The following is a 107,093-nucleotide window of genomic DNA, read 5'->3' on the forward strand; positions in this document are numbered from 1 at the left end:
CATGTGCCCTGAATGGGTTGACCTGCGACCTCCTGGTTCATGGGTTAATGCTCAACCACTGAGCCACACCAGCTGGGCTTATATTAAATTCTTCCTGTTCAAATCACCAGTCTCCGAAAGGCTGTCAGTTTGACTCCTATCTCCTGATAGTCAAGAAAAATCAAAATAATTTTAACCCCGGGGCTATTCATGCAGGTCCCCATTTTTTAATGTTCCATTTTCTCCTAGGCTCTCTCTACACCCCATCATTTCTGATTGGTCATTTGGATCTTATTCTCAATCCATCTGCCACTCAAATTAATCAGGAAATAGTATCTCCTAACAAATTCAAGGATTGCACTGTTTAAAGAACAGCTCCTTCCAGGCTGTGTAGCATTCCATTGCTTGGATATACCATCATTTGTTTATCCATTCTTCTTTTCTTTCTATAGTTTATTGATTTATAGAGGGAAGGAAAGAAGAGGGAGAAAGAGAAACATCAGTGTGAGAGTGTAACATCACTCAGTTGCCTCCTGCATGCCCCCTACTCAGGGATCATGCCTGATACCCGGGCATGTGCCCTGACCAGGAATCAAACCGCAGCCTTTCAATGCACAGGATGATGCCCAACCAACTGAGCCACACTGGTCAGGGCTATCCATTCTTCTTTTGATGGACACTTGGGATATTTCCAGTTTAGGGACAGTATGAATAAAAAGCATTCTTTTCGGGGGGGGGGGGGGGTGTGTGGATGGACATTTGCTTAAATTTCCCTAGGGTGTATATCTAGGAGTAGAATTTCTGGGTCATAGGATAGGTGTACATTTAGCTTGATAACCGGGTAAACAGTTTCCAAAACCAGTCATCTCCATTGACATTCCACCAGCAACGCATGAATGTGAGATGGAGATCTTTCATCACTTCTCTTACTTCCCTAGCACAAATCTAATTTAGCGATTTTAAAGTACTGACTTTTAAATCGACTCAGGAGTGACAAAATCTGAAATGAAATCGCCTACCTGGAAATTCTCCTGAAAGGCCCGAGGTGAGTCCCTCGAGATCTGCAGCAGCATCTGACAGGCTCGATTGGGTTTTCCAGGGCAGCAAAACACTTGTCAACCTCGGCACAGCTTTCAAGTGGATCGAGCCACAAAGGATCAATTTCTCTTTTTTTTTTTCTCTCTCTCTCTGCCTGAAACTCAAAACTCACAGTGATGGGAAGGCGGGTTAGAAATGTGAAACGGTGTGAAGTTCATTCATCACAAGCATTTATCACACATTGTGTGCCTAGCACCTTGCTGGACACAATGGTGAAAGGAAAGATGTGGAAGATTCCGTTCTTACTCTCGAGTGTCTCATAACCGAGTTGATAAGACACAAAATGGAAACTCTTCCGCTGCCCACCACGTAAAGGCTGCTGCTGTTCTGGATTCTGCCCTTTGCCCTTTTGTGCTCTATTCCACATGCTTTTCCTGGGTCATCTCATCTGAGCCCATGATTCCAACTACCCACCACCCTCCCTCCACAATCACTACGCCTGGACTGAGCTCACGCCCAGGCTCCAGACCTATGTTTTCCAACTACTTCCTCAGCGCTTCCCTAATGCTCACAACTTACATGTAACGCACCAGTACATTTTGTTAACTTTGCCCTTATAATATAGCCGGAATCATACTATTTTTCACCACCTCCTCCCCTATTACTGTTGTCCACGCCACTGTCATCTCTGGTCTGCATTACGATAGCAGCGCTACTGTAATAATGTAAGGCTATCTTATTGCGATGGCCTGCTCTTTATCCCTTCCCTTCCTTTTGGTAATAGAAACTTGAGTTACATTTTTAAAAATATATTTGTATTGATTTCAAAGAGGAAGGGAGAGAGAGAAACATCAATGATGAGAGAGAATCATCGATCAGCTGCTTCTTGCACGCCCGTTCCCCCACCCCACCCCTCCACCCCCGCCAAACCAGGGATTGAGCCTGCAACCCGGGCATGTGCCCTGACTGGGAATTGAACCATGACCTCCTGGTCCATGGATTGATACTCAACCACTGAGCCACACCGGCTGGGCCGAAACTTGAATTGCTTTTGATGAATGTAACCGTCAGGGTTCCAGCAGAAGGTTAATTTGAGGGGAGATTGGTAAAGGTTACTTACAAATGTGTGGGCGAGGTTGAGGGAAACAAGAAGTAATGATGGTATGATATCCTGAGCTTCCAACAGAGAAGAGCCATTACCACCTCTAGGCCAAGAGAAGGGAGACTCTATCGGAACGAGGAGTGAGACCTATATGAAAAGAATCACGTGACAGAGGCCTCAGTAGATGTACGTAGCTTACCTGCAGTGACCTAGAAGGGAAGAGGCCTATGAAATACTACCCTACTCCATCCTCCTCCAACCCTCTGATCTCCTCCCAATATCTTCCACTGGATAAATTTGACTGTAAGCCAGAGGCACCCATTAAAGCCAGCCATGCGGATCGGCTTCCTGAGGCACAAATCAGAAAAGAAAATGGCAGAAGGTAGATCTGAGGGGAAGAAAATACCTCGCACAGGAAGCTACTTCTCCCCAGTGCTCAGTCCATGAGATTAAGAGCTGCTGATCTCAGCCCCAGAGCTAAGTACATGAGCCAGGCCTGAGTTGTGAGAATATTCCACATCCCTTCTCAAGAGAGTGGTTTAGTGATGTAAAGCAACCAAGTTAGACCAACAAGAAGTAGTCCTGCGACTTGTGTTGACTGCATGGAGGAGAAGTTCTTTCTGCTGGTAAGGATGTGATTGGAAGTTGTAAGCCGCTATTCTGCCAACTCATTGGGAAAGGCAGCTTGAGAATGAAAAGTCTACAAGAAGAAAACAGTTGGGAAGTGGAGAACAAAGACTACATCCTGATGTCACAGTTTAAGCACCTGGATCCAGCCATGCCTGAAGTCCATGACTTTTCTGTTATATGAGTCAATGAATCCCATCATTGCTTAACCCAGTTTGAGTGGTATATCGCATGCAAAAATAAATAAATAAATAAATAAAACAAAAAAACATGAACAATATTTAATACCAAAGAACAACACAAAGGTTTACTTGTATGTCCAAATAAGCTGTTATTTCTATGGAATGCCTTTTCCATATACTCCACCTAGAAAACTCCTACTCAAATAGCCTCTTTTTTGGTTGGTTGGTTGGTTTTTTATTAATCCTCACCCGAGGATATTTTTCCATTGCTTTTTTTTTCCCCCCCTTAGGGAGAGTGGAAGAGAGAGGGAAAGACAGAGACAGAGAAACATTGATGTGATAGAAACACATTGATTGGTTGCCTCCTTCCGACCAGAGCCCAGGCTGGCAACCGAGGTATATGCCCTTGACCGGAATTGAACCCGGGACCCTTCAGTCTGCAGGCCGATGCTTTATCCACGAGCCAAATCAGGTAGGGCCTTCCCTTAATTTTCTAGGTAGAACCGCTCACTTCTTCCTCTGCTTTGTTAGCACTTTACAAATGCCTTTGTGAGTGCATGTATACAATTGTTTTGCAAGTATCTATTTATTTACCTGTCTCGCCTAGCTGTGAGCCCCTGAAGGGGTAGGTTTGTGTGGCTTCACAGTTGGAAGCACAGGGCCTAACCCCTCAGGGAAGCTCTGAGTTAAGGCTAAACCAGTCTTTATATTGTGGGATTTCTCAGAGCCATTTCTGTTCATGTGCATTATGGATCCTCAGTCAGGGATACAGAATGCTGCAGTTTCCAAACTCATTTGACCGAAAAACTCAGTTTTCGCCAAAGTTGCTGTGTTAGAGGCATTTAGAGAAGAAAAATTACTGCGGTTCTTAGGGTGACCTTAACGAAAGAATTGACTTTCAATAAATATCTGTTAAGTAAATGAAAGAGAAGAACTTGGTTAGGTCAAGGTGGGGAACAGCAGAAACAACAGAAAGAATGAGCGGGGGGTGGGGGGGGTCTTGGGGGGCAATCCTTAGACATAAGTCTCTGATGGTACAGGATCATGACCCAGGCTCTGTGTGCCTGACAACACTGCCTCCCTGATTTTGACCTTCACTTTGACTCTGAGGGGGTTATTGGGGGGTGGGGGGGCAGTGATCAGGCTGATTTCCCTCCAACTGCACATCCTTAAGACAAATTCCTATCCTGTTCTGTGCCTCTCTGTTTCCCTCTCTGTGGACTAAGGGAAGAGACACAGACTCTCTCCCAAACTTGGTCCAGATGTCTCATAAAACAAACACACACAAACCCAGCTGGTGTGGCTCAGTGGTTGAGCCTCGACCTATGAAACAGGACGTCATGGTTCAGAGCACATGCCTGGGTTGCAGGCTCGATTGGAGGGGTGGGGAGGGGGGGAGCGTGCAGGAGGCAGCCAATCCATGATTCTCTCTTATCATTGATGTTTCTATCACTCTCCCTCTCCCTCCCTCTCTGAAATCAATAAAAATATATTAAAAAATAAGATAATCATAATGATATCTATCAAAGGAAGCCGCAGTCCTATCACTGTAACTTTGGACAACTCATTGAACAGCTAAGGCCCTTGCTCTACTAGTATTTGTAAAATAAGTGTAATTATGCTCCACTGTCTCCCAGGGCTTCTGAGAGAATCCAGCAAGACTCTGCACGGAAAGTGTGTTTGTAAAGAAGGAAAGAAACGACCTAAAAATCTAAGCATTATGAATATTGTGCATAGGGTGCAGAGGGGAGCGGTGGAGGGGCAGGAGGGGGCGGCAGTGCCCCGCGTGGCTAAGCGCCGCGGATGAGCAGCTGCACACCCAAGTGCTGCCTGTCGCCCAGCTGCCTCCCAGCAGCCCCTCGCGGGCCAGGACGCACAGGGGAGCCCTCGCACCTATAAAATGAGGATAACGGACAGTTCGCTGCTTTCCGGGAGGTCAAACGAGGCCGGGCTCGCAGAGCAGGCGGCGCACCGTGCGTAGTAACGGGCCCTCCTAATCGCTCCCGATATTCCCACTGTTCTCGGGACCGACATGGGGCTAAGCGGGCGGAGGAGACCGGCCACTTCTGGCCGCGGTGCGCGGTCGCTCAGGGTCCCGGGTCCTGGGTCCCTCGCGCCCCCGCCCCAGCATGACCGCCGGAACACCCATGAGCGCCCGCAACCAGAAAACCAGCGGCGCCGGCCCAGTGCGCGCGCGCCCCGCCCCCGCCCAGCCCCACGGCCGCGCGCCAGGGCGGGGCCGCTTCCTGCCGGCGGCCGGGCCCCGCGCACCCTCGGGCCGCCGACCTCGGGCGCCTGCGCCGGGCGGCTCCGCCGGGAGGGGGGCGGGCACGCGGGGCGGGGCGGGGCGGGAGCGCGCGGGGCTGGGCGCGCGCGACGCCGGCAGCTCGGCTGGGCCTTCGCGACGCTGGTTCCCCGGCGAGGCGGTCTCTCCGGCCGGCGACGAGGGTGTGGCGGTGAGGCTGCCCGCCCCGACTCTGCGTCGGCCACCGCCCGGCACGTCTCCCCGGGTCGGACCGGCTCCTCCCGGCGTCCCGGCTCCCACGCAGCCCCGCCCGGCCTCCGCGGCTGCAGCCGAGCTGCCCAGGGCGCAGGTGAGTCCCCTTCGCCGGGTGTGGCGGGCCCGGACCTCTCCGACAGGTGTTCAGCCGGCGCCGGGCCGGGTGTTGAGCACGGGGTGCGCAAAGTTACACCAAAACAACAACAGAAACGGTGAAAGAGAACAACTGGTGCGCAGCTGCCCGGGAGGGGTGGGCACTCTGGGGCCCCCGACCCTGGCGATCCCCGGGCGCCCTGGCCTCCGGGGCCAGCCCCTCCCGTGCCCGGCGTCTCCCCTGGCAGCTCCGGGGTGGCGTCCAAGAAAATGGCCCTCCCCTCCCCGCCGGCAGCGCTCTCAGACGACGGCTGGACTTCTGAAAAGCTGACAGGCCCAACCTGCTGCTGGAGGCAGGGAAGGTGCTGTCGGTGAAAGCGAGGGGCCAGCCGCTGGAGCCCCCCGTTTCCCTCTCGCTCCGCCTCCCCCGCGATGCATTACTTTTTCACTAACTTCTTGCAACTTGTCTGCTTCCATCTGCTGCCCAGACCGATGGAGCAGCGGTGCTGTTTTCAGGTTGCTTCCTTCGGGCTTCCGTGGGATTAGGAGTCTGTGTACGGGAGCTGTTGAGATCCTTGTTTCAGATCCAGGCTGGGATGAAGGTGATGTTTTTCAGTGTGGTACTCAAAGCCCAAACTATTCGCGCCCTCTTACGGAAAAATCACCTGGGCACACTACGTCTATCCTAACTTTTCCCAGAAATCTGCATTGGGTAAGAGAAGCAACGGACATATTTGTAGCTGTGATTACACGTGATTTTTAATGATATCATTTTAAGGTTATTTCATTAGCTCTGGTTCTGTGTATTAAATTATAAAGACACAAACAGTATTTATTGAGACTGAGGATGAACATGTTTGTGCATCATGCAGATCTGTCCTTTTTGGTGGGGATTTTATCATGGTGTTCTAGAAGTGCACTTGGGGTGCAGGAAGACAATGAAAGGCCTGAAAACGAATAGCCCCCGCCCTCCCCCGCCCCGCCCCCTCCCCCCCCCCCCCCCCGCTTTTTTTAGCCATGCCATCAGTCTTACATTTTACTGGGTTGGCAAACCTTTTCTGTCTTAGCTTGGGGAGAGCTGTCAATGCTTTTAGTGAAAACAAGAATTTTCCTACTATCTTCTTCTGGTCTATCATAATAAAAGGTAATATGCTAATTAGACCGGACGTCTTCCAGACTCCATTCCGGACAGGAAGCCAGGGCGGGAGGGAAGCCCTGACTGAAGTAGTTCAAGTGTTCACTTAGTTGAGAAGCATATTCTTTTCAAAAGGAAATTTGCTGCTCGCTTCGGCAGCACATGTACTAAAATTGGAACCCTACAGAGAAGGTTAGCATGGCTCCCGTGCAAGGATGACACGCAAATTTGTGAAGCGTTCCACATTTTTTAAAAAAAAGGAAATGTGTTTTTTTTAATCCTGGAGGAGGAGGAATTTATCTTTTCTGGTCAGAACTTAAAATGCAAAGCCAAATCCATGTGCTTGACATTTTGCCTTGATGGATTGCTTTTGTCACAAGGCTTGTAGCAGAGCAGATGGTCATGCTACTTGGAGTTTTCCACTCATTTGATGTTTCCATGAAGAAACAATTTGCCGGAAGCCAGCCTCAGCTACAGTTGCTAAACTTTGCTTGCAGAAGCTGGAGGGTATTGGGGCAGCCCTTTCGGTTGAACCGGTCAGTAGTCTCCTGGGTTAGTAAACTGAGGGACAGCTTAGTCTTGTCATAGTTGATGTTGAGTCAGAGTTAGCAACAACTCTGGTAATAACAGCATGGAAACAGTATCCTTTTGTAATTTTTTTCTTTGCCTTAATAAACCCAAGATACTTTTTACTTAACCAGCTGAGTTACCTTATAAAATGGGTTTTTTTTCCATGTGTGCTAGGATTGTCAGGTCTATTGGCTGACTTTGATCATATCTCTTTCTATTAAAATCTAACAGCCCGGCCAGGGTGGCTCATTGTTTGAGCATTGACCCATGAACCAGGAGGTTGCTGTTTGATTCATGGTCAGACACATGCCCAGATTACAGACTCAATCCCCAGAAAGGGAATTTATAATGTCAAAAATTATGAAATGGTTAACTTAAGCTATAGCTAAAAAAAATCTCGTGACTTGCCTTTAGCAAGGGAACCATCGTCTGAATGGTAATGTCTCTAATACTGTATGTAATGAATTCCAACATAAAATTTTGTGAGGCCTTTTTGAGCCCGTTCTCTGATTTTAAATCTTTAAATGTTTTCCCACTGGAGCCATATTACTACTGCCAGTGGTTGATCCAGAACTGGTTTTATGAATAGGTCTGTGCTTGAACAGTTTTCTTAAAATGATACAAAGTGTTAGTTTTACTTTTGTAGGCATTTTGTTGCTTGGAATTAGATCATTTGGGTATGTATTTTTCTCATTTTATTCTTTTAATATCAAGTACACCTGTGGTTCTGCTAGCATCTGAGTCCTTTCCGCCCAACAATGCATTGGCATAGATTGTGCCTATATAAAAATCATTATTTAGCATTAACTATATGCAAAGCATTATTCTGAGCACGTAGCATATATTCTTTCATTTAATTCTTTTAATATCCAAGGACTGTTATTATTCCCACTAGAGGCCCAGTGCATGAAATTCATGCACCAGTAGGGTCCCTAGTGGCTGCCAGCTGCCGGCCGGCTACTCCCTCCCTTCCCCCAGCTGGCCCCGCCCCTTGGTCAAACTCCTGGACGAACTTCTGGTCGAGGGGACAATTTATGTACTATGCTTTTATTAGGACTAGAGGTCCGGTGCACGAAATTTGTGCACAGAGGGGAGGGGGTCCCTCAGCCCAGCCTGCACCTTCTCCAATCTGGGATCGCTCTCACAATCCGGGACTGCTGGCTCCTAACCGCTTGCCTGCCTGCCTGCCTGATTGACGCCTACTGTTCCCCTGCCGGCCCAATCGCCCCCAAACTGCCCTCCCCTGCCGGCCCGATCGCCCCTACAGCCCTCCCTTGCCGGCTCAATTGCCCCCAACTGCCCTCCCCTGCCAGTCCAATCGCCCCCAACTGCCCTCCCCTGCCAGCCTGATAGCCCCCTACGGCCCCCCCCTGCTGGCCTGGTCGCCCCTAACTGCCCTCCCCTGCTGGCCTGGTCTTGCCCCCAACTACCCTCCCCTACAGGCCTGATCTCGCCCCCACTTGCCTTCCCTTACATGCCTGGTCTTGCCCCCAACTGCCCTCCCCTGCCAGCCTGATGGCCCCCTACTGTCCCCCCCTGCAGGCCTGGTTGCCCCCAGCTGCCTTCCCCTGCTGGCCTGATCTCATCCCCAACTGCCCTCCCCTTCAGGCCCGGTTGCTCCCTGCCCTCCCCTGCTGGCCATCTTGTGGCGATGTGGGGGTGGCCGTCTTGTGACGACATTGTGCGACGCCACCTAGGCTTTTATTATATAGGGTAGGGTTTTATAGTTGAGGAAACCAAAAGGGAAGCAAAGCAAACAGGGGAGCCAGAGTTTAAATCTAGAAAAGTCTGATTATGGAGCCTGACACTGGTCTGATGGGAAAGACTTAAAGACTGTTCAAACTTGTTTACAGTTACTGTAGTAGTTCATCAATCCATCCTTTTAAACTGTATCAAATATGCAGTAATGTGTAAGTGAAGAAAATATAACAAGACTATAAAGATTATTGAACTGTCTTGGAACAAAAGGCAAATCATTTAACAATCTTAAAAAAGTTGAAGAGAAAATAGCTATAAAGGACATTGGGATAACAGAAAATTTGAATATAGACTCTGATTTAGATAATAGTATTTTTATCAATGTTAAATTTCCTGCTTTTGTTCATTGTAGTGTGGGATAAGTTAGAAAATGGTATTCTTACACACTGAAGTATGTAATTGGGGAATTAAGGGGGCACACATCTTACTCTCAGTGATTCAGGGGGGAAGTATATATATAAAAATAGAGAGAGACTGATTTTTAAAATAGGCAAAAATGTAAGTAATGGTAACTCTGGGTAAAGAGTATACAGGAATTCCTTGTACTATTCTTTTTAAAAAATATATTTTTATTGATTTCAGAGAGGAAGGGAGCGAGAGATAGAAACATTAATGATGAGAGAGAATCACTGATCGGTTGCCTGTTGCATGCCCCACACTGGGGATCGAGCCTGCAACCTGGGCCTGTGCCCTTGACAGGAATCAAACCCGGGACCCTTCAGTCTGCAGGCTGACACTCTATCCACTGAGCCAAACCTGCTAGGGCCCTTGTACTATTCTTAAAACTTTTCTGTTTGAAATTATAGTCCCTCCAAAAAAGTTACCCAATAACACAGGTAGAAAACAGGAAATGAAGGTGTAACATTCTAAGAATTTCTTTTTTCTAATCAGGTGAAGCATTGTTTCCTGTGCTCTGATTTTTTTTTTTAAGGGGTTAGAGGAAAGACTGAAACAAACAAAAAAATCTTATCAGAAATAATTTGACTTTCTCAGATTTCAAAATCTAGCCATTCAGAGCTCCCCGACTCAACAAACCTCCAACAAAAATGGGCACAGTATTTTCCTCACCTCTTTGTAATAGGTTGGAGGTAGCGGGAGATTCAAAACACGAGGGCCTCGAAGAACTAAGATACAAAGGCGGTCCACCTTCAGTGACACTGAAAGTTGAGTTGGGTTGGTGTATCATCTCCCTGCCTAAACACCTTCAATGGCATGCTGATAGTGACTGGATCTCACCTCAAAACTCTCTGGTCTTGTTTTCACGGTTCCTGGCTCCTACCTACCTTCCTAACTTGGTCTCATGGCGTCCCCACCAAGCAGGTACACTCTGGCCACACCAGATTACTTGATGTCTGCGCACACTGACCTTTGTCCCGCTTCCTTTGCCCTTGAACAGCTTTGCTTGGAAGGCACTCCTGTTCTTTTCCTGCTGAAATTCTGTTCATCCTTTCAGTCTCACCATAACCTCCTGGGAGTCCGTCTCTGATCTCACGCAGAATTATGTTTTCCTTTGTCTGTGCTGCTCTATCCGTGGTGTAAACACAGTGCTCTCTGCTTTCATCCAGCAATCCTTATTCAGCGTCTACTGTAAGCTGGAAGCTGTGCCAGGGACTGGGGACTCAAAGGCAGTCATGGTCTGGTAGCTAGGGGTGAGTTGTAAGCAAAGAGTCATAAGGTAAGTACATAACAGAAAAATAAACAAAGTGCTATGAGAGCTAGGGACTCCACCGACAACGTCGTCTTGAAGAAAAGATTAGTGACAACCACAACTAGATACCCTTTCCCCTCATCAGGTTCCTTTCCAGATTGGAGATTTCTAGCACAGTAATCCAATTAAATGAATACCTGTAAAGCAATTGTAGTACCTGTAGGCCACCCAAGTAGAATTACTCAATAGAAAGCTAAAAATAGAAGCCTCTAGAGCTCAGGGGAGGGAGGGTGAGTCTGGATGTGTAAATCACACAGCGCGGTGTGTACATATATCTCTCTTCTCTGCGTCCAGCGCGGCTAGAGTGGGTCCGGGTGCCTTCCCAGGCGCTCTACAGCCGTGTGCTTAGGCAGGAAGACCACCAGGGGCAGATCACCGTCTCAGGGGGTCGTGTGCTCTTTCCAAACTCCCCATCCCCTTCATGGCCCAAGATTCGGCCCTTGCTTCCCCTCAACTTTGGTGACATCCGTCCTGGCTTAAGCATCGTTGTCCGAAAGGAGAGACAGTATTGATACACACTGTGTGTGCACACAGGAGGCAAGAAACAGTAAAGTTGAGAAGCTCTGATGGTGAAATGGTTAAGTGCTTGGGTATGGCTCAGACAACACAGGCAGAGGAAGACGAGGAAGAGGATGGGGAGGAAACCTCAGAGAGACAAGTTGTAAAGGGTGAGTGGAGAAAGAGGAGCCAGTGATAAAGGCAGCGGGGAGGAAGGAGAGGCAGCAAGGGCGGGGACCCGAGGGCAGGGGCACAGGTGGTTTCGGGGTACCTGGGGGGGTGGCAGGGCCTCGTGCGGCAGAAGTGGGCTGGGGCCTGAAGTTAGGTTCCAACTCTTAGGAAACCATTGCTGTCCATGGTGGGGGCGGTGTCAGCCAAAAGGTAGTGACACAAATCCAGCCACCCTGAATTCAGGAGGGACTGGGGTTGAGGACGTGAGCACAGCAAAGACGTGACTGTTTCCAGGAAGTTGGTAGGAAATCGGAAGGACAGACTGAGAGAGGTAGACTGACGGACGGGAAGGCCCACTCTGAAAGGGTTTACTTTACTGCAGGTTGGGTGGGGACGGGAGTCTTGAACAGGTGTACTTGCCAAGGAAAAGGGACCGATGGAGAAGGAGAAATAAAGTATAGGAACCAGCTGAAGGAGCACGGGCCTTCAGGATGGTCCGTGTTGTTGAGAAGACATTCCTGCTCTGCGGGACCCCTTGAGGAGAGGAACCAGGTCTGATGTGCCTGCTGTCCCTAGGAATCCCTGCACACAGTAGGCATTCAGAAAATGTTTCTTCAAGGGAGTAAAGATTTTACCTTTAAAAATTACTCTTTCCTGATTGATGTAGTAGAATAACAACAACAAGACCACTGTTTTTATCCTATAATTAACAGCCTGTAGTGTGCTCTACGTATAAGCCATATGTTTGCGGCCTTATGTTCTTTGAAATAAGAAGGACAATAAATTGAGTATTATTGAGGTAGTAGTAATCATGATCCCTTAACTTTTCTGTCTTTGTTACTAATGTTGTGTCCCCCACCCCATAACCAAGAAACAGAATTTCCGGAGGATGAGGCCCAGAAATCAGGATTTTAAAAAGATTCCCAGGTGATTCTAAATGTGCAGCCAAGGTTGAGAACCACTGTGTTACGGTGAAGGCACTCTGCTGGGTGCGTGTGGGGTGCAGTTCATTGGAAGAGACGGACATGCACATGAACAGGACAGGCTCTCTCCCACTGTTTAGCAGAGGGACTCGGTCAGCTCCATGCTTTGGGATTAAAATTCTTGATTTTGTAAATGTTCAGAAGAAGGACATTGTTTTGATTGTTGTCTATGACAGATGTCACCTACTGTAAATATTTCTACTATTAACAAGGACTGACTTTGTATAGAGCTCTCAGTTCTGTAACTTAATTCTTTGAGAGTATATCCAGAAAGAACAAATCGGTTAACAGAAGTAACATCAGCTCCTCGCTGACCACATTTCAGGCTGCAGATGGTGAGTGAATCAGTGTGGGTTTCATTCTGCTGTGCAGTTTCCATGTTGTAGACCTAAAACCCACAACAAATATGTGAAGGCAGTTCTGGTTCACATTTTCCTTCCCGCGGCTTGTACACTAGCATACATATTGATGGTATCTCATTTTCTGTTATCTTTTTCCCCTCGATTTCACTAGAAAACTTTTTGCTGTTTTTTGGGGGTTTTTTTGGTATTGTATCATTGCCAGTGAACTATATTACACAAAATATGCTAAGCAAATCAAATTAATGTATATAGAATTCATTTGTGAAGACTAATGAGCTGATTTAGATGCTGACTTATCTTTGGTGAATAAAATTGTTTCCCTTGATGAATTGCTGTCTTGAGAATTGATTGGAACATTGTTTGCTCAAAATCTTAACCTCTGTTTGTTTTCTTTCTTTGACAGTAGATGCCTGGTAGACATCTTAGAACTTTAAAAACAGAGAAGACCTGCTTTTAGGGGAAAATGCTGAGGGACACTATGAAATCTTGGAATGATAGCCAGTCCGGTCTCTGTACCAGTGACCAAGAAGAGGAAGAAGACATGGTTTTTGGTGAAAATGAAGATGACTTGGAAGAGATGATGGATTTAAGTGATCTGCCCACCTCTCTTTTTGCCTGCAGTGTCCATGAAGCAGTGTTTGAGGTGCAAGAGCAGAAGGTAGGCACACGTCCTGCCTTTCCCTGCATTGGTAGTGTGTTAACTGTATGTGGACTGGGGGGAACAGAGCAGATGGCTGCCATTTGCAGAGTCTGTTACTGGTCCATGACAAGTACGGAAAAGATGCATCAACCTTTACACATTTGCTGCAGCATTTTTATAGTGTTTTTTTTCTTTTCATTTTATTTATAGTAATCTTATAAGTGTCAGTCTGCAATAGAGAGGACATATTTCCTTCCCCACAAATATTTTGGGAACCATTGGTTTATAGTGAATCAGGTTTTATTAAGTGCATTTATTTATTCATTCACCCACTTTTGGAGCCTGTAGTTAAGAAAAAGCTACTGATTTTTAGTGTGGCTTCCTATTAATTGGGAATAAATTCACAAAAGTTCTTTTCTGGGGCTAATTAAATAATTAGGGCTATGTGTGATTTCATTGTGATACAATCTATATATATAAAAGCCTAAGTGACCGTTATGACCGAATGGCCGGAACAACCAGTTGCTATGACATGCACTGACCACCAGGGGGCAGACTCTCAATGCAGGAGCTGCCCCTGGTGGTCAGTGTGCTCCTGCAGCCAACCTCCCCTCGCCGGCCAACCTCCCACAGTCCCTCCCCCCAGGCGGCAGGCCCCAGTCACCTGATTGGGGCCGGGCCGGGGAATCAGGCGGTGGGGCTGGTGGCCAACCTCCCCCTGGCCGGCAGGCCCCAGTGACGGTGTGGCGGCAAGAGAAGGGGGAGGCGGGGAACCGCGTGGTGGTGAGGCACCAAAAGCGGTGTCGGTGTCCGGCGTCGATTCCTTCCACGCCCAGCCCAACGACTGTAGCCTCCTCTCCGGACCCTGCCAGGGCCTTCAGGTCCCAATTGACCTGGCCCCAGTCAGCCCTGACCGCTGACCAGGCCTAGGGACCCCACCTGTGCATGAATTTCGTGCACCAGGCCTCTAGTTGTTAATATTTCTTGTTTTACTTTCTACAGTTTGACTTGGGCAAAATGGTTATTTTTTAAAGGTTGCTTTCCTTTAGTTCATTTATTACTTACCTGGAAAGAGAGAGGTTTTGTGTGTTTATTTTTCTGTCATGACCTCACAAAAGCCTATATAGGTCTTAGTCCTGCCGAAGTAAAATATTTCTCCCATTGCTACAAATTTGGCATGTTTTGAGACTTTCTCTCACAGTGCTATCAGCAGACCTCTCAGTTTGTGTCTGTGACTCAAAGTATTTTCCTCCCAGTGACTTCCCTGGAGCAGAACTCCATATAGTTTGACTCAGTGCGTACTTGAGTGCCTCCGCTGTGTAAAGCACCGTGCCAGTCGCTTCAGGGCACAGACCAGGAACTGAAACCGCTTCTGCCTGAGACAGTTGACAGTCCTCAGTGGAGAGAAGTCGTTTGATGTACGATGGAATACCAGTGCCTTTAGAGAAAGTACATTGGTGAGAGGATGACAACCAGTTGGCATAAAAGTTCTTATGGGGAGATGACGTTGGGGTAGAGCTGAGAGTCGGCTAGGAAGTTAGTGAGGAAGGGAAGGGGACTTCTGACCAGAGGGAAGAAATGAACGAAAGAGCTGATTCGTGAAGAGTGTGGACCAACCACTCCAGCGAGCAGTAAGCAGCTCTGTGGGGCTAGTGCATAGGTGAGAAGTAGCCAAAGGCAAGAGAAGTCTGGCCGGGGCCCTGGCTGGGTAGCTCAGTCGGTCAGAGCATTGTCCTGATACGCCCAGGTTGCAGGCTCGATCCCTGTCCAGGGCACATACAGGAATCAACGAATGAATGCATAAATAAGGGAACAACAAATCAACTTTTCTCTCTCTAAAATTAATAAACAAAAATTTTTAAAAAGAAAATTTATTTATTTATTTTAAATATATATTTTATTGATTTTGGAGAGGAAGAGAGAAGGGAGAGAGGTAGAAACATCAGTGATGAGAGAGAATCATTGATCGGCTACATCCTGCACACCCCATATTGGGGATCGAGCCCTATATGCCTTGATGGGGAAGCCATCCATGACTTCCTGGTTCATAGGTCGACACTCAACCACTGAGCCACACTGGCCAGGTGAGAATTTATTTTCTTTAAAAAAAGAGAAATCGGGCAGGAAAGTGAGTGTGGGGCATCCTGCAAAGCTCAGGAGCTGGCCCTTCTGGGGTAAATAACCTGAGCAACAGAGTGATGATCAGAATGACACGTTAGCAAGATCACCTGACAGCACGTGAGGCCGAGTGGAGGAAGGAGAGCCTGCAGCAGGGAGCCAGTTAGGAGAGAGGATGCCGGGGCAGCAAACTGCCTGGAGATGCTGCAGACCCAAAAGTGGAACAAGGGAGTGGGAATACAGCCGCCAATTTTTTATCTTTTGGGTTTGTTTTCATTTACAAATGCTGTTTTCTTTCCCATATTCAGTCATAATATAGAAATTTTGAAATAATCCAATCCTAATTTTCTCATACTTCCTACGAACTCTAAATTTTCATATAATTACATTAACCTTGTTTATTTGTTGTGAGAAGCACATATGCTACTAATTTATCTAAAAATGATATTCATCTGGAGCACTTTAGATTTTGCTACTTGGGCAGTTTTGAATTTGGGGTCAAATAAACTCTTTTGTAAATATATATATATATATATATTCATAAGAATTCATTCCAGAAACTTTACTATATTATCGGTTCCAACTTTTCTTTTTTAACTGTAGCCTAGAAAATTTTTTAACTTGCCAAAGCAGTGAATTCTTATTGATTTTTCATTAAAAAAAACAAAAAAAAAAACTATACAGGGGTGGGCAAAAATAGGTTTACAATTGTAATACAAATAAATAATACAATAATAATAACACAAGAATAAACTCTTGGGTTTTTTTGTACTCAAAACTATAAACCCATCTTTCCTTTCCCTGTATCTAACCTATTGGAAATCATATCAGCAGAAATTCTAGTAGCAGTTCAGTGGATTTCAAGTAATATACACTTCTTAGTCATAGTAAATCCTATATAGTAAAAGCCTAATATGCTAAGTTCTGGTCATCCGGTCAGCCGTTCAACCAGTCAAAGTGTAATATGCTAATGATATGCTAAGGCCACTCAGTCGCTCGCTATGATGTGCACTGACCTTCAGGGGGCAGACAGTCAACCACCGACCAGTCGCTATGACATGCATTGACCACCAGGGGGCATACGCTCTGACCAGTAGGTTAGCTTGCTCCTGGGGTCTGGCCCATCCGGACTGAGTGAGATGGGCCAGACCCTGAAGCCCTTCCATGGTCCCTCCCTGGCTGGCCAACCTCCCGTGTCCCTCCCTGGCCCCAATCTTGCACCAGTGGGGTCCCTCGGCCCGGCCTGCACCCTCTTGCAATCTGGGACCCCTTGGGGGATGTTGGAGAGCCGGTTTCAGCCCGACGGCAGAACAACCTGTGTCTATGATGCACACTGACCAACAGGGGACAGACGCTCAATGCAGGAGCTGCCCCCTGGTGGTCAGTGCACTCCCACGGGGAGCGCCGCTCAGCCAGAAGCCGGGCTCACAACTGGCAAGCGCAGCAGCGGTGGTTGGAGCCTCTGCTGCCTCTGCGGCAGCACTAAGGATGTCCAAGTGCTGGCTTAGGCCCACTCCCCAGTGAGTGGATCTAAGCCGGCAGTCGGACATCCCCCAAGGGCTTCTGGACTGTGAGAGGGTGCAGGCTGGGCTGAGGGACCCCCCCACCCCCCGTCCCGAGTGCACAAATTTCATGCACCGGGCCTCTGGTTTTATATTAAAGCCTTAATAGTTATACACTGGAAACTGTAAAATATAAAATGTTTATATAATAAAATTATGTGAATCATCAATGGATAAGAAATGTGAAGAGAATCAAATGTTTTCTTTACCTTTTTCTTCTCATGATCAGTGTCTTATTCTGCTGTAATTTTTCTAGAATAACCCATTTATGCAGGTCATCCACATACGTGCAAAGAACAAAGCAAAACAAAAACCATTTCTGGGGAATTATAGGCAGGATCATCGTGATTGCAATTAAATGCTTTATTTTCAAAAGAATCTTAGGTTGTTTTTATTTCTGACTTAAAGAGCTTTTATCTTTATAATTTTGTAATTGTTGGAATGAGCTTTTAACCTCTTCTGAATAGTAGCCCAAGTAACAGGTACCATTTGAATGTACAGGAGACTCTTCATTTTAGATTGCTAGACCTTGGCTCTACATTTTCATTAATGTTTCTTGAAAATAGTGTGTGTGAGGTGGGGAAGGAAAAGTAAAGAATATAATAAACTGAGGAAGAGCCGTATCTCTTCATTTGTTTTTCTGCACCAGCATGGGTGTTAGTTTTCATGCATTTGCTCAGCTAAGCAGTAGCGCCATCGGGAGGGCTGCAGGTTTAGTCCCTAATTTTTCTGTAACAGATTGGGATTTTCCCCAATATGATTTTTTATTTACTTGCTCGTTTTTAACCCTAGCTTTTCCTTCCTTAAAATAAGAAAAAAATAAGCAGGCTTCTGATTTGAACATGAGAGGTTTTTAAAATACAGCAAAGAGGCCTGGCCAGGTAGCTCAGCTGGTTAGAGCATGGTCCTGATACACCAAGGTTGCAAGTTTGATCCCTGGTCAGGGCACATACAAGAATCAACCAATGAATACATAAGTAAGTGTAACAACAGATCCATGTCTCTTTCTCTCTTTCACACCTTCCCTCTCTCTCAAATCAATAAATAAATTTTAAAAATACAACTTAGGTTTTTATAACGTAAGAACTAGGACTGTTTCCTCTCTTTAAGGTCTGTGTGTCTGAGGGGACTCAGTAAATGTTAATGCAAAGCAATGTTGGTGATGGGGACTAACTTTATTAAAAAATGCGTATGGCTTTTGGATTATAGTCCCTTCACAAAGTACTGCCCTAAAATGTCTCTACTGATCTGCTCACCATAGGACGTTTGATCTGAGTTTTCTTTTTTTCTAATTTTAAGGTTCTGTTTAATAATAAACAACATATAAAGTTACAAGACAGATCAGACTGAAAAAAATATTTTCAAACATAGAAATTATTATGGATTAGTATACATGATATATATGCATATGTATGTGTGATATATATGTACATCTATCATATATATTATATAGTAGAGGCCCGGTGCACGACATTCATGCACTGGGGGAGGAGGGGTCCATCAGCCTGGCCTGCACCCTCTTGCAGTCCGGGACCCCTCAGGGGTCCTTAGCGCTGCCACTGCGCTCGCCAGCCATGAGCCTGGCTTCTGACTGGGTGGTACTCTGGCTATGGGAGCTCACTGACCACCAGGGGGCAGCTCCTGCATTGAGCATTTGCCCCTGGTGGTCAGTGCATGTCATAGCAACCGGTCATTCCACCGTTCGGTCGATTTGCATATTAGCCTTTTATTATATAGGATATGTATCTCCTATAACTCACTTTATTTTTATTTTATTTTTTAATATTTCAAGAAAGACTATCTTAAATATAATAATGTTACATGCAGTACACCTTAATATCTCAAGAAAACCAACTTTAAATAATGTTACATGCAATAAACATTAGTATTTCAAGAAAAAAAGGATTTTAAGTATAATAATACTAGAGGCCCGATGCACAAAATTTGTGCAAGAGTAGGCCTTTGCAGCCCTGGCGGCTGCCTCAGCCCTCGCAGCCACACCATCGTCCAGACGGTCGTTCTGCTGCTCAGCCGTTTAGTCGATTTGCATATTACGCTTTTATTAGTGTAGATTACTAAAACTGCACTTACATAGTATGATATTACAAAAGTTGTAGGAAATATTAAAAATCTGCAAATAACAGGATTACTTCTATTATATTCTAAAATATTTTTTTCCTCTGGCTATATTTCGGAGTTGTTTTCTAATGATGATGGTTGGGGTATATGAAAACGTCTCTACTTGCTCTCTTGGTCCTGCTTTTGGATCAGTGCCACTTAGCATCTAATGCAGTTCTCAGTACTAGGCAACATCTATTAAATGTTTATTGAATGAATGGATTCAATAAGATGGTCGTTGAGGATTAGTGCTGTGATGAAGAAACAGAATTATCAGCTGAGTGAGGTTAGGTAATGCATCAGAGATTTCATCTGAAATTATGAGCTCAGATACACTGGCCCAAATTCTTTTGTGGTCTGTATACTTATATGTACAATATAAATCTTTCTATCAAGCATTTGGTTCTTCACCCTCCATTTAAAGAAGACTGTTATTTAAGAAAAGTAAATGGTCTTTGGAAGTTAACTGAATACACTGATTCTCTGGTTTTTAGACTAAATCAATTGCGTGTTTTCTGACACAACCTTCAATCCAGAAGAAGTAAGTCCTTCTTTGAGAAAGTAATTTGTTTTAAATTTGGGAATTGAAAAAGGGATTTAGAGGAAGAATGTTTCTGTTTAGTGAACTGTATTTTTAATAGTGCCTTGAATGTAATAAGATTTCAGTAAATACTTGTTTAATTGAATTTGTAGTGCTATTCTGGCTATAAATAAATGGAAAACCATACTATGTCCATGAGCTGGAAGATTTAATATTGTTCAGATGTCACTACCACCAAAAGCAATCTACAAATTCAATGCAATTCTTATCAAAATCCCAATGACATTTCTTGCAGAAATAGAATAACTCATTCTAAAATTCATATGGAATCTCAAGAGACCCCCAACTAGGCAAAACAATCTTGAAAAAGAACAAAGTTGGAGGACTCACACGTCCCGATTTCAAAATGTAGTGCAAGCCCTAACTGGTTTGGCTCAGTGGATGGAGCGTCAGCCTGCGACTCAAGGGTCCGTCCCGGGTTCGATTCTGGTCAAGGGCATGTACCTTGGTTGCGGGCACATCCCCAGTGGGGAGTGTGCAGGAGGCAGCTAATTGATATTTCTCTCTCATCAATGTTTCTAACTATCCCTCTCCCTTCCTTTCTGTAAAAAATCAATAAAATATATTTTTTAAAAAAAACTTAGTGCAAAGCTACAGAGGTCAAAACAGTATGGTACTTATATGTCAATTATATCTTAATAAAAATAAAAAATAAACCTGTGAGGTACTGGCGTTAAGATAGACATATTGCCCTGGCCTGCATGGCTCAGTGGTTAGAGCATTGGCCTGCCCACCAGAGAGTTTTGGGTTAGATTCTGGTCAAGGGCACGTACCTGGGTTGCAGGTTCAATCCCTGGCCCTGGTCAGGATGCATGTAGGAGGCAACCAATCATATCGATGTTTCTCTCTCTCTCCCCCACACCCCTTTTTCCCTCTGAAAATCAATGGGAAAAATATTCTCAGATGAGGATTAAAAAAAAAAAAAGATAAATTGACCAATGGAATAGAATAGAATAGAGTCCCAATAAATGAACCCTTGCCTATATTGTCAAATGATTTTTAATGATGTTGCCAAGACCATTCAATAGGAAAAAAGCAATCTTTTCAACAAGTGGTGCTGGGAAAACTAGATATTTACATGCAAAAGAATAAAGTTGGACCCTTACCTTGTACTATATACAAAAATTAATTCAAAATGGATCAAAGACCTAAATGTAAGAGGTGAAATTCTTAGAAGAAGCACAGGGGAAGAGCTCTTTGACATTGAATTTGGCATAATTTCTTGGATATGACACCAAAAGCTCGGGCAACAATAGAAAAAGTAAATAGGACTTCATCACAATAAAACATGTGTGCATCATCATCCGTAATACTTTCAACAATAAAGATACATTTTTAAAAAATGTGTGCATCACACCTTGCTGGTGTGGCTCCGTGGTTGAATGTCAACCTATGAACCAAGAGGTCGCTGGTTTGATTCCCAGTCAGGGCACGTGCCCAGGTTTCGGGCTCAGTCCCCACTGGGGTGCATATAGGAATCAGCTGATTGATGACGTTTCTCTCTAATCAATGTTTCTATCTCTCTATCCCTCTCCCTCTCTAAAAATATAAAAATAAAAATGTGTGCATCAAAGGTCACTATTAAGTGAAAAGGCAACCTACAAAATGAGAGAAAACATTTTCAAATCATATAGTCTGATAAGGGATTAATATCCAGAGTATATGAAAGAGCTCCTAAAACTCAACAACAAAAACCAACCCAACTGAATAATGGGCAAAGGACTTAAATAGACATTTCTCCAAAGAAAATACATAAATCACCAATAAGTACATGAAAATATGTTCAACATCACTAATAATTAGGGAAATACAAATCAGAATCACAATGAGATAACCACCTCACACCCATTAGGATGGCTATTATAAGAAATTATAAAGACAGAAAAGTGTTGGCAAGGATGTGGAGAAATTGGAACCCTTATGCGCTGCTGGTGGGGATGCAGAGTGGTGCAGCTGCTGTGGAAAAGCATGGCGGTTTCTTAAAAAATGTAAGCATCACCCAGGCTGGTTGGCTCAGTCGGTTAAGCATCGTCCTGTGCTCCAAAAGGTTGCTGGTTCAATTCCCAGTCAGGGCACATACCCAGGTTGGGGCCCTGGCCAGGTTGAGTACAAGAGGCAACCGATCAATGATTCTCTCATTGATGTTTCTCTCTCTCTCTCTCTCTTTCTCTCCCTTCCTCTCTCCCCCTCCCCTAAAATCAATAAAAACATGTTTAAAATATTTTTTAAACAGAATTTAAGCATAGAACTACCATATGATCTAGCATGTGGACACCCTCCTCACCCCGCCTGTGCTCCAGCACCCCATGCCCGATGACCCCGTCCTTACCCCACATGGACTGCTCCGGGCACTGCAGCTCTCCACTTCCCATCCGCATGGACACACTTCCCTTAGCCTCACCTAAAGGCTTGTGGACTGAATGCTCAGGAAGAGGACATATGCCTTATTCTTCTTAAAAGAACAAGTAGTACATTTAGCCCTAACCAGTTTGGCTCAGTGGATAGAGTGTCATCCCGTGAACTGAAGAGTCCCAGGTCCAATTCCGTTCATGGGCACATACCTCAGTGGCAAGCTCAATCCAGGCCCTGGTCAGGGCGCATGCGGGAGACAACCAATCGATGTGTCTCTCTTACATCACTGTTTCTCTGTCACCCCCTTCCTTCCACTCTCTCTAAAAGTCAATGGAAAAATACACTCGGGTGAGGGTTAACCAAAAACATAAAATAAAAGCACACAAGCATTCTTTAAAAATAATAATAAGAAAAAGCTAAAGGAGTTCATCACCACCAAACCAGCATTATATGAAATGCTGAAAGGTATTCTTTAAGAAGAGGAAGAAGAAAAAGGAACTCTTACCATTTGCCACAGCATGGATGGAACTGGAGAGCGGATAAATACCACAGGATCTCACTCATTTGTGGAATATAATGAACAACATAAGCTGATGAACAAGGACTGATCCAGAGACGGAGAGGCATTGATTGGACTGTCGGGACTTGGAGGGAAGGTAGGGGAGGGTGGGGGTAAGGGGGAAAGATCAACCAAAGGACTTATATGCAAGCATATAGGCCTAATCAATGGACATGGACAACGGGGGGGTGAGGGCATGAGCGGGGGGGGGGGGGGTAGAGGGTAACGTGGGGACAAGGACACATATGTAATATCTTAATCAATAAAAAATACATTAAAAAATAATAATAATAATAATAATACATTTAAGTTCCCAGGGTTGTTTCTGGCATTTTCTCAAATCTACATGTCTTTGGAAAGGTGGGTCCCTAACTTGAAAAATCACCTTCATCCGCTAATGTTCATGAAGGAAACACCACTAAGAAGAAGACAAACTTCTACCCTGGAATGCATCGCACAATCAGCATTTGTTTCTCAGCACCTGGGATAGTGCCGGACCTGCATGAATAAGTGAATGGATGAACAGTGAGAAAGAATCCAAGACAGATCTGCATGGAGACCAAAGAAATGGAATCTTCAGATTACTGCCAATCACTAAGCACATGGGCAAGACCAAGAAGCAAACACGTTTTGATCTTTGTGCATAACTGACCTCAGTGGAGAATTCCGTCTTGCTGCTCCACATTTTCCTGTGTGCTTTAATTAAAAACTTCCGATCAGCCATTTCCATTTGCTTTCGGTGGCTTATCATTCTCCTTTGCCAGCTTGGCACCATGAATACAGGAAGAGCAAAGCATTTTCAATGCCCTCATCAAACAGTTGATTTTATTTTTTAAAATATATTTTCAGAGAAGAAGAGAGAGAAATATCAACAATGAGAGAGTCATTGATTGGCTGCCTCCTGCACACCCCACACGGGATCGAGCCCACAACCTGGGCATGTGCCCTGACTGGGAACCAAACCATGACCTCCTGGTTCATAGGTTAACGCTCAACCAGCAAACAGTTGATTTTAATAAATAGCAAACAAGCCCTGGCCGGTGTGGCTCGGTTGAGTGTTGTCCCATGCACCAAAAGGTCACTGTTTCGATTCCCGGTCAGGGTACATGCCCAGGTTTCGAATTTGACCCCCAGTTGGGGTGCATATGAGAGGCAACCAATTGATGTTTCTCACATCATTGTTCCTCTCCCTCTCCCTCTCTAAGATCAATTTAAAAATTAAAAAATAATAATACTAAATAGCTAACAAAACAAAAAAGCAAAATTAATAAGTTTAAAAGCCACTGAAGTGAACACTATATTCTTTCAATGTGTAGAATTTGAATATAACTACTACCAAAAAAATCCCTACTATCTTCTCCCTCAATTCAAGTCCCAAGTTCATAGCAGAGTGTCAACAATGTCATAACAGAGGAGCTTTCAAGGGCCAGGGTTCATAGATCAAGTTCTGAAGAGTCCTGGGAAGATAGACCCTGATCTCATTAATCAGAGGTGCACAGTATCACCCACTGAGTGCGAGTCTCCTGGGAGGGCACGTCTCCCACCCAACTGCTCCAGCAGTGGGATGCCTCTGTTGGCAGCCCCCATAGTACCTGCTGTCTAGTTCATGTGGTGTCATCGCTGTGCATTCACCTCCTGCCAGGGGAGTCCACACCATGCAGAAGAGCGCCTATTTTTGTTACCACAAATAGCAAGTGGGCTATTGTAGCAGCTCTACCCTGTATCTGTTCATAATAGTATTCGTGCTCCCAACTTACTGTTCTAAGAGCTTTAAGTATTCACTCTTTCTGTCCTCAACAGTAACCCAATGAACTGGGTGCTTTTATTACCCGCATCAGCAGGTAAAGAAACTGTAGGTACAGCTTGCCCAAGGTCACACAGCTGTATAATAGAGCCAGGAGTCAGCCTCAGACAGCCTAGCTCCAGAGTTCTGTGACTTGAGAAGATGCGTGCCTGGTAGAAGCCGTAAGACCTTCCTGAAGTTACCTGTCCAGGTTGTGGTTTGCTCCTGAGGTCTTTCCTTTGTGGTTTCAGAACGAGGACGTGAACATTCTGTTACTGGATGCAGGAAGGAGTCTTTTGTCCATGCTCATAGCCGAAGAGCAGAGAGCTTCCTGTTCTCAAGGATGAGCAGTGTCCTCCACATCCTCTCTCAGGTGTGGAGGAGGGTTTAGTTCAGTGATGGCGAACCTATGACACGCGTGTCAGAGGCAACACGCGAATTCATTTTTTTGGTTGATTTTTCTTTGTTAAATGGCATTTAAATATATAAAATAAATATCAAAAATATAAGTCTTTGTGTTACTATGGTTGCAAATATCAAAAAATTTCTATATGTGACACAGCACCAGAGTTGTTAGGGTTTTTCAAAATGCTGACACGCCGAGCTCAAAAGGTTCGCCATCACTGGTTTAGTATGTTCATCAGTGTGCGTGCTGTGTCCCCAGCGTCACAGAAAAGACTACCACATTGGCCACATTGTCTGGGCCAGTGGAGCATCTACAGGCTGGCACGCACCATCCTGAGGCTGGACGTGAAGTTCAAGATCAGGGAAGAGGGACTCCTAATCTTTCCTACTCATGGACAAGGAGAACAAGAAGGAGAAAGTGAAGGTTCAGGTAGTCATCCTGGAGAGTGGGCTCACAGACCGCTGGGCAGCCGGCATGGATAGATGGTACTGACTTGGACAACGGAAATCTGAGTGCTGGGAACTGAAACTCTTTCCTTTTCCTGTGCGTGGTTTTCAGAGGAAGAACCCACATGTGTGTTTTTTCTCATCTTAGATCAAAACTGCATGTTTGAGCCCTAGCCAGTTTGGTTCAGTGGATAGTGTCGGTCTGTGGACTCGAGAGCCCCAAGTTCAATTCCGGTCAAGGTTGCAGGCTCAATCCCCAGTAGGGTGGGTGCAGGAGGCAGCCAATCAATGATTCTTTCTCATCATTGATGTTTCTGTCTCTCTCTCCCAGTGTTTGAAATCAATTAAAAAATATATATTTTTTTAAACCTGTATGTTTTGAGTCCAAGTGCCTGGATGAGTTTGCAAGCCTGTTTGGTGAGCCATCTTGAGTCTGGATGAGGTAATTTTGCCCACCTGTAACCTGACTGCCTCTTCGAGATGCCCACCAACCAGCTCAGCGAGGGGGCACCTTCCCAGGAGGCAGAATGCTCTTGTTTGCTCTCTCCCCTGTTCTATTTCATCCGCACTTTCCTCCAGGGGCTTTGTCATCTGTCTTCTCTGCTCTTTTCAGTAAACAACCAAAAACACCTTTAAGCTAAAGTTGGGAGAGCCTTGCTTCTGGTGGGGGACGGTCTAGATCTGGCCTCTCATTCGTCCTCACAGCTGTGGTTTGAAGATTGTGCTCTCCCAGGGATGCCCCAGAATACCAACTGACAGGTGCTCTTGCTGACCCGTGGGCTGCAGGTGGCCTGCAGGGCTTGAGGATCATTGATTGAGTGCCGTTCCTTTGTATCTGAGAGAGGGAGGGAGGGCGGGAGACAGACGGGCGCTGTAGGGACTCCCCTGGTAGACACCCCGTCTGCTGCCCACGCAGCTTAGCCATTAATGTAATTGGGTGGTAGCTGCGGTTGCAGGGCGCATTCCCCTCCTTAAGTGGCAGGCTGGGCTGTTGAGGTGTTTTGAGGCCAGCAGTTGGCCCCAAACTGCTCGAAAATGACTTCTGCATTGTGCACACATCTGCCATGCAAGCAGTCATAGGAGAAAAGGGAGACATTTTTATAACCGGAATTATTGCTAGCAATTGTTATCCTATAGCAGCTACTACTAGCAGTGTGTTTGTCCTAACTGAAGATGGAAAATAGCTGATCGAAGCCACCTTCCCATGCTCCAGCCGGATCCGTGGTTGCCACACGTGGGGCTCTGGCCTCCACCGGCTGCACAGCAGTGCTGAGGCCCAGGTGCTCCCTCTGTCTTTGCAGCCTGTGTGGCCACCTCACCCCATACCTTCTCTTGTTTTCCCTTAACTTTTTAAAAAAATAATTTGGCAAAACTCACAATAAAATGCATGCATCTTAAGTACGCACTTTGGTGCATTTTGACAGTATCTGCTCCTGTAACCAAACTCCAGTGAGGAATATCTTCATCCCCACGCTCATACCAGTCTCTGGTTCGTTCCCACCAACAATGATTTATCATTGGTTTGACCACCTGCTTGTAGATGGTATAGGGAATATTTCAGGTCGGGGGGCTGGGGGGATGATAGTCCTTAAAGAATTTATGTTCCAATAAGGCAGAGTATCTATCTGTATTTATAAAAGGCTAAGTGGCCGACCGTCTGTCTGACCAACCGGCCAGTACATATGACGCGCACTAGCAATCTAAAAATAACCGTTGACTCGCGCATGCGATACATATAAAGCTCTCACTGGCGCCAATCACACGCATTGTTTCGATCTGTCATTGTCGATCATGAATTTTGTTGTTTTTGTTGACATTCTGAAGCTGAAAGAAGCCGGAGTTGTCGACAGAACGTAACTGCTATGCGATTGGCCATAGTACAAATGAGTTCAAAGCACTGTAGTGTTTGGGGATGTTTCAGACAGTTGTCTCTTAAAACAAATATGAGATCAGAGGATTCTGCTTGTAGCGAATGGTTAGTAAAACTTGGAGATGGCAAACTTGATAGCAGTTTTCACTCAGGAATGAATATTGTTGAAATCCCCCATGAGGTGATTTGTAACGGAGCTATTACGGAAGCTATCTTTGGATATAGTATATCTATAGATAACGTTAAAAATATGTCTAAACGTGATTCTTTGTTCAAAAAATAAGCACGTTCATAAATGAAGAAATTTTGGATATACTTGGTGGAGATTTTCACACTTATTTGAGTGATGATTCCATCAATTCAACAGATGATGCCAAAAAGAAACATTTTCCCATCGAATTTCTTAACAGTATTACTCCTTCGGGAATGCCATGTCATAAATTAAAATTGAAAGTAGGTGCAATCATCATGCTACTGAGAAATCTTAATAGTAAATGGGGTCTTTGTAAGGGTACTAGATTTATTATCAAAAGTTTGCGACCTAACATAATCAAAGCTGAAGTATTAACAGGATCTGCGGAAGGAGAGGTTGTTCTGATTCCAAGAATTAATTTGTCCCCGTCTGACACTGGCCTCCCATTTAAATTAATTCGAAGACAGTTTCCCATGATGCCAGCATTTGCAATGACTATTAATAAATCACAAGGACAAACTCTAGACAGAGTAGGAAGAGTCCTACCTGAACCCATTTTTGGACATGGTCAGTTATATGTTGCTTTCTCTCGAGTTCGAAGAGCGTGTGACGTTCAAGTTGTAATTTCTTCATCACAAGGGAAATTAGTCAAGCACTCTGAAAGTGTTTTTACTCTTAATGTGGTATACAGGGAGATATTAGAATAAGTTTAATCAATTTATCAGTCATTGTTTTTATCAATGTTTTTATATCATGTTTTTGTTTTTATATCGTTGTTATATCATATCTTTGTTGTTGTTATATCTTGTTATTTATTTATTTATCAATTTATATATTATTTTCATATACATTTTACTAATTTTCTTTCATCTCTGACACTTCTATTATGGAGAAAGGGTGAATAGTGATATTAAAATATTTCTTCTAAGTAATTTCCTTTCATTGTGCACAAATCCATGCACCAGGCCACTAGTATATTTATAAACATGGTAACCATTAAAACAGAAAAAAATCAATATTGAATAGGCAGTATTTTATTTTTTTAATTTTAACTCATTTTTTTAATTTTTATTTTTTTATTTATTTTTTAAATTTTATTTTATTGTTTAAAGTATTACAAATAGTAGTACATATGTCTTCTTTTCATTTTTATGCTTCCTTATGGTGTTGAAGGCAATATAAATGGCCTATAGGCCAAAGGTTATAGGAGGATTTAAAATGTGTGTGTCTTCTGCTCCCCTCTAGCATGTCTAGGCTTAGTTCTGGAACTTGTGCTCAGATGATCAGAGTCACGTTTTGTGACCAGGCCTGGAAGCATGTACTTTTTTCTGACCGGGAAGTCTGTCCTTTTGGCTGTTTAGTCAGCAGTGATCCTAGGAGGTCCCCAGGCAGAAGCGGAGACTGCCTCTGGCACCGAGGGGCCTGCAGCCTCCGGTGCTGGAGAGACGGAATTCCTCTCAGGTCCACAGAAAGACAGAGGGTGTGAAAACCTCTCGCCTGAAGGTGCCAGAGGTCATTCCCTGCTGCATGGCTCCTTCTCCACAATGAAATTGTGCCTCTTAACGTGCAGGAGTCGGTGGGGGCCCCAGGCTTTGTTAGTCCAAGGCAAAAAGTACAGCAAATTGTTTTCATAATTTGTTCCTCAGTGGCGTTATTAAACCTCTCCTCTGCTTCGAGGTGGGGAACAGAGAGTAGTTCCAGAAAGGTCCCTTAGCTGCCATCCTCGTCCTTTACTCCTTGTATCCGACCTTCCCGTAAGCCCTTTTCCACCCTTCTCCTTCCGTGAGTTTAATAAGCCTCTTGCCCAGCTACGGGTGCTCTTCTTCAACCCCCAAGAAAGTGGTGGGTTACATGTTGTCACATATTTTAGGTGCAGGTTATCTGTAGTCATTTTTACTGCTGATTATTATACAGGTGACTTCCGCCTACGGAGGCTGGCAGCTTCTGGTCTATATTTTGTGGGAAACTTATTTTATGTAACAGGGAAAGCCTCAGGGATTGGTTTTTAGGCTGAATTATACTAAGTGGCCTCTGAGAAAGCAGAGTGGCCAGTGGTTTAGATTTTATGGGATGTCCATTATCTTATCAGAAGTAAATGTGCAACCATCACCCTTTTACAGGACGGTATTAATTTTTCATCATTAGAGAATTCAGAAACTTATCAATGTGAATTATTTATTTCTAAAATAATTCCAGGGAGAAAGATCATTGCTTTCTGAACTGAATTATGTTTGTCACGACTTATTTGTCACAGTAATCTGCAGTCCATGTCTATGGATTATGTCCTCCTCTGAGCTTCCGCCAGGTGGTCAGGGACAGCCTAGGAAGGGCATAGCTGTCAGCTAAGGGCTCGTATTTTTTTCCTCAGATAGTTTTGCCTCCACATTAATTTTTCGTGTTTTATGCAGCACCTCACACTAGAAGTCACACATTTTCATAAACCATATTTATGCTATACCAAGGGAAACATGGGTGTGAAGGAGGGGGAAAGAACTAAGAAAACTTAAAAAGCTTACTTATCAACTCTTACATGGCTTCGTTTTTTAATAAATCTTAACCAGTTCACAGGTGTTGGAATTTAGAAGAGAGAGACCCATATAACCCATTGCTGTCATCGGCTTCTTACATTCAGTCACAGTGTATTTCTGGAATGGTAAAAAAAAAAAAAAAAAAATTGTTTTGAAAGGAAAAAGGAAGAAGCATGTGGCCGAAACCGGTTTGGCTCAGTGGATAGAGCGTCAGCTTGCGGACTGTAGGGTCCCAGGTTCGATTCCGGTCAAGGGCATGTACCTGGGCTGCGGGCACATCCCCAGTGGGGAGTGTGCAGGAGGCAGCTGATCGATGTTTCTCTCTCATCGATGTTTCTAACTCTATCTCTCTCCCTTCCTCTCGGTAAAAAATCAATAAAATATATTTAAAAAAAAAAAAGACGAAGAAGCATGTGATTATCAAGTAGCTGTTGAGTTTGCAAGAGAGCTTGTACTATTGTTTCTAGAAATATTCATTGTTGAGGGGAGTTAGGAATAAATACAGGGTCCTTTCACCCCGGGAAAGGAAGATTGTGTTATGTGCAGAATTACAAAATACTAATCTTTCATAAACCATGCTCCATTAATTCTTCCTTAGTTTCCACTTCCATTGTGTTTCGTGATCATGTTTCTTAACTGGCTCATGTGAGAAATTTAATATTTACTTAGTATTCAAGATATGTTGAAAGTAAGCATCTACCAAGTATCGATCAAGAATTAAATGGAATTTCACAAAATCTCAATTCTAATATTTTTAAAAAGTGATAAAGCCAGCCATCTTTGAAATAGATGCTGAGGAAACTATAAAAATTGCCTGGAAATATTACTAATTATTAGTATTTAATATATTTACATGTTTATATTTAAGAACTGGCATGCTATTTTTAAATCCTTACTATCTCTATAATGTTATTTATTTGTCCACATTACATTAATACGTAGAAATAGTATAGTACATAAGAATAGGGTTGATTGGTACCTCTAACCTCCCCTTGTAATACATTGGGAATCCAGCCTTAGCACCAGGTCTGTCATGCAATTGGTTGCCTAATTCCAACAGCACTAGACAAATCATGGTATGGCTCCATAGTGGAATACCATACAGCAGTGAAAAAGGATGACTTTCAGTTACACACAACAGCAAGGAAGAACTTAGAAACAAAATGTAAAGAAAAACGAGCTATTGGAGAATACATACAACATTACCATATCTTCAGGCATATAAATAAGTGTAAAACCGTAAGAAAAGCAAGGGAGCGATGAGCACAAACTCCAGGAATGGTTTCTTGGAAGGAGGAAAGGAGCAAGATGGGGAACAAACAGCTGCCACACTGGGGACTTCAAAACAGTAGGAATGTGCTTGTTCTAAAATTAGACATGTTTGTCATTTTTTTATACCTTACATGTATTTTATAACACTTTACATTTATTTTATAATTTGAATCTATACAATCCTATATAATAAGAGAGGGATATGCTAATTAGCCCAGATATGCTAATTAGTAATGACCAGATATGCTAATTAGTCACAACCAGTATGCAAATTGACCATCACTCCAACACACAAGATGGCCTCCCCCATGTGGCCACAAGATGGCTGGCAGGGGAGGGCAGTTTGGGGGGGACCAGGCCTGCAGGGGAGGGCAGTTAAGGGTGACTGGGCTGGCAGGAGAGGGCAGTTAGGGGTGACCAGGCTGGCAGGGGAGGGCAGTTAGGGGCTATCGGGCCAGCAGGGGAACAGTTAGGCATCGATCAGGCTGGCAGGGGAGTGGTTAGGGCAGGGGTGGGTAACCCCTGGCACGCATGCCAAACATGGCACACCAGTAACTTTTGCTGGCACTCAAAACCCTCTCATAATCTTCCATTTACAATTTTTTCCTTAATATCAACTTTTATTTTTCAGATAAATTCAGTGTAGGTTCATCTTAGATAAATAATTTTACATAACAAGTTATCTTAAAGACCATAGACAAGGATTGACGAGAGAGGGGAAGAGCAATTTCTATGCCTCTGCCTTAACTCTCCCTGCCTTCCTAGATCTGACCAGTGTTTTGGTTTCATCCACATACGCTTGTGAATCTTTGTTCTCAGTGATGAATTTTGTTTGAATTTTGTTAAGTCTCGTAATAGGAGTAACCTGACGGATGAAAGTAGTAGCTCGTGCATATCTCTGAAGGTCACGAAATATAAACCTGATGTCAAATCTCTGCCATCAGTGATGCAGCAACAAAAGTCCCACTGATAATATCAAACGGAGTCATAAAATTTTCTGTCGGACTGTCAGTGTACATGTGTACATTAAAAATAAATGTATTTTTCATCATTATATACTGTGTTTTTGTCACTCGAATGAATTTTATTTCTTCAAGGTTCTATACATACGTACACCTTAAGAGATATCAAGTAGGCGTAACATGTTCTCAAAAAATTAGGGTTGGCACACAGAAGAATTTTGAGTCAGAGATTTTGCTGTTTTTGGCATGCACTCACAAAAAGGTTGCCCACCCCTGGGTTAGGGGGTGATCAGGGAGGCAGGCAGGCGAGTGGTTGGGAGCCAGCAGTCCTGGATGGTGAGAGGGATGTCTGACTGCCCGTTTAGACCCGATCCCACAGGGCAGTCGGACATCCCTCGAGGGGTCCCAGATTGGAGAGGTTGGAGGCTGGGCTGAGGGACACCCCCCACAAGTGCACGGATTTCATGCACTGGGCCTCTAGTATGTAATAAAGTTAATTACTTTTCAAGTAAGTGCAATTGCAGAATTTAGTGTATGAATAACAGGATACCTGTTCTTGTATACCTGCAAGAAAAATATGCTTTTTTGGGAGGGGGAGGAGGCAAATTATAATGAGTTCTATCCCATTGCTTATGTTTAATGACTTAAATTTTCTTTTGTTAAAGGATTTTCTTTTTTCTTTTTCCTTCCATTCTCTCTGTCCTGCTGCTCCTCAATTTGTAGGAGAGATTTGAAGCGCTTTTCACCGTCTATGATGAGCAGGTTACGTTTCAGTTGTTTAAAAGCTTTAAAAGAGTCAGAATAAATTTCAGCAAGCCTGAAGCAGCAGCCAGAGCACGAATAGAACTCCACGAATCAGACTTCAATGGGAAGAAGCTGAAGCTGTATTTTGCACAGGTACTTCACAGAGCCATGGACACTGTTCTCTAACCTTGTTCTTCTCCATCCAAAAATATTAGCAGTTCTCCACTTTCCATATTCCATCAGAGGCCTTGGAAAGGAACAGTCCCAGGCAGCAAATAATGTAAAAATATTGTCTCCTTTATTGTACAGATACATAAATTTGTGCATTAAGCATATTTACCCTCCTATTTGCTTAAATTAGCAGTTAAAGGAATTCATTTTTCTATGAACTTTTCTGAACTGGGGTTTCATGAGGGAAATTTGAGAAAATATCTGAAATCATTTCTGGGTTCTGTAATTTGTATGAGATACCCCATTGAAAATGGCTGCTGGCCTGCGGGATGACCAGGGAGGTGCTGTAGGCTGTACCACAGGCTGTCTTAGACTTTGAGCATCTTGGAGGTTACCGAGAATTGGCTATACTCATTCTATTCATTGATGTGACTCTGAGACACCACTGTCTTCTTGGAAGAATTGGTGAAATAAAGGCTGATGTACTGTGTGCACATCACAGTATTTTATTTTCAACAGTATTTTTTTCTTGGTCTTAGCTTTCAAATTAAAAAAAGAAAGAGAAGTTTGTTATCTCGCACTCCCAATGCAAATCTAAATGAAAGATATCTGGACATTTCTTGGTGGAGTTGATTGAGCTGGAGACAAATAACCTAATCTCTTCCAAAATTGGAATTTAGTGCTTACTACCATTCATCATTCATTCATCGATTCACCCATTTATTTTTATTCAACTGTTACTCTATTGAGCACCTGATTCGTGCGGGCTCTGTTCTGTGCACCGAGTCTTCAGTGGTGAACCAGACAGACCCAGACCCCGTCACTGGGGGACGCAGACTGTTAAAGAGAAACTTTTCACTTTCTCCAAAGAGATGTAGTAATTAATGTAAAGCTGGAAATGAGAAAATAGGCCAGTGGCAGACGTTGAGTATCCTCTTCCCTGCAGGTTCAGGTGTCCCGTGAAACACGAGACAAATCGTATCTACAGCCGCCCCAGCCGGTCAAGCAGTTCCTCATCTCCCCTCCAGCGTCTCCTCCCGTGGGGTGGAAGCAGGGGGACGACGCGATGCCGCTTTTAAATTACGACCTACTCTGTGCTGTTTCCAAGCTGGGACCAGGTAACAAACATCTATCTTTCCTGTTTTTTTTCCAAAGACGCTTTTGTACTAAAGACCATATTGAGCTATTTGCATTCTAGCCACCTAGTGGCAGCCTGATCAGAGTGAAGGCTGAGTCCCAGCAGCCCGGCTTCACTGGCATTTGCTAACTGTGATCGTGAGCAATTTACTGAGCTTCCGCTCTTCTCAGCCTGTTTTTCTCATCTATAAAATAGGGACCGTGCCCGCTCCCTTTCAGTGTGGCTATAGGGTTAAATGACACTTGCATGACACTCAGTAAGTCTAACTGCAGTTTTCGCTGCTACAAATTCTACTGGTACCTCAGTTAGGGAATATTAGTTGCTTTCTCCCCGGCTCCGTCAGAGTATCAGGCAGACGGCTTCTCCACTGACTAGTATTTGAAGGAATTAATGGCGAATACCATATTATCCCTTCACAATTCTTTTTATTTATTTTCCTTTCTCTTCTCTTTTCTTTCTTTCTCTCATCCCTTTAAAATAATATAAGAAATCAGTGCCATTCATTGCTGGTTCAGACCAGTTGTCCGCCTAAGACCATGTTAGGTCTGTCGTAGGGGATACAAGGGTCATTTTGAGGGGAAATGGCTTTGTTTTGTTTTAGACATTAGAGCCGGATCATGTCTGAGGTCCTATAATAAAGCGATTGCCCATTCTGGCTGGAACATTACAAATGTCTCCCAAGGGAAAACCGAAACCATTACGAAGTTAAGAGATTCACTTAACTGTTCATAGAATAGTAATTAGCATTTTAACTCCTAGACTTCAGTGTTCCTTACTCACTTCTTTCTTTCGTTTTTTTTTGTTTTTTTTTAATCCTCACCCAAGGATATTTTTCCATTGATTTTTAGAGAGAGTTGTGGGAGAGGGAAAGACAGAGAGAAATATTAATGTGAGAGAAACACACGATCGGTTGTCTCCTGCACGAGCCCTGACCAGGGCCCAGGCCAGGGAGGAGCCTGCAACCAAAGTATGTGCCCTTGAATGGAATCGAACCCGGGACCCTTCGGTCCATAGGCTGTCGCTCTATCCACTGAGCAACACTGGCTAAGACTTTTTTTTTAAGTTTTTTTAAATTGATTTTTACAGAGAGTGGTAGAGAGAGGGATAGAGAAAGAGAGAAACATTGATGTTAGAGCAAAACATCGATCAGCTGCCTCCTGCGTGCCCCTTACAAGAATTGAGCCTGAAAACCAGGCACGTGCCCTGACCAGGAATTGAACAGGCAACCTTTCAGTGCACAAGGCGACGCCCACCCAACTGAGCCACACTGGCCGGGGCATTGAAACAGCAAAACTTCATAAGAACCTTGAAGTCTCAAAGCTCTAACGCCAAAACAAGATAAAGTGCTCTGACATAGGATTTATTTTTTTAAATACATTTTTTATTAATTTCAGAGAGGAAGTGAAGGGGGAGAGAGAAATAGAAACATCAGTGATAAGAGAGAATCCTTGATTGGCTGCCTCCTGCACACCCCCCACCCTGGGGATGGAGCCTGCAACCTGGGCATGTGCCCTGACTAGTAATTGAACCATGACCTCCTGGTTCATATGTCGATGCTCAACCACTGAGCCACAACGACTGGGCTGACATAGGATTTAGAGATTGAAAAACCAATAATCAGCAATTAAAATGTGAGTAGAACAAGAAGTGTCCAGAGACAACGCACTTCTTTTTTGCTGTTTACCTCCACAGGAGAAAAATACGAACTTCATGCAGGAACCGAGTCGACACCCAGCGTGGTGGTGCACGTCTGTGAAAGTGAAACGGAAGAGCTAGAGGAAACAAAAAACCCCAGACAGAAAATTACCCAGACCAGGCGCCCGGAACCTCCAGGCACAGCCCCGAGCGAGCCCCAGACCTTCGACTGTGCCCCGTGAGGCCTGATTGTGGCGCGAGGCAGCTGCCATCGCGGGCGCTGGTCATGGAAACAGTGCCCCCTGCTGGGGCACTGCTGCTCGAGGTGTAGGTGAGGTGAGCGGGCATGCGGGCAGTGTGTTCACCACGCCTGCGCCGTGGACACGGCCGTCTAGAGTAGAGGCTGATGTTCTGAGAAGCACTGCAAGGATTGGCCCCCAACATGCAGCATCTCTTGACCACTTTGAACAGTAGCCAACTAGGAACACGGCCCCCTCCAGGAATGTTCCTCTCCCTGATTCTGTGTAGCATGGAGAACCCCCAACTAAAACTATCGTCGCCGAGCGCAGCCCCGTTTTTATGAATTTAAAAGTAGTCTTACAGTTTTAATAATCTAGTGTGGGTATTTTTGTACTGGTATGACAGCTTCTAACTAAACCCCTTGATCAAAGCTTAATTACTATTCCGTATACCTGAAATTGTTTGCACGTCAAGAAACCTGAAGTATAGAATAATTCATAGAAAATCATTTTTCTCTGGTATTTTATTTCCTTTAACTTTGGGGAAGAAAATGCCAAATTCACTTTGACCATCAGAGTCTAATGGCACAGATCCGCGTGCGTACTGTTCTCTGCCCTGGAATCCAAGGAAAGCGATGGGCACACCACTGTCCGCGTTTGTGGTCCCTCCCAGGGGAGGAGCTGCTGCTTTGGCTGGGGGATCGCCTGGAGCTCCCCTGCTTATGGCTCAGGCGGCTGCCGCCGGGCCTGCTTGTGGCTCAGGTGGCTGCCGCCGGGCCTGCTTATGGCTCAGGCGGCTGCCGCCGGGCCTGCTTGTGGCTCAGGCGGCTGCTGCCGGGCCTGCTTGTGGCTCAGGCGGCTACCGCCGGGCCTGCTTGTGGCTTAGGCGGCTGCCGCCGGGCCTGCTTGTGGCTCAGGTGGCTGCCGTCGGGCTTGCTTGTGGCTCAGGTGGCTGCTGCCGGGCCTGCTTGTGGCTCAGGTGGCTGCCGCCGGGTGCCGCTTGTGACCGTGTGCTAGCCTATGGCATCCCAACTGCTCCCAGCCACCTGCTAGGCTCTCCTGTGCTGTACATATTTGTGTGTCATTCATAGACTTTAAATTAGAAAAGGAAATGGTCAGATTTTCTTACAAACCATTTTAAAAGTGTCCATTTGAGCATTTTTCATCCTGAAAGAAAAGTCACACTTACTCCGTTTCTGTGAATCAGGGAGAGATGGGAGATCATTTTGGTAGTCAGACTCCTTTTTTGGTGAGGCATTTTACAGTAGGCATTTCCCCCTAACAGAATTGTTTCTCACTTGGGTTTCAGAGTGGATAGTTGAACTTCCTAACGTAGAAGCAAGAGTCTTTTTAATTTGGGGGGTCTGTTCAGACTTTAAAGACCTTTTTATAGAAAAGTCTCATAACTAAATGCTTTGCTCTGCTGATTCTCTGCTCACACGGCTGTTTTATTTTATGGCAAATGTCTGGAGTGCCTGGTCTGTATGTAAAGGGGTTGCGCACCTGAGTTTGGCCTAATACAATGTGGCTACTGCTATAAAAGAGAAAAATGCAGACATGCAGGCCATGATATCTGTACATTTTTGGTAACATGTTTTTGTGGTTTAGATGTTCTTATGGTAGACTTTATTTCTGAGGACTTAACTATATTGCAAAAAAAGTTTTGTATGTTTTCCTTGCTCTGAAACACTCTGAGGTGATAAACTCTTCTATTTGTATGTATCTACCACTGCTGCGCCTCCGTGTAAGTTCAGTTCAGGTTTGTGATTCCACAAGTAATTTATTAAATTCAGATCACCATTTGGCAGTCCATCATTGCACCATGGACCCTCCAAGCCAAGAAATGAATGTATTTTCAGCAGTTGGGGATTTTAAAATTTCCTTTTAGTTATATTTATTCACTGTAATTTTCTAAGTGACCAAAATCCATGTTTTATTATTTTGCTTGGTTCTTATTCTCTATCTTCCAGTTAAGAAAGAGTATTGTGTCCTTAACATTGAAAACTTTTTAAAAAGTCAAGCAGTGTTGCCCTGGCCAGTGTTGCTCGATGGTTAGAGTATCAGTCTGTGCACCAGTGTCTAGGGTTTGATTCCCAGTCAAGGGTGCTTACCTGCGTTGCAGGTTCAATCCCCAGCCCAGTCAGGACGGGTGCAGGAGGCAACCAATCAATATGTTTCTCTCACATCAATGTTTCTCTTTCTCTCTCTCCCTCTCTCTCCCCCTCTCTTCCTTCCATTCTCTCTAAAAATTAGTGGAAAAAAATATCGAAGCAGTGTTAGCCTGGCCAGATAGCTCAGTTGGTTAGAGCACCATCCCAATATGCCAAGGTTGTAAGTTCAGTCCCTGGTCAGGGCACAGACAAGAATCAACCAATGAATGCATAAATAAGTGGAACAACGAATCAAAAGTCAAGTAGTGCAAATTACCCCAAATTTTTGTTCTCCTTTCTTTTTTGAGAGAGAGCATTAAATAAATTGAACAAAATCTTAAACTAAAATTAAATATATATATATATATATAATTATTTAATATATAGTTAACTTTTCTGAATGGGGAAATTAATATTTTTATTCTTTCTAATATAATATTTCAGTAAGATGAACTCTGAAAGAAAAACTACTAAATGCTCATTAACTTTTTAACATTATGAAACCAGGATCTCCATGGAAAAAAATATCCAAGGTTTTCTGGTGTCCGTTCTTTTGACTATTTTATATCCAGTTCATGTAACCATTTTGCAGGCGATGAGTCTCTGTGTCCTTTTTTTTTTTTAAGTTCCTTTAAGTACGTTTATCTACATCTTTTCTTCTTTGAAATTGAGGTATTTAGATTTAACTATGATAGTATAGTAGCCATGTTTTCTTCAGAAATCATAACCTCTTCTTGGGAATCCAGTCATTTAGAGAACTGTGAGGGAGGAACATGAGGCTTTGGTCAGGAAAGCGTGCGTGAGGGCATGTAAGGACAGCCATAGGGCCTGTGGAGCGTGGCTCTCACGTCCTAGGCTCTCAGCATACCCACCTGAGGAAATCGGAAATGAATCCTTTCAAAGCATACTGGTTGCCCGGCTGGCATGGCTCAGTGGTTGAGTATCAACCTATGAACTAGGAGGTCGGGGTTGATTACCAGTCAGGCGCATGCCCGGGTTGCGGGCTCAATCCCAGTAGGGGGCGTGCAGGAGGCAGCCAATCAATGTTTCACTATCATCGATGTTTCTGTCTTCTCTCCCTCTTCCCTCCTCTCTCTCTAAAAAATCAATAAAAACATATTTTAAAAAAATAAAAATAAAGTAACATCTCTAATTTAAAAAAAGAATGGAGATCCCCTCATAGGGCTGTTTGAGGATCAAATCAGATGCCTGTTTGTGAGTAGCACACATCAGAATGTCTGGTACGCACCAGGAACGGCCTGTGAGCGCTGAACACATGAGATAAAATTTTGAAATGTCACACGGAAGGCTTTAGGTAGCACGGTTGGCACGAGCAGGCCCTGCCCCAGCATGGCTGGGCCTGTGGCATGACGAAGGCTCTCCCTCCTCCCGCACACCAGCCAGCTTCTCTCTGGCATGTGTCTTGCCTTTATCTTCCGTAAGTCTTGTGATTGGAAAATTCCAGCTTCAGGTCATTGAGCCAGTGACTAGTCACCCCGTGTGGTTATTATGGGGAACTAAAGGGAGGAGGGTCAGGATGTACAGACCAACACCGGACAGACGTGCGAGGAACCAGCACACACTAACACACAGGTGCACAAACACCCATCGCTCCCAGAGCTGTGCTGGAAGGCAGTCGTTGCGCGTCCACAGAGACCAGCATTTCTGGAGTGTGTGTTGTGCGGGTAAAGATCCTCACCAACACTCCAGCGCTCACTTAAGCTACTTGTATTATGTTACTTAAATGCAACTTAAAATTAGGCAGAAATGCCTTGTGCTTGTAACTCTTACAACTACAAAAGCAAAACATCTACCAATTAAGCATGAAGTATAAAACACTAACATTCGAAATAAAATGCATTGGTATCATATTTGGCTGAAACCAATTGCAGTTTGCCCTATGAATACAAGACCGACTGCCCTGAGTGGCCACTGTTCGTGTCTCTTGGGTCTGGATTATAAGTATCACTGAGAAATGTAGGTAGGAACGTTCTAGTGGTTAAGAATGTGGACTCGGAAGCCAGGCAGCCTGAGTCTTCCTTAACCAGCTTTTTGACCTTGGACAAGTTACTCAATCTTTCTGACGTTGAAGTCCTCATCTGTGCAGTGGCGATAAGGATGTTCTCACAGGAATGCTGGGAAGATTCAATGAGTTAAGGCAGCGCTTAGAGCATTGCCTGACGCACAGTGAAGGCCCGATAGCTGGTGTTAATGTCATTTCCTGCTGAGAACGAATGACGTCCGTTCTCCTTGTCTCTGTGAACTGCTGCAAGTGGCTGGTTAGTTAGTCATATTTGTCAGGTGTCATCATGAGGCCTTCCCGGGGGGGAAATAATTCTTAGCATGTGTAGCCCACTTCGGTGCGTCTGTAAGTGGCCCTTGACTGCCGGGCACCACCAACAGGAAAGGCCCCATGTTCAGAAACCACTTGGCAGGGGTTCCTCCTTAGGTGGCCACCCGGATCCCCCCGGCCATGCTTGCTTCTGATTTCACACACACACACACACACACACGTAGATCCCCCCGGCCATGCTTGCTTCTGATTTCACACACGCACACACACGTAGATCCCCCCGGCCATGCTTGCTTCTGATTTCACACACACACACACACACACACACACACGTAGATCCCCCCGGCCATGCTTGCTTCTGATTTCACACACACACACGTAGACACATGTGCGTATCATTCACATGCTTTTTCAGATTGCTTCCCAAGTGAAAGCACAAAGTTTCAAACTTTCCATAGACACGGACCACAGTGCGGGGATTGCCAGGGATGAGGTGGGGAGGGGGGTGGAGGAGAGTGCAGGGGTGATACATGGTGATGGAAGGAGACTGACCTGGGGTGCTGAGTGAGGTGCGGTGGGATTGTGCGCCTGAAGCCTGTATAATTTTTTTAACCAGTATGACCCCAATAAATTCAATTTAAAAAGGAGCTTTTACATATGGAAAAGATTGTTTTTACAGAACCACTGCCCGGAGCCAGACAGAAAGACTATCGCAGTTTCACTGTTTCATTTCTATTTTCTTTAAAACTTTTCAGTTTTCTTTCTTTTGCCTTGCCTTCAGAATCTCATCGCTAGCACTTTTTCCAGTTGATGTGCCTGTCTCTCTATTCTCATTGGGTCCCGAAGACCAGGACTGGTTCTGGTGAAGCTCCATGAACTTGATTTTCACCTTGACCTTGGTTTCCCTTTTGTGGAAGCTCTAATTTCTTGCACAAGCTTCTTGCTTTTTAGTGGCATTTCTTTTCCCATTAAGTCACTCACTTTTTATAACATCCAATCTACTGTGTCATTAAAATCTTTGTTATAGATTAGAATTCATTTATAACTGATAATCATTGATAGTGCTAGTATTTCCATAATTCTGCTCCTTTCCTTACATTTTTATATTTGTGTACATGGAGGCTAAGCAGTATTATCAGTGACAATAAAACAGCTACAATAACCAAAAAAGAAAAAATGTTGTGATATAAAGTAAAAAGATGTGGCCCAGCTGGCTTGGCTCATAGTTGAGCATCTATCTATGAACCAGGTGGTCGTGGTTTGATTCCCGGTCAGGGCATATGCCAGGGTTGCGGGCTCGATCCCCAGTGTGGGGCGTGCAGGAGGCAGCCCACTGATGATTCTCTCTCATCATTGATGTTTCTATCTCTCTCTCCCTCTCCCTCTCTGAAATCGATAAAAAATATTTCTTTAAAAAAAGGTAAAAAGATTTGATTTCTCAGAATCTCAATCACAGAGCTGAAGGTGACCTTGGGAATCATAGTCCAATCCTCATGGCACGCAGATTAGAAAACAGAGGTGATGTGACTTGCTTGAAAACCCACAGAAAGGCAGCTCAGGGACTAGAGTTGGCATTCCCAGCTCCCAGACCAGCACTCCTTCTATTTTTGCTTTCATTAGCCCCCGAAAGAAACTCAGAGGCAGTGAATCCATGTCATTCAAAAACAACAACAACAACAAAAGCCAAAGGGGAGGGCATTTCCCCCTAAGGGGATACAATGAATAAGGCGATGAAAAATCGTAGGTAATGAAGTTGGTAACTTAGCAACTGTAAATAATAAACTGGATGTTCCATATTTTGTTTTTGCTGTTACTGTACCACTAGTATTGGAATGTACTTTTCCATAGTGTGATCTTGGTAGCCAGCATTTGCTTTGACATTTATGTGGGCTTTCCCAGATTTTAGTAGTGATTCCATTAAAATAGGGTCACACTTGAGATGTGACTCCAGTGAAGCCGAATGAGATCAGCGCGATTAGGAGAGGGTGTGCGGTGCAATGACACTCGCAGTGCTGGTAACACTGTGAAAGGCTGACAGCTGACTGCGCTTCATACTCTTACAGAGATTTTTACGGACCATGGCTTTACTTATGAAGGGGGAAACCCCAGGCGTAATGAAGCAATGGAAAATGTATGAAGTTCTTTGACGCCTCAGGTTCACCATCTGCCGGACATGATCTTTCTCTCCAGAGCTGTGTGCTGCACTCTCCCTTCCCCCACTCCTGGGCATCCTGTACGAAAGGAAACATTACCTGTAGTAAGTGTGCCAGTATCTATATATATAAAAGGCTAATGTGTAAAGTATCACCTTGGAAGTTCTCCCGGGAGAGCTGGAGTTCAATCGCTCGCTATGACATGTGCTGACCACCAGGGGGTGGCGTGGAACATGGCGGGCGACCAGTGTCCATGGCGTGCTGAGGGAGCAAGGGAAGGAGGAGCGGGGAGGTGGGGAGGCTGGTGCGGGGGGGGGGGGGGGGGGGGGCTGTATGGTGGTGGGGGCGGTGCTTGGGTGGCAAGGGATGGGGGAAGCAGGAACCTGATGGGCCCTGATCGCTGGCCAGGCCTGGGGACCCTAGTAAAGGAATAACAGACTTGGGGAAATAGTTGCCTCCTGGCTGGGGAGCTGAGTCCATGCTGTGGAAGCTCACTGTTAGGAAGTTAAGTAGGGTTAAAGAATCAGACTTATGAACCTTGTCCCACAGTTTGATACGTGCTCAGTTGTTTTCTGAACGCCCCTTGGAGTGTGGGTCAGCCTGATCATGTCCAACTGCCTTTGGTTTCTCTAACCATGAATCAGGGAAAGGGTAGTACTTTGAAGAGTGTTGTTATTACCAAATATTCAAGCAACAAAACAACTGAAAATTGCAACAACTGCTCGTTTCAGTGACCGAAAAGATTATAAAAATGGTCATGTTCAAAACAGAACTTTCCCACCAAGATTAAGAAGAATAATCTCAGTCTGAGTCAAAGTACCTCTGCCCAGTTAAACAGGGCCTATAGGCCCGACTGGCGTGCTCAGTGGTTGAGCGTCGACCTATGCACCAGGAGGTCACAGTTCGATTCCCAGTCGGGGCATATGCCCAGGTTGTGGGCTCGATCCCCATTGGGGGATGTGCAGGAGGCAGCCAATCGATGATTCGCTCTCATTGATGTTTCTATCCATCTCTCCCTCTCCCTTCCTGTCTGAAATCAATAAAAATATCTTTTGAAAAAATAAATAAGCAGGGTCTATTGTAAACATACATTTCCCTTTGAAACAAAATCCCGCCCTGTAAGCACACAACTTTGACTGAATGTTCATTCTTGTCATATGGAAGGTTTCCGTCACTGCAGATAATGTGTGTTTTCCGGTGTTGTTTTCTGTGTCGTCCCAATCTTCCTAACTCAGACTGGGGACTGAGGAGAGATCAAGGTGGCTAATCCTGTTACTGTGCCATACATTCTTCCCGCTGCTCCTCAGCCCGAAGCGGTTCCCCGTGAGTGTGGATTTTCATTTCTGCTGTATTGTGCATATCCTCCGAGTTAAAGAAAAGTTCCTCCGTCCTTCTGTCTTACTGGAACCCAGGAGCTGAACTTGCCCTTTCGTCTGAACGTGTTTGTGATCTCGTGTTCTATTTTTGGCCACGTTACCTTGCTGGTACTATAAACGCTAGTAAATACCTATTGTACTTCAAAAAACTGGTAATTTACACATACGTGCTCCATATTTTTGTGCGCTTGAAGTGGCCGTCCACTGTGTGTAGTAGTTTGTGTCTTGTCAGCGTGGGCTATCCTGTACTTTGAGGACATTTAAACATTCCTTGTCCTGTCAAGGTGACAGAAGCAGACTGTAATTTTTTGGGAGTCTGTGATTAATTGTAACAAGTTTTGTTTTTAAAGCTAATATAAATAAAGTTAGTGGTTGTTGTTTTTTAAATCAAGCCACTGAATTGAGTTCTTTGTGTGTAGAATTATTAATAAGTATATTTAGGTATTAACCCAAAAAGGACAGAAAGCGAAATTACGTTTGTTTAACTAGATTCCAGTTGAACTTGAATGCTGTGTCCTGTGGAGTTGAAGGTGGTGCCTCCTGCCAGCCCTGGAAATAACCACCATGGCTCATGTTCGTGTTCTTCACCAAGAAAAGGTTTTAACCCTGGTTTGCTCCTCAGTTAAAAATAATTTATTCCTATTAAAGGCTTATCTCCTGTCTTGGTTTAAAAAAACAAAACTCCAAATCAAAATATTGAAGCTAGAAATGACTACCATAGAGGTTATCTAGTGCAGTGGGTTTTTTGCACCAATTTTTAAGCCATAGAACTCTGCTCCTTGTTCAAGTGAAACCTTATAGATAAAGCCCAATGTGAAACTGATTGCAAGACAAAAGGGGCGGGTAAACAGAGCTGCTCCTTTTGAAAGGGTGGGGGGATAGTGGGGACTGAGATCCAACCCCTGTGAGATCTCAGCAGAACAGTTCAAAACACTCCCCGTCCCCAAACCCCCCACTCACACCTTTACAAGTAAGTGGCTCCAGAGGCGTTGCCACATTCACATCTGGATGGCAGCCCCCCTGGGCCTGGAATCAGAGCTCCCAGGTTAGAGGCTGTGCCCACCTGTCCACTTTATCTTTATTTGTTGTGCATATGGTCTTAGAATGAGGTTTCACCCAAGCTAAGGATTTCTTGGCTAAAACAGCAAATTGGGAAACCACTGCAAATATCCTAAAGATAAAACAATTTTTTAAATGCAGAATAGAAAATACGAGAATAAAGGTTTAAGTAATTTGCTGCATTAAAAAAACAACTGACTTCAAAATTAAACTCAGCAATGTATGTATCAGAGATTCTGTTATCACCAAGAAATAAGTTAAAATATGGTTCTGACCTAGAAGGAGGAAAAATTTTAAATTCTGAAGCACATAGGGAAGATCTCAAATCTTGCCAGACTTCCCCCCTGGTCTTCTGAGACGCAGGAGGTGTGAATATAAGTCATGTGCAGGTTAGGTATTTAAATAGAGCGTCTCAACGTATGTTGTTATTTGGGAAAAGTTTATGGTCCAAAATGGAAAAATTAAACTGTCTCTACTTTGCAATGCTCAGAAGGGGACCAACGTTTTTTGGAGGGATAGTGATTTTTTTTTTTTAATATATTTTATTGATTTTTTACAGAGAGGAAGGGAGAGAGGTAGAGAGCCAGAAACATCGATGAGAGAGAAACATCGACCAGCTGCCTCCTGCACATCCCCCGCTGGGGATATGCCCGCAACCCAGGCACATGCCCTTGACCGGAATCGAACCTGGGACCTTTCAGTCCGCAGGCCGACGCTCTATCCATTGAGCCAAACCGGTTTCGGCAGGATAGTGATTTTTAAAGTGGTATTTCAGAAAAGCCCCGGCTGGGTAGCTCAGTTGGTTAGAGCATTGTCCCAATATGCTAAGGTTGCTGGTTTGATCCCTGGTCAGGGCACATACAAGAATTAACGAATGAATGAATGAAATAAGTGGAGCAATAGATAATCTCCGCCCCCCCCCTCTCTAAAATCAGTCAATATTTCTTTTTAAGTCACATAAAAATGAGGAATTTGCCAGGTAATTACCTGGACCGGCTGTTAATCAGGAAGTTATGTCAACCAGACTTCCATGGAGATGGAAGAGGCCTCAGAGACCAAACAGTCCAACCTGCCACCCTACAGATGAGAAAACAGAGGCCCAGGGAGATCGGGTGACTTTCTGCGGTTGCAGACACCTGGCTCAGCCTCCTTCGCTCTCTTCTCTCTGAATCTCCATCGGGCAGATGTTCCTGGAGGCACAATGGGAGTTAACTCCAAAGCAGGCAATGGCTCGTGGAAGGGCTGCCTGCCCCTCTGGGTCTCCCCTTTGGGTGCCACATGTCTGTCTGGGGAACAGCCACGTGGAAAATCACACTGTGTGAGTTACAGAGATTTAAGAACTCTGACTTCTCTGGGCCTTTGCTCTTCTCTCCACTCCCTTGGCTGAGAGGCAAGGAATTTATTTCAAAATCAATTGGCCTGGATATGTTTGTTTCCTCTTTTTTTTTTTTTTTTTTTTTTTTTGCAGGTGGTGGGGGGACTAGGTTAATCAATGTGGACTTGGATTTCTCTGGATTCATGAGTCTCTGCTTCATCTCCTTCCTGAAATTGCATTCTAGTCCTACGTGACATTTGTCTGGTTTCCCCAGCAACCATCTCAAAGGCCATGAACAGCAGATTACGGTTTTGAGGGGGAAGTGAGAGACGGCACGGCCCGGGCCAGGAGCTAAGGACCCAGGTGCTCAGAGGCTGGTTTGCAGCGGCATCCTCTGCTCACAGGACAGAGAAGCACCCTCTATTTTCTATGTGGAAAAAGCTGTGTCTGTGTCTCTGTGATTTTTAAATCTCCCAGCATCTAAGGCTCCATATGGTATCTCTGAAACAGGCATGGCTTGTTGGGCAATTTCATAAGCAATTTTCATTGCCTTGTGAAACTGTTTTATATAAACATTATCATCTTGACAAAAAAAGAGCATGGAAAACCACCACACTTTATGTATATTCACCAAATTCCCTTCAGATCTTAAATACATTTTACATAGTTGTCAGCGTTTGCACACGCCATTCCCACTTTCTATTTATACGCCCTGTTGACACACCCGGGTGGAAAAGCACGCGCTTGTGTCTTCTCTACTCACAATACCCTGCTTTGCTTCTGACACTTTCGGTCACCAAGTGTGAGGGGAGGGGGAGAACTCCAGCGTAATTCAGTTCCCACACCACCTGGAGATGGTGTCCGATCCCCCAGGGTGAGGGCCGAGTCCCACAGGACTGACCCCCTCACACACCTTTAGATGCCAATCAGAAGTCCAGGGTCCAAGGTGTTACCTGTGGCTCTGATGACCCGGCACCATGACCCTGTCCTTGGTTTTGATTAATTTAGTAGAGTGGCTCACAGAACTCTGGAGAACTGTTTACTTACTAGGTTGCCAGTTTAGCCCTGGCCGGTGTGGCTCAGTCGGTTGGGCATGATCCCATGCCGGTTCGATTCCTGGACGGGGCACATGCCAGGGTTGCGGGCTCAATCCCTCTCCCTCTCTCTCTCTCTCTAAAAATCAATAAAAATACATCTTTAAAAAATAAATAGCCAGTTTATTACAAAGGATATTAAAAAGTACAAATAAGCAGCCAGATAAAAAGATATATGGGGGGGGGGTTGATTCCAGAAGGGTCCTGAGCACAGAAGCTTCTGTCCCGGGGGAGTTGGGGTGTGCCGCCCTCTTGCATGCAGCCGTCTTCTTAGTCACCACTCGGGGAGCCCTCCACACCCTGTCCTTTTCAGTGTTATGGAGACGGCATTATATAGGTATGACCAGTCACACCATCGGCCATTATCGATTGACCAGCTCCTCTCCCTGGGTGTGGGGGCACTGAAAGTTCCAACCTTCCAGTCGCTTCCCCGGTTCTGGCAACCAGTTTCCATCCAGACATCACCTCATTAATATAAACGGGGCTGCGAGGGGGTTGCTGTGAGTAACAGAAGACATCCATTTCACCTTTACCCCTGTGACGCCCCTTCGGGGACTGAAGGGTGCCCGGCCCGCAGGGAGCGTTCAGGAGGACGTAAAGAATAAACAGATGAAGGTTAGCTTGAGACTTTTTATGCTTCTGCTTCCCTGGGCTTGGCCCGGGGATCTGACCCTCGCCAACTCTTTACGGGGGAGGTTGGTAAGAGAGTTTCCTTCCCCAACCTCTCCCAGGAGGTGTGTGCAAACCTCTTCTGACACGGCAGGTGTCCTTCGGCGTGGTTGGCTGGGGTGAAGGGAGAAAGCAGATGGTGTAGAGCAGCCATGGGCGGCAGGGCCGAAGACAGCCGAATCCTGCACAGGGTGCTGCCCAGAGATGCCACGGTCCTTTGTGTCAGGGTGTCCTCCCCACCCCGACTACTTAGCATAATGATTCGACTGATCCAGCATTTTACGAGCATTATCCCACTTTTAAAATCCTCACCACAACTACACGGAGGTAAGTATGTTGTTTTCATCCAACGGAAACAAACTCAGTCTCAGGTTAAAGAAACTGCTCCTGCCCTGCAGTTGGTAAGCCATAGAGTCAGGATTGGAGCCCGAGACCTCCTGAGTGCCAAGCCCTGGACCCCTTGCACAGTCCAGCAAGACGGCCTCAAGTGGGCCCATAGGTGTCAGATCCCTGGGCTCTCCTCTCCCTCCCGGCACCCGCGGTGGACAGCTCTGCCTCTCCAGCAGAGGCAGGGACGTTCTGTGGCGCCAAGGAGCCACCTCCTGTCTTGGGTGAAATAAATCCCAGAATCGTGCTTCCTAAGCAAGCCTGGTCCACAGAGATCCCCTTGGAGTTAGATCCCTGCGAGAACACAGGGGCCTCTCAGCTCTCCGCCGGCTCCAGAGGAAGTTGCAAGACTCTGACTGCATCTCACAGGCACCGGGCGCCAGCAATAGGCCCAGAACCACGCACTTTCTGGAAATGAGTTGAAAACAGAATGAGGAAACCTGGCTGTACTCCTGGTTCTGTCGCTCACCTGCTGTGTGGCTTTGGACAACCGGCCTCTGCTTTGAGCCTCAGTTTCCCTGTTTGTGAAAGGAAAGGGGTTGGGGTTTTCCTCTCTAAACTGTCTTCCCTCTTTCTGTCAATATTGATTGAAGGCCTTATGGGGGTGAGGGGGGTGTCCATCAGAGATCCTTGAGCCTGTAGGGCCGTTTTTGACACTTGCCAGCTGTCAAACCTCCTGGTGTAACATTGTGATTGTCTAGCCCGGTGGTCGGCAAACTGCGGCTCGCGAGCCACATGAGGCTCTTTGGCCCCTTGAGTGTGGCTCTTCCTAAGCCTTAGGAGTACCCGAATTAAGTTAATAACAATGTACCTACCTATATAGTTTAAGTTTAAAAAATTTGCCTCTCAAAAGAAATTTCAATCGTTGTACTGTTGACATTTGGCTCTGTTGACTAATGAGTTTGCTGATCACTGGAACCCAACGCGCCCCCAAACCTTTCAATCAGATCAGCACAATCGCACTGTAAAGACGCCTCCATACCCCCTGCCCCCCCCATCCCCACCCACCCCGCCAGGGAGCTCCCCTTCCTCCCCCTTGGCCCCCGGAGTAGTCTGACTTGGAAGACGTGGTCCGGTGGCCTAAGCGCCTGGCGCTGTCACAACCGGAATCCCCCAAAGGACCCAGGCCCGGGAGAGGCACGGAGACGCCACGGGGAGGCGCTGCCACTCCAGTGCCGCGAGCCTAGCGCCCCCGAGGCGGCCCCGAGGCCTGGGCACCCGGATCACCTGCGCGGGGCGGGGCGGGCGGGCCGGGGGCGGGGTCCCCAGGCGGGTAGAGCCCGGGCGGCGCCGCTGGCGCCGGGGGAGGCTGAGCGCGCGGCGGGCCGGCTCCTGGGACTCGCCGAGCAGGTAAGAGGCTCAGGGCGCCGGGCCCAGGCGCAGCGGCTCGCTGTCCACCTGCGCTCCGCGCTGGGAGAGGGAAAGCCGGGGTGGGGGCAGGAGCGGTCCTAGTGTCCCCGTCCTTCGGTGGAGGACGCGCCTGGGGTCCGCGGGTGGTAGTGGAGGGGCGGGGGGGCTGACCATCTCCAGTTTGGCGATGGGGATGGCGATGGGGATGGGGCGAGCGTAAAAGTGCCCGGAGTGCTAGAGTCTCAACCCAGCGCGCGCAATCGCCCTGGGAAGCAGCCTGCGTGCGGGACTGATACCGGACTTCCAGAGAGCAGTACCCCGGCCCACCTCCCCTCCCCGGAGGAAAGGGGTGCTGAGCCGGCCTGCCGGACGTGGAAGGGACTTTGAACCGCTCAAGACCTGTGTTTGTCTCTAAATGGGCGTCTCGTGGGTGGTCTGGAGCAGAGGCCCCACCCGGAGGGAGATTGGGGTTCATTGAGAGGAACCCCCACAGGGTGGTGGAACCCAGTTCAGAGCGGCCAGTTCAGCAGACGCGTTGGGGGCCGCTCGGAGGCGGGGTTTGGGGCGCCCACTAGAGGAAGACACGGTTGGACTCCCGTTCTGTGGTCTGGTTCACTGGTGAGAGGAGGTGGGTGTGTCAAATACAAGGCTGGTTTAAAAGGTCCAAGGGAGCCCTCCAGTCTGGGAACCCCCACTGGACACTGGTCCGCGGGGTCTAACTGGGCCTTGGGCAGGACCTTTCATTTCTTTATAGTTCCGTTTGACGAGCTCCTTAAATGAAGCAATTTCTCAGCTTAAATCAGACAACCCACACCAAGTGCTCAGGACAGGGCCTGTATAGTAGGCAGGCGCTCAATCAGTGTAAACTACAATTTCCTCTAGACCAGTGGTTCTCAACCTTGGCTGCACATTAGAGTCACCTGGGAATCTTTTTAAAACCCTGATTTCAGGGCCTCATCCTCCGGAAATTCTGTTTCTTTGTTACTCATGTTGTGGCCCCACCCCATAACAAAGAAACAGAATTTCCGGAGGATGAGACCCCGAAATCAGGATTTTAAAAAGATTCCCAGGTGATTCTAATGTGCAGCCAAGGTTGAGAACCACTGCTCTAGACTAGAGCTCCTTGGGGCCAGGGACCAATGTCTATTTGGCTCACCATTGTAGGGCACCTGGCTCCTAGAAGGTCTCTCTGCACACTTGCTGAATGAATGAATGAGCGATGAATGAATATGCAGGCTATGCTTGGCACCTGCTACATGGTCAATAAATGGTGAGTTTAGAGATGGCCAGATTCTAACGGGTGGGAATGGATGGAGAAGACAGTGTCCAGGTGGACGGCCTGGTGTGAACATGAGCCCAGGGAAACAGATCTGGGCACCCCTGTGGGGGAGGAAGTACCTGAACTCTCCCTGAAGGTTCTTCTGGCTGCTCTGATAATCAAATAGATGTGAGACAGAGTAGCAAGAGAGAGAGTCAGAGACGCTGAAGGTTCAGAGGCAGAAAGCGAAGGAGAATCAGCTAGAGAAGAGGTAAGATGCCTTGAGGGCATCACAGAGTCATTGCAGGATGATAAGAAGAGCAGATGTTTAATGAATAAAAATGTGTCCGTCCTCCCCTATAGAAGGTCAAAAGAGGTTATCGCTGATAATCTCTTATTCTGGGCAAGGCTCCTAATTCTTCTAGGTAGGGGGTGGGGGCAGTTTCTCTGGAGCCCAAAGCTAAAGTTGCCTTCAGCTCAAAGCAATCTGCATACCACAGAGGCACATCCGGGAGTGACTCATCCTGAATCCCTAGCTGCCCCTCATATGGGGTCGAGAGGGCTAAAAGGATAGCCAGCCAGGGCTCAGAGGTAGGAAGAGCACACGAAATCCTGGAATCCTGAACCCCACCCAGCAGCCAGCCACAGGAGAGTAGAGGAAAGAGCTAGAACTATAGGTAGATCAGGTACCTTTCCTATGTCCTCTAAGAGACCTCTCCAAGATTACAGGGGTAAGGAGAGGGGGGAGGGACACCAAGAGACAGCAAAGGACCATGGGTACCTGATGAAGCCGATAGATGGAAAGAGGCTCCCACGACCCCTTTATAGGGGTGGGGCATTCCTCACCTTGAGCCTGCTGGTCTCCATGCTGGTCTCCTGGCGGTGAGGTAGCTGAAGGGGGCAGTGTGGTGCCAAGTGAGCCGGCTGGCTGGCACACCGTGAGCTGGGCTAGAGAGACCGGCTGGCCTCTGCGGGGATCTGCTGTAGGGTTTCGGATGAATGGCCCTGGGAAAGTTCCTGCAGCCATCACACCACCATGGGCTGTGGCATTCCTGCCTCAGGCCGGAGGGAGCTGTGTCCTTGAGGTGGAGCCACTCTAGGCAGAGTTAGGGGCCTGGAGCTCTTCGCACTCTTGGCAGGCAGCCTGTGGGGTTTTCCTCTCCCTGGGGGGAGAAGCAAAGGGCTGGGGTGGAGGTGAGAGCTTCGGGGAACATCTCAACAGGTGACAGGAGGCAAGGCGCCCTTCAAAAGAGCCAGGTTTGGAGGTTCTGCTTGTAACACTATTCAGAATTGCTTATAATTTGCTCTTGACACCTCAGTCCCTGAGACCCCGGAGGAAAGCAGTGTCCATGCTGACCCATCCAATTGCTCCTGGGGCACAGGGTCCCAGAGGGTTAGAGCTACCGAGACCCTTCCAGGTAGTGGAGGGCACTCTCCATTTAAAGGTGGGGAAACGGGGGTCCAAGAGCCTTCTCCCTATTTTGCTTGTTTGTTTTCTTACATCTTACACTTTTTCTTTAAGAGAGAGAAAAGCATCGATTTGTTGTTCCAGTTATTAATGCATTCATTCATTGGTTGCTCCTTTTTTGTGCCCTGACCTGGGATCAAACCCACAACCTTGGTGTATCAGGACGATGCTCTAACCAACGGAGCTACCTGGTCAGAGCTCTCCTGGACAGTTTTCAAGCCCCATGAATGCTGCTCCTATCTGTTTCCCTGTCTCCATTCATCTGCCTGCTGATGCCCTTGGCATCCTGGCCTCTGGCGTTCCACCCTTTGCTTTGGGGTCTGGCAGGATGGATCCCTCTTTGTTTTTTCCCCCAATGAATTCCTTATCAGACACATAGATCCTACCTAAGTAGGCAGGAGGAGGCAGGGAGAGAGGAAGGGGACTGAGCAAAGGCAAGAGTTGGCCAGTCATCCCATGGTTGAGCGCCAACCTATGAACCAGGAGGTCATGGTTCGATTCCTGGTCAGGGCACATGGTTGAGGGCCCAGTGTGGGGCATGCAGGAGGCAGCCGATCAATGATTCTCTCTCATCATTGATGTTTCTATTTATTTTTCCTCTCCCTTCCTCTCTGAAATCATTAAAAATCTATTTAAAAGGAAGAAAGAAGGAAAGAGTTGGCCAGTCAGTCTCTGAGGATTCATGAGCCTGGCTGTGAGTAGGTAAAGCTGAGGGTCGGGGCCAGAGTGTGGCTGTGGAGCTGGAACCTCTCCTGTGGTTTGAAACTCCTGGGGGTGGTGGCTGCAGTTTGGCCTGAGGAAGAGGGTGTGTCCACCTCTAAGACAGAGAGGCCTGTTCTTCAGCCAGCTTCCAGTCCTGCTCTGAGGGGCCTCCTGCCAGGTGGGACTCTCCTGAGCTGTTGGGGCCCTCGGTGGGGCTTCGGGACCCGTGATGCCTGCTGGGGGCCCCCAGGGGTGGAGGGTGGTGGCAGAAGCACTGCCCATGGATTGGTGCAGACCCTGGAGGGTCAGCAAGCCTTGCTCCAGGCAGCCTTGGGCAGAGGTGCCAGCAGTGAGGATGGGCAACGCGCAGGGGCTTCAGGCCTCTGCTTTGGAGCTGTGGGATCTTGTGCAGGCCACACCACCTCTCTGAGCTTCAATTTCCCAATTCATTATCCACAGTAATCACTTAATAAATACGGGTTTCCCTTCTCCTTTAGAGAAACGTGTGTCGGGACCTGTTGAGCCAACTTTTAGGACCAACAGCCTCAGGATTTTTAAATCCCTCCACAGTTCACTCATCATTCATTCATTCATTCATTCACTCATTCCACGTCTTCAGGGCTGACACCTGCCTCGCGGTCTGTGCTGGGAATTCACAGACAGCTCTTTCTGCCGCTGCCTGGCTTCTGGCCGTGCCCCTGTCTCCCCCCGCCACCCCCCCCAGCACACTATGGCCTTGCTTTGAAACATCCATCCATTCCTCCACCTGAGGTTACCTCTTTAATCATCTGTGCAATAAAAATCAGTTACGTACCTCGTTCCCCCACTGCTCTACCCTCTTCCAGGTCTCCTAAGGTCTTAGCCTGCAGGTCACAGAGGGAAATGAGGGGTTAACTCCTGTTTGCTGAGAGCTTGCTGGTGCCCACACAGTGCTAAGTGCTGCACGTGCCTCAGTCCCTTCAACACCCACGGCATCCAGGAAGTCAAGAGTACTAGCCCCTGGTTCAGAGACATAAGCCACTTGCTGGTTGTCACAGGCTAACCGGGTGCCTTCTGACTTCGCTGGGCCCTCAGCAATTTTGCCTTCAGAGGCCCCTTCCTCCTTAAAAAGACATTTACCATTATATTGGCTGCAGTGATACATGAAAACGTTTTCTTCGCCCTAAAAGTTCCTTCTTTCTTCGGATTTTGAAAGAAGTGAAAACATTTTTGTGAGCCCTGGGCACTTTGCCTCCTGTGCCCAGTGGAGACGCGGGGCGTGGAGCTAAGGAGAAATGGCTGGGATTCCAGCCCACGCCCACCGCTGGGGAAGTTCTGAACTCCTCACTGCACTGCCCTTTGCAATTTAAAAAAAAAAAAAAAAAGACAAGCAAAGAACTGGGGGAAAGGGACGGTGGTATTAATAGCTCTCTCAGGAAAATGGAACTTGATTTGTTTGTCTTGTGTGTCTCCCCACCCCCTTCACTCCGGCCACAGACCTTAAGGGTAACAGGCAGGTTCCAAGGACAAAAGGGATTCATTTATTTTTTAAAAGCAACTCCCAGGCCCTGGCTGCTGTAGCTCAGTTGGCTGACTCGTCCCATGTACCAAGAGGTCACTGGTTCAATTCCCACAGCAGGCTCGATCCCCAGTGGGAGGCATGCAGGAGGCAGCTGATCAATGATGTTTCTCTCTCATCAATGTTTCTCCCCCTCCCCTACCTCTCTCTTGCTAGAATCAATAAAAAACATATTTTAAAAAATAAAATAAATAAATAGAAGCAGTTCCCGGTTTCTACCTAATCTTCAGTAAACAATATCACCGGTAATAATAATAATAAATATTTTTGAGAGCTCCCGGTGAGCCAGGCATTATGCGAGTCACTTGGCCTGCATTGTCTCCCTGAAAGCCTCAGGAACCCTGTGGGTAGATACTATGATCATCCCCATTTTGCAGATGATGAAACTGAGGCTTAGAAAGACTAACTGAGCTGGATGAGCGGCAGCGCCAGGACTGGGACCGGAGTCTGTTGGTTTGTTGTTAGAACATAACCTCCAGGAGGGCGAGGGTTGTTTCCTGCGGTCTCCCCATCACCCAGCGCAGCACCGCGGGACTGCAAGCTCTCGATGTGGAATGAATGAATGAATATGTGACTGAGCCCAGAGCCCGAACCTGAACTGTTCTTTAGGGGAGCTTACCTGGTTCAGGTGCTGCCCCTGATGAAATGAGGAATTGATCAAGAGGCAGCCTCAGGCATTCACTCTGCCATCAAGGTCCCCACCCCCAGCCCAGCCTGTGGAATCTCACTGAGGAATCTACCTCCTGCCAAGGCTGCTTCTCCCTGGGAGCTCAAAGGTGCAGCCTGACGTCATTCAGGCAGAGCGCCAGCCAGAGGTGGCCGATGGTCTGCAGCTCTCTGCCCTGGGGCTCATCTTTTTCCTCTCCTTTTATGCCTTCAGCCCTCCCCCAGGGCACATCAACACAGATACCTGGGACACCCGGGGGAACTTGAACTCACCCACCAAAATAATTAGAGATAGTACAACTCACCCACCAAAATAATTAGAGATAGTACAACTCACCCACCAAAATAATTAGAGATAGTACAACTACTATAAAAGGAAGGCAATAAGTCAAGCGACCCATGCCATCTGACACAGAATTATGGAACCAGATGGACCAAGGTTGTAAAGCAAAGCATGATAATTATACATAAGGAGGTAAGGGAGGAAATTCATAAAATAATGCAAAAACCAGAAGTCATAGGATAAATGGAAATAAACATAAAATTTTCCCCCAAAAAAGTCATTTGGGTGGCGCAGTTGGTTGGAGCATTATCCTGTACACCGGACGGTTGCTGGTTCAATTCCCAGTCAGGGCACATATCTAGGTTTCAGGTTTTATTCCCTGTCAGGACGAATAGGAGAGACAGCAGATCCATGTTTTGCTGACTCTCTCTCTCTCCCCCTTCCTCTCTAAAAAAAAAAAAAAAAAAAAAAAAAAAAAATCAATAAAAAACAAGTATCCTTAGGTGAGGATTTTTTTTAAAAAAGCTAGAAAACCAAGCATTATGCTCAAAACTAGCAATTAAAGGAAATGAAACAAATATTTTTTAAGAAAACACACACCAAAAGAAGTCAGAGGAGAGAACCGAGTGAAAACATTAACTGTGAAAAATATAATATTTAAGATCAGAGACAATAGATGGCATACACATCAGGATGAATACAGGTGACGAATTACCTGGTAAAGAGGCAGATCAGATTGAACACTCCCAAAGGAAACAGGAAACGACAAAGATAGCAAATAAATGAGCAAAGCCAAGAGGGATGGAGAGTATAAGTAGGTATCCCAAAGGAAAAATAAAAAGAGAGAAGAGGAAACAATTGAAGAAATAATGGAGATTAAATGTTCCAGAATTAAAGAAAAATGAATGCGCTCAGATTGAAAGGACTCGTGGGGTAGCCAATACTAGAAATAAGGAAAAACCCACACACAGTTATTGGGTGAAATTGAGCAGATGAAAGGCAAAGAGGGAGAGAGCAGAGAGCAATGGCATCCCCTCCAAAGGAATGAGAGTCACATTGACTTGTGAATAATGACACTTGACGAAGAAAAGTCAAAAAGCAGTGTATTAAGAATTGAAAGAAAAGGACCCTTTCAATCCAGAATTTTAAAGCCAGCCAAATTGTCATTCAAACATGAGGTTGTAATAAAAATATTCTTAGTCAAATAAAGCTGCAGAAGGTGGAATACAAAGACCCACATTGAGTCCTAGCCAGTTTGGCTCAGTGGATAGAGCGTTGGCCTGCGGACCAAAGGGTCCCAGGTTTGATTCTGGTCAAGGGCACCTACCTCGGTTTCAGGCTCCTCCCCAGCTTGGGCCCTGGTCAGGCCAGGTGTGGGAGGCAGCCAATTGATGTGTTTCTCTTATATCCATGTTTCTCTCTGTTTTTCTCCTCTCTCTTCCACTCTCTCTAAAAATCAATGGAAAAATATCCTCGGGTGAGTATTTAAAAAAAAAACCCAAACCCCACAAAGACCTACATTGAAAATACTCATGAGGGAAATAAATAATGAAAGGAACAAATCCAGGAGGTCCTGCAAGTCAGAGTGCTTAAGTCAGGGGTCAGTGCAAGAAACAGAAGCAGAACTTGGCATTTTAGGTTGGAAAGGATTTTATGTACCTAATTCTTTAAAAATATTGGAAAGGCACTAGCTGGTTTGGCTCAAGGGTCCTGGGTTCAATTCCGGTCAAGGGCACATGCCCAGGCTGCGGGCTCAATCCCTCGTGGAGGGTGTGCAGGAGGCAGCCAATCAGTAATTCTCTCTCATCACTGATGTTTCCATCTCTCTCTCCCTCTTCCTTCCTCTGAAATCAATTTTTTAAAAAATTAAAAAAATAAAGAAAAAAATATATATATGTATATATTGGAAAGGCTGGAGAATCCCAAACACTGCAGAACTGGCCAGCTTGGGGACCTCTGGCGCCTGCCAGAATCAGAAAAGTGGCAGAATCACAGGCTGCAGAACTGCTGAATTTAAGGACACAACCTTGGCCCTGTGATCCAGGGATCCGGAGGCTGGTATGCTGTAACTGTCCAGATCCTGGAACTCAGTCTGGCTACCAGTGTCATGGCAACACTTGCAACAAAGAGAGGACCAGTTGGGGGACGAGAAGAAATAATCCAAAGAACTTATATACTTACTAGAGGCCTAGTGCGGGTGCCGGCAGAGAAGGGGGGGGGCGTTGGGAGGGCAGAGGGGACGACGTGGTGGGGGAGTGGCCGCAGGCAGTTGGCTGGCCAGCCCGACCCCCTGGTCAAACTCCTGGTTGAGGAGACAATTTGCGTATTAGGCTTTTATTACACAGGATATGCATAGCAGTGAAGAAGGGGGGGGGGGGGGGGGGGGGGGGGGGGGGGGGGGGGGGGGGGGGGGGTAGAGGGGGAAATGGGAGATACCTGTAATACTATCAACAATAAACAATATATTTTAAAAAGAAGCAAAAAAAAACACAAAGAGGGGCCAGCCTTGGGAGGTAACATTGTCTACTAAAATTAAGGACATTGGGCTCTGTCATCAAATTTGTTACCTTCTATTGAGGGCAAGTAACATTGGCTTTCCATTTTAGAAGTGAGAGAAAATTTCCATTTAGCGTAAACTTTATAAATGTTTTAAAGGAAAAGTAGGTCCAGGGATCTCAATACCAAGCCATTAAGATTGGTGCAAACAAGTATTAAAAGTTATCAGAGGGGCCTGGCCGGCATGGCTCAGTGGTTGAGCATTAACCTATGAACCAGGAGGTCACGGTTCCATTCTGTCAGGCCATATGCCCAGGTTGCAGGCTTGATCCCCAGTGTGGGGTGTGCAGGAGGCAGCCGATCAGTGATTCTCTCTCATCATTGATGTTTCCATCTCTCTCTCCCTCTCCCTTCCTCTCTGAAATCAATATTTAAATTAAAAAAAAGTGATCAGAGGTGGCAGAGGTGACCTGGGAGGAGGAGACAGTTGGATCTCGCCGTAGAGGAAGGTTTTGATTGGTGTAGAGTTGGGAAGAGAGCACCTGACTGAAGTCCAGTGCTGACGATCTGCTGCTGTGTGGCCAACCGCTCCAGAACTCAGTGGCTTAAAACAAGTTCATGATTATTTTCTCTCACAGGTTGACTGGGCTCAGCTGGGCGGTTCTGACGTAGGGTCTCTCGTGTGGTTTCAGCTGGCTCTGCAGTCATGTGGCCGGCCGCTGACGCCGGCTGTCGGTCAGGAGCACGGCTGGGCCCTCTCCACGGGCCCTCTCCACGGGCCCTCTCCATGGCCCTCTCCACGGGCCCTCTCCACGGGCCCTCTCCATGGCCCTCTCCACGGGCCCTCTCCATGGCCCTCTCCACGGGCCCTCTCCATGGGCCCTCTCCACGGGCCCTCTCCACGGGCCCTCTCCATGGCCCTCTCCATGGCCCTCTCCACGGGCCCTCTCCACGGGCCCTCTCCACGGGCCCTCTCCATGGGCCCTGGGCTTCTGGCCGCATAGCAGCTGGGTTCTGAGAGGGGCGTTCCAGGAGCAAGCATTCTGCAAGGCGGAAGCAGAAGCTGCCCCTGTAGGGCTAGACCCGTGTCACTTCCAGTGTTGACTGCCAGTCACTTCCGTATTCCCATATTCTAGCGGTATGAGCAGTCATCGGGCCGCCTAGATGCAGGGAGTGGAGAAAATAGACTCTGCATCTTGATTGGGGGGGAAGTGGGAGGGGCAATGGCCAGGTCACACCGCAGATCAGCATGTGGAGTAGCAGGTACTGTGCGGCCAGCTTCCCAATGCTGAGAAGCGTGGGTGAGCTTAGGAGACAAGGAATCGCTCATTCTGCCTAGGGTCAGGGAGAAAAGGCGACAGGTGCTGGTGGATGAGACTGAGAAGTCCACGGGAGATCTTGGTTGCCAACGCAAAGAATTAGCGCTTTATTCTGTAGCCAGTCAGAAGCGACTGCTGGAATCAGAATGATGGAGACACTGTGCAAAAAGCTAAGGTCTTGGCAAGCTCTGTAAATCTAATTTCTTTTCCAACAAGTCGGTCCCCAAGGAAGAAGGCTGGCGGCTTGTTCCTTCACAGTAGCATATTCCAGCCTCAAGACGGAGTAAAAAACACACCACCCCAATCCACTAAGCATGTGCTAGACAACTGTACGTGGGGTGCATGGCCAGCCCACGCCCTGGAGAAGTAAGTCTCCGATTCATAAGCTGCTGGACTATTCTGGAAATTCCAGTATTTCTACATTCACTCCAGGTCCCTCGGATTCCTCATGAGCCAAAAATCCTTTGCTGGGACTACTATCCTGGTGATTGACTAAAAAATCATGGCCCAAGTCCAAGCAACGGAAGAGCCCAAGGGAGGGAGTGACTTGCCCCAGGGGCTTGCACGGGACCGAGTGAGGGACTCTGTCGGCCATCCCCAGAGCTCGGGGATCCAGCGCCCAGAAAGTTAAGCGTGTGTTCAAAGCCAGCCCATCCTTGGGCATTCCCTAAGCGCATTCCTTCCATGCAGCCTATACCTGTGCACGCACGCATGCATTTATTCATTCAAGTGCCTTCCGGGTGGCAGACCCCATGCTGAGTGTGCCAAGGTGGCCGTGACGAAGGCAGCTCTTGTCCCCCCAGAGAGCCCCCAGGATAGAAGACAGACCTATCTTCTGATGAGAACACTTTCACGCGGTAAGGACTGTAACGGAGGTGCCTGGGGGGTGCTGTGAAGCGTCTCAGAGCACACCGACCGACGGGGGGTCGGTAGGGAGGCTTTGGGCAGGTCTTGGAGGAGAAGGAAACAGCTTGCTTAGTGCTCTGCTGAGTGACTTCTGCACGCCAACCCTTACAGGTGCCTGCTCTCTACAGTGAGGCTAAGTCCTTGGCGTTTATTAATACTTATTATCTCATTCGATTGTGCAACAAGGAACAAGACAGGAATCACAAAGCCCAGTTTACAGACGAGGAAATGGGCACAGAGGGGTTGAGTCACGAGCCCAAGGTGACTTCACTGAGCCTGAACTCAAGCCCACGTCTAACTCTGAAACCCATATCTTTGTTTCCCCTGTCACCACCCATGCACGGGGCAGGAAGGACACGGAGGGAGCTCAGTAGTTCCAAGGGGGTGCCGAGATGGGAGAGGAGAGAGGCGTGAAGGGCCCGGATGCCAGGCCAAGGTGGGGAGCGGACTTCATTCTCTCCTCCAAGAGAACTGACCAAGGTTCCCACGGCTCCCAGCCCACACTGGCATCCCTCCCCCCAGGTCACCCTACCATGGAAGCTTGTCACCTAATGTCCCTCCAGGCAGGTCTGGGCCTGGAACACCGGTCTCCTTCCTGACCTCCAGCCAGCGCTCACTCAGCACCCAGCTTCCTCCTTGCAGGCTGTGCTGTTTGCTCAGAACCTGGGCAGAGAGCACAGAAATATTTATGTCACTGCCAACCCTGCCTCCTGGAGGCCCCCAAGGCTTACCTCACAGAGAAGTTCAGTTATATAACCCCGAGTTGACACAGCAGGAGGGAGAAGGAAATAGATTACAATTATTCTCTTTTCTCAGTCGAGAACACATCTTTGAAACTGGATAGCTTGGCATTTTCCTCTCCTTTTGCCTCCCTCGCCTATTGAGCTTGGGTCTCCAGGAATGTTGTGGCTCTAGATCAGCGGTTCTCAACCTGTGGGTCGCGACCCCTTTGGCGGTCGAACGACCCTTTCACAGGGGTCACCTGAGACCATCCTGCGTATCAGATATTTATATTACGATTCATAACAGTAGCAACATTACAGTTATGAATTAGCCACAAAAATAATCTTATGGTTGGGTCACAACATGAGGAACTGTATTTAAAGGGCCAGAAGGTTGAGAACCACTGGTCTAGATCGATCAGTGATTTTAGCCTTAATTCTGGTGAGACTGGAGGTGGGGGAGGGGAGAGAAAGGAAACTTATTAAAGGGCTGCTTTGGGCCAAACACTCTGCCAGGGGCTTTATATTCGTAATCTCCTCTTACCTCAGCAGCAAGCCAGTGAAGGAAGTCATTTTCTTTTTTACCTCCATCTTACAGACAAGGAGAGGCGCACAGAGAGGTTAGGTAACTTTCCAAAGGGCACCCAGCAGAGCCAGGCCAGTCTGGCTCTGACACTCTGGAGTTTTTCAAACATCTCATACGGAATTCATAACAAGGGAGCCAGACATGCTAGCGTCTCCCTGTGGAGGAAGTTCCCAACGAGTCCCAATACAGCCCTCACATCTAATCTCCATTCTGACCTTCCCCGTCCCATCCCCTCACCAGATTTCATACTTCCCTTCCTGAGTGTGCTCATCCCACCTCCCATCCCCCACCTTCACTCCCGCTGGTTCTCCCAGCTAGAATGTTGCTCCTCCCTTCCTCACTTTACAAAATCCCAGTAAAATAATCATAAAAACGCTCACTCACTGAGCAGCTGTGAAGTGGAGAGGTTAAAAGCACGAACTCGAGTGTTCTGCCTGGGTTCCACCCAGTTCTACCCCTTTTGCTGGCTGTGTGATCTCAGGCAAGTTACTTAACCTCTCTGGACCTCAGGGGGGGGTTTTTTTGCCTGTAAGATAGAAATAGTAATACTCTCCTCCTAGGGTTGTCATGGGACAAAATGTTATAAAAAATGGAGTAAAAACTATACAAATAAAAGCTTCTTTGTAGAGTCTTCAGAAATGTGCTTGGCACATGGTGCTTTTTAAGTGCTTATTCTTACTGTCACGCCTTCACATGAGGAGCAGACACTAAGTCAGCTTCCCTGGGTTCACAGCCCACCTCAGTTGGTGAGCTGAGACAAGTTACTTAACCTCTCTGGGCCTCCGTTTCCTCACATAAATATTTTCAACTGTAGTGTGCGTTTCACTTAGGGCCGATGAGACCATCAACATAAAGTACTTAGTAGAGGGCTTGGTACAGAGAACCAAGTAAATATGACCTATTAATATATTACTGGGATTCAGACCCCGGTGACCCTGACCCCACAGCCCTCCCCCCGCCCCCTGCTCAGCACCTCTCCCTCTCTGAGCTCCATGGCACTCACGTGCGTCTTGTGTCTGTGTCACATCTTCATCACTGAGTGCGAAGGCATGAGCCAGGCGATATGTGCTCAGTCCTTGGTCGATGTGGCAGTTCCGCCAGCAAGTACTGAACAGCCACTGCTCATTCACTTAGCCAGTCATTTACTTCACCCAACGACCATGTGTTCAGACTTACAATGTGCCAGGCAGTGTTCCAGACTCTGGGGATCCAAAAGGTGAATAAAAATGGACACAGCCCCTTCACTCCTGGAGCTCAGAGTCTGGTGTGGGACCCAGCCATTCATCAAATGGAGGATGCTAAGTGCACCTAGTGGCGAGAGAGGGGCATGGTGCTGTCGGAGTGCACAGCACAGACATCTGAGTAACACTTGGATTCAAGTATCATGTGTCAGCAGGTGAGGAAAGCGCTTGGCACATGCAAAGGCCCTGTGGCAGGGATAGGAGGGACTGACAGGGCTGAGCTCAGACAGGAATGAGACTGGAGGGATCTACAGGATCTAAAACCTGGGGGGACTTTTGTACCATCATAAGTTCTCGTGTGAGGTAGACTTGAGTCCCCCTTAAAATGTTTTTTTTTTAATTTATTGATTTGAGAGAGAGAGAACATTGATTTGTTGTTCCACTTACTTATGCATTCATTGGTTACAACCAAGGTATGTGTTCTGACTGGGGGTCAAACCCACAACCATGGCAGATTCCAACCAACTGGCCAGGTTCCCTCCTCCAAATCTTTTCATTTATTTTAAAATCAAGGGGAACAACTTTTAGGGTGGGAGAAAAATATTTCAACTTCTTCTCACATCAGAAAAAAATACAATGTTTAGAGGCCATGAAAATTTATTCTGGAGGGAGGGGCCCACCAAAGAAAGTCATGAGGTGGCCCTAACCGAGTCAAACCTATTTATTAAGCAGATACCTTCTATCCGTTCTCATTTAATCCTTACACTCTTAATCCTCGCCCAAATATATTTTTCCATTGATTTTTAGGGAGAGTGGAAGAGAGAGGGAAAGACCGAGAGAAACATCGATGTGAGAGAAACACATTGATTGGTTGCCTCCTGCAGGAGCCCTGACCAGGGCCTGGGCCAGGGAGGAGCCTGCAACCAAGGTATGTACCCTTCACGGGAATCAAACCTGGAAACCTCTGGTTCGCAGGCTGATGCCCTGTAACAGAAAACCAAAGAACCAAGCAACGCTTAGAGAGATGGAGTTACATTTATTATTATTATTATTATTATTATTATTATGTGTAGGCCCAGAGAAAAATGTCTCTAGAATTCTGGGTAAATTCACACAGGAAGTTTCCTGTATTTATACCATTTTACCCTCTTTGTCTCCCAAATATGGGGTTTTTCGGTCCCCTTTACAAGTTCTTAAAGAGCCCCTATGTGTTGGGGCTTTGAGACTTCAACCAAAGGCTTGGCCTGGTGCCAGCACTGATAACTTTGTCTGGGGAAGGTTTAATGGCCTCTCTGAAATGGGAGTAGTCTTATTTTCCTTATTATTTAAGCAAGCATTTACAGAAGCCAAAATGCAGGGTTAAAATTTCAAACAGCAGTTTTTATCTAAGATGGATGCTTCATATCCGCTGAGCCAAACCAGCCAGGGCTAATCCTCACACTCTTATTTAGCTGCGCACACACCTTTTTCCCCTCAGGTGAGGACAATGAGGCTCATGGAGGGGAAATGAGTTGCCCCCAACAGTGAGTTCAGAGGTAAATAGGTGTGGGATTTGAACGCAGGTTCATCTAACTCCAAACCCTTTCCTCCACTACATCACACTGTGAGTTCATCATCTGACTCTAGTCCTCACAGCATAAGGGTGGGACAGTCAGTCCCATTTTAAAACTGAGGCCTGGAGGAGAGAAGGAAGTACCTAGCTCACAGCCCTTGGCTAATCAATGAGAGAGTAGGGCACGAGCCCCTTCCTCCTGCCCCCCTGGTCTGCCCCATTGCTGGGTCCAAAGCCTTTCCTGCGCCCCCCATCCCCCACTATCTCCACCCTCCAACCTCACTGTGGCCACCCTCCCCTGTCCCCCTACCTCCTTCTGTCCAGTTTCCCAGCCCATCGAGGGGCTGCTCAGGTCTGTGCAGCACCCACAGCCCACTTTACCACAAAGCCGGTGCCGGTACTGTGCCTGGGCGGGAGGGAGAAGAGAGGCGGCGGGCCAACGCGAGAGCAAAGGTTTACATGAGACCTTGGGTCCCCCAGACAAGTGCCCTCTGTATCTCCAGGCCTGTTGTGACTGGCCACGGGCCAGCTCTCACCACGGAGGCCTGAACTGCTGGGCCCATTTCCCCACCTCCCGTCCTCTCGGCAGCCCAGCGCTTGCCAGGCCGAGCTTGGGCAGGAAAGGGGAAGGGTGTTTCTTCTGGAATGGAGGGTGTGGGAGGCCGGCAACCCTCGGGGAGGGTGAGGGGCCGTGTCCTGAACCAGACGGGGGGGGCTGGGAGTCACACGGTGGAAGGCGCATGAGGCGGAGGTCACAGGGCCCCAGCTGCGCATGTTGCAGGAGAGCAAACTGAAGTCCAGACAGGAGAAGCAGCTTACAGCAAGTAAGCAGCACAGGTAAGACTCGAACCCAGGACTCCTAACTTCCAGCCCAGGTTCTTGCCCCATACATCAGGCCTCTCTGTTGGGGTTTTGGTGGTGACCCTGTTAAATAGATAAGGAGATGAGCTTCATAGACCAGGACATTGAGACAGAGAGAGAATGTCACGGGTTACAGATTAGTAGGTGTCTTAGAATTTCAAGTTCAGAGACGCCAGAGTTTACATCCTTCACTCACTAATTGCAAACACGTTGAGGTTGGCCAAGCCCTTGGAGAACGTGGACAGAGGCAAAGAATCAAAAGTGAGGCCCCTGAAACGCCGGCATCAGGAACCAAGTCTGGTCATTGGAGTTCGCAGGAGGACGTTGGCCTTGACTCTTAAAAATAATAATAAGGTCCTAAGAGCACTGGGGGTCAGGGCACCTGGTTCCAAGGAGCGCGTTGGTACTCAGTTATGTGGGTTTTTTCCCCCCTGCACTCCCACACCAATTTCCCCCAGAGGTTTAAGGCTGACTTGTCCAGGGTGTACAGAACTCAGTGACATCTACGTGTTCTTGCTTTGATAGGTGGTAATTAGACGTAACTCAGGAACTTAGAAGTAACTAAGTCTGTTCTTTTTAGGAATTTCCTGCAGTTACATTGCAGGGTGATTGAAAGCACAGCTAAGGCGGATAACACAGGCCAGGTGGGGCCGCACTCACCAGCCAGGGTTCCTTCAGGTTTGGCTTAGTTCTTCCTGTTGTGACTGCTCTCATCTTAAGGCTTAAATGAATCAGAGAGGAGTTCTCCAAAACTCACCAAGTGAACTTTCTTCTCTCTGTGTGCGCCTGGGTGGCTTTGCTGGCCCTCAGTTTCCCCAGTTGTAAGGAGAGGGCGTTGGGCTGCGTAGTTCTCAGACAGGGTTCCACAGAATCCTGTGGTCACAAGGGGTGCCTCCTAGGACCATCGCAGAGGGGGGTGGGGAGTGGTGAGAGGGTGTGTGTGGGGAGGGGGAAGTTAGGTTCCTTACGTCTTTTGGAAGGGCTCAGTTTTCTGTCATAAATTCATCCCCAAACACTCCGACAGAAAAATACATCTCCTTTCAGTCTGAAAATCTCCCGGTTTCATTTTTTCGTGGCTGCTGAACCCCTGCGCCTCCCTCCTCCCCCGCAGTGGGATTGGGCACCCCCAGGTTGCTGCAGAGTGATGGCCCTGGGCACCCCCAGTCCCCGATCCATGCGCTGCTCTGCCTTGGCTTGCTCTTCCACTTTGGTGAGGCCCATCCTCTAGGAGCTTCCTGGGCAAAGGTGCATGGGGTGCAGGGGTTTTAAAAAAGCCCTGCCTGCCCCAAAAATATCGTTCGTGTGCCCTTTCGTTCAATATTTAGCTTGGCTCGCTATCCACGTCTCGGCTGGAAATTATTTTCCCTCAGCATCTTGGAGGCTTGTCTTAGAGCTTCTGGTGCTGCTGCCGTCAAACCCAGTGCCGTTCTGGTTTTATCTTGATTGTTGGTCCTTCGTATTTGACCTTAGAAATAAAATTGCCCTCGCCAAGGTGCTCAATGGTTAGAGCATCATCCCGCTACCCCAAGGGTTCCCCAAGGTTGTAGGTTTGATCCCCAGCCGGGGCACATACAAGAAGCAACCAAGGCCGAAACCGGTTTGGCTCAGTGGATAGAGCGTCGGCCTGCAGACTGAAAGGTCCCAGGTTCGATTCCGGTCAAGGGCATGTACCTGGGTTGCGGTCACATCCCCAGTGGGAGATGTGCAGGAGGCGCTGATGGATGTTTCTCTCTCATCGATGTTTCTAATTCTCTATCTCTCTCCCTTCCTCTCTGTAAAAAATCAATAAAATATATATATATATATATAGAAAGAAGCAACCAAGGAATACATAAATAAATGGAGGAACAAATCAATGTTTCTCTCTCAAATCATTTTTTTTTACAGAGGTTTTTTTTAAAAAAAATCTATGGACATGTGTGGAGTATTCTTTTTATGCCCTGTGTTCTAAAAGGTCATGATGATGAGCCCTATTGGGGTCTTTTTCATTCATTATTCTGGGGACTCAGAGGGTCCTCTTATTCTGAAAATTCATATTCTTCACTTCTGGGAAATTTTGAGGTATTATTTTTTATTTGATAATTTCCTTCCCTCAATTTTCTCTGCTTACTCACTTCTGGAATTCTTATTAGGTTGTTGGACCTCTTGGAGTAATCTGGTTTGTCCCACTTTATGAGACATTTTGTCAATCTTCCAAGCCTTTTTTGAAATTTTTATTTATTTTTTCAACTTTTAATTTCTTAGCACCCTTTCTTTCTTTTAAATATATTTTTATTGACTTCAGAGAGGAAGGGAGCGGGAGAGAGAGATAGAAACATCAATGATGAGAAAGAATCATTGATCCACTGCCTTCTGCGCGCCCCCTACTGGGGATCGAGCCTGAAACCCAGGATGCTCTATCCACTGAGCCAAATCAGGTAGGGCCATACTGAGCTTTTCATTTTATTTCATTTTAATTAATTTTCATTTAAATATAAATGGCCACACGTGGCTGTCATCTGGGGCTGTGCAGTCCACCTCCTGACTCACTCTCTGCAGAGGTGAACTTACCGAATCCCTGGGGCAGAGGAAGCCAATGCCAGGGGGACCCAAGGAGGAGGGACTGGAGCTGAGCTGCAAATTCCTCTTTTCAGCCCCAGGTGGGACCCTGGCCTTTGGTGGCAGCCGCTGCCCCCCATTCCTGAGTCTTCCTGGGGTTTCGTCAGCGAGATCAGCTTTGATTGGTTTCCTGTCAGCCTTTTCCACTCAGCCATCAGCTCTTCCTGCTTTCAAACCTGGATCGGCCTCTCTCTAGTGCAGTGATGGTGAACCTTTTGAGCTCGGCGTGTCAGCATTTTGAAAAACCCTAACTTAACTCTGGTGCCGTGTCACATATAGAAATTTTTTGATATTTGCAACCATAGTAAAACAAAGACTTATATTTTTGATATTTATTTTATATATTTAAATGCCATTTAACAAAGAAAAAATCAACCAAAGAAATGAGTTCGCGTGTCACCTCTGTCACGCGTGTCATAGGTTCGCCATCACTGCTCTAGTGGTTGTCTTCCCTCCTTTCCCTCAGCCTGTGGGTCTGCATGTCTTGATTGCTTTACTATCATTTGTGAGGCGTCTCAGGAGGAAGCAGAGGTGAATACTGCGTTCCATCGGCTATGCTTAACCAGAAAAATATAATTTTTAAAAGAAAAATATAGATCCTAAGCATTATTTCTCCCAGAATGAGGCAAAACCGAATTTATCCTTTTTAACCTCTGTTTTCCTATGGGTCAGGAGAGTCATCCCTAAGTCACTGCGGAGCCCAGTTCTGCTGGGGGAGGTGCGAGGCTCTGGCCGGCTGGGGCGGCTGGGGTGGGACAGGCTGGCTAACACAGGCAGTGTGGTGTCTCCTTTCTGTAAAGGGATGGATCAATGGGCTCCTGGAGGGGCCCTGCAGCTGACGGGCATCCTTGCACCCCAGAATGGGACAGGGAGTGGACTTACAAGATTAAAGACCTTGTAAGCCCTCGGTCTTCGGGACGAAACCGGTTCCAATTACTCAGCAGTTGCTAGGCAAACAGCTCAAAGAAGATTTTATCAGAAGGAACGTACACGATTGAGAGCTGTCAGGCAAGGACACTGGTGGGGGCGAGGGGTGGAGGAAGGGCACTTCCCAAAGCAGCTGTCCCCAGCAAAGGGTCGGATTTGTCCTCATTCAGGGAAATCACGCATGAACAGCAAGGTCCGCCTCATCGTCGCATGGCCAGCTGGGGGCACTACTGCGCATGCGCCTTTAGAAAACATGCCAGTACTTACGCCACATGTTAAAGAATGGTGGGAAATCACCCGTGGGAGGAAAGGGAGGAGATTTTAGTATTATAAGGAGGATATCATGAGACCACTTCCTGAAACGGTCGGTATAGAGTCCTCCAGGCGGCTTCTCCCAGCCTCGGGTGATGTGAGCCGGATCGGTCCCTGGTCCCGCAAAGCATCTTGGGCTTATCCCTGAAAAAAACAGTTCTGGTAGTTGTCAATGTCAGGGATGGCATGGATATGGAAAAAAGTTTAACTAATTAAGTCTCAGCCTTTCTGCTAAACTCTTAGCAAATTACAGGGTATGGTTACACAAGCCTTATAGTATCCAGGGCAGAGGTCCTCAAACTTTTTAAACAGAGGCCAGTTCACTGTCCCTCAGACATTCCACACGTGCGCACTGCGGGCCGTAGTTTGAGGACCCCTGATCCAGGGTGATCTGAGTGGGTTAACAGGTTATTAATTCTTTTTTTTTTTAATATATTTTTCTTGATTTCAGAGAGGAAGGGAGGAAGAGATAGAAACATCAATGATGAGAGAGAATCTTAGACCGGCTGCCTCTTGCATGCCTCACACTGAGGATCGAGCTAGCAATCGGGGCTTGTGCCCTGACGGTGGAACCGTGACCTCCTGGTTCACAGGTCGACGTTCAACCACTGAGCCATGCTGGCCAGGCTACAGGTTATTAATTCTAAATAAAGGTTAGTGTATGCTAGGTACCTGCAAGGCTGTATATCTGTATTTTTAAGTTAGGTTACATTGGCAGAGAGGAGATGTAGAAAGAAAAAATTGAGAATGGTTACCAGTTAACTGGGCAAATGAACCCCACAGATGGGACGGAATCCTGGGTGGTGAGGGCTGGGGTGGGGTGGTCCTTCAGGACAGGATGAACTACCGATGTATTTGAAGTTAGGGTGGAGGTAGGTGCTGAGACTCGCTTGGAGGGCAGGAAGCAGGCCTGCCCGGTTGACTCCTGAGCCCACTCCCCACAACCCTGCACCGGTCCGTTGTCTTTGGACTCTTCCTCTGCTCCCGTCAATGGACTTCTCACCACTCCCTCCAATGTGTGCTGGTGCCTACCACTCCTGTCCTGTCCAGTGCCCTGCACAGCTCCTGGCCTGTGGGGATTGTCTGCTCAGGCAGGGCTTGGGAGACGAGAGTAGATAAGAGTACAAAGCCTGGGGTGAGACAGATAAAAGTCTACAGCCTACATATATGCCTCCCTGCCTCCCCCCCCCCAAAGTTATCCACATCCTAATGCCCACACCTGTGACCGTGTTACCTTACATGACAAAGGGGACTTTGTAGATGAGAATAAGGATCTAGAGGTGAGGAGATTCTCCTGAATTACCTGGGTGAGGCCAATGTAATCACAAGAGTCCTTATATGGGGAGGCAGGAAAGTGAGAGGAGAGGAGAGATGATGGAAGCAGAGGTCAGAGGAAGAGAGAGATAGGAAGATGCCACGCTGTTACCTTGAAGATGTAGGTGGAGGAGGGGCCTTGGGCCAAGGAATCAGATGGCCTGCAGAAGCTGAAAGAGGCAAGGCAACAGGTTCTCCCCCAGAGCCTTCAAAAGGAATCCAGCCCTGCCAACTCCTTGCTTTTAGCCCGGCGACACTTATTTTAGTGCTGACCTCTAGAGCGACGAGAAAATTCATTGGTGTTGTTTGAAGCCACTAGGTGTGTGGTGGTTGGTTACAACAGCCATAGGAAACGAATGCCTCCTACCTGTGCTCTCCGTTAGCCCTGGGACGCTGGGTGCGTTACCTAGCCTCGCCGAGCCTCAGTTCCTCCATCTGGGAAACGATAATATGCGTGAGAAAATGTATACAGAGTCCTTGGCATGGTAAGCAGTCCAGAGCGAGCACCTGCTACATGGTCGCTGTGTTTGTGGTTGTCATCGTCATTGTTGTTACTGGTTGTCTCTCCACCGGTAGACATTTCCCTTCCTGTCCTTCCTGTCGAGACGTCCTCAGGGAGGAAGGATAGGGAACTGTCAAGAGACAGGTCTATTGTTCCCCTCCAGTAGTTCTCTGCCAGAGGCCAGTTGCCTCCCAGACTGAGAAACATCTGGAGACATTTTTGCCACAACTAGGAGTGCTGCTGGCATCTAGTGGGTGGAGGCCAGGGATGCGCTAAACATCCTGCCCTGCACAGGTCAGGTCTCGGAATGGAGAATTATCTGGCCCCCATGGCAACAGTGCCGTGTGCGCGGAGCCCTGCCAGCTCGGGCTGCTGACCCGTGGAGTGCCCAGGACAATTGCTTACCTCCTGGGAGGCTTGGCAGCCACGGACAGTTTGGAGGTAGAAGATGTGAGTTGGAGTCTCAGCTCCTCCACTCGCTATAAGACTTGGAGCAAGTCACTCAATCTCTCTGAGCCTCCGTTTTCTATCAGCAAAATGGAGATAAAAAGGCCCGCCTTGAAGTGATTACGTGAGAAAGCATGTGGGAGCCTAGTGCCTAGCCCTGTGTCAGTGTCTCCTTAAATGTTAGCTCCCTCCCCTTCCTGACCAGAATGTCAAGGTGGAATTCTTTTCTCCTGCCATAGTCACTTAAGGGCATACATTCTTTAACCTTGTGCCTTCTTTTTCTCCTTGGGGACAGGGGGGCACCTGGAGATTTGTGCGGGAGGTGTCGTTTGAGGAGACTTGGGAGCCGAGCCCTTGGCTTGTGTCCAAAGACTGAGGGCCAGATGGAAGCCACAGGTCTCATTCCAGCTCTTGGTCAGACTCAACCACAACGCCCACAGGTCTCGTCCTCCCACCGACTCCTGGCACTGTTTGTGCCACTCTTTTGGCACTAGGCAAAAATCTGCCCCATGACCATTTTCATCTGGGATTTCTATTTATAGATCTTAGCATGTGGAACTTAGATTCGAGCACCTTGGGTTGGGAGCTCCTTGAGGCAGCTTTCTTTACAATGTGGGCCACGAGAATCCGAAACAGAGAACCCTCAAGGCAGGATTTGACAGAGGAGGTAACTAAGACTTCATAGAAGTGGTGGGCCTAGAACCCAGATCTGCAAGCCACTGTTTTTTCCATAGGACTTCAGTATGATATTGATCAGACATCTCTGAGATCAATGCTGGGCTAAACCTGAGGAGATGATTCCCAATAATTATTGATTGAAGGAGAGATTCTTAAAGGAAACAATTCCACTTCTTATCCTCACTGTCTAAGCTCTAGGAAGATGATCCCCACAGCCCTTCTTTGAATCCTCTCTGTGCTAGTATGCACGTGGTAGGCGCTGGTTGAATGAATGACAGGGCAAATGGACAGAAGAACAGGTGGAGGGTAAATTGTGTGCAGTGGATGGGTGGGTGGGTGGGTGCGGGAGTGGATGGGAGGATGAAAGAATAGGTGGATAACTGAAACCAGAAATGTGCTTCCTAATTTCCAAAAACCAACCACAAGGAACATGTATTTGGTTTGTAATTGTGGGTGGCCCCAAGTGCAAGGGAACATGAAGCTACGTTGGATCCCATCTTTGGGAGCTGTAATACACAAGGGGACAGAGCCACGCACAGGCAGGCAGATGGAGCGGGGGAGATGATGTGGAACCCAGCAGGGATGGAGAGTGTAGGAGGTGGCCCTTTGGGATTCAGGCAGGATTGGGTTACTATGTGCCCAACAGAGTGTTTGGAGGTTCATCCCATTTGCACTGCTGCTGCCACTTCAGACCCCTGTGTGGAGTTCTCCTCAGTTTGGTCCAGTCTCAGATGCCTTCCAGGAAGCATTCCTGCCTTCCAGCGTGAATTGCATATGCTGACTTCCCTCTCCTAACACCCCCGAGTCAGCATCTACCAAGAAAAATGAAAATATTGGTTCTCAAGTTAAGCTCTGAATAGCTGTTGCATACAACAGAACTATAGATTGGAGAGGTTCTTAGAGATCATCTTCAAATGGGACCATTTTACAGATGGGAAAACTAAGGTCCAGAGAGAGGAGAGCTTTCCAAAGTCACATGCAAAACGAGTGGGAAAGGCAACCCTGTTCTCCTGATTCTCACCCCAAGAATTTGTTACTTGTTCTTCCTTGGCCCACCCAACAGCCCCCATGCTCTACCAGTTGAATTAGGACTTTTGTCTTCCTGCGGGCGGGGGGGGGGGGGGGGGGGGGTAGCCCTCAGTGGTGATAGAGGAGAAAATTGGAACCCTCAGGTAGTTCTGGGGAATCCCTCCTCAGTTCCCTCCTTGGGACATCATACTTCATGGAGCTGGAGTTTCTTTCCTGAAGGCCCAAATCAACAAAGTCAAGGCTAACAGGAATCAATGCAAAGTCCTGCACTTAAGTTCAAAAATACATTTATACAAGAGCGTAATGGAGACCTAGTCACTGGACAGCAGCTCATCTTAATATCATTACCATTAATAATGCAACTGCCATTGCCTTTTATTTCCATAAAAGGAAATAAAACTGCACTTTGCAGTTTAGCAAGCCCTTTTACTTACCAATCTTAGGGCTCTGATTGACCATGAACAAGTATAAGAAAAAGTCTGAAAAAGTTTTAGGGGCACATCAACAGGGTGTGTATGAGCAGTGTACTGTGGCCCCTGTAAAGCAAATGAGCTATTTGTTTGCATTAATCCAGTGTAATACCAATAGGTTTTGTGCACAGCCCCTGTTCTAAATATGTTACATGATTTATTTCATTTAATTCTCACAACAACCCTCTGGAGTTTATAATTGCTGTTTTACGGATCAGAAAACCCAAGAGGTGAAGAAAGTTGACCAAGGTCATATAGAATTCTGATACGTATCAAGAAAAGTGTCATTCCAGACATTTCAGGACCCCTCTGGAGTCATGTGTTCAGTTTGTGGTACTGAATTTAAGGGAGACATTGACACAGAAAAATGAGGAACCCCAACGTTTACTTAAAGCAGTGGTTCTCAACCTTCTGGCCCTTTAAATACAGTTCCTCATGTTGTGACACAACCATAAAATCATTTTCGTTGCTACTTCATAACTGTAATGTTGCTACTGTTAGGAATCGTAATGTAAATATCTGATATGCAGGATGGTCTTAGGCAACCTCTGTGAAAGGGTCGTTCGACCGCCAAAGGAGTCGCGACCCACAGGTTGAGAACCGCTGACTTAAAGGCTCTGAGAAGCAATGAATCAGAGAACATACAATTGCTGTTTTCAAGGGCAGAAAGCTCCTTTACTTAGAAACAGGGTGAGTTCACAGGACATTTACCAGTCATTTGTAGGTTAAGTACAAAGGGGCATACTCTAACCAACTGCTATTGCCACCTATTGGTGGGAGGTAAAATTGAAGTGTTGATATCAGCTACCTTAACTGCTCCATCCAGTGGAAGACTGAATTTAACCTTTCATGCATAGAAGAGCTTTTTTTTTTTAATCCTCACCTGAGGATATTTTTTCCTCATTGATTTTTAGAGAGAGTGGAAGGGAGGGGGAGAGACAGTGAGAGAGAAACATCAATGTGAGAGAGACACATCAATTGATTGCCTCCCACACACACCCTGACCAGGGATGGAGCCTGCAATCAAGGTATGAGGTACAAGCCCTGGACAGAATCAAACCTGCAACCCTGAATTCAGTTCACGGGTCAACACGAAGGCCTAACCACTAAGCAAAACAGGCTAGGGCCACAGAAGTACTTTTAACCTGACAGTTGTCACGTATAAGAGGTAGCAGATTATCTTTGTGGGCTGAGAATTAGGACCAATGGGTGAAAATCACAAGAAGAGAAATGTTGGTTCCAACATGAAGATTAATTTTCTGATAATGAAAATTTCCCAGCAACTCCAGGGGCTGCTTGGGATCAGTGAGGTTTTTGTCTGTGGAAAAGACCGAGTCAAGCTGAACCTCCCATCTCTCAGGTGACTGGGGAAATCAATCCCAATGTTTTGGTGGGTCAAGGTCATTCATAGGTTATTTACTCTGAGTTACAGTTGGCCTTTTGAGCAGGGGTCACCTAGGAGTGGTAGTCTTGGCTTTCTTATCCAACAGGGAACTTTTAGGCCAAGCCAGAGGGAAGGAGGGTACCACTGGGGCAGAGCAGTAGGGGAGATATTTTCGACAGGCGGGCCTGGCAACATTTATCTTCCAGATTTGGCTCTGACACTTGACCAAGGAACAGGGAGGAGGCTCAGGAGTAAATGGTCATGACCCTCTATCACTTCCCAAACTGACCTCCCACACAAGGCCATTTGTAAACAATCCAAGGGACAACAATCCGTTGTTGATTTTGTAAATGTAATTAAGGCTCTGCTGAAGACGTCCAGAGTTGTCCAGTGTTGCCCAGGGCAGGGACCAGTAAGGTAGGATCAGTCAGGGGCAGGGGCCTGCGGCAAGGGCTCTGCCTCTCTCTGCTGCGCCCCAGCCTGTGTAGGTTTTCCATCAGAGCCTGATGTTGACTTGAGCTCTGGATGCTGGGCCATTTGTATCTTGTGTATTCACTGGGAGGATTCACTGGGGGAAGAGGTTAAGGAATCCGACAGACCCAGCTTAAATGCTAGCACAGCCACAATATTAGCTTGGTGAGCTTATATTGATTTCGCTCTGCTCTGAGCCTCTGCTTTCTCATCTGTAGAATGGGCACAGTGACTGCACCTTCCTTGCCAGATAGGTATGAGGATTCAATAAGACCTTCCACACAAAGCACTCAGTGCAGTGCCTAACACATAGTTGTATTATTGTTATTGGCCCAGTACACGAAATTCATGCAAGGGGCTCAGCCCTCTCAGCCCCGGACTCGTCTGGAAGGTCGTCCGGAAGGTCGTTCGGCTGTCTGGTCTAATTAGCATATTATGCTTTTATTATTATAGATTATTATTATTATTAAATTAACCTCAGTCAGTGAAAACCAGCATCACCCACTCCGTACACTCTTATGCACCCCCTTTTCTATAGCCATAGACCCTGGTCATAGGCATATTTGATACTGAAATCCCCCTACTGGACCTCACTTGGTTAACAAGACCGGCTGGGGCTCCACACATGAAAACACCCACAGTCTTGGCCATCACTGTTCCACCTCCCTCCCTCCCGCCTTCCCTGAGGTGGCAGGAACAGAGCTGTAATTGAGAGCCCTCGTCCCGAGATGAGGCAAGAGACGCTCTGAGACTGCTCACTGCCCGCTCAGAAAGAAGAGTAGCTGGGCCCACCGAAAAGAGTTGCACCTGGAACTGGGGAGGTTGCCCAGGAGGTCATCCCGAGAGGAGCCGTGTCCTGGTGCCTTAGACGCTGCATTACCGGTCAGTGTGTGTGTGTGTGTGTGTGTGTGTGCGCGCGCGTGCGCATGTTTCTGTGGTGACTGGTCCTGGACCCCCTGGTGTGTCCCACAGCGGGGTAGTGCGGTGGGAAGGATACAGACTTTGAAGTTGCAGGGCCAGCTTCCAGGCTGTGTGAGCATGGACAGTTAGCTTTATCCCCAAGTCTTGGGGGCCTCACCTGAAACAAGGGGAGAGGAAACCCTGTTTTACATAAGTTAACAAATGAAACCAACGCACGGATTTTTAAAAATACCTGCCACAGGTGTTGCCATGTGCAGGCCCTCGGGTGGTGGCTTCTGTCACTTTTGTGTTGTTGGTTCAGCGGTGGGCGTGTGCACAGGCAGGACGTAGCTTATCCAGTGATTATTCCACGTCTCCCTTACACTAAGTGACTCTTGATCAGCAGCCACCCACATGCCTCTCTTTTCTGTTTTTAAAAGAAATTTTGAGAAAACATGACTGGTGAGTCTTCTCAGCTTGATATTGGTGGGGATAGAAGCAGAGGGTATATAGGCAGATACATATTAAAACTATGTACTGGGATGGAGAACAGTGTGGGGGGCAGGGCAGGTATCTCCCCTTAGGAGTAGGGGGGAATTGTGGGAGGGTAGGGGGAGACTTTCATTCCATGTTCTCATATTGGTCCACACTTATTTTTATTTATTTATTTTTAAATACATTTCTTTATTGATTTCAGAGAGGAAGGAAGAGGGAGAGAGAAGTAGAAACATCAATGATGAGAGAGAATCGTCAATCAGCTGCCTCCTGCACACCCCCCACTGGGGATCGAGCCCACAACCCAGGCATGTGCCCTTGGCCGGAATCGAACCTGGGACCCTTCAGTCCGCAGGCCGACGCTCTATCCACTGAGCCAAACCGGCGCTAGAGCCACACTTATTTTTATAGAAAAAAATTTTTGTTGTTTTGAGCTCCAGATCCACCTCTCTGTAATTTAGTTCAGCAAATACTTCCTAATATCCACTAGAACACGAAAAAGCACTTTTCATACCTACCCTCTACCCCTCAGCTCCCTTGGGAAAAGCTACCTCATTTTACAGGTGCGCAAACCAAGCTGGGAGAAGGTCAATTACTCCCCCAGGTACTTCCACTGGCAAAGGTGAGCAGATCCGGACACGTTATCTGGGGCAGGTAGAAGGCTTTGAGAAAGAACCAGAAACAGGCTCTACCCTCAGTGAACCCGGGAGCTTAGCTGCCAGCCACCGCCAGTGAGCCGCACGCTGTGGTGTGTTCTCTGAGTGCTGCGGAGGGAGGGAGAGGACTGGATGGCTAATTCTGTCCGGGGAGGACTCTTCCTGGGGTGACTGGGCTGAGCCTTGAAGGATGTGATCTTTTTGGATTGGGAGCAGGCGGGGGAGCATGGCCGACCTGGGCCTGTTTAGGACGGTTAGGACAGGAAGTCCATTCGGGAAGAAACGTTGGCCAAGGTGGGGAGGTCAGGAGGCAGAGCCGCAAGGGGACTCCCCGCTGGGCGTCTTGAGGGTCTGGTCTAAGCGGGGAGGCGCAGACAAGAGCAGGGAGGCTTTAGGGAGAGACCTAGGGGAGAGCTGAGAAAGTGAAGGCAGAGTCATCCTATGGATCCACAGGGCCTGGCCACAGAGGGTGCTCCTGAGGCGGGAGCCCCAGCCGGGCGCGGACGGCCTGACCCAGTGGAGGAGTGTTTCCATCAGGAGTTGGGAGGGTCTGGCAGAGAAGCCGCCCAGCGGTGGGGGCTCTCGGGAGATGCCCACGGTGGGGGCCTGAGGAGGGCAAAGCCTGGGGCAGCCAGCCCAGAGACAGCAAAGACCAGGAATGACGGGGGATGGGGGACGATGGAGAGGTCCATTGTCACAGCTTTTGGCAGAGGCTGGTGTGAGGAGCTGAACGCTTGAAGACAGAGGGTGGAAATGGCCCATGAAGGGCTTTTGCTGCCAGATTTAGAAGTGTGGGCTCTGGGGAGATGATTGTTTTTTGAGCCCAAGAATGCCGTGGTCACACCTACAGTCTTTCTCTACTAAAATGTGAGCTTCTCCCCCCCAAAATAAAATAAAATAGAATGTGAGCTTCTGGAGGCAGGGAGTTTGTCTTTTATTTCATTATGTATTCCCAGCACCTAGCACAGGGTCAATCACTTCGTAGGTGTTCGATTCATATTGGTTTACTAAATATGTTGACTCACAATATATATAAGGGCTATGGATATGTACTGTTTATGGGTATACGCTATGTGTATGGACATATATATATGTCGTAAACATTTTTTTAAACTTTGATGAAAAAAAAAATATACACGATTAGCCAAGGTAGTAACCTTGGGGGAAGGATTGAGATAGAATAGAAAAGGGATTTCAACTGAGTCTCTTGTTGTTGTTTTTAAATAAAGAATAGAAGAAAATATGATTGTAAACATTTGTTCAGTCCGAGTTTATTTCAGAGAGGAAGAGCGAAGGAGAGAGAGATAGAAACATCAATGACGAGAGAGAATCACTGATCGGCTGCCTCCTGCATGCCCCCTACTGGGGATCGAGCCCACAACCCAGGCCTGTGCCCTTGATCAGAATCGAACCCGGGACCTTTCCGTCCATAGGCCGACGCTCTATCCACTGAGCCAAACAAGCCAGGACTTTATTATTCTTAAATATTTTTTTTATTGATTATTTTTAGAGAAAGAGGAAGCAAAAGGGAGAGAGAAACATCTATCTGCTGCCTCCCGCATGCCCCCTACTGGGGAGGGAGCCCACAACCTGCAACCTGTGCCCTGACCGTATTTGAACCAGCAACCTCTTGGTGCAAGGAATGACACTCAGCCAGCTGAGCCACGTCGGCCAGGGCAGAAATACTTTTTTAATTATAAAGAATAATGTATACCCTGGCCGGCGTGGCTGTGGGTTGAGTGTCGACCTCTGAACCAGGAGGTCACAGTTCAATTCCCGGTCCAGGCTCCACATCTTCCTAGCTGCGTGACTTTGGTTCATTCACTCAACCACTCAGCCTCAGCTTGCTCAGCTGCAAAATGGGAGGATTAAATGAGCGCATGTGGGGTGTGAAGGCACCTGGGACAGGGCCTGGTGCAGGATAAGTGCTCAGCATGCATTAACTCTCCTCCCACGGAGAGCTTTGTGCAACCTGACCTTTGTTCTCCTTCCTCCCACCCGTCAGCCCATGTGGATGGACCTCCTCCCGTGGCTTATGTCACTGACTGCTTCATCATCACAGTTAATTTTTTTCCCCCATCGCCCCCTTAGATTCTAAAACATTTAAAAGCAGGAATATCATTCCAGACGCTGTTGCAGGCGGTGAAAAGCCCTCTAGTGTGGGAGGCAGATGTCCTGGGTTAACTTCCGCTGGGTAAACTTGGGGCTGCATGTAGTTTGGGGGGCTTCAGTTTCATCAGTCGAATGGCAATAATAATAACCTCCCTCACACCGTTTCTTGAAGAGCAATTCAGACATTCTGTGTGAACCTGGTCAGGGGGAGTTTACTAAATGTTGTTGAATGGATTTAAACTGCTTTGAAAAATGAAGTTCTTTACAAATATCAGGCAGTATTTTTAATGCCCTAAAGTATATAGTCAAGGGCCTGTACTGACTTGCTGGAGGCTTGAATATTCTCCAGTCATCCGGATAAAGACCAGAGGAAGCATCACACCGGGGTTATAAAGCTCACTCTGATTTGAAACAAAATTTCATCTTCATTCTCACCAGGATCAAGATGACCACAGCCACCCCTCTGGGGGGGACCACCTTCTTCTCATTGAACGTGACCACCAGAGAAGATGACTTTCTGTACAAGAGTAAGGTCCACTTGGCGTGGCAGCTGGGGGAGGGATGGCGGGGCAAGTGTCAAGGTCAGCTCCTGGTCTAGAGGTCAAGAGCTTGGGCTCTGGAGACAGACTGCCTGGGTCTCGGTCTCAGGTCTACTGCTTGCCAACTGGGCGACCTTGAGCAGGTGACTTCACTGCTCTGTGCCTGTTTCTTCATCTATTAGTGGGATATTAATGACGTTACCACATAAGGTAGGTGAGGATTAAAATAGACAATCCATGTAAAGAGCTTAGAACAGCTAGATGTGTGCTAAGTACCTAATGGGTAGTATTATTACTACTATTATTTTCATTAGGGAATTTTGGGTTCTAGACGGCCATGGGAATTTGAATCTTTTGTAAGATGTCCCTAAATGGGTCGCCTTAAAGTGTAGCTACTTTCATACTAATTTTGCAAGGCAAACACATCCCATCAGTTCACAAAGGAGTAAATGAATGTAGGTGGGAGGAGTTAGCCCAGGTGAGGCATCTGCAGGAACCAGGGGTCCCCAGGAGGGAACATTTGAGGGCCACTCTTCAGAATACCAGTTGATTGTATTGGGGGAAGGCTGGGTCCGGTTCAGTCATTTCAGTTGACTTGGTATACACTTCTGCAGATGTAGCAGGCCTCCTGACATGTGGCGTGTTCCTCAGTAGTGAACAGGTCCAGGCTCTGGTGCTGGCAGGGAGCTGGATGAAGGTGAAGGTGGATATATGTGTAGAAAATCAGTGATTCTTGGGGCAATGAGGTCTTTATCCTCTCCCTTTTTTTGTTTGTATTTTCAAAATTTTCTACAAAAATTACATATTACTTTATCAAAAAGAGGGAAGGGCCCTGGCTGATGTGGCTCAGTGGTTAGAGTGTCAGCCCATGCACTGATGGGTCGCGGGTTCGATTCCTAGTCAAGGGCACATACCTGGGTTGCAGGTTCAATCCTCGGCCCTATTTGGGGCGCATGCAGGAGGCAACCGATCTCTTTTTCCCCCTCCCTCCCTCCCTCCCTCCCTTTCACTCTCTAAAAATCAATGGAAAAAATATCCTCCGGTGAGGAATAGTTTAAAATAAAGAAAAAAGAGGGAAGGTATTTTGCTTGCCTGTTTCACAAAAGAGGTTTGAAGCTGGGTAACGCTGGACTCGACCCAAGGCAGAGTTTTGGCAGGCGATGTGCTGAGGACATAGCTCCCAAGCCCCGTTGTGAGTAGGGAGCACGGCTACTCAGACGTGACTCTGTCCCGGGGTCAGCAGTGAGGTGCGGCATTCTCTTGTCTTCCCCTTGGCCCAGCGGGGATGTCAGGTGCCACGGTAGGAGCCCCCCTCCCAGGCTCTGACTGCTCCTCCGCATTTCAGGCCTCACATTTGTCACCTCTCCTCTCCTCCTTGTAGGTTCTGGAGCCATCGTTGCTGCCGTTGTTGTGGTTGTCATCATCATCTTCACCGTGGTTCTGATCTTGCTGAAGGTGTACAACAGGTATGGGTCCCTTCAGGGATGCCAGGATGAATGGGAGCTAACACGTGTGGATGCCCGTCACGTACCCAGCAGCACCCAAGAGTCCATCCTCAGCCTCTAGCCCTTTGTGGGTCCTTTTTTGATATCTGCTCCCCTATAGGAACTTCACAGTGACCAAATATTTTTGTACTTGGAGATAATATTTTTTTAAATATAACAGTGATAATGACAATGGTATAGGCCTTGAGCATGGTGGCAAACACCTGTACATATATGCAGGTAATAGAGGGATGTTTCAATCCTCTTCTCTTGGGTAGTCCTCTGCTGGGTGAACCACATGACTATTTGGGGTGACAAATACATGTACACGTGACTCCACTTTCTGGGACCAAATAAGATAAAATAAAATAATAGAACTTGATTGCATGAAGAATAAATGTTGTGTTATCACCTCTAATCACAACTTTGCTAGAAGGTCATTCTTTTCAAGGAAGAAATCAATTGTCAAAGTTTAAAAAACAGTATGTACAGTATGATAAGACACCTGGATTACACACTCACATTCAAGGAGGGCTCAAATGAGACACAACAAGGTGTTAACAAGCAGGGGCTGTATGGGGTTGCTAGTTAGTTGGTTGTTGGTTTTTCTAGGGGAAGGGCCCGTGCATCCTTATTTTATTTTTTTTAATTTAAATTTCATTTTGCTTTTTATTTCTTTCACCTCAGGCCCAATGGATATAGTTTTTTAAAATATATATTGTATTGATTTTTTACAGAGAGGAAGGGAGAGGGATAGAGTTAGAAACATCGATGAGAGAGAAGCATCGACCAGCTGCCTCCTGTACACCTGGCACTGGGGATGAGCCTGCAACCAAGGTACATACCCTTGACTAGAATCGAACCTGGGACCCTTCAGTCCCCAGGCTGACGCTCTATCTAGTGAGCCAAACCGGCTAGGGCCATCCTTATTTTTGAGGATTAATAAACATGCATTGTTTTTATCATAAAATTAATATTATTTATATCGGTAGATGACATATATTCATCTCTTACTATGTGCCACGCGTGTCCTAAGCTTCTTACATGTATTGTCATTTACACTTCACAACAACCCCACAAGGTGGGTCCTACTGTTATCCCCAAATTTTTAGACATGAAAAAACAGGCACAGGAAGATTAAGTAACATGCCCAAGGTCACGCAGCCCTAACTGCCAGAGTTGGGACTCAGCCCAGTCCATCTCGCTCCAAAGAAAATACTACACCTCTACAAGTAATAATCATGATAATGATAACATGTAATAAGTTATTTTTAAAATCCTTTGGGGTGTTACAATTTGAGTCTATCCCAAACCAGGAAGTGGCATCAAACCCCCGTGTCTACCCTTCATTCCTCTCGGTCATTGATGGGACTCTAAGCCCCTTTCCGAGCGGGTAAGGTGGAAGAAGACTCCACTCGCCCCTGTTTAAATGATGTTTGGTCTGTCAGGCAAGTCATTTAACCTCTCGGTGCCAATTTTATCATCTTTCAAATGGAAGGATCTCAAAGTGTGATAATTGTGTTATGGTCACATTGCAGAATGCCCTTGTTCTTAGTACTACCGAGGGGTAAAGTGGCATAGTGTCTGCAACTAACTCACAAATGGCTTGTGATTTTAAGAAATCACACACAATTCTGTGTGTATGTATGTGTGTGTGTGTGTGTGTGTGTGTGTAAGTGGTGGGAGGTGGGGAGAAAGACAGAAAGAGAGGGAGAGAGAGAGAGAAAAAACAAATCTGGCAAATTGTTAACAACCAATGAACTGTTTGGTGAAGGGTATTCGAATATTTAATTGTACTATTTGTGCAACTTTTCTGAGGATTTGAAATTTTTAAAAAAGAATTATGACAGGTCAACAAGAGGAAATACATAGACATTAGAATGAATGATTGTTGTTAATTATTGAACTTTATGGCATATGAAATGAAGGACAGGATATGCATTTTAAGTATATTCTCTTCTCAATTATGTTCAAAGTTACTAAATATTTCTAGCAATAAAATTAGCAACATAATGAGGCTGCAAAACTTAACTCATGCTACCAAAAATGGAACATCTTTGTCTTGGCTTTAATACAGCCACCTCTCTGACAGTTTACTCATTCATTAATAAGAAAAAATAAAATAAAGTATGTAATTTAGATTAAACAAAAAAATCAAAGGGTCAGACTAGCTGATGTCTAAGGTGCCATCCAGCTGTGAAATTCTATGGTTGGCAATTAAGCAACATAATTTAATGACGATCAACATCAACCTCTTTGCCAGGGCCATAGTCACAGAACTCACTCCCTGGGGCAGAGGAGGGGAGAGACTCAACCAAGTGTGCGTATCTCATTGCAGGAAAATGAGGGCGAGGCGGGAGCTGGAGCCCAAGGGCCCCAAGCCAGTCTCCCCTTATGCTCAAGGCCCTCCCAGCAGCAGCAGCCAACAGCCTGCAACTGTGACCTTCAGCCCTGTTGACGTCCACGTGGAGACTCGGTGACCCCCACCCTGTTGCTATCTCAGCTACTGTCTGAAGAGCCTTCTCCAGTCAGGACCAACAAGCACGTTTCTCCTTTGGCAGCTTCAATATGAGTTCCTTCCAGTCAGATCGACAGGGGCTTCTCATCCAACCCCTGAAGCTTCAGGCAACCCCCACCCCCATCCTGCCCTGCCCTCCCCACCCCCAGTGTGTCCGTATCTCTGCTGCCACCTTACCAAAAAGCTGTGGAATACCCTTTTGTCATCTGAGAGTGTCAACAACTGAGTCATGTCAGAGTAAGGGCCATATCCACAGCTTTGCCGAGCGAACTATTCAATCCCATAATCAGGGGAACTAACTGGACTAACTAACCAGAAAACCAGCTCGTGGATTTGTAACTTATCCCGGTACTAGATGACCGCTAACTCGCTCAGGACGATGGATGGGTCAGCACACCTTTCCCTCTTTAAGAGAGGTTGAGGAGGACACGGAATTCTTCCCCCAAAGGTTTCTAATCATTAGTAAAAGTCAGATTGGCAGGCATAGGGTGACCTTGAGGATTAATGGCCGCTAGGACACTACTGATTGCTACAGTGTCCAGGGGCCTGGGACAGCCTGGTGGCTGGTCAGAGCCCCTCCTTCGCTCTGGGCGGATTAACCCTGGCTTAGTCTCATTTCTCGGCTTCCCTCGATTGGGATCCTGAGCAGTCCTCGCTCTCGGGTTAACACGTCCGCTGGAGAACCAGTGTTTGGACAGATTAGATTACAGCTCTGTTTATGTTACCTGTGCCCTTTCCTGGTCACCTTGCAGAAAGTCAGGACACATTCAAAATACCTCGTTCACAACTCATTTCTCTATAGAGAGCTGGCCTCTTTGACTCCTTAAAGCGATTTGGAGTTAAGAAGACCTGCCTTCTGAGCTCTACTTCCTGGTTGTGTGGCCTCGGGGAAGTGGCTTGACCTCTCCTTATCTGGTTTCTTGACCTTGAAGTGAGAATGATAACATCTGCCTCACGGGGCTACAGTAACAAGTCCTGGTCTCAGTAAAGCAGCTCTGATAGTGCCTTGGCACCAGCAAATGCTAAATGAGTGGGAGCCGGTGGCGCTGCCGTTACGATATTTCTTCAATTGCAAAACATTTTTTTACATTTTAATGATTATGAACTCAGAATGTGTCTTAAAATTGATGGGTCCCTAATGTAGTTGCTCTCTCTCTCTCTCTCTCTCTCTCTCTCTCTCTCTCTCTCTCTCTCTCCTGTTTTTAAAATCAATTGTGCATCTTGGAATGGAAGGCATCTTGAAAACAAGGCAATCAATCCTTATTCTGTTACAGAAAGTGACACACTCTGACATTTAACTCCAATTCTAGGACTCTCTCCCTCATGGGATTAGAATCCCTTTTGAGGAGAAATTGAGGACTAGGGAGGTGAGAGGAGTGACAGCTGGGTCACCCGCTCAGGCCACCCCACTATAAAAATGCTCACTTAAATACGTCTGGAGAAATACTGGCAAATTCTTCCTGCCCAGACACCTTTTCTCTGTACTGTGTTTAAATACCCACCACGTACCAGGCACGTTGGGAGGTGCTTTCATAGGCGTTGCCTTATAGGACTTATTTTTCCCAATAACCTCGGGGCGTATTCTTTTTCCCTTGGCAGATGAGAATCTCACACTCCAAGAGAAAAAGCACTTGTCCAGAGTCACACAGCTAGTAAGTTGCAAAGACTCAAACCCAGGTCTCTTTGGCTCCAAGGTCCATCTTTTTGTTGTATCACACTCTTCTCCAGCATCCCGGCTCAAAGAACATGGACTCCTTTGTGGACTGAACAAGAGGGCAGACTTGTCCGTGTGTCCGAGTGGAGGTCAGGGGTCTGGCCTCCAAACCGAAAGCGAAAGTGGGGGCAAAGCCAGTTGGTAACCACCTTTGAGCTTCCCTGATTGTAGCGAGAGGCGCCCTTTCTAAACCCACCAGAGCTCTAACGATTCCTGCTTCATCCCCCTCTCCCTCTTCTCTCCTCCCCACTCCCCACTTAGGCCCAGGGAGCAAGGTGTGGAACCAGGGCAAAGCCATTTCTTTAAGGACTCAAGCTCCAAATAGATATGTTACCTAAATGTATTCTGCTTTAAAAACAATTTTTTTTTAAATATTCCAGCTCTAAAACCAGACTCTTCCGCCCACAATAGCCTGGTCCTGGAATTACTCGAGGAGTTACCTTCTAGTATCTGTTTCTTTTGCTAAATGAAAGTTTGGAAATGGAGGAAAGAAGAAAAGTAGAGAAGTGAGGGGGAGGAAATAAAAGGGTTTGAGTGTTTTGTTTTAACTGATAAAAGTCCTGTAAGGGCTCCTGTGTGCAAGTTGAGGTGCTACTAAACCCATGAAGTCACAGTCCCTGCTCTGGGGAGCTCAGCGGTCTCCTGTGACAGGGACCTCGCAGTACATTTGTGCATTTTGTTTCTGACAGGTGCCTTTCCTAACTGAGCAGATGCTGCCTTAGTTGGCCACTGAATCAATAAAAGATATTACATGCTTAAAGGACAATGTCCAAAAATAAAAAATGTTAAATCAAATGTTTGTTGAGTTGATTTCAATGAATTTTAGAGCTGGCAAAGACCTTTCCTAAACACTTCCTTTTCCTGACCACGTGAATAGTGTCCTGAGGGAAAGCCCGGGCCTTTTCAAACACCTCGTCCTCACTTGAAAAGAATGATGGAAAAGGCGGGTCGCCATCAGCAGACCTTCTGGGAGTTTGGAAAGGTGTTACCTTGATTAAATATTACAAAAGCAGTACCATTTGAAGGCCTGCTGTTAACCACCAGAGGTGCCAAGATGCCAAAGTTTGGGGACCCAGGGAAGTATAAGAGACATTAGAATGGAACCAAAATAACCAATAATGATGTTTATCATTAACTAAGCGCCTACACTGTTCCAGGCATATGTGTAAATTCAGTCTTAGTTAGTAGTGCTAAATTGAATTGAATTTTCTTGGTATCCTTATCAAATAAGTCCTTGCATAAATATAAGGACTTATTTCTGGACTCTGAAGTCTATTTCATTAATCTATATTTCTGTTCTTATGCTAATACCACACCGTCTTGATATGGAGTAAGTTTTGAAATCTGGAAGCATAAGTCCTCCAACTTTATTCAGTCCACCATCTTTTTTATTTTTCCTTTGTAAAATATTTTAGCTATTCTGGGTCCCTTACATCTCCACATGAATTTTAGGATTAGCTTGTCAATTTTCGCCGAAAAAGAAGCTGAGAGTTTGATAGGGATTGCACTGAACCTGTAGATCATTTTGGGAGTATTGCCATCATACTAGTATTAAGTCTTTTAAGTTGTTCATTGCTAGTGATTTTTGTTGTGGTTTTACTTTTATTTTTCTATTCATTTCTTGTTAGTGATTTTTACATATTGATTTTGCAAACTACAACTTTGCTGAATTGTTTATTAGCTCTAAGGTTTTTTTCTGTAAAGTCTTTTTTATTTTATTTTATCCATTGGTTTTAGAGGAAAAGAGAAGCATCAATCTGTTGCTCCACTGATTCATGCATTCATTGGTTGCTTCTTGTGTGCCATCTATAAATAGAGATAATTTTAGTTTTTCCTTTAAATTTGCCTAATTACCCTAGCTAGACCTTCCAGTACTATTTTGAATAGAAGTGGTAGGAACAGACATCTTTGTCTTCTTCCTGATCTCACAGAATTTGTTGTGTAGCAGGAAAGAGAAGCAATTAAACAACCATTATTTTTTAAATAGGAAAATCAGGGTATTGTATAAGCCTCTTGCTGGGGCACCTAGCTCAGCCCAGATGTTGGTGGGTAGGAAAGAAGGCCCCCAAAAGAAATAACATCTAAACTAAGAGAGTTTGGCTCAGTGAATAGGGTGTCGACCTGCGGACTGAAAGGTCCCAGGTTCGATTCCGGTCAAGGGCATGTACCTTGGTTGTGGGCACATCCCCAGTAGGGGGTGTGCAGGAGGCAGCTGATGGATGGTTCTCACTCTCTATCCCTCTCCCTTCCTCTCTGTAAAAAAAATCAATAAAATATGTTTAAAAAAAATAAACTAAGAGTGATAAAAATTGAGTAGAAGTGATTCAGGGAAGAGTGGGCGCAGAGGAAGAGAGATGACGAAGAGAGCCCTGCTGGGGAGAGACTCAGCTCAGCAGAAGTCCCAGGGAGCAGTGGCAGATGGGGCGGGAAGAGAAGAGAAGCTCCACTATGAAGGGTCTTCAATGCTTGGCGATTTTATTTTTATGTAATATACATTTTTATTGATTTCAGAGAGGAAGGGAGAGGAGAGAGAGAGAGAAACATCAATAATGAGAATCATTGATCGACTGCCTTTACATGCCCCACACTGGGGATCGAGCCCGCACCCCGGCCTTGTGCCCTGACTGGGAACCAAACCCTGACCTTCTGGTTCATAGGTCGATACTAAACTACTGAGCCACGCCGGCCGGGCTGCGTGGCTATTTTAAATATATTTTTTTGATTTTTTTACAGAGAGGAAGGGAAAGGGATACAGAGACAGAAACATCGATGAGAGAGAAACATCGATCAGCTGCCTCCTGCACACCTCCTCCTGGGGATGTGCCCGCAACCCAGGTACATGCCCTTGACCGGAATCGAACCTGGAACCCTTCAGTCCGCAGGCCGACGCTCTATCCACTGAGCCAAACCGGTTAGGGCCTGCTTGGCTATTTTAAGGGCAACAGGGAGCCGTTGAAGGTACTTGAACATTGCAACAAGATGAAACCTGTGCTTTAAGGAGGGCTATCCTGCTACCACATGCAGAATGGATTGGTGTGGGAGAGACCGGAGGCTAGGAGAACCACTTAGAGTCTATTGCAAGAGGGAACAGGCGTATCTGTGTATCTGTTAGTTTTAAAATGCTTTTTCTAAATAACCCTCTAGTTGTCAAGTTTTGTTCTTTTCCCTTTTCAAGCAGCTATTTGTGGGTGTGCAGTAACCCAACAAAAATGTCTCCAGGAATTGTCTCAGGCCCACTGGCTGGGGCCACACAGCAGGGGCATTGTCTCCGCTCTGTAGCCCTTTGTCCCAGGACACCCATGCCCTGCACAAAAACTTTCCTGGCAAAGAAGCAGGCTGCTGTGGCTCAGCAGATACCACTGCCCCAGACTCTGACCGTCTGCCCACATTTTGGAGAAGCAGGTAGAAAACAGACTGACCTTCAAGCCTCTAGTGATTTGAAACCCTCTGTCCAATTACAGCCAGGTAGTAGCAGAGCGGGTCCCTTCCTGGCTCACACTCAGTCTTTGAGTAAATTTTACGTGGGCCCCCTGGTGCTCTTAAAGAATGCTGCAACGCCTTCGTTGATCTCAGAGAAACATAACAACCAACTTATTCATTACTTCCAGCTCTCCAGTTCTTGCCTTGGGAGGCACTTGGGAGTAAAAGAGAAAGAACACTAAGGTATGCGTATCCACAACCTTGAATGGAGGAACCTGTGAACGGGGCAGTTTGCTCTGCATCATAAGGAAGGGGAGGGGAGAAGAGGGTGTTGGCTGTTGCCCCCAGCAGCTCTCCGTCTCTTCAATTCATGGCACACTTCATCTTTGACCATATGGACCCTGTCTGCTAAATGATTTTTTCCACTTCACCCTGGATTCCCCACTCCTAATTTTCTTCTCCACTAGACACACTCCATTTAATTTCTGTAACTTGTCTCATATTAAAAACAAACAGCCGAAACCGGTTTGGCTCAGTGGATAGAGCGTCAGCCTGCGGACTGAGAGGTCCCGGGTTCGATTCCGGTCAAGGGCATGTACCTGGGTTGCGGGCACATCCCCGGTGGGGGATGTGCAAGAGGCAGCTGATCGATGTTTCTCTCTCATCGATGTTTCTAACTCTCTCTATCTCTCTCCCTTCCTCTCTGTGAAAAATCAATAAAATATATTAAAAAAAAAAACAAACAAACAAAAAACAAAAACAAAACAAACAAACAAACAAACAAAACCTTTTTATTGACCACACAGCCCCCTTCAGGCACTGCCTACCTCTCTGCTTTTCTTCACAGTAAAATTCTTTAGAAGTGCTGTCTGGAAGGGTTGGGAACAGTGTGGGTAGACAGAATGGAATGTGGGAAGGGCTCATAGAAATGGATGGAGGGCACAAGAAGAATAAACCTCGACATTCTTCAGAGGAAGAGAACAGGGTCCAGTTTCTATGACATATCATATACAATGTCCAAGGTATAATAAAATTATTAGACCTCAACAAAACAAGAAACTGTGACCTGTAATGAAGAGAAAGATCAGTCCATAGAAAGAGGCCTGCAAGTGACGTAAACATTGGGATTAGCAAAGAATTTAAGATAACATTGATACATATGTTAATGACCTACATTATGACCTACAGGAGAAGGTGTACATAATGGCTGAAGACAGAAAATTTTAGGAGCCCTGGCTGGGTAGAGCACCGTTGGCTAGAGCATCGTCCCAATATGCCAAGGTTTTGGGTTTGATACCTGGTCAGGGCACATACAAGAATCAACAAGGGAATGCATAAATAAGTGGAACAACAAATTGATGTTTCTCTCTCTCTCCCTCCCTTCCTCTCTCTCTAAAATCAATTTTAAAAAATCATCCCAGCCCTAGCTACTTTGGTTCAGTGAACAGAGAGTCGGCCTGTGGACTGAAGGGTCCCGGGTTCTATTCCAGTCAAGGGCACATGCCCAGGTTGAGGGCTCGAGCCCCAGTAGGGGGGTGTACAGGAGACAGCCGATCAATGATTCTCTCTCATCACTGATGTTTCCATCTCTCTTTCCCTCTCCTTCCCTCTCTGAAATCAATATATATATATATTTGAAAATCACCCCAGAGACATCTTTAAAAGAGAAAGAAAGAAAGAAAGAAGCCTGGCCTGTGAAGGTCAGTTGGTTGGGCATCATCCCATGCACTGAGGGGGGTGCTGGTTTGATTCCTGGTCAGGGTACATGACCGGGTTTCGGGCTCGAGGGCAAGGCCCCCATTCTTTTTTTTAAAATATATTTTTATTGATTTCAGAGAGGAAGGGAGAGGGAGTGAGAGAAACATCAATGATGAGAGAGAATCATTGATTGGCTGCCTCCTGCACGCCCCCCACTGGAGATTGAGCCCGCAACCTGGGCATGTGCCCTTGACTGGAATCGAACCCAAGACCCTTCAGTCTTCAGGTTGACGCTCTATCCACTGAGCCAAACCGGGTTGGGCAAGGCCCCCATCCTTAACTCCAAGATTTGAGAGAGGGGTCTTTGATGGCTCAGCTTGGCAGTCAACTCTTAGAAGAGGAAGCGGGCAGAGGCGGGTGTACTATATGGAGAAGGAGCCTCTGGAGGACATGATAAACACTGGCCTTCCATTGTGGAGGTCTGCAAAGGTTCACCAGGGGAAACCAGTAAAGGAACACGAACTGTCTTCAGAATCTAAAGCAGAAGATTATGGCCTTAGGAATCATTTCTCAGGTCTTAGTGATAAATCAAAACAGCATTTCCAAGGGTGAGGTTCCCTATTAGAATTTCCTGGGGCTTCTTATTGAAATTGCAGATTCCTGCATTCTGCAGAGATCAGAATTCTGGGGGGAGAGGGGTGGTGGTGCGCGGGATTGGGGGGATAAGAATCTGCATTTTAAAAATCTGGCTTGCAGACTCCCCTTCTTGAGGAACTTGGGGTAAAGCAGGAAGAACCTCGCAGGTATATGTGTGAGGTTGTGGGCAAGGGCTTGACATAAGTTCTACATTTGAGAGTATCTTAAATATTCAGGGGAAATTAAAAGTCAGCCTTTAGGAAAAACTGACAATTTCTGGGTATCAAAGCTACAGAGTGTCTAAGATGTACACATCAACCTGATGGCTTCAACATAAGAAATGGAACAGACTGGAGGTAGCCTTTAAAAAACATTTATATATTATTTTACTTTGCTTTTTTGTTTTCTCTTACATTTCTTTGTTTTATTTCATTTATCAACGTTAGTGTTTTTCATTTTTTAAATATATATTTAAACATTTATATTAATTATAGGATTATTTAACCCAATAAAACTCTATCCAATATAAAATACCTAATCTACCTATTCTAGACTAACATTCCTATTAATGTATGTTACCTTTACACATACTTTTTTGGGATGGGGTTAAAGGCCACAGCATCTTAACCTCTAAGGGGATGCCTGTGATGGTCCATTAGTTGCCTTGTAGGTATGGAAGCTCTTCACTCTTTCTCCAGATGCTGCCTGGGTTTTAGGAGAGTGGAGGAATGACAGGCACGTCTGCTGTGGAGCCGTGTCATGGAACTATGAAAGCTCAGCCTCTGTCCAGCCAGCATGGCTCAGCGGTTGAGCGTTGGTCTATGAGCCAGAAGGTCACAGTTTTGATAGATCCTCCCTTCCCCCAACTGGTGGGCAGAGTATGATGTGACCTGCAGCCCAGAAATACCTGAGTGACTAACCATGTGCCTTATATGGACTATACAGTGGACCACCAATCCACACCTGCCAAACACCCTAAGCCCTTGTCCTATATGGACAATGCAGTAAGCCACCAATCAGTGTGCGCCCAGTACACTAAGCCCCCCACCCCTTCCCATCCCGCCCCTCAAAAGGCGTGCCCACCCCTGCACGTGCTGCTGTCCTCCCCTTGCGAGGCAGCCCGGCAGGTGCTTCTCCTCTGATAGGGCCTGCAGTCCTGGTTTTCGGGCTCTGTCTGATTTCTCAAGTTTGATTCCCAGTCAGGGCACATACCCAGGTTGCAGGCTCAATCCCCAGTGTGGGACTTGCAGGAGGCAGCCAATCAATGACTCTCTCATCATTAATGTTTCTATCTCTCTCTTCCTCTCTGAAATGAATAAAAATATTTTTTTTTTTTAAAAAAAGAAAGCTCAGCCTTCTTATACTCTGTAGTATTTTAAAAAGGGGGAGGCTCTCATTTTGTCAATGGCTTCCCCAGGCTTGGTGTGACACTTTTGCTATATATGATTGGCTATAAGCAATTAGTGATGGTTTACTTATTTCTAGTACAGTAGTAAGTCCTGGCCAAAGAGGTATGCAGAGGGTAGAGCGCCATCTAGTGATGTATTATTAGAATAGGAAAGTCTGAGATCCAGAAAATCCCAGATTGCAAATTGTCTTATATATTTGATATTTATAAATACAAAAACAACCAGAAATCTCCTTATAGTTTGACAGATTGATGCATTAACAATACATTCAACTAATCTTTTATATTCCTTTATTGCCAAGAGATTTCTGGCCTTTATATAGTTAATTTCATAGTGAATCTGATTATTTATAGAATACTAAGATAGTAAATAAAAGTATCCTGAAATTATAATCAACAATGGGATAAATATAGAAAAAAGTTATGAGGAATTTAGGAATCATAAAGCATTTATTTATTATTAAAAATGTGAAAAAATGTGAAAAAATGGTTAGTGTGGAAACCCTCAGAGGTTTACCAGGGGAAACCAGTAAAGGAACACAAACTATCTTCAGAATCTAAAACAGAAGATTCTGGCCTTAGGAATCTTCCCTAATGCCGAGAAACAGTTATTCCTGTACTATAATGCCAGACTTAAACTGACTACTAAAACTTTTTAAAAATATTTTTTTATTGATTTTAGAGAGGAAGGGAGAGGGAGAGAAATGGAAACATCAATGATGAGAGTCATTGATCGGCTACCTCTTGCACGCCCCCTACTGGGAATTGAGCCCACAACCTGGGCATGTGCCCTTAACCAGAATTAAACCCCGGACCCTTCAGTCCACAGGTCAATGCTCTATCCACTGAGCCAAACCTGCTAGGGCGACTACTAAAACTTTTAATATAATTGTAGTTATACTCATGCCTGTTATTAAAATTTCATATGTTCTTGATAAAAGTTTATTCCTGCCGAAACCGGTTTGGCTCAGTGGATAGAGCATCGGCCTGCGGACTGAAAGGTCCCAGGTTCGATTCTGGTCAAGGGCATGTACCTGGGTTGCGGGCATATCCCCAGTAGGAGATGTGCAGGAGGCAGCTGATCGATGTTTCTCTCTCATCAATGTTTCTAACTCTCTATCCCTCTCCTTTCCTCTCTGTAAAAAATCAATAAAATATATATTAAAAAAAAAAGTTTATTCCTGTATCCCAAAAGTTTATTCTATGATGGAAATCTTCAGCTTTGGCAGAATATTGTTTTTAACACGGAAGTATTGTGAATTTGGCCAAAATGTGTATTTTCTGCACATCTACTTGGAACCTATCTGCCAAACTCTGGTTTGGATACTGAGTATAATTAGAGGAGAAATACATAGTCGCTATCTTCGAAGAATTTTTTGCCGGAAGCCGGTCCATCCTTGCTGCTTGACACAGTTGCTGCAGGAAAGAAACATCTGCACAGCATATGTTTCAAGGGACCTGGCGTATATAGCATACTGTTCTTAATATGTTTGCTCCCCTTAGCGCTGTGTGTTTTAACCAAGGTCACCTCTCCGAGAAAGGTTGTTTCCCCAGGTAGGAATTTTTCCCTGAAGTCAGGGAGGGGATGAAACTCCTTAACTAAGTGCCAGGCGGGTAGTTAATCACTATAAACAATCATGCTTAAGCTACATAATCTTTACTCCCTGGAATGGAGATAAGAAACGCCCTAACCTTTGTAATAGAAATTGACAGGATTAAAATCAACTGGGATAAATACGGATGTAACAAGACAATAAACAGCAGAACTTCGCTGGAGATCCAGACCAGAACTTGGCTAGAGATCCTGGCTAGGCTGCTGATCAACTGAACGCTGTCTCCGTGTCATTCCTTCTTCACCGACTCCATCCACACCTTTGGGGACCCCTGGACCTGCTGGGGTTGGACCCCGGCAATTTTTCTTGTGGGGGACAGGGATTAGGATTATATAAGGGGACAGGATCTAATCTATATATGATTAGAATACAGTGAAAAATACACTATGAAAGTATAAGTGGAATATGGGGTTCCTGTTTTGGGAGGTCAGGGCCTCAGGTTTTTGGGACTCAATGACTGCCTAAAAGATAATCAGATGGCCAATACTGAGTCCCACTAACCAGAAAGGTTTCCTGGAAGAGGTCACATCTACACTCAGTCCTAAAGGAAGAATCAGAGCTGGCCAGTTAAAGGGTTAAGGGTAGAGAGGCAAGGTGGAATGGGCAAAGGAAGAGCTCGGAGGGAGGAAACAGTGGTTCCAGACCAAGGAGAGAAAATATGTGCAAAGGCCTTGATGGGAGAGAAAGAATATAGTCCTTTGTAAATCTGGAAGCACTCAAGCTCCTATACTTACACGCTTTCAATTACAAATACTGTGGTAGGCAGCCTCCAAGATGGCCCCCAATGGTCCTCAGCTGTTCAAGCACTTGCGTCATCGCCTCCGACATTGAAGAGGGCTAACCTGTGTAGCCAATAGGATAGTGTGGAAACTATGGTGCCTGACTTCTGAGGTCGGGTCATAAAAGACACTGTGGCTTCTGTCTTGCTCTCTTTTGGACTGTTTGGTCTGGAGGAGGCCAGATGCCATGTCATGATGACACCCAAGCAGAACCTACGGAGAGGTCCGCGAGACAAGGAGCTGAGACCGCTTGCCAATAGCCATGGGAGTGAGCCTCTCCGGAACAGATCTCCCATCTGCAGTTGACTGCAGTCTAGGCCAACGTCTTGACTACATCCTCTTGAGAGACACTGAATCAGAACCACCCAAATAAGCCACTCTGGATTCTTATTGCACAGAAGCGGTACGGGATAACAAATTTTTATTGTTTTAAGTTGCTAACTTTTGGAGTGTTTTTTTTAAAAACATGTTGTTATTGATTTTAGAGAGAAAGGAAGGGAGAAAGATAGATAGAAACATTGATGAGAGAGAAACATCCATCAGCTGCCTCCTGCATGCCCCCCACTGGGGATTGAGCCTGAAACTTGGCCATGTGCCCTAACCAAGAGTCGAACTGATGACCTCCTGGTTCAGGGGTCTACACTCAAACACTGAGCCACACCAGCCAGGCAGATGTAATTTGTTATTAAGCAATAGATAATGAAGATACTCTCTGATATGCTCAAAGACACCTTGCAGAGCAAACTGAATCAGCTTTTTCTCAAGTATTGGACTATTTTAATCCATAGCTTGTTTGGGAAATTTGTGCTTTAGTTTTTTAGGTATTTTACAAAGGTTGTTAATTACATTTTACCTAGGAAGCACAAAAGAAGAGCTAAAAGGATGAGGCAAATGATAGACTCAAAAGTGGGGATGAGGGAGCACTATCTCAATTCATTGAGGTTCTGCTTCCCAGCATATGTCGACAGTTTGGCTCAAATAAACTCACAAAAATTCTTTACAGGTTAAAAAAAAAAAAAAAAAAAGTGGAGATGATAGCAAAAACCTAAAAGTGATGAGAAAATCACAAAAACCGTACCTGCCTACGGGATGTTACATTTTCAGTAGGGGTGATGCCGAAGGACACAGGGAGTAGGCAACAGGTGAAACACTTATACCATCACCAGCAATCAACAAGCAATGAGGACAAGGGGTTGGCGAAATGAAGAAATCTTTGAGTCTGTGCCTAGACTGCAGGGTTGGGAAGCATCCGGCCGGTGGGTCATGTAAGGCCCTCAAAATCATTTGCTCTGGTCCTGCCAAGCATTAGAGGTGAGCTAATGAAATGTTTGACCAAATAGAGTGGGCTAATTTTTAAGTTGATAATGTTGTATGGCCCCAAAACGATGTTATAAATATCCACATGGCCCTTGACAGAATATAGGTTCCCCACCCATGGCCTAGAGCAGCGGTTCTCAACCTGTGGGTCGCGACCCCTTTGGCGGTCGAACCACCCTTTCACAGGGGTCGCCTAAGACCATCCTGCATATCAGATACTTACATTATGATTCATAACAGTAGCAACATGACAGTTATGAACTAGCAACGAAAATAATTTTATGGTTGGGTCACAATATGAGGAACTGTATTTAAAGGGCCAGAAGGTTGAGAACCACTGGCCTAGCGGCTCAGCACCAAGGTTGTGTGCCTCTCACAGAAGCTCAGAGTTTGAGGACTTAAAGATCAGACCCAGCAAAGAGCCACCAGTAGTTCACTGGGGATTGCTTCTGGGCTTTAAGACCTATTTTGATCTGCACCGCGTCACAGTGAGCAGGACATGGTGTCTGCAGGCACCCTTCACAGCCAAGTCGCTCTCCACTGCACCTGCAGGGAGCGGGCTTATCTGCCTCGGCAGATTCTTCTTTCTTTTTTTTTTTAAAACTAGGAAACACTTATTTCAGTAGTGCTATGCATCAAACTATAATAAATGCATGATAAAGAAATATATCCTGGCTAGAAGAGCTTCCCATTCACCAAGGAAAGGGTTAAATGTAGATAAAGCTACATTTGGTTTGTTATCTTTCTTTTTGACGAGATCTTAATAGTCTCTCTGCAGATAAGGCAGTTTTCTTGAAAAATGTTCTATTAATGGTATACACAATGGAATGCTACTTAGCCATAAGAAAGGATTAAATAGTGCCATTTGCAACAACTTGGATGGATCTTGAGAACATTATGTTAAGTGAAAAATAAGCCAGTCAGAAAGAGCTAAGAACTGTATGATTTCACTCATATGTGGGATATAAAACTGAAACTCTTGAACACGAACAGCAGTGTGGTGATTGCCAGAGGGAAGGGGATATGGGGAAAAGGGGTACTAATATGAGGTGACAGGAGGAGATTTGACTTTGGGTGGTGAGCACATGGTGCAATATACAGATGCTGTAACATAGAAACCCACACCTGAAATCTGTATGTTCACGTTGACCAATGTCACCATAATCAATTTAATTAATAAATATTTTAAAAGTGGGGAATGGTGCCTCAAGGAGTCCGCAGATCTTTATATAATGGCTCTCTGAAAGTTAAACTCTTACTTTATGCAACAGAGACTCCAAAGCCCCTGGCTTTGGGAAAGGTAGCTGGAAGATGAATGGATGTCCTTGATGCCAACCTAGAGTGATTACTAATTTATCCACTCATCCAACAAATGGTTCTGCATTCCTTTATAGCAGGCGCTGTTCTAGACTCTGAGAATACAACAGTGAACCAAACAGACAAAAATTCCTTTCTTCTTTGAGGTTACATCCTAGTGAGGGGAGAAAGATACTAAATAAGAAACTTCACGTACAGTATGTTAGCTGGTGGCAAGCTTCAGGAAGAAAAATAAAGCCAGGAATACAAGTTGGGCATACAGGGCTTACAATTTTAGATAGGGTGGCCAGAAAGACTTCACCGAGATGATAACATTTGCATAAAGAACTGAAGGAAGCACCCTAGCCAGTTTGGTTCAGTGAATAAAGGGCTGGCCTGCAGACTGAAGGGTCCTGGCTTCGATTCCGGTCATAGGGCACATACCTAGGTTGCCAGCTTGATCCCCATGGAGGTGCAAGCAGGAGGCAGCTGACCAATGATTGATCTCTCATCATTGATGTTTCTAGCTCTCTCTCCCTCTCCCTTCCTCTCTGAAATTAATAGAAAAAAATAAATATATGTATTTTAGAAAAATATTTTTTTTAAAAAGAACTGAAGGGAGGGAGGGAGCCAGGTGGCTACTAGAGGTAAGGAAGTTGCAGGCATTGGAGTTCCTGATAGCAAGGCCAGTGTGGCTGGAGTAGAGTGAATGACAGGAAGGAGAGTTGGAGATGAGGTCAGAGATGTTGGGGATTGATGAACAGATCACGTAGAGCCAGAAGTCGGCTACAGACAGGCCTTGGGTTTTTACTCTGGGTAAAATGAAAAGTCAAGGGAGGGCTAGGAGCAGAAGAGGGACATGGTGGTATGCATCAAACTACAATAAATGCATGATAAATACAGTGGGGCCTTGACTTACGAGTGTCCCGACTAACGAGTGTTTTGAGATACCAGCTTTCTCTCGCAGATTTTTTGCGTTGAGTTGACAGAGTAATTTGAGTTATCGAGCTCCTTAACGAGCTCGGTCTCGGAATGAATTAAACTCGTAAGTCAAGGCCCCACTGTACATCTTATTTTATTATTTTTTAAACATATTTTTATTGATTTCAGAGAGGAAGGAAGAGGAAGAGAGAGAAACATCAATGATAAGAGAGAATTATTGATTGGCTGCCTTCTGCACACCCCCTATTGGGGATCAAGCCTGCAACCCAGGCATGCGCCCCTTGATCAGAATCGAACCTGGGACCCTTCGGTCTGAAAGCTGACGTTCTATCCACTGAGCCAAATCGGCTAGGGCGATAAATACATTTTAGATGATCACTGTCACATAAGTGCTAATGTGAATAATTGAATGAGTGAAATCAATCCATCAATCAATTAGGGCAAGAAAAAAATAGGAGGAGTAGGCTTTTACTCAACTTGGGAACAAGAAATATTAGAAATGACTCTTAAAAAGCAGTGAATCTCCTGATTCACTTTCTCACTACATTAAAGACTTAAAGACCCAGGTGAAGTGATTGCACTGTTTCCTGCAGGTCCTCCTCGGGCTTCCATCTCCTCAGAAGGGGCAGGGAAGAGACTTGAGTTTGGGGGTTACATTTTACCTAGGAAGCACAAAGAAGAGCTAAAAGGATGAGGCAAATGATAGAATCAAAAGTGGAGATGATAGCAAAATCTGAAAGTGATGAGAAAATTACAAAAACTGTACCTGCCTATGGGATGTTCTATTTTCAGTAGGGGTGATTTTCAGCAGGGGAAAAGCTGCCTCAGCAGATTTTTCAATGTGGACTCTTCTCTTTTTTGGGGGGGGGGGAGGCGAGGAGAAGCAACAGGAGGCTTTTCCTGCCCCCCAATGTGGACTCTTCTTGATAGAATCAGTGGTTATAACACTTCAAAGAATAGACTCACTCACTGGTAGGATTGCCTTTAGTGACTGAGCCTTAAACTCTTACTCATACACTCATTCAACAAATTTTTTTAAATCTTTATTTTTTAATGTATCTTTATTGATTTCAGAGGGAAAGAGATATAGAAACATCGGTGATGACAGAGAATCATTGATCGGCATCCTCCTGCATGCCCCCTACTGGGGATTGAACCCCCAATCTGGGCATGTGCCCTTGACCAGCATCGATCCCAGGACCCTTTGGTCTGCAGGCCGATACTCTATCCACTGAGCCAAACCAGCTAGGGCTAAATCTTTATTGTTGACAAGTATTACATATGTCCCTCTTTTTTCCCACTGATCCTCTTCGCCCTGCACACCCCTCCCAGGTCCCCCCAACCCCCACCTTCACTGCACTATTGTCTGTGTCCATGGTTATGCATATGTGCATATAAATTTAGTTCATCTCTCCCTGCCCCACCCCCCTTTCCTCCAAGATTGGTCAGTCTATTCCATGCTTCTATGTCTGAGTCTATTTTGTTCATTAGATTCCACATATGAGTGAGATAAGGTGATGCTTGTCTTTCTCTGACTGGCTTATTTCGCTTAGCATAATACTCTCCAAGTTCCTCCATGCTGTCTCAAAGGGTAAGAGAGTCCAGCCAGCATGGTTCAGTAGTTGAGGGTTGACCTATGAACCAGGAAGTCACGGTTCAATTCCTGGTCAGGGCACATGCCTGGGGTTGTGGGCTCAACCCCTGGTGTGTGTTGTGCCCAGATTTCAAGATTCCCAAGAACCCCCACAGGGAGCCCATCAGTCCGATGCAAAAGCAAAGAGTCATTCATTTCAAACCTAGGTTTGGCTCCCCTGCCACACTCACCGAAGCAATGGTAGCCCAGTGGCTGAGAGAGAGCGAGGCCTGATGGGATTGTGGGTTTTATAGTAAGGGCAGGGGAGGGGACTGTGGGCCCCGCCAATTGGCCAGGCGCGAGTCGGGTCTTGTTACACAGGATGTGGTCATCTCTCTGGCGTGCACGTCCCTTGGTTGTCATTGGTTAGTTTAAAGAAATCCTGGGCGTGGCCAGCAGGGGCCTGGGCTTCCGGGAAGAAGGCACTCTCCTGAGCACATGGTGGCCGCCCCAAAAATGGAGGACCCAGGGCAAGATGGAGGGCGCAGTCCTCGCCCCCCCAAGGGCGAGCTGAGTCCAGGCTCCAGGGGCCAGTCCGGTTGCTGGGGGTCCAGCAGATCGACCAGTTCCAGCCCAGACAGGAAGTCCATGTCCTCCGTCTAGTTCCCGGGGGCGCTGGCGATCGCCTCCTCCTCCATCTCCTCGGGCGAGGGCACACGCCCCACCCTGGCGCCGCCGGGGGCGGCGGGCGGGTGGCAGCCTGCGCCGGGCTCCCGCTGTGGGCTGGGGAGTCGGTGCCCGAGGCCACCAGCAGCATGGTCAGGCCCTGCGACTACTCGCCCTTTCAGTGTGGAGTGGGCAGGAGGCAGCCAATCGATGGTTCTCATTAATCTCTCTCTCCCTCTCCTATCCTCTCTGAAGTCAATAAAAAAAATATAAAGGGGGTAAGAGATTTCTTCTTTTTCACAGTTACATAGTATTCCCTTGTGTAAACACACCACATTTTTTTTATCCACTCATCTACTAGGCTGTTTCTAGACCTTAACTATTGTAAATAGCACTGCTATGAACATAGGGGTGCATATATTCTTTCTAATTGGTGTTTCGGGATTCTTAGGCTACATTCCTAGAAGTGGGATCACTGGGTCAAATGGCAGTTCTAGTTTGAGAAAACTCCATAGTTTTCCATAATGGCTGCACCAGTTTGGGCTTCCTCTGAATGACAATGGGGAATTTAAACTGAAGGATTTAAAACTGGGAAGTGAAAGGATCAGGATTATCTTAGATAGTCACTCTGGACATAGGGTGGAGACATCAACCCTTTCTGGGAAAACGGTTTCGAGGTTGTTGCATTGACTCAGACAATAATCTATTTTGCCTAGATTAGAGATAATAGGGCTAGAAGGAAGTTGACATATTTACAAAGTATCAAGTATTAAGAGAGGCAAAAAAAAGGCAAGATTTGGTGGTTGTAGATTTTGAGGAGGAGAAAAGAATAAGGACAGGGAGAACGGTGGGCTCATTCATTGAGAAACAGGGTTGGGGCAACTGGAGAAAGTTCCACTGGTTTGGGGACATGTTGAGTCTCAGGTGCCTTCAGGAGGACACCCAAGTGAGCGTCAGCAGGAAGTTAAAATACAGCTCTGGGGCAGACCTATGCTTTAGATGTACAGGTTTGGGACATGAACTAGTAGTTGAAACCAGGAGAGAACGATCACCTTCGTCAAGGGAAAACAGAAAAGTCAATCATCGAACCGGCACGTTCAGCACTGGCAGCAAACGAACACAGAGTGAAGGAAGGACACGACAGAAAGAGGGAGCAGAACCGCAGAGAACAGGGAGATGTGGGGATCGGCGATTCCATCACCCCATCTGGCCACGGGGCTTGTTCTGCGGAGGCCAGTCACTTCCCCAGCTCTGACCCGCTGACAAAGTTTCCATTCGGTCAGCACATTCTGTGGGGCCTGTGCGCACGGTGCACCAGACCCTCTTCTAGGCGCTAGGGACACAGCGGAGAACAAAGGAGACAAAAGGCCCTGACTTTAGGGAGCTTACGTGGTAGGGTGGAGAACAGACAGTAAACAGACATTAAAAACAGGTAAACACACAAACAAACAAACATAGGTAAACGCACATTAGGCGATCACGCCACGGCAAAGAGAGTAGATTAAGCGGCATCGGGGGTAGAGAGCGGATGCGAGCACCTTCCAACCGGGCAGTCAGGGTAGGTCTCGCTGAGGTGGCGACATCGGGGTGAAAACCTGACGTTTGCCAAGCAGATACCTAGGGTAGAGCATTCCGGGCAGAAGTCATGGCCGGCACGAAGGTTTTGAGGAAGGAGCAGCTGAGGAAGCTCAGGGGATCGCGTCAGGGCACTGGGAGGGGAAGTCAAAGACGCGCGGGAAGGGGTGCGCCCGGGCGAATTTGACTTCAGCTGAGAAAGCGAGGCGCCATCAGGGGGTTCTGAGCTCAAGAGTGGCATGTGGAAGGTTTGCTGACGGGGCCGCTCTGACGGCGGCGTTAGGAAGAGGGGTGGCCCTAGCTGGGGTGGCCCCATGCACCAGGAGGTCCGGGCTCCATTCCTGACCAGGGCCCAGGCCCAGGTTTCAGGTTTGATTCCCAGCAGGGAGGCAGCTGGTCCATGTTTCTCCATCATCTGAGGTTTCTCTCTCCCTCTCCTTCCCCTCTCTCTCTCAAAATCAATAAAAACATATTTAAGAACAAAACAAAACAAAACAACAGAACAGATGGAGGCCAGTGCCGGCAGGAGACAGTGCCCTGAACAGCAGCGTGGGTTTCTGGGTGGTTCGGCAGTGGGATCTAAGAGCAGGACGAGGCAAGAATGACACCAAGGCTGTGTCCCAAAGAAAAGGAGAGAGACCGCCATCCTGCGAGGCAGGAAAGGCTGGGAGGAGCGGGTGGGGTGCGGGGCGGGGGGGAACCGGGGTCCAGCTTCTGCTCAGGGTGTTGGTGCCACCACCTCTCCAGTGGGAACACCGAGCGGGACGGTGCCTGTGCGGAGGTGGAGTTCGGGAGGAAGTCGGGGCTGGAGGGGCTGGGAGCCGTCAGCAGGCGGCTGGTTCCAGGTGTGTGACGTGCGGCGAGGATCAGGCAGGAAAGGGAGGGTGAGGGGTGTGATCCTTAAAAAAAGATGGCCAGAGAAGGGACACGTGCTTTCCCCCGGGAAAAAAAGAAAGCACTGGGTGGAATTCTGGCAAAATGGACCCAATGCCTCAGGCCCTCGCAGCCAGAGCGGGGCCCGGAGGAGGCCGAACCGGGCCAGCCGGCCGACCGGGATGCCCGGCCCAACTCGCCGCCCGAGGGCCACGGCGCTCGCCAACTTCCTGCCCGTTAGCTTGGTTCCCCGGAAATCAAAACCGAAACTCATCTAAAGGACGTTTCCAGCTTCTTCCAGAAAACCAGAGTTGTGTGGAGACAGGGGAAAGCCCCTGGAACTGGGTCGGAACGCAGGTTTCACTGTACTACAGAGCTCGACTACTTTTTTGGAGCCGACCTTAAAAACGGGTCAACTCGTAAAAGCGGTACATTGACAACTTTTGTCACGACGGAGGCCGCCGCAGGCTCCTCTTCTGCGAACGCGCCGCCTCTTCCTAGCGTCACTCTGAGGTAACAGCCTTTCTCTTCAATTGCTCCCTGGAACCTCCGGGCAGGAGGCCTCCCACACTACGGGTCGGAGGAGGAGTCAAGTCACACTGCGCGAACGCGGCTGATCACGCGCCACAAAAGGATTTGTAGGGCGGGGACTTTCTCTTGCTCCCATTGGTTGCGGTCGCGAGGCTCTCACCCCCGATTGGCTGCTGGGGAGCCGCGGAGCCCGGCAGCCGCCCGCCCGCTGCGCGCGTGCGCACCTTAGGCGGGAGCTCCCCGCACTGAGCAAGCGCGGCCTCGTGTGCACTGGAGGGGCGAGTGGAGCGGCGCGCTTTGCGTCCCGGCGCTCCGCTCTCCCAGTCGGTCCCGCCCTCCGTCGCGGCGGCGCGGTGCATCTTGGGATAGGGAGCGATCTCCGAGCGAGGCAGCAAGATGGACGCGGGATTCTTCCGCGTAAGTAGAAGCGCGGGGATCTGTGGTGAACTGAGGGCCTTACCGCGAAGGCCCGCCAAGAGGCCTAAATTCGGGGCGGGGTGGCCACGGAGGGGAGGCATCGAAGATTCTGAAGGTCCTCGGTGCCAGCGGAGGGTACCCCCTTCCTTGCGGCGGAGACCGGTGCGCCCCTGCGCAGTCTCCTCCTTCGGGATCGTCCCCCCTACGCGGCGGCGACGGTCGCCGGAAAATGGCGGCGGTAATTGGCCCGAACGGTACCTCGCCGTCCGCCTGCCTACCTGGCGGGGCCTGCAGGCTAATCCTTGCGCGCCGCCAGGTTCTGGGGCCTAGCGGAGCCGCGAGGAGGAAGTTCCCAGGGGGAGGCCGGAGGGAAGCCCCGAGGTGACTGGCGGCGGCGGATCCCGGAGAGGCGCGTTTTGGGGTATCGCCCCAGGAGAGCGTGTTCGAGAGGACGGGGAACCGCGCTGAGCGTCTTCAATGGGGGAAGCGGGCGCCCCCACCCCCTTCCCTTACCCTTCTCGAAAGCGCCGGGTCGGAGTTCGCGGGAGCCCCCGCCCAACTTGATATCCCTTCGGGGAGGGGAACCAAAGATAACGTGCCGTTAGAATGTCTGAACCGGAGACTCTCGAGGCCCAGGGGACAACAACAAAGTAGGCGCGCGTGTGGAGGGGAGCGAGGGCGCGGGGCGGGTCTCCTTCCCGCTCGCTCCCTCCCTGGGTTGGTTTCGCTCTGGAGGTCCTCGGAAAGGGTTCCCCTTAGCGGGGTCCTCCCCGGCCCCACGCCCTGCGGGTGGGGAAGATGACCTCCCCGTAGTCGGTCCTCAGGGCTCCGACTTACAGGCTCGTGCTGGAGCCGGTTTGTCCCCGTCCTCCGCTCCCGTCGGAAGTGCACGCCCGGTGGAGGTCCGGGTGGGTGGGAAGGGGCTCCGCCAGGGTGAGGGCCTGCAGGTGGTTTGGGTGCAGAGCGGCCCGTGAGGAGATGGGTTGGGTCTGAGACACAGTCTGTACTTTGTGTCATGTGGGCCGGCTCTTCCCCTTCTTGTGTTTTAAGGGGAAAGTTGGAAGAGGGGCAAGGCTGGAACTTCATTAAGAAAGAGACCTTTTGATGCTCCAAAGCCGGCGTTGAAATTCTGATATTGGCTTTTAATGTGCCAGCTTGTTTTTTGTTTTTTAAACAAAAGTTGCACTACTGCCCGGCCCGCATGGCTCAGTGGTTGAGCATCGACCTATGAACCAGGAGGGCACGGTTGGGTTCGCGGCTGGGGCACATGCCCGTGTTGCGGGCTCGCTCCCCCGTGCGGGGCATACAGGAGGCAGCCGATCGATGATTCTCTGTCATTGACGTTTCTCTCTCTCCACCTCCCCCTTCCTCTCTGGAATCAATAAAAAATATGTGGGGTTTTTAAGTTGCAATATTATTCTATGCATTTGACTTAAAGCTGCCAGTTATTTGACTGTTCTTAAATTATGCAAACAATACTATGTTTATGTAATGATTCCGTTGAGAGCTTATCACATTTTCACACTGCTGGTGAACACATTTAGCTGTCAACGTGTTGACGTAGTAAATACTGCTCAATATTTCCTGTGGTCCAAATGTAATATTTAAAAACAAAAACCTGTTCTTTTGATTTTCTTATTTCCCATGGAAAGGAGTTCCAATAGAAACAGAGCAAAGTGGTTGATAAATTTAAAAATGAAGTTTGCTTTTGGTGTTGGTAAAAATCTGGGAGGAGTGGGTGCAGTTTTCTACGTACTGCCTGTAGTTCCTTAGGGAGGTTGATTAGGTTGAGTTCTGAGTTTAATTTAGGACACTTATCTTTTCAGTACACTGCCAATCAGATAGTAAACTGAAATTTTCAGTTAAGATAGAAACGATAGCTTTTACTTGCTGAACTTCTGCCACATGTCAGTTACTTTACATATGTCATTTCTGATATACACGCCCGGTAAAGAAACATCCTCAGAAAGGTTAAGTAACTTGCTTTGAGGTTTTATGGCTTAAGTACTGGCAGAGTTATGATTCTAATCCAGGTACTTTACCTTCCCAAACAAAATTTTCTTGATAATTTTCCAGAGGATAGTGGCCAACTCAGTGGACCAATCAGATTTCATATCACATGGCCAGTTTTTCCATATTTAATTGGGCCAGTGGGAAGGACAGAACACAGACTAATTAGTGATCACTTGATGGTCTAATGTAGTATTTCCAGATTTCTTTGCTGAAATTAAGTTTTTTGAGATAAACCTGTATTTTTATGCATTCCAGATTGTTAAAGTTATGGGAAACTAACACAACTGGGGAACACACAACACAAACCTAGAGTGTTCTTTTTTCCCTTTTCCCCCTGTT

The 107,093-nt window shown here is 46.7% G+C and overlaps 3 protein-coding genes and 1 non-coding gene across 38 annotated transcripts in view; all 4 read left to right on the forward strand.

The window, feature by feature from the left end:
- The first annotated feature begins 5,272 nt into the window (after positions 1 to 5,272).
- Positions 5,273 to 44,667, forward strand: RCAN3 (RCAN family member 3). Of its 8 annotated transcripts, none has more exons than XR_004973842.1 (6): positions 5,273 to 5,522; positions 13,110 to 13,364; positions 32,840 to 33,013; positions 33,978 to 34,149; positions 42,550 to 42,743; positions 44,505 to 44,667. XR_004973842.1 is itself a non-coding variant. In XM_036347596.1 (5 exons), exons 2-5 carry the CDS (start codon positions 13,170 to 13,172, stop codon positions 42,621 to 42,623), a joined length of 615 nt encoding a protein of 204 aa, XP_036203489.1. In that variant the 5' UTR covers positions 5,273 to 5,522; positions 13,110 to 13,169; the 3' UTR covers positions 42,624 to 42,925. The 8 variants fall into 8 exon arrangements, 6 of the variants coding, with proteins under 6 accessions (XP_036203489.1, XP_036203491.1, XP_036203485.1 ...); XR_004973841.1 differs by lacking the exon at positions 44,505 to 44,667 and adding an exon at positions 43,875 to 44,419; XM_036347596.1 differs by lacking the exon at positions 44,505 to 44,667 and having other exon boundaries at positions 42,550 to 42,925.
- On the forward strand, positions 6,800 to 6,906 carry LOC118677851. Its single transcript, XR_004974575.1, has one exon. It is a non-coding gene; the product is annotated as a U6 spliceosomal RNA (small nuclear RNA).
- LOC118675242 (non-compact myelin associated protein) lies at positions 34,028 to 87,599 on the forward strand. Of its 3 annotated transcripts, none has more exons than XM_036347601.1 (4): positions 34,028 to 34,149; positions 80,181 to 80,269; positions 81,663 to 81,747; positions 84,104 to 87,599. In XM_036347601.1, exons 2-4 carry the CDS (start codon positions 80,188 to 80,190, stop codon positions 84,243 to 84,245), a joined length of 309 nt encoding a protein of 102 aa, XP_036203494.1. In that variant the 5' UTR covers positions 34,028 to 34,149; positions 80,181 to 80,187; the 3' UTR covers positions 84,246 to 87,599. The 3 variants fall into 3 exon arrangements, with proteins under 3 accessions (XP_036203494.1, XP_036203492.1, XP_036203493.1); XM_036347599.1 differs by lacking the exon at positions 34,028 to 34,149 and adding an exon at positions 49,798 to 49,889 and having other exon boundaries at positions 84,104 to 87,598; XM_036347600.1 differs by lacking the exon at positions 34,028 to 34,149 and adding an exon at positions 76,127 to 76,461 and having other exon boundaries at positions 84,104 to 87,598.
- Positions 87,600 to 104,560: 16,961 nt separating this feature from the next.
- The window catches only part of SRRM1 (serine and arginine repetitive matrix 1), a 33,044-nt gene continuing 30,511 nt past the window's right edge, over positions 104,561 to 107,093 (forward strand). For 18 of the 26 annotated variants that reach the window (XM_036348723.1, XM_036348728.1, XM_036348725.1 and 15 more), the window contains exon 1: positions 104,564 to 104,741. In XM_036348723.1, coding sequence (XP_036204616.1) covers positions 104,721 to 104,741 — 21 coding nt within the window. In that variant the 5' untranslated portion in view covers positions 104,564 to 104,720. Of the gene's footprint in view, positions 104,742 to 107,093 lie in introns of all 26 variants that reach the window. The other 8 variants (XM_036348731.1, XM_036348737.1, XM_036348742.1 and 5 more) reach the window with 4 other exon arrangements.

This window comes from Myotis myotis, unplaced genomic scaffold (assembly GCF_014108235.1).
Source record: "Myotis myotis isolate mMyoMyo1 unplaced genomic scaffold, mMyoMyo1.p scaffold_m19_p_2, whole genome shotgun sequence".
Taxonomy (NCBI): Eukaryota; Metazoa; Chordata; class Mammalia; order Chiroptera; family Vespertilionidae; genus Myotis; species Myotis myotis.

Excerpts from the sequence above, each read along its gene's own strand:
- RCAN3 (XM_036347592.1), top strand. The coding sequence starts at position 13,170 with ATGCTGAGGGACACTATGAAATCTTGGAATGATAGCCAGTCCGGTCTC. Across the intron at positions 13,365-32,839 it reads TTGAGGTGCAAGAGCAGAAG|GAGAGATTTGAAGCGCTTTT; the intron begins GTAGGCACACGT and ends CTCAATTTGTAG. Across the intron at positions 34,150-35,861 it reads TGTTTCCAAGCTGGGACCAG|GAGAAAAATACGAACTTCAT; the intron begins GTAACAAACATC and ends TTACCTCCACAG.
- LOC118675242 (XM_036347601.1), top strand. The coding sequence starts at position 80,188 with ATGACCACAGCCACCCCTCTGGGGGGGACCACCTTCTTCTCATTGAAC. Across the intron at positions 80,270-81,662 it reads AGATGACTTTCTGTACAAGA|GTTCTGGAGCCATCGTTGCT; the intron begins GTAAGGTCCACT and ends TCCTCCTTGTAG. Across the intron at positions 81,748-84,103 it reads TTGCTGAAGGTGTACAACAG|GAAAATGAGGGCGAGGCGGG; the intron begins GTATGGGTCCCT and ends ATCTCATTGCAG.